Raw genomic sequence first — 120,846 nt, 5'->3', positions numbered from 1 at the left:
CATATTGTCCATAATTATGAGAAACACATAAATCATCCAGTATTTTATCAGTTATTTTTTTGTGGATGGAGAGGAATTTAGAAAAGGGGAAATAGAAAAAAAATCTGAAAAAGGGGTTTCAACAACTACATTTTTATTTCATGCATATGTGCATCTAAAAATCACAATTACTAGTGAGTGTTTACAATAGAATGAGGTATTTTTCTGCTGTGGTGTCACAGTGTGTATAAATGGTTGTAGATCTCACTCCCTCTGTCCTTTTTATAATGTGAAGAGCCAAAGAGTTTTTTTTAATTATTATTTCTGTTTATATGGAACTAGTGGCAGAGTAGGTGGAGGCTCCCATGTACTACGGCACAAATGATTCTCAGCGCTCATTTGCTTTAGCTACCTATAGTATATGCTTAGTCCAAAGCTGGGCAAGAGTTTGAGATCAAGGAAGGCTACAAGATTCCCTGGGAAGCAAAATAAACACAGGTGCACTGGAGGAAGAGAGATCAACGGACAGGTTAACAGAAAAGCCAAGTCATTCATTAGTTCTGTGGACACGTTGACCAATGAGATGCAGTCCAGCTGGGGTGGGAGCATATGAGGAGCCATCCAACAGTCTCACTGGCTGTATTCAAATTCAGGGCCTGCATCCTTCGAAGGTCGAGCGGAGAGGATTGTCAAATGGGACGGTCTGGCCCTCGCCAGCTGTTCCCACCCTAACCCTTGACTTACAAAGCGCCGCTCCTATGTCTAGCCGGGACACATCTACTTTGCCTCTGGTCACTGATTCTTGGGACATGTTGGGCTGTGAAGGATCCATTGGATGGATCCTTCGCAACTTGGCAAAAGAAGGACGCACTTATAGACCTTCAAGCCTTTGAAATGGGACAGCCTTGTGGCCCTGCTGTGACACATTCGATCTTTGAATGCAGCCTTAGAAGGACGCAGCCCCTGAATTCAGACACAGCCACCATCTCCTTTGGAGGGGACATTATGAAGGATGTGTGGTGTCATCGCCAGCTTCGAGGGCCAAACATGGAACGTTATGGTGCCTCCCAATGCAGCGTCGACCAAACAGGTTTCACATCATCTACCCCTGACTATCCAGTGAAAGCCCACAGGAAAGTGCTACCAGCTCTACCAGAGCTTATCTGCATTCATCACAACGCATCCTGTAAGCCCATTGTGTCAAAGCACTTTACCGTATATGCAATTTTGAGTTTAAAGTGTCAAACTTATGCTATCCATAAAAGGTATATTTTTTTTCATTTATATTTTAAAATGTACTTATATTGCTAATGGCTTTATGTATTTTTACATGTTACAAATGGTAGACATTGCATATACAGTATTTTGTGCCTTTGATGGTGAAAGTTTCATATATTTTTTTTTAATTTTTGGAAGGCTTGTCAAAAAAGAGAGATGTAGCAGACATCTGAGCACACAGCAGCAGCAGCATCAACTGATGTGATGCACACAGGTATCAAAAACAATGTCTTTGAGAATATCTACAGCTAGTTTCCATGGTGACCGAAGCCCCATCCTGAGGCTTCATGCAGTAAGGCTGGTCTAATTGGATAATAGTGGGGAGGGGATGAGTTGTTTGACATTCCCAAATGCTTTTTTCTGTGCACAGCGCCAGACACAGTCTCATTTATTTATGCGCATGCCCAAAACGTGCATCCACGCTTTTTCACAAGAAGGCGGAACTAGCATATCTCCAGAATGACGTACAGTGTGCACATTCTTGTCTCTGCTAGCTCAGAAAAGCTGTGGAGAAAATAGCCATGACTGCATAGAGGCAGATGTTACCTGGGCAGCGGGTTAATGGTTAGTGCTGCTTGGATACCATTTAAATAGCGTAGAATTAGTGGATGGGAGGTCTGAACCAAGGAGGTCTGAACCTAGGAATGTGGGGGAAGCAGCAGTTGGGTGGAGAAAGGTACAAGACAGCTGCTGTATTCCTCTTTATGTTGTGTAGGGTATGAATCTGCAGTTTATTTCATTGTTTGTTTGGGAAAACATGCTTGAAAAATGTGGATAGCCAGACTTAAAAATGCACTGATAGACAAAAGCACAGGTATTAAACCCCCGAGAATTGTTTTTTTTTTTTTTTGCCACCCCCTGTTTTCCTCAGAGATGGGGGCTGCCAGAGCTGCTGGCCTTTCAGGCAGCTGGAATGTTTGTTTTACAGGCGAATGCCCTTTAGTAAGATGACAGCAGTTGACAGGAAAAAGTCCAAGAAAGAAACAGGATAGCCACATCATTTTGAGTCAATCAATTACCCTAAGATAGCCTTCAGACTCTAAACATATTTAATGCAGTTAAATCCTGATTCCAAGCCTGATCGTCAATGGTACTGACTGTTCCCTCTCTTTACAATGAAAGGTAAAAAAAAAAATCAACGAATGATATGGCAAATTCCACTGACTGTTGCCAAGTAGAGCCATTTACGAACTATGTGTGCATGTGAGATTACTAATTTTGAGCTTTTTATGAAGCGTGAAATGTGCCAATGGCAAAAAGGTTAAAGGCGGATTTGAATGCGTCTCCTGCTGTAATGATACATCTCTGGGGTTATAAATAACCGTCTGGGCCAGCTGGAGGGAGCGGCTCTCCATTGAGAGAGGCTCAGTTTCCCCGGTGCCTCTCGTGGCTCCTGCCACTGAGCTCTGGAAAGGTAGACTTTGAAAGATCAGCCATCACACGACAGTGGGGGGGGGGGTACAAAGTAATGGCCAGTCTTGACTGAAGGGCAGAGCAGAAATCCGACCCCTGTGATTCCCTGCACCATTTCTTTTGTGCCCTCTAGTTTTGGGCCTGACAAAGTACTAACAAGGATCTGCACAAAGAAAGATTGCTATGATGAAGAGATTTGATGTCTGAAATTCCCTGAGTTAATCAGACACAATGAATACTTAAAAAAAACTCTCATAAAGTAGATTGATACATGCACAGTACATTACCAGATTCTTTAGTTTTCAGTTAGATTTGACATAAATTATCTCTCAAAGTAACCATTCATACTCCATCTAAAGAAAACATTACACAGAGATTGAAGTGAATATATTTCAGCCATGAATGTACGCTTGCGGTTTAAATACCATTATGTCTCCTATCTATTACAGTTGACGTTTTTTGAACTAGGAAATATTGAAAAGTAAAAAGCCAATGACAGATACATATGCTACTTCTCTCTGGCTTCTTTATGCTCATCATTTGTCAATTCATACATGTTCATTTTATGTCCGTTTTATTTTAACAGTGTTTTTAAAAGTGAATACTCATTGGCTTCTGCACCAAGTACCCATTAATTTTTGAACAAGTGAAGTACTGAAATGACAATCAACCCAGTTTTTTCCATTTATTAAATTACTCCACACATATAGGTGTAAGTCTAAGATGAGGAATGCTGTTTGCTGGGAGTGACTGGGAGTGGTGGGCTGCCTACTGGAAACTACACTTTCTGTGTGTGTTTCTGTGAATGTGACCTCACATAGGGCTAGGTTATAACGCCAAGTCCAATTTTCACTCCTGTTATCCTTTGCCCCTTTTACAATGATCCAATCAGGGCCAATCAGACCTCCTTTAATATCCAAAATAGGAAAGCAGGACCACAATGGTTATAGATGGTCCCCAGGGCCAATGAGGAGTTAATTCAATCGACTCATGCTGGACACACACATACGTAAGTGTTGTATTTGACAGGTCATATCTTGCAAAATATATGGTTGGTATTTTTTTTAAACTAGGTTTCTAAGATATATTTTGATAAAATATTTATTTTTAAATGCTTATAAACGAAGCAAACCTACAGGAGACATACTTTAATGGTCGTGTGTCCTAAGTGGGGTCTTAAATCAAACAGACTGAAAATCTACCTGTAATCAAAATAAGCCAGAGAATCCTCACTTATGGATCCACAAGCCCTCAAGGGAAAATAGGAATGCCTGGTGAAATGTGGGAAAGGTGAGGCGTCTCCTTCAAGCATGGTCCAATCTAAGCATTTCTGCTCTCTGAGGACAGCAATCTCTGAGGAGGAATATATTTTATACCGAATGGACTGTCTACTAGTGCTGCAGATAATTCACCAAAACTATTACCTTTTATTTGTTCTTATGCTCCTGTGTATTTGATTGTTTGTTTGTATGAATGTTTTCTTTAAGAGCACTTTATATCAGTTGTATATATCTTTATTCAGCAGATCGCAATTAGCCATACATGACCTTCATCTCTTAGGATCAGGACCTTTACAAGAATTTGTTCTGAAACAGTTTGTAACTGTCAAAAGGGGGGTTATTTTTACTGCCGAAAGCACAAACAAGTGAATATTTTTAATAAAATGAAAATAGAAAGCACCATGTAAATTAGCATGAAAAGAAAATGACAGTAATGCACCCTGCCCAAGCAAAAGGAGAAAAGGAGAAGTGGCGATTGGACCTTGCTTCCCATAGCCTTCGACAATGTTGTTTGTAGGTCTCAATGCTGTGTGTTTTGTAACGTTTCTACCTGTTGACTTTCTACGTTGTTGGTTCTGTATCACCTTCTGTTGTTTTCAGCATGTGGTACTATGAAGCTGTGACTATGTGTGACACTGAAAACCTGTTTAAGTCTCGTAAGAATCCAATGTGTCTAGTTGTCAGAGGATCTTTGTATTTCTTTTTGAAGAAACCCCAGCCATGACTTACAGAAAATTAAATAAAGTACAGTAATTACTGATTTGTTGTAATTGTCCTCTACATCTTCTCTTGCTGAACTGAAAGTAATTGTACTGGTTTTCTCTAGTATTGCATAACTATGTGCATTATGTCCTACGGAGAGTAACTAAAAGTTACTGTTACCACAGTCTATTAAATGTGAAAATAGCATTTCATTAATATTGCTGTTATGGCTTTGCAAGTTGGCCGGGATGAACAGCACTCATACTCCAATAGGAACTTGTTACTTGACACAGAAGGAACTTCTCTGTAACGGGGGATTCCATTTACTGGAAAATGTGTCCAAATATTGATTTTTCCATTGAGACAGTCTGATAGAGTATAGTTCAATAAAGATCTCAAAATATCCACAGTAATGAGTACAAAAAATAAACACCATTTATATAAATTAACTCAAAACTCATGGAAAAAATGTGTAAAACACATTTAGACTTTGTATACTCTGCATATATCATAAAACATTCAGTAACACCTTAACTGCACTTCCATAATGTATTTATAGAACAGTCAGTGCATAATGCATTCAAAGAACATTTATAAGCAGCATATGAATATTCCTTAACGTGTTAAAGCATTGCATTCATATTTCAAATGAAGACACGACAGCTAAATATACATTAATAACAAATATTATAACTTTAATCATATAATGATTGTTATTAATGTATATTAGATATGTTACAATGTTATGGTATGCTTACATGCTGCTTGAGAAGGTTCTATGAATGTATTATGAAGGTGCAGGTAGTGTAAAGCATTACCAAATATTCACATGTACATACACTAACCTGTAATATTTATCTGAGGAAACAAAAACATCATGCAAAAACATGATCATAAATATCTGACCTTATTAAAATCAACATAAACTATATTCTGTGTATTCATCCACATAACCCCAATCATCCATTTTGTCTTATTCATCCCATGAATCCAATATATAGGTTTTTACCAACAACAACAACAACAACAACAATAATAATAATTATGATAATTATAATAAACATATATCAACAGACAAGGCGTTTGAATGTGATGTTAACCAAAGTCAGAAGAGCACATGTTGAAATGAACAGCAAGCAGTGGATGCTGGGAAAGAAGCAAGATTTCTGTCTCTAGTTATGCCTCCTCATCCCCTTCTGCTGCCCGTGATTGTAGTAACTGCTTTTTGGGAAATGGGGTGGACGTAGGAGGAGGGACAGTGACAGCAGGGAGAGACGGAGGGAGCACAGGAACAGTCTTTACAGAAGGACTGTATTACAAAACAGTCAAAGCTCAGCCTTTGTAGAGCAGACATTGATACAGCTTCATATATGGATACAAATCAGGCATCTTTCTGTTTTATAGCAATAAAATTTTTATTCATTTCACAGGCAAGAAAGCTTAATTATAATTCAAAAACTATGACCAAAAGGAATGTATGTAAGTGATCCATATATCTTCTTCATGTCCAATGCTGCAACTGAGTCTGGTGAGAAGCGAAAGGCCTATAGAAAATTTCAGTCTCAGAGTGCCCTCTAGTGATGACTTTCTTCACATCTTTTTAAGTAGGTGTAAAAAAAAACAGACTGGTATTTAATTACCACTTTAACCAAAATAATTTACTATTTCACAGCTACACAACGTGTGACTTTGTAATGTTCCCAATGGTTTAATTGTTGGAATCTGATTTTTTTTTTAAAAACATTTTTTCAGAATTAATGTTTAGTTTAATTCACTTCCGAATCACTTCAGAATCCAAGATGGCTGTGCCCTTTATCAACAGAAGGGAAAGTTGTAGTTTTATCCTGTTTAAGCACTACTTCTCACTTGTGGCTCATTAAATCGGTCGCACACACTATACCGTCCTACTTATCTGTGGAAGTGTTGCTATGGAGTTTTATACGTGAAGCACCGCGCGTAATGTGTTATCAAGTTATATTGCTAACAATGGCTACCAATTAACCGGGCTAGAATTGGATTTCATGATAAGTCGGATTATTTGTCGGATTTAAGGTAGTTCGGGCTAATTGTAAATGAACGAAGATAAAGGCCACTTAAACTGAGGTACCTTAAATCCGACAAGTTGTCCGGCTAAGCAAAAAATCTTGCTTTTTGATATGGGTCCGTTGTATTGCACTTCTGTGGCAGATGGAATGCATCCGACTAGTGTTCAAGATGTCCAATAAACACGTGAAGTGCATATATACAGTGGTACCTCAGTTCTCAAACTCATTAGAACTCAAATTTCTTAAAAGTCGAACCAACCAGTTCGAAAAAAAAATTACCTAGGACTCGATCTGAATCTCAGAACTCAAACCGTGAACGCCGACCTAACATAACTTGTATGCGCATGGAAATGAGTCACGGGGCATGTCTCAGTGGAAACAAAGGGTAAGGCTTCAGTCTCAGCCTCGCATTTGCTGTGATAGCATCTTGCATGTTTACACTAGCTGACTACATATATTTAGACAGTAAAAATACATTTACACAATGATAGACAGTAACAGTAATTAGTATTATATAATAAAATACATGTAAAAATAAAGATTGCTTTATTTTAAATGTGCTTAGATGTGTTTAGTACAGTATATGCTCTTGTTTTATCCTGTTCATTTTCAGAGTGCGAATTACCCCTCCATAATTGGGGGGTACTACCTTCATAATACTTCTATGACCAAAGTGGCGACTGGCCCATAGGGGGCGCTCGGGCCATATAAAAAATATAAAAATATATATATATATTTTAGATGTTTAACATATAATGTTAATAATCTAACATGTATAACAAAACAGTATCTGGGCTATCAGATGAAGTTTCTAAAATGTCCATAAATATGAAATTGTGGAGTGCAGAATCAATACCACTAAAATTAAAATAATAGGCTTATTATTAGCTAGCTACTTTTTTTACGTTGCCCCTATAGCTTTCACTGATAGTAATGTTTTTTTCAGAGCATAACGTTAGATCTTCTTATGCATTAACATTAGCCTAATAACAAACCACACAGGCTAAGTGGCGAAATAATTTCAGAAAGGCACAATTTATTCATGATAAAATGAGAATGAAAACATAGGGAGTTCATCTCCTTGGAAAATGACCATGATCGATTTTACCTCACCAAATAAGCCTGGTTTAAATAGAGAACTTAGCTCATCTTGCTAGTTAACGTAACTATAACGTTTACTATACCGGCCTCAGAAGGACAATGATAAGTAATTCAATTTATAAAGACGTCAGCTTGCATTAGTAGATGAAACACTTAAACGAATAAATGAAGGTTGTAAAATAACACATTTTCAACAGGCTACTTACAGTTACCAATGCACAACGAACAGGTCACTCAATTAGAATGAATGACGCAACCGACTGGCTAACCTGCCTTTAGTGCCGAGGTGGTTAAAATGGTACGGTCCACATTAGGGGTGTTTGAAATCGTTTTACATAAAATTTTCCTACAAGGTATCTTTTTTTTTTTTTTACAACAAACGAAAAATGGTAGTACCCCCCCAAACTGCTATTTTTGTCTCTTTGGGGAGGGGGGTGGGTCTGGGTCTTGATCGGGGGTACAGTACCCCCAGTAATTTGAACCATGTTCATTGTGTTTTAATGCTAAAAAACATATTTAGGTGTAATTTTTTGGGGCCGGGAACCAATTAATTGGTCTTGCCTTATTTCTTATGGGGAAAATTTGATCAGAACTCGAACTTTGTTGGATTCGATCCGGAGTTCTGAAAGGATTAAGTTCGAGTTCTGAGGTACCACTGTATTCCCTTTTTTCTTGAGTCTGTGTGCTCATGCACAATGAAGTACAATTAATATAGATTAGACATGAATGATAATCATGATTAATCGAAATTAATCCACAGCAACCTTATGATTAATCTGATTAAAAAATTTAATTGTTTGACAGCACTTATATATATATATAATTGTCTAAATAAAAGATTCACTAATACCATTGAAAGTGCAGATGGAACTCATGTTCCCATCACTGCAATAAAGTAGTAAATGAAGGAGATTTGTGAATCAATGTCATTAATGTGCAGTTAGTGTCAGAACACTATTACAATTCAAAGCTTTATTTCCTAATGTGTTGTAATTTATGAGCGCTTACCTATGTTCACTTTCAAGACCGCACAAATAATACTAATGCTGGGCAAAATGGCCAGGCTCTGTCCACGACTAACGAATTTATAGAGAATGTACATTGTACGACAAATTTGCACATAGTACGTAATTTTTCTATTCATAGGTTAGATTGAGTCTCATCCTGCTGTACCACACATTGAGTCAGAGGAAGAACACCTCCACCTTGCAGAGCTCAGATATCACAGAGCTCTTAGGGACATCGGTGCAAATAACCATTATTCTAATAAGAAATATAGTAATCATCATTCACAAACACCACGATAATGAAATAAACACAAATTCATTACATTCATGTGCTCTTTATTGCCTGCACATAAAAAGCACGCAAACGTCTTGGTCATTTCATAGGAACTAAGAATCATCCATCTTTTGATGACCACAAAATTCAGTTTTAACCAAGATCGGTGCATGGCTTGGGCAAACCTGGGATTAGTTGGGGGTATGGGGGGTGCCAGACCACTAGGGGCACACTGGAAGGGTTGGAATAGTATTGCACAATCGCCTTGCGCTGTCATCTTGGTGCATGTCATATTCAGCACACAGTGACACGAAATAACGTTATATAAAAAGTTACATGAAAGCAAAATAAATAAAATTAAATAAAAGCAAACCATATAAACAGAAAATGGATAATACTTGATGTGACCCATACACATTGAAAGTGAAATGGTTGTGAGCTGTTTGTTATTAGGATATCGTTAAATATCTGAAGCAAATGAAAGCAACTAATAGTCATGAGTAGGGATGCACCGATCCGATACCTGGATCGGATATCGGTCCCGATCCAGACAAAATATGTGGATCGGCTATCGGCAAGTACGGCCGATCCACGGGGCCGATCCATGTTCTTAGTTGAGCTGCACTGCGGTACGTCACGCGTCCATATCGCGTGCACAGCACGCCGCTAAAATTGAGCAAAGCAGCAGTTCAAAGATGGAGAGACGAAAAGAGTCAGCGATATGGAGGTATTTCACTGTAGCTACACCAGCACGTTCTACAGCTGTTTGTAATATATGCAAAACTGAAGTGTCAAGGGGTGGAAGTAGCACGGCAACATATAATACCACAAATTTAATAAAGCACCTCAGAAAACACCATGTTAAAGAGCATGCCGAGTTTGAACAGGCGACTTCAAGTAAAGGGGCAGGAGGCACGGCGCAACAACAACTGACATTATCTGAATCGCTGCAGAGACGGGAGAAGTACCCAGCAAACAGTGTAAAAGCCACCAAGATTACAGAAAAAATTATGGAGTGTATTGTCTTGGATGGTGAACCATTGTCCCTTGTTGAAAGAACAGGCTTCCGTCGTTTAATTGAATTCCTTGAAAGCAGGTACACCATTCCATCGCGAAAGTATTTCACCGAAACCGCTCTGCCAGAACTGTACAAGAGAGTGCGTGATCACATCGCAAAACAAATAAAAGATGTGACCGCGATGAGCTTCACAACGGATATCTGGAGCTCAGATGTGTGTCCCATATCTCTTTTAAGTTTAACAGTTCACTGGTTGGACACAAGTTGCACTCCTCACAGTGCCATGCTTCAAGCCAAAAACTTTCACGGCTCACACACCGGTGAGACGATTTCGGCTGCCATAAAACAAATGCTTGATCAATGGCGTATTCCTTTGTGTAACGTTCATGTCATCCTTACGGACAACGCAAGGAACATGAAAAGGGCAATGGCCATTTTGGGCGTGCGAAACTTGGGCTGCTTTGCACACACAATACAGCTGGTAGTGGACGAGGGGCTGCTGTCACAACGGAGTGTGAGTGAGGTCCTTGCCTGTTGCCGACAAATTGTGGGGCATTTTAAACATTCGAACCTCGCATATTCACGTCTGCAAGACATTCAAATGCAGATGCAGATGGAGCCTAAACGCCTGCAACAGGATGTAAAAACAAGGTGGAACAGCACCTACATAATGGTCCAAAGCCTTCTGGAACAGAAACGAGCCCTCTGTGCCTACATTGCAGACCATGACGACCTGCCATCAACACTGACAGCCAACCAGTGGGCATTGATGGAAAAAACAAGCATTGTTTTAGCTCCGTTTGAAGAGCTAACCAGGAAGGTGAGCTCATCCACTGCCTCCACAGCAGATGTCATTCCAGCAGTTACTGTCCTGAGGCGCCTCCTGGCCAGAGAAGGTGATGAAGACACGGGCATTAAAACAATGAAAAGAACCCTGCTACAAGCTCTCGAAAGGCGCTTTATAACACTGGAAGACAAACCCCTGTATACCTACTCCACTCTGCTAGATCCTAGATATAAAGACAGGTAAGATTTAAAATTCATCTGTGATAATATAAGCCTATGTTGAATCTTTCATTTACTCTATAACTATAATTATTTTTCTGCAATAAATGTAATATGATGCTGTGTTGAACAGAATATTTTTAAAGTAAAATAATAGCCTTGTTCAACCTAAAATCTGTTTAGTGGCAATTTAGTATGAGGTGTGCATTTTAATCTGTAATTCATATCAGTCTAAGCAATGTATTCTTATCGTTTTAGATACTTTACAAATCCAGACACTGCAAAGTATGCAAAAGAAGCACTACTGAAGGAACTACAAGAAGGAGACTGTAGGACTACGGCCATCACAGCTGAAGCATCTGAAGCTGCAGAGCCACTAGAAAAGGCCCCACGGATGGAGACCGCAGCACCATCAAGCAAGAGCAGCTTGATGAAAGAGTTTGATCAAATTCTTGAGGAATCAGATGATCCTGGTGCTGCAACCAGTTCAGGCCCTGCTGTTGAGCAGCTGCATGCATATTTTGCAGAGAAAACGATTGCTACTTCAGACAACCCATACCAATACTGGGGAGTCAACAGGCAGCGTGTCATGGATCTGGGCGGTTCGGGTACGGGAACGAGGCATGGTGCAGGCACAAAAAGGGTGGACGACCCACTGGCGGCTCCAGGAACAGAAAGGGGGTTTATTAAAGAAAACTGAAAACACTATAAACACAACAAAACCAAAAAGACCGAGAGGGGATTAAACAAGACTAAATAACAAAAACCGAATACACGCAGAACACTGAAAATATCAAAACCATCAACCAACGACAATCATAGACATCATAGACAGAACACATTATAGACAATGAACCACTGGGAAACTGAACAGAAGCAGGAACTAAAATACTAAAGGGGTAACGAGACTAACACAGGGCAGGTGAGACTAATTAACAAAGACCAGGGAAACAGGGCACAGGTGAAACTAAACTCAAAGGAACTAAAAACAGGGAAACTAAGAACTAACCAAGGAAACATAATCCAACACTAGGGAATTAAACAGGTAAAGACACAAGCAGGGGCACAAGGAACAAAACCAAAACCAACTACAAAATCAGACACAAGAAACTCAAATGAAACACTAGGGAGCAAAATACAAAAACAGGAGGTGGGATTCAAACATAGGACAGAAGGGTACACAGACAACCACATGCTCAAACACATTGAGCCACAAGACCAGACCGGTAACAGGGGAGAACAAAGACTAACATGAGAACGGGATGACCAGCAACACCTGCTGGTCAAACGGGGAAGGGACACGGAAGGACAGCAGGGGCTGACCCTGACACAGCGCTTACCTGGTCTTACAGCTGCTGTCACCAAATACTTGTGTGCCCCCTGCACTAGTGTGGAGAGTGAGCGACTGTTTAGCACTGTGTCTGACATCTTGAATGACAAGAGAAACCGACTTACAGCAGAAAGAGCAGAAATGCTTGTTTTCACAAAAAAGAATCCGCCACTCCTGCTGTGCATTGAGGACTCTTAGGGGGGGTTCCTTCAACTGAGGGCCCCGGCCAATTGCTTGGTTTACAATGTTTGATTAATGAATGATGATTCATTATTTAATGTTTTACACTTGTGTATTCTCAGGTGCAGCTGCTACATTTTATTTAAAGTTTCATGGCAGTCAGGTTGAGTGGTGTGAGACTGCACGAAAGGCTACTATGTTGAAGTTAATTGTTTCTTCTGGAGTAAAACTGTATATTTCAGACTACTGTTTGCACAAATACTTGCTTTTACAATTGTTATTAGTGAATGATTGTAGTTAGTTTATCTTTGAAGAAGCTACTTGCTCTGCTTCTGCAGCTATACTTTATTTACATTTTTCAATTTTATTTTTCAAGTTCATTTATTTATTCATAAGTTGTTGTAATAATATATTTATTTTTTGACTGTTGAAGAAGTTCAAGTTGTTTCATTAAGAAATATACATTTGAAATGTGTATATATTTATATTGTTAATAAAATATTGGTTTACAATTTTAAATTACATTTATATGCTATTATTGGCTTTATTTTAGCTTGGGAAGGTAAGTTTAGTTAGAAAAACTAAATTTAAGCCAGGCTAGATGTCTTCTGTATAGTGAGGTGTATGATTTGTAAATTCAATAATGGCATCGGATCGGTATCGGGTATCGACAGATCCACATACACCAAAAAACGGAATCGGTATCGGAGTCAAAAAACCTGAATCGGTGCATCCCTAGTCATGAGGTTTAATTTCTTTATTTCTTGCAGGGTACAAAAACTGCAGAGGAAAACATGACTATCTACTAATACTATCAATCTAAATGTTAACTTGAAACTGTACCATCTGCCAGTAGAGTGACACGTCACAAGGGGATGGAATTTGGACTGGGACCCGTGATGCTGATGTCACAATGTAAACAAACATTTATTATGTTGCATAAACTAAAGCATCACAAACAAAAATTTCAACAGCACAAAGTGGCACAAATGATTGAGACCAGTTTGGTTCAAATCTGAAACATGGGGGGGCAACTTCATGGTGGTGAACTCACCATGTAAATAAACATTTCTATTTCAGAAACTAGAGCAGAACAAATGAACATTTCAATGGCACAAACAGGCACAGACAGATCACAAATAATTGAGGCTAGTTTGGTTAAAATCTGAAACATATGGGAGTTCAACTTCACACAGGTGAGTTACTCCATTTGAGAATTAAGACTTTGCAGACTGTTTACATGCACATAAAGTTAAATAACGCACTAAAAGAAAGGGAAAAACTGGAGAAGCATAATAGGTCCCCTTTAATTCATTTCTAGAGGTTATCACAAATTCAATTCTAACTAGTTAGAATGCAAATTCATATCAGAAATTCAATTGCAACCAGTTGTAATGTGTAGTTCGTGATATCAGACATTCTATTTTAGTTAGTCATGCTGAAAATGTTTTTTTCATTAATTTTAATGAGAGTTGGGATCCAATTTCTGATATCAGGTTATAACATTAGTACTATATATAAAAAATTAAAAGATCTGGTATGATTGAATAGGAAGATATAGTGGGCAAAAGTTGCTCCAAGAATTTTATTTATATATTTTTTTCAGCAAGCCATAACTTGGCAAATATGTTAGACTTTACAGACTATGAAGCAAATCTAGTATGGTCAGTCAGGAGTACGGTGCAAAGTGTCAGCTTATGAAATGGCACCTTTTACTGTAACCAGACCTTCACCCCCAGCCTTAGTTTTTTACGATTATGAAAATATTTGCCCAGGTATTCTGATCCTTATTTCATGGCTTTTGATACCAGCATGCCCTTACCTACCACTGGGGACACCAAGGTCAAGTCCACAGTATTTTTTCTACAACTCCAATAACCACGATCCATTACAGGGCACAACTAGGAAGGGATAACGCTTTCAACCTCTGTATTTAAAAAATCCTGGCTCTGGTTACAAGGCTTCCAGTAGGAAAAAGGGTGGACAGCTCCTAAAGGTTGTATATAGTTGAGTGCAAATCTACAGTGTATGATGCTTCAAATGATTGGCTGAAAATGGGTATTCAACTAAATAAAATAACTGTTAATCAAATCAAATTAAATTTTACTGATCCCAGGGGAAAATTAGGCTATTGAATAAATCATGGACTGGGAGAAGACAAAAGCTACCATTCACGAAGATTAATATAATTCATGCAAGCAGGCATTCATGCAGAAACACCAATAACCAGCAGCATAGGAAGAACCTCCGATCAGTAGATTCCCAGGCATTGATATGACTACTGTGACAGTAATGCATTGTGCCGTCCAGTGAGCGAGACACTGGCAGCTTACAATCGCAGCAGGTTGAAAAATCCTGTGAATTGTACACATTGACACATCAATCGTGGAATTACATGCATGGGCTTATGAGATGTGTAACTGATACTTATGAGATGTGAAACTGACACAGGAAGGCACTGCTCTAATGTTTCCCAGCAAACCAAATAATTCATATATTTAACCAGCTTGTTCTCTGGATGATTAAATTACACACCCCCAATCCCAACCCCCTCAATGTTTCAGCCATGACTGTTACGCCCCATATTTTCCTTGCCCTGTTTTCATTCTATGTTGCAGGTTGCCAGAATACCTGCAATTACTGGGTTACTCTGATCACCTGGAATGGGCCAGACCACACCACATGCATTTTTCCCCTTCTACCTAAGTTTAAGTTAAAATATCTTTGTTTATTGATCTCTTTGCGATTTGAGGTCATAACAATGATGCACCTGCATGTTAGATTCAGGAGAAGGTGAATATCAGAAAAATGGATTTATACCAAGTACATAACATTCCAGTCTTTTGCAGCTCTTCTCCACAAAATCCACTGAATAAACATGGAAAACAGGATACTGTTTAAAACCTACCTTGCAGATAAACATTCATGAGATTTAAATTTAGCCTGGATTACATTCTTGATTAGTAAATAGTTATTCCACGGTGTATAAAGAGAAACATTTCAACAGGGCCAAATAAATGGCTTAATCACAAAATGTTTTTTAAATTTCTCACTTCACATAAACATTTTTTAAACATACACAAACATTTTTTGTCATTCAGTGCCCAAACAAGAGGAAGGTAGTCACAAACACAAGTCTAGACAGTATTTCTGTTCTCGCTTACTATGTTTTCTTTATTCAACAGTACTTAGCTATACAGTGCTATGTAAAACTTTGGGCACCCCTGATAAAAATCACTGTATCAATTTACTGTATAACTTGCTAAACTTTTGAGGCAGCAACTTCATTTAAACAAATTTTATACCTTATGGAAACAGCAACATTTCAGTAGTGAAATATTTTTATTGGACCAACAGAACCAATGTAATGTGCATTTAAACAAAAATAGGCAGGAGCATAAATTTGGGCGCTCCAAAGAAATAATCCCATCAATATTTAGTAGCACCTACCTTTGCTGAAATAACAGCCTGTAGACACCTCCTATAGCCACTGACCTTGAGTCAGTGTCCTTGAATTCTGGGTGGTGGTATTTTGCACCATTCTTCCATACAAAATGCCTCCAGTTCAGTCAGGTTTGATAGCTTCTGAGTGTGGACCGCCTGCTTGAAACCAATCCATACATTTTCAATGACGTTCAGGTCTGGGGACTGGGACGGCCATTGTAGAACATTGTACTTGTGCCTCTGCATGAATTTCTTGGTAGATTTTGAATGGTGCTTTGGAACATTGTCCTGCTGAAACATCCAACCCCGGCTTAAATTCAACTTTGTGACTGACTCTAACATTATTGTCAAAAATCTACTGATACTGGGCGGAATTCTTACGACCCTCAACTATAACAAGGTTTCCAGTACCTGTGCTAGTCTCACAGCCCCATAACATGGTGGACCCTCCACCAGATTTTACAGTGGGCCACAAGATCTTCTCCTGGGATGCTGTGTGTTTGTTTCACCATGCATAGTGCCTCTGGTTATAACCAAATAAGCGCTTTTGCATACCTCATGCGACTCTTGTTGTGGTGAGTACACAGAAAAGGCTTTTTGCACATCACCCTTCCACCAAGCTAGTCACTGTGCAAAGTGCGCTGGACTATGTACAATGCCACCATCAGCAGTCAGATGTTGTTGAAGCTCTCTGGAGGTGGCCTGTGGTTTGTCTGTGACCATTCTAAACAGCCTTCACCGGTGCCTTTCAGATATTTTTCTTGGCCTACCACATCTTTCCTTCACAAGGACTGTTCCTGTGGCCTTCCATCACCTAACTGCATTTCTGATTGTGGAGACAGTCCAAACCATTGTGATAATTTCTTGTACCATTCTCGTAATTCGTAACGACAAATTATCTTAGTTTTTAGGTCAGTAGAGAGTTCTTTAGAGGTTCCCATGTTGTCACTGTCTAAGGGAGAACCAAGGAAATGCACAACTAGCAATTACCTATGTTAAATAACCTTTTTCATGATTGGTGGCATCTGTCTTGCAGTTTAAGGTCTAATGAGCTAATCAAAGCAATTTTGTGCTGCTCTAAAACAAAAATGGCATATTGCTAGGATCTTCTCTTATCAAGACAGAACAAATTACCATGCAACCTCAGAGGGGTGCCCAAACGTTTACATAGCCCTGTATAAACTGCACTAAATGGCAGATATAGGGCTAATTTACTGTAAGTACTACTCAGTTGCACTATTTATTACTCGATATTGCTGCATGTCTTGCTTTGCACCAGTAATCAAATGTTTTGGTAAACACCATTAATGTCGAGTAATTGTTTGTGAGGGCAACTAGCATGGGGGACATTGTTTATAATTCTGGATCATTTTGTATAAGGCCGTACAGTCTGTTCATTTCATGCGACTTAAAATCGATCTGTTTGTGCATTCAGAATGTACTTCCACCTAATCCACAGGAAAAATGCTGACAGATGAGACTGGCATGCTTGGCAGTCTGACCTGGGTAAATTTGAAATGTATAATTTACAAACACAAAGTACAAGTCCAAGATTGTAATAATGTTAAAAAACCACCGACATGGAAATAAGTAATTGTCTGTGTAACTACTCATACTGGCCTTTCCAGCCAAACCTGGAAGAATCTCTCCTTATTAGGCTTACTGTCCAGCCTACTGGCCTTTAAGCAAGACATCAGGTGTCATACTGCTTTTATACAGTTATCATGATTTACCCTAGTAATCTGTAATTACATACATCAAGTACTGGTTGTATGTTGGCCAATAATGGCAATGTTATTTTATAGTCTAAAGAATTATTTTTGGCTCCCAGAGCACAATAACAGATAACACAGTATTCCCATTTGTGTTTCCGGTGATGCCTTTGCATGTAAAAATTAAACAACGACGAGCCATCTTTGGGTGAGCTGTTGGGCTGAACAGATAGATGCACAAAAATGGATATTGTTTAGTTTTGTGCATACCTGCACACAAGTTTTACTTACATTCCATGGGGAGCAGAAAGCTGAAGGGTTTACAATGATGAGCAGAAGCATTGGGGAAAAACAGACACGCAGAAACACCCCAATGGGGGGTGGGGTGGGGTGGGGTGGGGGGGCAATATCACAGGACATTACAGACGGTACATTTAGTCACAAAACCTTTTCAGCCCTACATGGAAATGTAGATAAACTTTTTCTTTTGTTTATGTTAAAGCACTCAAGGAAAATCAAGTGGTGTGCTCATATCTTCCATTGGGTCTGCCTGCATCAAAGAAGCACAAGCTTACCCTTTCTAACTAAAGAATGGGGATAAAATAGCATCCAATTTTACCTGGGGTGGGGGGGGGGGGGGGGGAACTGGCCTACAAAAAAGAATCAGTGCAGCAAGGAAGGACTTGCATGCAGAGAACTAGAAAACAAAATCAGACTAGAGTCTGGATTTTAAATATTTTTTGTCACATTACAAGGCTGTGACAATGAAAGTGTAAAAAGTGCATTTGCAATGACGAAAGTCCAACATGGACTGAAACGTTTGCACCTTTGCACTCTGCACTTTCACATTGTTTCATTATCTGTGTAGCCCTGCAATGTAACAAACCAATGTGTTTAAAATCCAGACTCTAGTCTGAATTCTTCTTCTCTGCATGCGAGTCCTTCCATGCTGCACTGAAACTTCTTCCCTAACTACTGCACCAGAGGAGACAACAAAGGACAGTTTTTAAGGTGCAGCTCAACCCTTGTGAACTACAAAAAAATCAATCACATTTTTGATTGTTTTCTCCAAAGTACCCTGGAGAATATTAACAACCTTGTTGCAGCTACAGCTATTTCCTAGGAAAAGAAATTATGAATGCAATTTTAATGACATTAAGGTTCTCTTCAATATTTAACTGAAAATGTTAGAATATTTAGCAACTGTTGTGATTTTGATACTACAGTAACTTGCACTGTAGCCCTCTAAAACAATGGGTTTGTGATTTTTCTCTAGTGCTTTATTCAGTTCCTCCTTTAACCAGTGTCTATATGGAGTTATCCAGAGTCTGTCCTAGGGTGCTTGAGTTAGTCTGTTTGAGGAGAGAGTCACCCTCCATTTCTTGTTTACCACATCTAAAAAAGAAAGGGGGGAAAGGGTTGGGTCAGTGAACAGCCATAAAAATTAAATAACGTCAAGAAATATGTCGGGTTCATCTTGTTCACAAAAGTCCTTCTCCCTCTTCAGGGATACGACAGCAAAATTCAAGTCACGATTCTAGTTCTGAAAATACAAACAAATTCTTCAAGAATTCATGTTCATGTTGTCCAAATTGAAAGACAGTATAGTAATCCTGTCTCATACTAGAATCCTATAGTACGATTTAAGCTATTTTCTGTCAAGATGGGACAGAATAAGTGCTAATCTAGAATTTAGAACTTTCTCATCCTGCCCGAGTAAATGTTAGTGAGAAAAACCATTGACATGGTTCTCAAAAAGGGACTGAATCGTGACGCACATTTAACATGTGAACACATTTCCTTGTCAACAGATTTCTGACCTGGGAACTGGCCCACTGATTGGTCCGTTTCCTGTCCTGTCACTGGGCTGCTGGTCCAGCTCGGACAATAGCTTCAGTATATTCAGTGCAGCCTGTTTGGGAACAAGTCAGAAGTGTGAGCTACCTAAACAGAGGGTGCTGTACAGAGCAAGTGTGCACATCAGAAGCAGAAGAGGCCAGCACACAGAAAGGTGCACAGGAGACCCACCATGTCATGGCAAGACTCCACATCTTTCCCGATCCCATGGCTGATGAGGGGAGGCTGGGAGGAGCAGTTGATCAGCGACACAAACTCGTTTTTGTTATTCTTGGGAAAATCTTTGTATTCCACCTGCAAAGCCAAAAAAAGGCACCAAAAGCCACAGCTTTTCAGTTCAATTCAAATCACAACATTACATTGTCTCATAGCTTCTGATCACCATTCATTTAACATTGTGATGCCCACGATTTTCATGGACATGGTCATAACATATCACATAAGCGCAGCAAATGACATGTTGTGGTTTGGTTTAAGTTACGACAATAAGCAAAGTAATCTGTACACAAATTCTGAGAAGGTGCCCCACACTGTCAATGAGTCCCACATACCTGCAGGCCCTGCACATTGGCCAGGAAGCCCAACTGCTCTGATGGGCGTGTGAGGGGCCCAGGGGGCAGGTGTGACAGGCTGTTGTTGCTCTTGAGAATGGTCTCTGCGGTTAGAGAGGTGCCAGCATACAACAGCTCATTGGCGATCATGGCAGTGAGGGTGGCCTTGGCAGGGTTAGGCGGCACGCGGCTGTACTCCTTGTTGTGGTGGCCCTGGTTGGCACCAACTGCCTGCGCCACCTCAGGCACCATGGGCAGGATGCCTGCAGGCAGCTGCTGGTGACTCATGTAGGGCAGGCGAAACTCCTCTTCCTTGGTTCCTGGGACACGGGGGAGACAGAGGGCTGAGAATCAGTATGCAAGGCCGCTTGTTGGTCGCTACGTCAAAGAAACTACAAAAGATGGTGGTTTCCGTGCTACCACTGAGGTGAGAAAGGCATGACTAAGTCTGGGAAAAAAAAAAATCTCAACACTTACCCATGCTGCTATCATCCACTGTGTTGGGTTCAAAAAAGGTCACTTTTCGCCCATCTCCTGGTTTTTTGATTGGTGGCTTTAAATATACAGAAAAATAGTACATACATGGCAGCAGAAATAAAGCACCCTATCCAGTTACTTGATCATTATAGGTTATATAGGGTTACAAGCCCTACAATGAATTTAGATAACCTGTGTTTTTCCAGGCAATCAAGTAATAAAACTGAAATTATGCATATCAGCTGAAGATGGTTCCATGATGCCGACCTTTTCGTCTGTTTTGAGGGCTGGTTTAGGGGGCTGAGGCTGAGGCACCCTGAATCCCATCAGTTCCAGCATCTTCTCAGCCGCGTTGCGTTTGGCGATTTTCTTGCTGGGGCCCATGCCCTCGGCACTCTGACCGCAGACTCTCACCTGCACAGAGTGACACGGAAGCATGGAGCAGACGATCGTTCTCTCAGTCTCACTGTGAGTAAATGGCATAACTATCTCGCGCCCCCAGGTGAGACCGCTGGGTGGCACGAACATGTCTCTCACCTGCATGACGAACTCCCTGCGTCGCGGCAGCCCTCTCTCTGTAACCAGGCTGTACTCGGGCTCTTTTTCCTTCTTGGCCTGCTGAATCTGTGCCAGGCGGCTTATGGGGTTCATGCCCTGACCATACTCTGGGCTGGTCTGCAGCTGGACAGGGGGAAGCCAGCACAGCATCAGCCTTAAAGCTCATACCACCCACACACCGCACTAGGGCTGCATGATATTGCAATATGTAAAACTTCCACAACTAATATTTTGCAATATTTACAGAACAGATACAGAACTTATTATCTACCAATAGTGTGTGTCAAATAAGGCGGTGGTGCTGCTGCAAGTTCTGTCAACAGACGCAAAGCAGTGCCGACAAATGCGATGTGATTATGGCGCATGTGGACATTGCGACGACAATGTCAAAATGATACACCGTGCAGCCCAAATAAGGAATCACATTAGGGTAAAATGACATTGGACAAAATTCACATATTTAAAAAATTTTGCAATAAATACTGTGAGATTTATAAAATTTACCCAAAATAAATACAGATGCTCCTCTACTTACGAACGAGTTACGTTCCGAACGACCGTTCGTAACTTGAAATGTTAGTAAACTATGGCCCGCTGTTTTCAGATTCACTCTGCACTGGCTTTAGGCGCTGACCTTGATGATAGACTTGGTTTTCTTCTTAATGCGTGGCTGCAGCTTCTCCATGACGGGCAGCTGGGGCAGTCGGCGCAGCTCCTCCAGCACCGCAGCTGCTGCGCACTTCTTAGCCAACTTCTTACTCTTACCGTCACCTTCGGCAGAAAATTCCCCTACAGTTACCCGAACCACAAAGCTCTTCATGTGCGGGGGGCCTGCCTCCTTTAGCACCTGGGGGGGGGGGGGGGGGCAATGACCAGACAGAAAGATTTGTGAAGACAGGGATTAAAAAAAAAAAAAAAAAAAAAAAATTTCATGGCATGATTAACTTAAGCATTTCTTTGTTTTGGACAGCAGGAGGAACATTTCCCACCTCGAAGTTCACTGGCATGTTTCTCTTCAGTGCGATCTCAAACACCTGGCTGATTTCCGATTTATTGAGGTTCTCTTCCGATGTTTCACCATTCACCTGTGATAAAACGAGCTTGCCGTTTATTTTCTTAGCGGAAAATCTACATTCCAAAACAATCACAAGCAAGAAGTGCACTCACCTTACTGACCCCTCAAGAATATTTTACACATTATCGTTTTGAAATTTTTAAAAGTATGATGAATTTACAGGTTCTCTACAGAGCACATTTAAAAACAAACAGGATAACAATTAAAATGCATTTGGACCCTCGTATTTCAAGCCAATGAGCATCTCACCTCTGGTAGCTGCTCTAGCAGGGCCTCCTTCTGCAGCGTCCTCAGGGCCTTAGAGGCCGCATCGTGTTTGGCCGCCTGCCGCGTGCGGCCTTTCCCATGGAACTGCTGGCCTCCGATTGACAGCTCCATGTGGTACAGGACTGGCCCTACTGGTGGGAAGGGGTAGTAGTACCTGTCCCATGGCAGAGGAAACGGCTTATAAAAGCAGATCTTCACACACGGGACAATAATTCTGTAATGCAGCAGCATTACCAACTACGGAAGAGGATTAGGGCCACCATGAAAATATTATTTGAATTCTGACTTTAATCTCAGAATTCTGACTTTTTTCCTAAACTCAGAATTCTGAGATTAAAGTCAGAATTCAAACAATATTTTCATGGTGGCCCTAATCCTCTTCCGTAACTAACATTTACATTGAACTTGCGTCTTGGTTTCTGCATTTTATTACTGGCTCACAAACTTTAAACTTCTATATTTAGCAAGCATGCACACTTTACACTGTTGTGTCTTTTTTGAACATATGGTTTAAACAATCAAGGTCTCTGACTGCAAACATATCCAAACTTTGACTAATGGAGCCTCTTGAAAAGACCATCATTGAAGTCAGACGTGGGTTTTACCTGCCACACTGTATTAAAAAAAAACACATACAATTTGCTAGCTGCTCTTCACAATAAAATTCTACACATACAACAAGGCCTTATCAAAAGACTTTGAACCTGCATACACATTTACAAAAAATGCCATGTTTGGATCATCTGGCTTAGGCCAGACTCAGGCAGTTCTTACCGTGGATAAGGAGTTGGTGTCCTGATGGTATAATTGAAACTGGGTCTCATTCCAGGGTATGGGTCAATGGGCTTATAGATGGGTTTCTTTCCCAGTTTCATACAAAGTGCATTAAGCTCCACAGTGTGTGTTATGCTGTCTGTAAATTAATGCAGAAAAATATATATTTCCACACGATTACTACTCAGACCAAAACACAAATTTATAATTACTAATAGTCTATCAATAATGTATTGTTTTCAAGTCTGGTTATTCACATACATATTAACTGAACTCTGCTCTGATACACACAAACTATGGGTGGAGAAATTATAAATCAGTAACTGTGCAATAGATTTTCATTCTCAATTTTTTGCTTAAGTTATTCTGGTGCCAGAAATGAATCAAACTACTTTGCCATTCAGTGTTATCCTAAGGTACACATTTGCTGCCTTATGAAACCTTAGCCTAGAATATCCAGTAATCAACACTAAACTTTCAAATGATGTTCCTTGTGTTCTTCTGTTAAGTGGGTCCCCATGTTACTAACGGTAAAGTTCAGAAATGGAAAAAAAAATGCTTTTCTTGACAAATACTTTGTCGCTACATCCATTTTCCTTCTGAATAATACGTATCTCATAGCAAGAGGCCAAGCCTTCTTCATCCACTCGCACAGGCTGTGTTGCAGAGGGACCTCATCTTCAAATACTGGTTATCTAATGATGCAAGTATACCCCAGCCAAACAGCGTTTCATTTCTTTGACAGACCACCCACTCATTGTGTAGGCTGTCTACCACTTGTGCCTTTCAACAATTTTGATCCTAAAATTATTTATGCATGAAATCAACTTATTTGCCGCTTCTGGATATTTCCTACATACAACTGATCCCCCCCTTTTGTCCTTGCTGTGGTCACTGGCCTGTGGAATACCCCCCATATTTAACCAGCTGAAAAAGTTCTTCTAGTGTACCTGAAAAGTCCTTCTCCATTTATATTTGTTATAATAGTACATTTATTTATTTATTTATTTATTATTATTGCCCACCACCCCTCTTCTGAGGACAACTTTATTTTACATTAAATTCAAGAGTAAAGAGTGCGGCCGCTCCGAACTCACCCGTCCTAGTACCGTGATTATAAAAAATAAAACTTAAAAAAGGGGGGGGGGGGGTAAAGAAACAACAAGCGTAACAATAACAGACATTAATCATCACGGGGAGAGAAAAAAAAAGGAAAAAAGAAAACAAAGGTATACAGAAATAATAATAATAATAATAATAATTTTCTCCATCCCACCTACATTAAGTATAGGGGAATACAGAATACAAGGACATCAAACAACAAACATTATAACAACAACAATATCAACAATAATAATAATATCACAAATAGGTATTATATATATGTAGCATACACACACGTGATCCTACCGATATATACATGCATATTTCAATTCCTATATCTATAACATGCGCTAAATAGTAATAATAATAATGATACTGATCGCTCAACCTCGTATGCGCCCATTCTTGTATGTGCAAGTGTAGCTGTGAACTGATTTGTCATTGGATGTGTTGGCATTTGATGCCATCAGGGGACGTGACAGTGCCCCCCACCGCGGCGACCCGGCACGTCCCCCCCCCCAACACTGCAGGATGATCTAAGGGGGGCCCATACAGACAAAGAGCCCCCCCCCACCTGGGAGCGGACCCGCGGCGACCGGGGAACGGCAGACCCCCCCCGCCCAGCCCAATCCAAACCCCCCAATCCACCTAGCAGGGCCCAGAGCATCCCAAGATTCCCCGGACCGCCCGCCAGGGCCCCACCACGGCGCAGCAGAGCCAAGGACCACCCGGCCCGACGCCCAAGAGAGGAGGCCGCACACACCGGCCAGGGCCGCCAGCATCCCCCTATGATGGATCTTCTACCCGGCTGGCCACCCCACCAGCGCAGGGCCAGAGACAGAGAGTTAGGGGGGGGGCCCTCAGCCCCCATCCCCTCCCAGACCCATGTTGGTGTGAAGTGTGCATGTATATGTGTGAGAGAGTTGTGTGTTTATGTCTACAATGCATTAAAATTAGTGGGTGCAGTTCGGGTATGAGGGCCCCACCACTGGCAGATGGCAGAGTCCCCCATCCCCCTCCCCACACCCCCAAGGCCCTAATGTAATATGGACTGTGTATATGACTAAGGTGCAAAAAGTGGGCGAGCAGTTGAGGCATGGGCACCCCACCGCTGGCAGACGGCAGAGCCCCACCTGCCTCAACCCACCTCCTCAGCCCTAGTGTCATGTGGTGTCTAACATGCAAGTAAAAATTGCGGGGCAGTGTCTCGGCGCACCTCCCCACCGCCCCTCAAGGCCCTAGTGTTGTGTGAAATGTGGTGTTGGGCCCAGGGGAGCAATAAGGGCGTGCCAGGAGTGGGCCCCCCCCCGGCACCGGGACCAGATCCCCGACTGGCCCCGACCAGGGTGTTCAGGGGCGCCACAGGCAGCCCGGCAGCAGGGAACCCCCCCCAGGCGCAGACCGGGAGAGACCCACCCCACCACACCCGATGAGACCCCAGCTAGCAGCCAAGGACGGGACAAGCCCAGGCCCCCTGGCAAACGGGGAGCCGGTCCGGCCAGGCGGGGTGACCCCCGCCCCCCGGCCACCCAGGGCCCCCCCCACAGCGAGACAGAGGCTCCCCCTACCATCCCCCCAACCACCCCACAGTGCCCGAGGGCCCCACGCTGGAATCGCCAATGGCAGACACCAACCCGCCCCCACCAGGCAACGGGCCCGGGCAGACCAGGCCCCCCCCGCATGCGGGCGACCACCCACCCGGGAGTTATAATAGTAAATTTAATAATTTGCCTGCTGGTGCTGATACTATGCTGGAGTTACTTGGATGGTTCTCTCCTTGTTTTAAACCATAATGAAGCAGAGTGCTCATTTTACCGAGTCACTACTTGCACTTGTGCCTTCATGGGGCACCTAAGCTCACACAGACAAGATTGGATGTTTTAATAGCTGTATGTCTAATTTTATACTACGTTAATCATTTCATTCCTACCTGTTTAGCAGGCTAGCTAGCTATAGTCAAAGGCAAAGTCTTGCTTACTGAATATCTTAGTACTTAAATTTTCTGACTTTTATACCCTTATTGTATTCTATTTTCTTTCTGCTTTAAATGTAATGTCCTTCCAGATTGGGAAGGTTTTTGTCTAGCTAGCGAACAATTTAATGTCAGCAATGCATTAGGCCACAACAGTTTTGAAAATAGCTAAAGCTAGTATTGTCGCTTGCATTAGACTTACAGATCCGGCTCACTTTCACACTCCCACATTTATCTCAGACAACGGGTGGTTTAGTGCACAGCAACTCTTGTTAAAAGCAAGAGCCAATTAAAAATCTTCCAAAGGGAACTGACATTTTTAGAGATATTTTATCTAATTTGGATAAGGGAATCTTGGGGTCCAAGGGCCTAAAACATCTGGTAGTCCCTGAGGGAAAATATAGTTTGCTTGTTTGATAGTTCCAAGTACTCAACTATTTATTTTGAATATGTGCATACAGATTGTCAAAATGGATACATGTTGGGACTGGTACACACAGTACAGTGCACCGACTTCTAACATGAAAAAACATATAATAAATTAAGCTAAAAAGTACGAAAAACATTGCATTTAAGTCTTTAAGCTAATCAAAATAGTATAAGAAACCAAAAGTCATAGTCTTCCATACATTGCTAGCCCAACCTGCTCTGTTTTCATTCGTATCACTATAATTCTATACGTTTTGTCAGGGTGGGTGGTCTTGGTGCTCTGGGATGAGGAAGACTGTCTGAATACAGACTTTTCTCAGCCCGGCCCTGCACATAGCCTACCATCAGCAGGAGGCAGCTGACATTTCAGACAATTAATCAACTCTTTAGACATTTTTCTACATGATTCTGGAGTTTCTCTTTTATTATTTTCATTACCATTTATCAATTATAGAATACACTGTATTTTCCCATGGTAACTATCATACGATGTGCAGCGTGCACTAGGTAGGGTAGCCGGACGTACATTTATTTTCACATACATTTACTTATTTATTTTTTATTTTGGTCATATATGTGAGTGGTCATAAGTCACATAGTTCACAAATTGTTGCCAGTCTTTACCGTGACAGCCATGTAAAAATAACAACTCCTTTGCAATTTCAACAGCTATTCTAAAAATTTAATTCAATTTCATTCAAAAATTCATTAACCAGTGTTGTCAGCACACTTTAAAATTGCGAAGTTTCTCTAAGACTCATAAGCCACATAATATGAAAGGTGGGTATTCTGCAGTTCTGACAAGTTCCAGGTTAGGAGTTAAATATCAAATATCTAGTGAGCACGAGAGATGCGAGATATATGATGAACATTTGAGAACACCTGTAAGCATCCCTCTGCAGGGACCATACCTGGATTCTTGCCTGTATTGCGGGGGCTGCGCATGGTGGGCTTGGGAAGTGTGGTTTGGGACAGAGCGGCAGCAGCAGCAGAATGTTGGGCCTTCTTGATACTTGTTCCCTCAGCTTCCCAGTGCTGCTCCCCCAACGTTAACCTCACTGAAAAAATCTTAATGAACAGGAAGCGGGGAGTGGGGGGCTGAGATGAGCTAAAAAGCTTCATATTTTCGAACGGCATTCCTATTGAAGCCATTCTCTTGTTCACTGTAGATGAACTGCTCAAAGAACAGGTTGAGCTCTTAAAAGAGAAAATGGTGCTTGGCTGAAATTTTTAAGTTGAACACAATAACAATGCAGGAATTGTGAAAAGTGCATCTTTTTGTGATTACCTTGGCATGAGCTGGTCCCTGTTCACTAAGGAGTTTGTATTCTGGCTGGATCTTGTTGAAACGGGCTAACTCATTCACCAGACACATGGGGGTCTTCTCTTTAGGGTTTGCCATGTTGGGTGCTGAAACTGAACAGTTTGCAATTGTAGGATAATTACTGGCAAGGACTGACATAGCTGGTACGCAAGTTCGCATTCGCCATGTAAAGGTTAAAATGTGTGGTAACCTTTATTATGCAAATGGTTAATTGGGTACCTGATTACAAGCCAACAACTATTCAGAATTCCAAATAGTTTTTGCAGAAGTCCCAATAGGTAATCTGCCTTTCAACCCTTTAACTGGATGCTTCTTCTGGACCGACTTCATTGGACTACATTGTTCCTTTTGACGGCTTGGCCTGTGGCAATTAACTAGTTTGCATTATACACAACACAAAACAGCTCAGGTAGTGTCCAATAATTTGATATTTATATTCTTTGGTCATCAGTCATCAACTAAAGAGGTAAATAAAATTAAATAAGGTCAGCGATAGTTGTAACGTATTGATTCTTATTGAAGAAAGAAAAAAAAAAACACTAATTTAGTATGCCAAAATTTATATTAACATAATCAAAGTAACGTATATAAAAGACCGATCTTCAAATCCATCCATTTGCTATGTCATGTGTATTCCCAAACCATCATTTTAAAAATAAAAACTGACAAATACAAAATTAACATGAACATTGTTATGCAGATTCATGTCTACTTTCCAGCTAAAGCAGAGTTAAAAACCCCTTTTATTCCTATATATATATATAGAGGAAACTATGTACAAATTCTCAGTACCACAGTTAATTTCTGCTAATGCGCTCTATTTTGACAGCCCCTATTTATTTATAGGATCAATTAGGAACATACACTCAGTGGCCACTTTATTAAGCACACCTGCGAGTTGAGACAAACACCCTGCTCCTCAAAACAGCAAATCATGTGGCTGCAATTAATACAACAAGCATGCAGACACAGTTACTTTGTGGCTAAGCATTAGAATGGTCAACATGTATGATCTAAGTGATTTTAAGCATGATATGATTATTAGTGCCAGGTTATGTCCAAGAACCCTTACCTAGAGTTTATAGGACATGGCACGATAAACAAAAACATCCAGCCAATGGCAGTTCTGCTTACGAAAACATCTTGTTTGTGAGAGATGTCAAATGAGAATTACCGGCCTCATTCAGGCTAACACTGTAATTGCTCAGCACAACAGTGGTATGCAGAAAGGCATCTTCCAAAGCACATGTCAACCCTTGAAGTGGCTCTGGAGACGAAACGAGGTCCTACCTAGTATCACGTAGGGGTACCAAATAAAGAGACAACTGAGTGTATACCGATAGTTCTTAAAGTAGGTTTTAGCAAGCAATTCACTTGCAAAAACGGAATTCATGTAGCTAATAGTGTGAGACACAACTGAACAGAAAGATGCTGATATTTGATAAGGCTGTTATTGCTACTTTAATATATTGCCAGCTAATGACCTTTCAAAACAGACCACAAAGTATGACAATAAATGCAAGCGGCAGCTACACCTATAGCTGGTATGGTCTTCAAATTCATTCATACTCTAGCAGGTGTATTTTTTATTTTATTTTTTTGCAAAATAAAGGGTGTCCTCTCACCATGAATCAAAACTCATCTTATGGTACGAGTAACTAGCCAGCTGGCAGTTAACACGGACGCACACGCTCGTACCTGCAGGTGCATTGAAAGGAGTGACTGAGGCAGACGGCAGGGCAGAGCTCCGCAGGGGGTGGCTAGCACTCTCAGAGGGCAGGGTCCCAGAGGCACAGGGAATACTGAAGCCAGGCTGGGGCTGGGAAAGCGGCATGGACACAGTGCTGGGCAGGGGACTGCTGAGAGCTGGCTGGAACTGGACCTGCGACATGTTGAGTGGCTGGCAGCTGCCGATCTTGATCCTTGGGTGGGAGAGCTTCGAGGAGCAGAAGTAGAGGGCGTCAGTGTAAGGTAGGTATGAAGAGAGGCTGCAAAGCTTTTCCTGAAGAGGGAAATGATTGAAAGTTATCATTGACCAGTCTTGTTAACGTCATTCATCTTTTAAGGATTGCATATTTTTGGCATACAAGAATACCAATTAATTATTTTACAGTCAGAGCCAATGCTTTAATTCAAACGGGCTAAGAAGATACAATAAATATTACTGTAGGATAATTAATATCATGTAAATTATAAATCTAGAGTCCGAATTTCCATGTCAGTGAACAATTTCATACTGGTGTGTGTGTATATAATTTTTATCATCATCAACAACAACAATAATAATGATTATTATAATTATAAAAAAAAAAACACTGGCTAGGAATATTGCATATAAATTGTCGACATGCTATGCACTGGCGATATTTCTTATAACGAGACCAACTGAACGTCGGGACGTATTAAAGCCAAATAATTATATGGAAAAAAGATGCGGTATTAAAGGCTTTTAAAAAAAACATTGTAACCAACATAAACCAACTCAGAAATGACTTCGTTTGCACGTCTGCGGCCTAGAAGATTCCGTAAATCCCACAGTCGCCAAGCTGCCTGGCAAACTTTCTTTCGCCGGTTGACATCGCGCTCTGGAAAAATCAAGCGTGAATCCTAATGTTACTACAATAGATTAAGAAGGTGCTATGAAGCAACCTATTTCTGCGCCATGTTCCTAGCGGCTATCAATGCTGGAAAACGGGACCTACAGACCTGTCAGGGCGAATTATACCCACTAAGCAGGGGGACGAGGCGAAGGATGCGAACAGTCAGGGGGACACGGTGACATTCGGAAAGCTTAAAAGCCACCGCTTTCACAATAATACACGGCTCGGTCGCATTTAGTCACCCTCCGGTAACAGGCTAAGCGGTTTAGCCGGTGGAAACAAACTGCAGCACCAAGGACTCGGGTCCTAATGTCTCCTGGTGATTTTCATGTTATGAACTGATTTAAAAAGGGAAAAAAACAGTCTGAGACAATAACACCCTCCACAAATATTACCCAAACGAGCTCGCTAACGGGCTGTCATGGGGAAACATTAGCTGGCTGGTCAACGGGTGCATGTTGCAACACCGGTTATTTTTCTTATGTAGCACACATTTCCCCCCCAGATGACAGCCCGATTTAGTACTCCAACAAAATGTAACGCTTCATATTGCGGAATTGTAGACAGCTGCACACGAAAATCTGAATCACTATAGTGCATAATACGACATCGGACGACTTGCAAGCTTTAGCTGCCCGTACAAAGGCGCCCGAATGAGTCTCACCTTTTATCCTGTCCGTCCGGGCTTTAATTACTCCATGGGCTACAGTGCTTTGAGGTATTTGTGTTTGGTTTCACCGCAGTTACACAGCGCTCCCCTTGTTGTTTGACATAAAGTGTTTGAGAAGTGGTGGTGAGAGGAGGGGGAAAGGCAGACAAGGCAAACACTAAAGAGAATGGCTCAGGTTCAGCTGTCCCTCTCCCGGAAATGACGCCACCGGCCACGGGAAGCCAACCCTCGGTGCAGGGACTCTGGCTGCCTACCGATCGCTTATTGCAGCGGACCTATGCGCTTGCAGTCATGTGCAGCTGGTTGCTCTTTGAATCTGTGTTGCTCGTATTTAACATGTAAGCACATCAGTGGCGCCCTGGACTGATGCGTTGTAACCGAATGCATAACTAAGGATATCAGTGCCCAGCAATCGCACTGATCCGATTCAGTTTGGTTACCCCCACATTGTTCTAATCATTTGATTCTAGTTAGTAATTTTGAGACTCCATTAGTTACAAAGTGGAACATGTTCAGCACATAGTGTAGTTTTTGTACTAGGAACTGAAAATCCCAATCGAAAATGTTTTAAGGGACACGGAAATAATGAGAATTACCCTAAGATCTATAAATGTCAAGTCAAAGGAGTCACAAAACGTCACACCAAATTTCATACAAGTGCTGTTCTTTATTAGCAGAAACATGGACAATACAGAGACAAGACTACATCCAAGCAGCCTGAACGCAACAGAGAAAAGGGGAGGGGGCTCCCCTAGCAAACAAGTACTACACAGTAGAAGCAACCAAGAATAGAACAAATGTAAATGGCAAAAAGCCCAAACCTGCTTCATTAGTTTTGCAGACCGGTGTGCAGACCAGATTTATGCTAGGGGACTTTCAGTACTGCAAAGGTATATCACTCCTTCGATAATGGCATTGTTGCTTCACAGGAGGAACTGATTAGATGTTTTGATATTGAGACTGACAAGTGGCTTGATGCACAAATCCACTTAAAAGCATGAAACCTCACTAAGCTCTGCTGTGTGATGTAGCAACCCTGTCCGCACAATAAATCAAACCAGCTGCATCAAGGAAGCATGCCAACCACTTGAAGGCACCTCCCATGCCCATCAACATTTTTAGTTGCTTTCACTTTTGATGCAATATACCTGCACAATTAAAAACCTCTTTAAAAAGCTCCAGTCCAGATGAAACGTGTTGAACCAGATTTGACATTTTTGCTTTGTAATTTTTCAGTCTGACAGATGCTGGTAAAGTCAACCATTCAACTGTGTCCTGTCTAGTCCCAGTCCATTTTCCAAATGGATCTCTTTAGGACATACACTTCTGTCCATCACTCTGGGCCCCATTACACCAGCTGCACACTGGCGGCTTGCAGATAACCCTGGAGGAACTGGAGGGCCTCTGCGTTGAGACTGGTGCTTAGCATGGAGGGAACCTGCCAAGGGACATGTGGGAGAGCAAATAGTTTGGTAGCATTCTACTTGAATATTTGGCATCTCAAATACCATAGAGAGGAGCTAGTCACTCACCCTTCCAGGGCAAGCAGTAGACAGTTTGTGTAGAGACTGGGCTAGCAGAATCTTGGGGTTGCTAACAGCATCTCCAATAGGGTCATGCTCTTTCTTTCCAGCAAATGCTAGTTGGGAAAAGGCAGTTTGGTACCCAGGAGTGTCCTCAATGTCAATGAAGTGCTCATCATCAGGGATGCTGTCATCTTCTGGCAGCTCAAACAAACCAATCAGAGCCTGCAGGAGCGGCGACCTGCAGAACCAGAAGCATAATAAAACTGATAATAATGAAAAATAAAAATAATAAACCTTAACCCACAAATAGACTTCTTCCTCACCAAAGTTTGGTGTATTCCGTGTCCATCATAGCTGGACATTCGGTTAGAATTTTGGTGATGCCAACTGCACAGATTTTCTTCTCCACCTGACCAGAGATCTTCTGCACATCTGGAATTACAATCTTCTCTAGCACCATGCCAAACATCCTGAAAAACACCCAGGGTTGATAATTAGTTACTCAGATACAAACCACCACACCTCTAAATGATTAAGCATTTAATTAAAGCAAATCTTTCCATGAAAGCTTTCATTAGAGCTTTTTCTCTTAACGAGCAGAGACTTACTTTGGCTGGATGTTGTCAAATATCTCTTGCAACGCAATTGCTCCATACTTGACACAGTATAGATTGATGAAAACCAAAAAACCTGTTAAAAAGCAAGACATTAACTGTACAGGAAGGCATTCAAGTCCCGTTCCAAACAAATACTTTATATCTACCTTCAACCAGCAGGAATACTGCAATTTTTAATCCCGACTTGACTTAAGCTTTACAATTACCCTGTATTCTTATGTTTACCTTAAGATAATCAGCTCAAGTAGACTACAATGGTTAAGAAAGATATGCTGTTGCCGGGCATGTCATACAGCAGTCACATTCCGTACATTCTAGACTGTTCTAAAGCCAGAACTTGCTACCCCCTGCCCTGGACTCACTCTTGATGAACTTGGTGGTTTTCGAACTCTGCAGCCTTTGAAACAGCAGGATAAAGATTTGTTTCCTGTACTGAGTGATAGACTCCCTGAAAGGCAGGACAGGTTTAATTAAGACTCCGCAATCAAAACTTAAAATCGGTTCCTACAATACATACCAAAGCATCAAATATAAAAGGCTGCTCACTAACACTGACAATAGAGACTGGATTATACATGGGTAAATATCTGAATGTCCTCACTTACGGAGGCATGTGCTCGATGATGCTGTTCAACAAGTAGAAACCCTGGTGATCATTGGCCTTCGAAGCAATAAGCTTCTGGAACACTCCAAGCAAACCCGGCTGCGAGAGAGGTTGGAGGAGCCAAATTAAAACTTCAGACATCCATTTCGAAATCGTTAAGATTCAGCATGAACGCTACAATCTAGAGAAAAGGTACAGCAGCAGTCAAAAGTTTGGACACACCAATACAAGTGTGATAGTGTTGCATCACATGACCTAGCCCCCAGACCTAATATAGTACAGATGGTTTGGAGGAGTCTGACCAGGGAGTGAAGAAAAAGTGGCCAACTTGTGCTCAGCATGTGTGTGGGAACTCCTTCAGGACCACTGGAGAAGCACCCTGAGAGGGCAACTCATGGAACTGATGTAGAGCAGACAGTAGGGTCAGCCTGGCCCTGGAGCAATTGGGGTTAGGGGCCTTAATCAAGAGTCTAACGGTGGGATCATTCTGCCAACCATGGGACTTGAACCCGCAACCTTCCGAGGCCTAAGCCACAGAGCTCCCCCCCCCCAAACATTTTTTGTTTAATACTGTTTTGGTCAGTGCATAATTCCGTACAGGTTATTTTATAGTTCTGATGCTTAATTCTAAAATGTAGATAATTGTACAAATAAACTAATTTGTGCAAATCAAAACTTGACTGGCACTGTATTTCAGGCAGCAATGCTGCACAGATTGGATACATGTGTGCTGCTTAGAAGCCCAGGGTTACTCACAATCTTGTCAGCGGCTGAGGTGGCGATAGTGGAACCCCCTTTCTGCAGGTAGGCCTGGAGCAGGCGCACCAGTGGGGGAATGTTGCCGGTGCGCTCCCAAAGCACAGGCTGTAGTAGGTGGGGGAACAGCGCCATGTAGGAGGGGGGAATAGTGTCGGAATGGATCTCCAACAGCAGAGACATTACCTGGAACACGTATGGCACGAATTCTGGAACCACAAGAAAAGGGCAGGAGTTAGTTATTTAAATGGACAAAAAATTGCACATCTTCAACTCCAATGTGTGTCTTAGATCTATTGGAGCTACTGTCCAAGGAATGCGAGACACCCAGTCACTAAGATACTGCTGATGATACCTTGTGCATGCCAGAAGTTACTGATGACGGGAGAAATACAATTCTAGTTAAATTAAGAGCAAAAACATTTTGGAATTTTTAAGATGCGACTTCTGCTCATCCACAGAGGATGGGGGCTTGTGGAAAATAACACTGGCAGCAGAATCACATACCCTGCACATCATTCTGCAAGATCTCAGTGAAAACTGGAAAGAGTGCTTCTTCAAAGCTGCCCACTGTAGCAGAGTTAGCCTTGCAGGTGATCCTGATGGACAGGCAAAGGGACTCGAACAGGTAATGGTTAAAGTGTGGCTTGCTGGGATTCTGAAAGAGACAGAGACAACAGGTCAGGTTTTCATGAAGATCTCGAATTTAAAATTTCGTCATGGATCAAACTCAGCCTACCTTACTGACGAGGAGGAGCTTGTGTGTGAGCTGACCAATCAGAGTGGGAATGTATGGCACAATAGCCTCCTGCAGCAAAGAAAAGCTGCGCATAATTGCTGCAAGTAATAAAAATCAAGAGTGAGAGGTCCTGTGTATACGCAGATGCAGCAAGACATACTAAACGATAGCACCAGCAGAGGCAAAACAGAACAGAACAGAACAGAACAGAACAGGCCACCTTTCATGATATATTCATTCTCAGAAGATCCAGGTAATGCCAACGCCTTAAACAAGTTGTTCAGGAGCTGCTCTGTGAAGGGGGCAATCTCAGTCGGGGAGATACTATGGGACCAGGGCAAAGCAAGAGCACAAAAACAAAAATTGATTTAGAAATAGAAAATTATGGGTTTAAAACACTTACAGAGCAGCATCAGCTCTAATTGAGAAACTACAGAGGGAACAGCTTACAAGAACGACGGCTGAACATAGTAACTTAAGCTTAGTTCATACTTCAATTTTAATTATAATCTATGCACGGTCGTGTGTGCAGACTCATGCAATACTACATTTGTCTGTGTACACGGATGGTCGTGACTGGCTCATGTAAATAGCAATGAGATTCCACCAGACCATCAATCAGTTTCTTGCACATGCTCCGTCGACACGTACACACAGACAAAAAGTCCACTAGACCCAAAACCTGGCCTGCATGTGCACAGTCCACGTGAACACACCTGACAAAACTTACATTACTCTCACTGTGCGTGGACCGTAGCAACACAGAAAAGTGAAGAATGGATTGGGCTTCTGGGCAAAGTACACACAGCATGGACGTGTTGGGAGCATTGACAATGCTCAGCAGTGAGCCGTCAGGGTCACTCACAGTGTGGATCGACAATGGTCAGCAGTGAGCCGTCAGGGTCACTCACAGTGTGGATCGACAATGCTCAGCAGTGAGCCGTCAGGGTCACTCACAGTGTGGATCGACAATGGTCAGCAGTGAGCCGTCAGGGTCACTCACAGTGTGGATCGACAATGCTCAGCAGTGAGCCGTCAGGGTCACTCACAGTGTGGAGTTATTGGGGCCCCTCATGGTGAAGAGCCTCTCCAGAGCGTGAGCTGCATAGGTGTGCTGTACTGTGCTCTCAGTCTGAAGGTGGGCCACCAGAAGCGGCACAGCCTGGAGTAGCTGCTCCTTTGGGAGCTGTGATAAAGGTGTACAAGTATAGCAGCGGTTATCGGCGACATAGACAACAGTGATAGTGTATTAAAAAAATACACACACACAAAAAACACTCTCTCTCCTCTATATATAAACAAGAATAAAAAGCCACAACTTTCAAGGGGTTGAGGAACGGTCTCTCACTTGACTCCTGAAGATCATGACATATTTGATGGCGTCCGCCTTCAGTACTGGAAACTCATTTACTGAAAAGAAACAAACATTCTCAATGTTGGTAAATTAACAGACAAATATAGACTCTGATGCAGCCTCACTGCTGGAATATGTAAAAATGTACTACTCAGAAAGTAGGCAAGCCTGGCATATTTATCGTTTACTGAAACTTGGCAAATCATGTAAAATTAAGGCCACCGGCATTACATCATGCAAACCTTCTGACGTGGTCTAAAATCTTACCGTTTGGTGACTTCAAGTCTGTAAGAATGTGGTTCACAAAAAATTCGGTCAAGTTCACAAGTTCGTTCGCTTGAGTTATTCCATGCTGGGACAATGAGAGCAAAGTACACAGGCATTCAAAACTGTATTCAAAACGTGCAACAAAAGTATCACATCTCATTCAATGGCCTAAGAGACTCAACTAAATAAGGGCCTCGGCATCCCAGAACATCGGTGTGCTTACCTTCTGCGTCTGGGCTTTGGAGGCTAGTGAAGTCACTAAGTAGATGGCAGCATCTTTGTGTTTCCAATTGACTCCAGGGTTTTTAGCATATTCTCCAAGCATAGAGTTTACATAGCCAGAAAATATCCCGGTGACTGGGCCCTCGAAGAACTTGCAAAGGCCACGCACCAGATCGCAGGCTGCGCGACGACGAGTATCTATATCTGTAGATATATGACAGTAGCCATGAAGTCACAGAACTTAATGCGTTCCAATAACAAGCATAAACATCTTCTAGCTTTCATGTTGTCAAACTATAGTTTGATACCAGCACATTTTATCCCGACTACTTCAGCAATAAGTGAACAACCAGCAGTCCATCTCATTTTAGACCCTGTAGAACAGCGTTAGTCTTCAGCGAGACAGCGCACAAATCAGAATGCTTCACAAAAACTAACAATATAAGTGCCCCTGTTAAGGGATCTGCACAGGGAATGAATGAAGCCTGAGACTAATGATGTCATGAAAACGTGATTGCCGTTACCAGATCCTTCCAGGTCCCTTCTTATATACTCCTCAGAGTTGTCTTCAAAAGCCTCTTCATCTGCACCTGTAGGCAACATGGTCAAGTCAACTCAGCAGTGGATTCATAACATGGGAAAAAAAAGACAAATATTGCAATATGTGGTGACAGCTCTAAGATGGCCCTTTCTGAATGTATCAAGTTAAACTTGCCTGCCTATATGTTCTTGGCAGCTTACATGTAAAATTACTACAATCCAGTCAGTACTTTGAACAGTACAAAATAAAATCTAGTTCATGATCAGGCACCCCCTCATTTCCATATTTTGTATGAAATGTGAAAATCCACTGCTATACACCAGGAACCAAAAGGAGACACCATCTTCAAAGGGAAGGGCTAAGCTCAAGTAGATTTTCAGTAAGTCAAACAAGTGGAATTGCTTTTTTTGTCCCTGATACAAACAGTGAGAAAGAATTTAAGTTACATCTCATAACATCAGTCCTCTATAGCCATCTCCATACAAACAGAAAATAAAAACCATTGCTTTTCTGTTGAATACAACAGATTACACGACAAAAGCTGTTTGCAAAATCTAAAACATACGCCCCCATTGGTCTGTTAGCATAGCCCCATTTTAATAGTGCAAAAATAAATGCCTTCTGTTCATCCCGAGTTGGGGAAAACTTAATGCTATGATAAACATTAAGTTTTCAGAGGAAACATCCATTCATGCAATTGCATTATATTGAAAAATTATGAATTATGACGTTTAACCACCATGTTGTCATCTGACACCATCACCACCACCTACTTATTGCTCCATCTGCCACTGAAAGCGATCGCTTCCCCGATGCCCACACCACTCACTCCTGAACTCCATGTTGGGAACGATGACCTTCTCACAGATGCTGGTCAACGTATTCTGGTCCTCAAACAGATGCTTGTAGTGTGGCCTTTCACACACAGAGGCAAGGAACTGGATAGCATTGCTCACTAGCTGTTAAAGACACCAAACCGTAATACAATCATTAAAAAAAATAAAAACTACATAGATTACACATCTTATATGGTTCGGCAATATGTGCATACAAAAATTTCTCGTATAGTGCTACAAATTAATCAACTTTTATGGAATACTTGTATTTTACATTTTCTTAAAATGTCATTTTTTGACTCCGCAGTTTCTGCAAAATAACCAGAAAAAATGCCAACTATGTTAAAGAGACAACCACTACGCCTTTTTATCGCAATGCATTAATCATAAAACTGTAGATATGGTCATTAAATAGATTACATAAAAAGTGCACAGAGAGATAACTGACCAAGTCGTATTTGACCTCCTGACCAGTGGTGACCAGTAGGTTCCAGATGGCTGTAACAAACTGAGGCAGGTATGGTTGGAATTCCTCGTCGTACTTTTGTGCATAGAGGGCAGCATTATCACAGATCTGAGACTTAAGTAGCTCCAGCAGACCTGCTTCTTCCTCATCCTTGGAAACAGATGGGAAAGAGAGAATAAGAACTAGGGAAGGCCAGATGAAACTCAAAAATTAGGAACAACATATACAGAAAACTCTACATTTACTGTATTTCAACAGTACAACAGAGTAAAATTCAGCTATTCTCATTTTTCTTTGATTAAAATTATACACAAACATACATGGTTTACACCAAAATGAAACTCAACGCAACTCACATCTGTCTGGAGAAGCTTGTTGTCCAAATTCAGTAAACTGTGAAAATTTGCCATCCAAGTATCCATGTTGTCCTCAAAAAATTCAGGAAGATCCTACACAAAAGAAACACAGTGCTGACACCAATAGTAACCTTTGGGTTTAATGGATTCCTACAGCACATGACCCCCACCTGGAAGTTGAGGCTGTAGAACAGCTTAGAGATGAGCGTGAGCGATGAAAACAGGACCTTCAGGGCATTAACATCTGTGGAGTGAGTCTGGCACAGCTCAATGGTAGCCTGAGGGGAAGCGGTCAAGGGAATATAAAAAGGGTTAAATGAAAACCACGGCTTATAGCCCATAACCACATAAACAGATTCACGAAAAAATATATATAAACTAAACTTTAATGTATCTGAGCTCCTCAATCTATATTTATTAAAAGCTAACAAATACAAACATTACATATCAACTCAAAACAAGTAATGTACCACATTGATAAAAACAAACCTTAAAAAGCTCAGTCAGAGGTTTAGCAAATGTGTCCAGTACAAGCTTGATCTCAATCCAAAGCTCATTAGACTTGAACTCATGCCGATACCTGCCAGGAACAAACGCAGTCTGAGAGAAAGGTTGACAAATATTACAGCACATTCCCTAAAAAACAAAAAAAAAAATGGATAAAACTTATTCTAAAACAGATGGTTGGGAAAGGTTGTGTCATTCACAATGCTGTATTTTTGTGTAGGGCTGTGTGATATATTGTGCACATGCGCAACAATCATATCGCATTTGTTGGTGCTGCTTTGTGTCTGCTAACAACTTGCGGCAACACAAATTTATTCAACACACTCCATTGGTAGATAGACTATAGCCAAGCAGAACTTATTTAAGGTAATTTCAAAACCTATTGTGTCAAAAAATTTCACATATCGCAATGTGATCTCGTGCAGTCCAATTTTTGTGGTTGCAGATCACATTGTTTTGATTTATTCCTTGAACTTGACTAAGATTTCAGAAGTCAGGCAGCAGTGGTTTTACCTGCATGTCAATAGAAACAGGGTATCAGAGACCAACCTTTTGAAGAGTGAGTGGGCAGTGCGCAGAACTCCATTGATGATGTGGAAATCTCCACTCTGGAAGCGGTTCACCATTTCCCTCAAGAGGTCAGGCCACTTCTGGGGGAAGTCCTCTCTGCCGATGATGCTGATGGCATCACTGAGCTAGATGCAGATACCAGAAGGCTCATCGCCTGACAAATTTCACAATGCAGCCTACATTCATAAAAAGGATTTTTGTTCTGTAATTAGCTTCAATTATCTAATAAACGGGTATTGACTATAATGGTACTATTGTCTCTGAAATCGTGTTTTGCAGGACTTCCCAGCAACTCACTGTAAATACTTTAGCTGTCTGAGGTAGCGACCCAGAAACTAAATACTAGCAGAGTCCACAAGGTGGGTTTCATTTCCTACCACTGTTCTACAGCAATGTCTAATGTCATATGGGTGCCTAGAGAGGTTTGGTCGTATTCGTTCACTTAGCAAAATGAAGCCTGCCAATTCTAGAAGAGAAGTTTCTCATGGCTAAAACCACACAGAGAATTAATGGAGTGCTAGTCTTCTCCTGTCCAGAGGAGGCCTTGATATAGGAGACAATCTTAACTTAGTGAAATGTGTTGGAGACACAAGCTTGATTAATTTAAACAAGAACTTGGAAAAGTCTTGTTACAGTTACCAAAATTATCCTGACAACTAATCCTGTTTTTCGGGACAGGGCCCTGAACTCAGAATAGCATCAACTTTGATACTGATCATGATTACATCATAACCGCTGCAAGTAAAATCTGCTAATTCAGGACGACATCCTTTTCCCTAGAACTGGGAACAGGAGTTCTAGAAAAATGGTCACCAAGGGACACACAAAATGCATGTAAAACTGTAATCATAACTTCATCACAACAAAAAATACATACAATGGAAATTTAAACAATTGCAATTTTTTCCACTAACTGGGGTGTTTGCCGTTACCAGAGAAACCAGACCTAAGCAATACACTGACAGACATACCCTTTCAACAGGATTTTTGACATACCTGTTTCTGAATCTGCTCGGGGCTGCTTAGCATCAGGTTTACAATATTGGCTTTAATCGCAGTTCGATCTGGCTCTGAGATTTTGTTGGGTTCGTCTTCCACCTAAAAAGCGACCATACATAATTATAAAATAAAGGCTCCTTTGACAAGATATTACACTGTAGTAAAATAATCAGAGAAATGGAGGAAGAAGAAAAACTCACTATACGCCAATTTCTTTTGATGTAGTTTTTGAAGGTGACCGCTGCACAAACACGAATCACATTGTCCTGTGATTTTTCCAGTAGTGTGAGTAGCAAGATTGGATAGTTCTGGTTCCCTTCCACTGACTCCAGAAACTTCTCAGCTGATAAGAGGGTCAGAAAAAAAAAAAAATCACTAACACATTGCATATGTAGCTAGCTCAAAGAAAAATAAGGCCCTTGTAACTGAGATTTACTATAGAGACCCATGACCGTAGTACCTGGTCGCCTGACTGATGGGTCTGGATCAAGTGTTTTCTGAAGAAATTCTGTCAGAGTTTGCAGGTTAGCATCGTTTAGCTCCATGGCTCCCTAAAGAAAGACCAGAAATTTGTAATCATCAAAATCAAATTGTAGAAAAGCAGTATATAGCTGGGCAAGCTATTCTGGACATCCTAGAAACAAAGCACTGCAGTGTAAGTATTGCCAGTTAATTTATTTAAATATACCTTTAGGTCGAGCGGGATAATGCATTTTGATTAACTGGGGTTAATATCAAAATACCTAAGCCTACTGGAGTCTTACAACATACTAACCCATTACTTTGCAAAAAGGTGGGAAGTGAAAATTAAAATTCATACGAGGTCGCAGGCACCAATATAACTTCGGGCAGTTTCTAGCGAGCTGGCCGACGGTAACCCTATACTTCCAAATTCAATCAATGCTCTTATCACAAAGACAACCGGGTGCGATTTGCGGACTTGATCGCGACAACTGTTTGACATAACGATGGACAGCCATGTGTCCTTGTATGTGTGCGGTTGCAAATTCACTCGATCGCAACGAATGGAACGACACACATCGCTCCATTGTACCTGGTTAGCGGGAATGCTGGTTAACTAAACCAACTAACAGTGGTTCGGCCGGTTTGTAAACAGCTGTGTTGCGCTGCATTAATATACCGATGCAGTTATGTAATCCAAGGTGGGTATTTTCTGGGCTTCGTAATAAGTGGCTTTAGCGAAGAGTTTATTCAAGCAGGCCACAATTCCGAGGCCCTGATGGTGAAGCGGAAAGGATGGCGGTTTGATTAGATTTTAGGTTCGTAGCACATACCGTTCCGCGATTCATGCAGAAGGCCATTAACGAAATACATCAATGTATTAAGGACTGTTATCTACATACAACGTAGCCTGCCAGTTCAAGTTCCTGTTAGCTAGCTAATGCCGGCATACACATGACCGGCATTCTAGCACGCTAATCTCCCCAGGCAGGAGTTAGCCCACTGCCAGAAAACACGTTAATGACATACGTTTAAAAACTTACCCACACTAGGGAATCGCAACGTGCGTTAACCATATTTTCACAGACACTAATTTCACTCAGATTTATGTCACCACAAGAGTTGGACTAGCCAGCGTTATCATGTTCAGGTGTTCAAATGGTAAGTATGCTACATTGGCCTGAAAACACAATGATAGTGAATTAGAATACTGCGCTGGTAACGAGTCTAAGAATACAGCAAAATAAACTTGCCTTTTCGTACAAGACAAAGATATCTCTCTGAGAACTACTGTGTAGTCAAAGACGCAGATTGAAGGCTCGCACTCCAGGCGCGGGGTAATACAGTATTTCTGTTCCCTTGCTTTCAAAAGTATCAGTGAACGGCGCGGTCACTTCACAGCGCAGGCGCGTCTGTGCGCCCTCTCAAATGCCGTCACTTCACAGCGCAGGCGCGTCTGTACGCCCTCTCAAATGCCGTCACTTCAGCCGAAGTGCATGGTGGGTTATTACACACATTTTTAAACGACACGAGTATGATATGGAGCAAGCTTGTCTATAATAGACTCAGATGACTTGTACTATTGCCATGTTAGAGAGGTTAAACTATAATATAAGGGCACATTTCTAGAACTCCCCTGATCTTTAGTTCTGCATACTATATCTGTCAGCTGTATGTTTCCGTTGGATAGGTGAAAACGCATCCAAAAGGTGTTACTTGATTTAATGTTGTCACATTAGTGCTTTTGTTGTATTCCACTGGTAGTTGTGTCAATAATCTTCTCGATAGTTGCTCCGCTACTATAGAATCGCTTTCAACTAAGACTAGAAATAAGTTTCGCACAACGATGGTGATTACACATTTCGAGTTCATTAAACTATTAAGTTGCCGACAACAGTACTGCCAGCTCTCCTGCATCTGGCGTGACGCTCATGCAAGAAATCTTACGGCAAATCTATATTATTGCACAATAAACCTAAATTTGGCGACATCAAAAGCGTTGGGGCAGATTGCAAACCTTACACACCATTTACAAGGTAATAAAACTCTTACATACGTGTAAATGTATGTGCAGTCTTGTCGTTGTTTATTATAGGGCAGTCCTCCCGCCCTTTTCAGCCAATCCCCAGGAATTTTAGAAATAGCAGGAATGGGGTTACCTGCGGAGTGGGCAAAAGAAGTGGCGGGCTCTGCACAATCATTACAATATTAGTGTTTCCCCTACCATTATATTACATTATACCCGCCCCCTTGAAGGTCAAGTTAATTTTATTTAATTTTATTTTCTATAAAGCGCCATATCACAACAGAAGTAATTTAAGGTTACCTTTCCTATAGAGCAGGATCTATACATTGTACTTTTATTAAACAAACTAAATAGCCTTATGTTATTTATCTTATTTACACAACAACTTGTCATTTTTGTCTCTACACGGTCGCGCGTTCCCGCCCCGATGCGCACGCACACACAGGTGAGCACACTCCCACCAGCGGACAGAGAGCGCGCGTCGTAAAATATGTCGCGTCAACCGCCTGAAAAGCAGACAGAAATGTCCGCTTTTTAAAAATATTTAATATTTTTAATATTGACTGCTGTAATCAAAAGAAACACATGAACACCATGAATCCTGTCGGTGTCCGTCTGCACATCTCCCCCCCCCCAAAAAAAAGCTATAAACCTAGGGGAGACACCGAATATTATATTGTAACGTATCTGGATAAACACATGGACAGCAAGATACCACAGCCATAACTGTTGTGTAATTTAAGAAAATGTTTTGGGTTTTTTGTGCACTAAGTAGAAGACAGCCTTTTCCTCTCCCTATGCCCCGTCCATTTAACTTAATTTTACCGTGAAAGCAATCTGGAATCGCCAGACTGATAGAGGGTTAATGGTATAAGACACATTGAGAACTCACGGAATATACATTCACTTGCCACTTTATTAGGTACACCTTTCTACTACCAGGTTGGACCCTCTTTTGCTTCAAAACTGCCTTTATTCTTCGTGGCATAGATTCAACAAGGTGCTCAAAACATTCCTAAGATTTTGGTCCATGTTGACATGATAGCACCATGCAGCTGCTGCAGATTTGTCACAATGTGAATCTCCTGTTCCACCACTTCCCATAACAACTCTATTGGATTGAGATCTGGTGACCGTTGAGGCCATTCGAGTACAGTGAATTCATTGTCAGGTTCAAGAAACCAGTCTAAGGTGATATGAGCTTTGTGACATTCTGCATTAACCTGCTGCAAGTAGCCATTAGAAGCTGAGTACATTATAGTCATACAGGGATGGACATGGTCAGCAACAATTAAGACTCAGGTAGGCTGTGGCATTAAATGTTGCTGAATTGGCACTAATTAGGGGCCCAAAGTATGGCAAAAAATATTCTCCAAAACATTACACCACCAGCCTGAATTGTTGGTACAAGGCAGGATGGATCCATGCTTTCATGTTTCCACTAAATTCTGACCCTATCACCTGAACATCGCAGCAGAAATGAACACTCACCTGGGACATGTTTCAGAAAGGTGGATTTCTTGGATGGTGGATGATTTGTCGGATTTAAAGTACCCGATCTTAAATCACTTTTATCTTTGTTAATCTACATTTAGCCTAGACTGCCTAAAATCTGACAAACTATCCCGCTAAGCAAGAAATCCTGCAATCTGAAACATGCCCCAGTTCTAGCCAGATTCATAGTGAGCCATTGTTAGCAATACCAGTTGATTACAATACAATATATTGCACATAGCAACATGCACTGTGTGTACAACTGATGAATGAGCAACAACTAATATGTAAGTGCTAATGAACAGCATATAACTTTAACAGCTTTAACTTCTGTTGATAAAGGGAGCAGCCATCTTTAATTCTGAGGGTGGGGGTTACAGAGGTTCCTCCGACTTTCTGAATTGGAATTATGACTTCAGGGGGCATTCCAGTTGAAACTTCTGAAGTGGAACTGCAAGATCAGTTTCCTGTTCTCAGTTGACAGGAGCTGCACCCAGTGTGGTCGTCTGCTACTGTAGCCCATCTCCTTCAAAGTTCAACATGTGCATTCACAGATGCTCTTCGGCAGACCTTGGTTGTAACCGAGTAGAGTTGCTGTTGCCTTTCTACCAGCTTGAACCAGTTTGCTCATTGTTTTCTGACCTCTGCCATCAACAAGGAATTTTCGCCCAGTGAACTGCTGCTGACTGGATGTTTTTTTTTTCTTTTTTGGCCCATTCTCTGTAAACACTAGAGATGGATGTACATGAAAATTCCAGCAGATCAGCAGTTTCTGAAATATCCATACCAGTCTGTCTGGCACCAACAACCATGCCACCTTTAAAGTCACTTAAATCACTTTTCTTCCCCATGCAGGTGTATGATGCAAACCTTAACCGAAGCTCCTGACTTGCATCTACATGATTTCACTTGCTGTGCTGCTGACATATGATTGGCTGATTAGCTGCTTCAACGAGCAGTTGAACAGGTGTACCTAACAAAGTGGCCAGTGAGTATGTGATACATGACCAGCCTAACAGGAAACACTGTAACAAACATCTGGCCAATTTTGTAGATGAATCCTATGTTATGAATTAAGACAGATGGGCTCATTTGATTCACCTGCAGACGTATGATTAAATTAGTGCTTGTCAACCCATTAGGCAACATATGCAGCTGCATAAGACACCATCGACGGAGGGTGTCCTGACTAAGCAAGCCAATTTCACTTTCTTTTGCTCTACGCGCTCCTCAGGGTGAGGGGCACTATAACGGTATGGCTATAAAATTTTAGCTGTGACAGGCACATTTACCACTATAGTTTAAACAATGTTTCTCTCAGCATTTGTTCCATTATATTGAATACACATATTAGGTTACACTGAACTCCTTCATCATTACTTTGTATCTATATAAATGACACTTCATATGATTTCAAGAAGTGATAGGAGTTACTTGTTCCATATGGATTTGTTCTGTCTGTCAGCTGTACAGCACCAACTTTTTTTTTTTTTTTTAAGTACCATCTTGATTTCATGTAAAAGCACATTAGAGAGATGTAATACATGAAAAACAAAAAACTTAGAAACCAAATTGTCATTTAATATGAACACCAGCTTTCCACAGAAGGTGTTTACTACCATACAAAAAACACTAAATTAGCTAGGGTTTCATGTTCTCTTGTAAAATGATGGCAAAATAAATATCATTAAAAATGACAGATATTCATAACCTATTTTCCCGCTTGTATATCAAGTCCATAATAATGGGTTGAGAAACTCAGGGAAAGTAGGTCCAGTGGTTCAGAGGTTGTATGCCTGCCGGATGTTAAGCGTATCCCGCAGCATTAGGTCTCGCAGTCGCCACAGTGCATCAGCCATTGTGCTGTGGGCTCCCTTGCTCTTCAGCCAATGTAACGGCAGACGACTCTCCTGTTCTTTGGTCAAGTGAACATCTTTCCGACGGGCTGCGTAGGCAATTGGCACAAAAACAAATGCACAATGTAGGAAAAGATGCAATGTTCACTCTATATGTACAATTCCAGATTTCACAATTCCCTTATTATAGATTTCAATGAATGTTACTCAATCAACGCGAGTCTGTGAAATTACTTAATCTTTCCTAAAACAGTTATTTAAACATATTATTTAAACAAGTTATAAAACATATTTAGGAATTTGATTGCACAAATAAATATAAGATACGGTATATTGGAAGGGCACACACCTGAGAGGGTCTGGTCCCACTTGTTAATGCTAGGGGTTTCTGCGTGAAGACCCTCAATGTACTTCAAGTAGGCCTCGGAGTGAAGTAGGCGCTGAGTCTTTGGTGGAGGAGCGACAAATATAGGGGTTGAGGGCTGCTGGAGTGCTGGCTGACCCAGCTGACCTTGTCCTGGGTAGGGGGGTGGGGCCTGCTGACCCGTACCTGCCATTCCCATCTATGGTTGTCCAAAAGTTATTACTCATCAATCTGCTTACACTTACGCTTTGTCGTCTTTCATGAAATCCAGTTAGAATAAAATAGTAGCAATGTGAATTTGTAGCAATTTCACATGTCGGGGTTACCTGTGGCCCATAATGATTTCCAGTACTGGGACTTCCTGCCATTGCATTTGCACCTGGTCCCATCATACCTAAAGCATAAACATCCACACAGGTGGTCAGTATAAAGAAAAGGTGCTTGTTGGTCAAAGGAATTATGGATTTTACAAATACCCATTTGACAGACCACAATTTTTGTTATGAGGTACACAAACAAGCACACCATACACAATCAGTGTGTGTGTGTTTTGGTGTGAAAATGTATACTGACCTGAGGATGTTACATGCCTGTCTGAACACAGCAGTTTCTTTCACACAAACCATGAAATTTCAGGCATAATATACCATGGTGGTTTCCAGTATAAAAGGGGGTTAGATTTGACTATAATAGCATTTAACAGACATCACTACAACAGCATTTTAGTGTTTAAGAGTGACTCATACATATGAGGATTAGTTTTCTACACTAATTGAGGATTACATATTAGTTCATGCAACTCTAAATGAAAGGAGTTTCAGGCAGTTAAAAATTCTCAAACTGGTTCGAAAGCAAGCCAAATACCCATGTGTCGGAGACTGCCCAAGTAGGTGTGAATTTTCAGGCGACCTTTCATTAAGCCTGTTAATCAGTAGACCACCTGAGCCTGTGGTACAGGTAGCCCCTTCAGCATAGGTGCAGCTTAAGGGGGTGGTGAAGGTGTCCTTACCCGGGTTTGGCATGCCAGGGAACCCGGGTATACCAGGCGGAGGATGGTGGGGCATCGCAGACACCCCCATGTGATGTGGCGGCATGTTGCCCATGCCGACCATGCCTTCAAGAGGGCCCTGCATGGGCATTATGGGTGGGAAATAACCACCCATCATGCCTTAGGGGTGAAATTGGGGGGAACAACACAACATATCCATGCATCAGTGTCATGCAGCTGTCTATCATAGATCATGCACTACCCAGTAATGAAGAGAGTCTATATCAAATCAAAGTTAGTATATGAGATAAATGGAAGTGCGTTCTCTCCCTCTCTCTCTCTCTTTTTAAAATATATAATAGAAAATTAATTATTTTCTATTAATAGGGATTAATAGAAAAATTAAAACATAAGTTTATGGAAATTGTTTATGCCCATGCAGATGATATTACAAGCTGTGGCTGTGTGACTGGGAAAAATAGAGAAACATTCAAAACAAAAAGTAGTGAGTAATAATGTGAAGTTGGACATTCAGGGAGATCTTGTGGGGAAGGGAAGAAGCTAAACCAAAAAAGGTTAGGTCTTTGAGCAGGTCAGTTTGGTGTTCCTGCTCCAAAGGCACACAATGGTTCTGCTGCATCCGTGAGGGGTTACCTGACACAGGTGTCATGTTCGGGTTAAGCATCCCCATAGGGGTTGGTGGAGGCACGACCCCCATGAGCGCCCCTACTGGGGTACCTGCTCTTGGGGACGGGCCCTGTTGTTGCTGGGCTGCTCTCTCCCGCTCCTGCTGTTCCACCACTTTGGCTGCCCGCTCTGTAAAAAAAAAACACACACATCTTCAACACATGACCCACAGCAACAGATCTCTTTCAGCAGCAAAGGCATCACCTGAAAAGTGCTGCTGTTATAAAAGTCTTGCCTGAGGCTCTGGCAGCCCCTCGATTATATTCAGGGAGATCTTTTATACTATATTTTAATGGCATGTATACTGGCCACCCTGGACACCTCCATAAATACAGTACTGTATATTTGCTCAGAACACCACAACATTAGAATATATGCAAATTAACAGCAACAGTCAAAATTAAATTTTATTCTAAATTACATTAAGGACATCTAAAATGGTGGTATCCTTTCGGATATCTGAAATTAAAATTATGACTAGTAACAATTGGATTGTAGATATCTGAAATGGGAGTTTTTCCTAGTAAGAATTAAATTGCAGATATCCAAAATGAACATTCTGGATATCTGAAATATAATTGTGGATATCTAAAATTAAAAGCCCAATAGACATGAATGGCAAAAATGAAGTAATTTCTCCTAGGAAGAATGACGATGTGGATATCTGAAATGACAATTGTGGATAGGATGAATGCCATTGTGGATATCTGAAATGCTCTTTTTGACTAGGAAGAATTGAATTAGAGATATCTGCAATACATATCCAGTCTAGCGATTAAATGTTAAAACGGCTTGCCATAGGTACCAATTCCTTTAGCTCTCAAGTCACCATTTAGCTTTCATTCTGACAAATAGCTCTACCTGTTTCCTCCCCAAAGCACTATTAAAAAGGGCATTTATAATATTCAGAGAAGAGTCTCCCCTCACCTTCATATTCAGCCTTCTTGGTGGCCTCAAGGTTCCGCCACTCTGTCCCCACCAGACGGCTCAGCTCACCGAAGGAGAAGTCGGGATGCTGGGCCTTGATCACAGCCCGCATCTCACTGCTGAACAGGATGTAGCCACTCATGTTGATCTTTCGTTTGGACCCTTCCTTTTTGCAGAGACCCTTGATGGTCTTTGGAGTCAGCTATGGTCAGAAGCAAGGGTGCAAAACCATAACTTGTTAATAATAATTTTTAAAAAACTGCTAAAAATTGAATAGCCATACCATATTTTACTCTTTAAAATAATTTAACATAAACGATTCAAAACTCTACAGATAAACAAAGGTATAATATTTTCTACTTGCTCATAACAGAAAATTTATGTTAGTTGATCAGAACCTGTGGAGGGGTGTATGGCATGATGTCCAGGTCGCCAGACAGAGGGGTCTGTAGCTGAGGTATTAAGGAAGCATCAACTGCATCGCCGTCCTCATCTCCCTGCTCATCCAGATCATCGCCTGCTTCTTCCATCTCTGCAAATTTGGCCTCCAGTTCCTGGATTTTCCTGTCCAGCAGTGGAGATGGTTCCTTTTGGGGTACAATCAGCTTCCTGCAGGAGAAAGACAAATGTGCACATATATACAGTTGGTAGGTATGACCGGCTTTTTTCAATATACTACACACCATAGTTATTGAGTAATTTATTGTATTTCGTGCACGCTCTAGGAAAAATTAAACACAGTGGACGTGAATTCTACATTTGCTCAGGATGAGTCTACACACAGTATGCACTTTTGTAAACAGAAGGTGAGATGGTTACCTAAATCAGCAATCAATTCAACACCTATTAGTTTGTATACCACCAGGATTAAGTTAAAGTCAGAAATGGGCCCTTGTGCTCGAAGGCACTGCTCCTTGGGCAAACCTACCTGAAGTAATAGATCTCATCATCAACGACCTTGGCGGACAGAGAGAATCGTTTCAGTCCCTTGAATTTCTTCATCTGCTTCTCATTCTCAATGTAGCGGCTCTCGCATAACAGCACGTCGCCCTCAGGCATCTCGGTAGGCCGGCATGACAGATAGTCCTTGAACGAAGATACTACACATTTCCCTTTGGAAGAGAAGGCCACCACAGAAAAAGAGTATATTACAATATGGTCAGAAAGATGGTCACGCTAACGCTGATTTTGCTGCAAACAAAATTAATGGGTGTCGTCAAGTGGATGCTGACTCCTGGCAACTATATGACCAGCATTCCAACAGAATGTTGCGTTTTCAGGTATTCAGACTTATTAAATGGCAAGTTTATTCCCGTAATCCATCCATTTTGTTGCTGGTTGTCCTCTTCAACTTTTTCAAAGGGATCATTCACAATATACTTAAAGATAAGCTTTAGCCTGGACATTTGTGCTTCAAGACAAAGTTCAGGATTTATTTGATGACAAGTACATTTTTTGTTTTCCTCACAGTAATCTTAGATTACTTTGCTAGCACCCAGCACAAATACAGCGGGTTACGGTATGCAGAGGGGCGCCATGCGGCCGGGTACGCACACAGCACAAATACAGCGGGTTACGGTATGCAGAGGGGCCCCATGCGGCCGGGTACGCACACAGCACAAGTACAGCGGGTTAGGGTATGCAGAGGGGCGCCATGCGGCCGGGTACGCACACAGCACAAATACAGCGGGTTAGGGTATGCAGAGGGGCGCCATGCGGCCGGGTACGCACACATCACAAATACAGCGGGTTAGGGTATGCAGAGGGGCGCCATGCGGCCGGGTACGCACACAGCACAAGTTAACATGACATTTTATAGGGATGCCATCTGTCTCTGGCTTACTTTCTTAGCAGTGATCTCAGTGCTAATCTGAAATTTTCCACTGCTAAAGAATATTTGACCTTGCATATTTTGCTCGTATCATAAAAATCACAGAAAATCAATAGTATTTAAATTACTGCTCACAAAAATTCTGAAAATACTTAGCACCAGAACTTTGGTATGTCTGTCAAACTTCTTCAATTGCGGTTTTCACAAAACTATATTTGACATAAAAAACCTAACATTATGGATTACACTATACCAACACCAACAAATACAGCAATATCAGTAATAAGACAGGTGTTACCCCTGTCACAGTGGTTGGTCTAGATATAATACAGGACAAGCATTTAGAGAAGATCTGAATACCTAGGACACAAGTCATAGGACAGGACTCCTCCAAATTGCTGAGGAACACCTCCTTCTTGTAGAACATCTTGGTGGGCTCATGCTCAGTCTCCTCCGGGTGGATGAAGAAGGGACCAAAGAAGTAGGCTGCACCATCACGCACCCACATTTTCTCTATCCTGCCCACCAGCAGAAACAGCATGTTACACTAATACACATTATATATAAAAGGCAGCGACAAACAAAGCTATTTGAAATTAAATGAAGAGAGAGTAAAAGTCCAGACCAGGATTTTGTTTCAACCAATCAAATGAGTACTCTGACTCTTTATGCTCAACTGGTTGGTTGAAGCAAAATCTTGGTCCGGACTTTTACTTTCTGGACCTGAATTACCCAACTCTGCTAGTACTTTTGCCTACCTGCCAATCCTGGGTCGCACCAGGCCATGTGATCGGATATAGACACAATCGCCAACCTTAAGCCACATGCCGTTGAACTGAAGCTGCTCATAGTAGTGACAGCCAGGCTCTCCACTGCTCACGTCCACAGGGACATCTTCTCGCTCCTGTATGCATGACAACTGGAGTAAATGAGTACGTCAGAAAACCAGACATTTTACAGACCAAACTCGCCTGCTTCACCACATCCAAGGTCAGAGTGATGCCGACTTCTTCCTCTCCCACGTCTAACTGGGACTCACCTTATCAACGTTGCTGCAAACGTTGACTTCTTTGTCATCCCCTGTCAGCTCCGGCGGCCTCTCCTGATCTTGCTTTCGGGCATCGGCAAACATAGAGGCAACTCGAACCACTGGCAAGGGCACATCCCGAGGCGCAAACCTCACAGAGCTCACTGGCATCGTCCACATCTTAATCTTTTTAAATGACTTGGTTTTGGCCGAATAACGAGACTCACACACAAAAACATCCTCTGGCCTGAAGCCTTCCGGTTGGAGCTTGAAGTAATCCTGCAGCATTAGACACAACACCAGTGCTTAACCCTGGGGAAAATACTTTATAAGTTGTCATTTTCATATGAAGCAACATACTCCATTATGTTCCAGTTCCTAAGCTTTAGTGCAATGAAAGAGCTGCACTGTCAAGATTGAGGGATTTCCCTAGTTAATCTGTAGTTATTTAAGTATGTTTTTCATTCACACGGGGGGAAAAAAAATCCCCACTTTTCTTTACAGTGTCAAGATACATTGGGCCGGCAAGCCACTTCTGCAAATGTCCCATCATAAATGTGTCAGATGGTTGAAGTTAGCGGATTAACCCTTACCTTCACAAACATGACCACGCACTTCCCCAAAATTTTGCTGACAGGAACTTTGTTAAAGTAATCACTCTTGAAAACCTCCTTCTCCAGGAATTTGCGGGTGGCCAAATGGAACGTCTCATTTGGTCTGTAAAACCAGCAACCATACAGCCATTTTTCACCTGCAAGGATACGGGAAAAATGAAAACAGGATGTTTCTGCTACAAAAATAGAAACCACTCTTCAAAAAAAAAAAAAAAAAAAAACAGATCATGTATTTCAGTTACAATAACAAAGCCAAGGTTGCCACCTGCATCATCTTGCCAGAGACGCTCAATGCAGACAATGTGGGGCTGAAGATTTGACTCTGCTGGTTCAACGTAGACATAGTCCCCCACGTGGTATGTGCTGTCTTCAAAGCTGCAGTCCTGGCTGTAGGTGCGCTGAAGTCCTGACTGCCACGCGGCTCCTACTGGGTCTTCACTCTTCTCAGCTTCTGTGATTTGTCGACCGATTGATCATTAGTTGCCAGAACCTGACAGCCCGATGATAAATCATATCCTAGCGGTGTCAAAGAACTATAATTAACTGCAAAATGGACACATACCTCTCCTCTCCTCCTCTCGCTTAAGCTTGTCCTCCTCAAACTCCAAGGGCAGCTTCTCCTTCTTCTCCCTCTCCACGTCACTATGCAGGTGCTTTGCCGTGTAACTCAGGGCTGGAGACAATAAGATCTCCCCGTTCTTGCACAACTCATCTCGGATCTTGATAAAAAATTGCTGCAGCTCAACAGCATCTTCAAATATTTCGGAATCTGTTCTGTAGGAGACGCAGGATACAGGAAGTTCAGCACGGCTTGCTAACCACAAATGTGCTAAGTTTAATTAACTAACTAACTTTAATTAGGGGAACAAAGGAGGACAAACTCAGTTTCCACAAGGTCCTGGTTCATTTTAAAGTTACTGTTCTCTTACCGATGCAGTCTCCTTGCTTTCTCCAGCACTTCAAACATGTGCTCCTGAAACACATCCAGCCTCTTATAGCGACCATTATCTACATTAGACCGGATAATCTCAAAGTTGAGGGCTGGCTTATCAGGGTTGGCTGGATCGCGGGCAGGGATTTCTGCCAAAGAGTCACTATAACAGCGGCCTTCATCATCTTGGTGATTGAGTACAGACACAAACAAGTTGTGGATGAGCTCCTGGATGAGGAGGGTTACACTGGGGACATGTGCATCCTCTCCACCCTCCAGGTCACGCCTCGTCTCCAGAAGGACCTTGTGCAGCACCAGGGCATCCTTGTAGATGAGGGACTCGGGCTCGTTGTAGGTACAGGCATTGTTGAACATCAGCACAAAGTCCTCCACCAGACAGTCCACATCCTGGTATTTATTTGCCATCATGTGGCTCTTCAGCTTCTCCATATCAATAGGCTTCTTGATAGTGACATAGTAGTCAGGCAGCTCGGCCCGTGACGGCAGACGCAGAAAGATGGTGCTGAGCCGGCGGCCACGCTTGTCTGTGTAGTTCTTCACCGCCTCATACAGCTCATTCAGCTTCTGCTGCAGTGGCGTTAGGTACTTCGACTTTTTTGGGGAAACCCCACTTTTCCCTTAGAAGCGGTGGAGAAGATGATTACCAGCTATAGCAAATGAAAGCACTTTCACGCCATTATAGGTCTTATTAAACTTACACATATTACATTTCAAATAAACTTGTAGATTACGACCGACGGTAATAACTATCCATGCATTGCACCTGTGTTTCAGCTTTTTATTCAATTTACGCAACTGATGCTTTCCAAATAATTTTGAACTGATAATATCAGACTGTACACTGACTGACTTAACGTAATTGGATTGATTGAGCGCATATTATACTTAAATTAATAAGTTAATTTAACTGAGACGGTGTTGTTAAATTGGGGTATAACCTACTGATTTTCAGCTTGGGTGATCCTACGTCGTCTTCATCGGGCAGGGGACCTAGCTCTTTCCGCTTATCCTTCATGATCTTCTCAAGGATGTTTGCATCATTGTAGACCTAACAGTGATGTAAGGACATCAGATTTATTATTCCACAACTGCAATGCTGTGCCTAAAATGAACCAGATAAATCTAAAAATATGACCAATAATATATGAATACTGATTATACTGTAAGATAATGCTGGATGTAACAAACAGTGTCCTACAGAGTCAAGTGGTCAGACTAACCCACTTCAACAGGGAAACACGATCCTGCCCGAGGTCTGACCTCTGAACACCTACCTGTGAGCCCTCCTCGTTGTAATGACGTGCATTGCGAAACATAAGCTTCATGTCTTCCACCAGTGTCTCCTCGCTCTGGTACTTCTCAGAGCGGATGTTGTGCTCAATCGTCCTGAGGTCCATGGGCTCCAAAATGATCTTATAGTAGTCGGGGTAGTCCTTTTTGGATGGCTTGACCATGAAAAGGTCGCAGAGTCTGCGGCCAGTAGCCATATCCCGGGCTTCCATGACTGTACTCAAAAGGATCTTCATTCGATTCTTTTTTATATTCTTCTTGTGGCTATCACAAATTGTCAGAGCAGTGAAGATAAAGTACAACAATTAACATAAAACTTAAATCTCAGCAGCTCCTCTGGTGACAGCCAGTGTGAACTGTAACTGCAGTTTTGGATTCTTCATTAGACACTTTAGTTAAAGACACTTTTGAGACATTTAAAGGAATTCAAACTATACAAAGCAAGTTGAACTACACTTCCATCCTGTAAATAATTAAACATAACCTATATACTGAAATGGTAATCTTTACGGATGTTTGGAATTTTCATGAATGGAAAAACACAATTCCTGAGGACAGTTGGGTGCAAAAATGAGGTTCTCACCTTTTTCTCGTGGCACTGCCAAGCTCGGAAGTACTGGAAGACAACAAGCTGTCACCATCTTCATCTTCTCTCCTCAGAGAAGTTGAAAGTTCCCGTTTTTTCATCTATAAGAAGCAGATTCAAATAGCTTACTCATTCTACAGTTTGTATTCAATCATTACAGGGGAGACGACACAGTATGGTCAATTTTAGACGCTTAATGTCAGTATCACTAACCTGCATGACCTGCTGTAGCTTAAGTACCCGCTTATAAATGGCAGAGTTGGGCATGTTGTAACGTTTAGCATTCTCAAACATCAGGATGAAGTCAGCTTCTATTTGCTCGATGCTTTCGTACTCATTGTTCCTCATCTTGTCCCTGGAATAGGAAGAAATTGTTATATTGTGTATGTTATATTCTTTCAAGCTGAAATAGAACTAAGAATGTCCCATTTTAAGCACAGCTGTACCGTATTTGTTGCAGGGAGATTGGCTGCTTAATCTGCTGGTAGTAGTCTGGATACTCCTTCCGGGAGGGCAGCTGCAGGAAGGGCTCTGCGACCAGCTGTCCCTGGCTATTCCTGCCACCGTGGACCACTTCATACAGCTGGAAGATGGGGCTGTTCACGTCCATGCAGGAGTGAATGCTCTCAGCCCCTGATTCACCTTCGTCGTAACGTACAGTGCCTATGTACACATAGGGGGAGAGGCAAGAGCAGACATGCTGATCCCATATAAACCTGCACCACATAGAATGTCACAAGGGCAGTTTTCTCGGCTATCTGAATCATTGCGCATTCGTCTCATTCATTTCAAGTCATCACTATCATAGCTCCTGGTATTGCAATGAAATTCTGAAATTACCTGCAAGGGTGTCCTCGTCTGTCTCAGGGCCATACTGCAGCGTCATGGTGACCCCCTGTGCTGACCTCCTATTTCTGACACGTACAACCATGCAAAAAAAGTACGGATTATGATCCTTCACAACTGTTAAATGGACATTCTAAGACTAAGCAACTACAGTACAAAAACTAATTATCTGAAGCAGGAAAGCAACTGAATGAGATTATTTAATGAGGAACCAACTTCAGTAAGGTCATGGGATGTGCAACATCATTACCCAGAGGCTCACAAATTTGGAGAGCAAAACCAGTAGTGATAGCAGCAGCAGCACCACCAGCAAGGAAAAGCATGCTGTACCTAATGCGAATGCTGGATTTGATTGGCTCAGTATGTTCAAGTTCACTCCTTCTCTGAGTGAAGATCTTCTTAATGGTGTTTGCATCCTTTAGAAAAAAATTAAGAATGAATACACCTCACAAATTAAATTCCATTGCTTTGCAACATTTTCCCACAATAACTTGTATCGTACAAACAGTTGTATTAGATATGTGCGTCACAAGATTTTACATTCCCAACAAATGGAATCAAAATAAGTTTTTTGCCCAGTTGGAAATGATATACAGTTGACCTTTCTGCATTGTGACGTTCCCAACTGCAGTTTTGATACACTGCAGAGTTGGTATAAGAAATTAGATAAGACTTTTTTTAGGAGCTTTCCGAAAGCCACAGATGACATGCAAAGGCAAACAGATAACACAAAAAGTTTAGCAACTCATAAATACATAAAACATCTCTATAGTGCTGGTTTGGGGGACGCCAAGTATGTTTACGGCAGCCTCTCAATGATATCTCGCAATGAACTTTATATCTTGCATTTCTCGTATCGTTTTGCTTCTCTCTGCTTGCCAGGGACCGAGGGGAACAAAATTTTTTTACACGTTTTTCCCAGATCGTGATGTGGAAGGGTCGACTGTACTTCAAGGGGAAAATATGGTTATAAATTAACCAACTGCACAGCAAAATAATAAAAAGTTAAATACCTTAAAAACCTGAGATCCAGGTTCGTTGTATGTTTTAGCATTTTTTGTTAAAAGATCTATGTCCTTGGCCATGGCGCTGACACTTTTGTAGAAGCCCGTCTGAGGAAATACATTAAGCCGAAATCCACAGTCAGTCAAACTTTTTAACAAGATCCTAGAAAACACCAATAAATGACATCATTCAAAGTGACATACCTGTATTCTCTGAGCTATAGTTCGGAGGTCTATCGGTTCTTTAATAATTGCGTAATAGTCTGGGTAGTGCTAAAAGAGAAAGACATTTTCACAATGTATGTTAACTGTCTGAGCACAACTTACAACTCCACTGCATCAGAATCTAACTTCTGTGCCATCCCAGATACAAACATTAGTTGTCGCAATTTTTCCCCCAGAGAACAAAGAGTGAATGACCTAGTGTGCTCCCATTGTACATACACTTACAATATGTCTTCCCATCAAACCTGTAAGCATGTCTCCCTCATACAGGTGTTTCTTACCACTTTGGATGGCAGCTTTTGAAACAGTTCACTGACAAGGTGTCCTGAGGGTTCCGAGTAAGTAACGACTGAATCCAGGAGTTGATCCAGAACATCCCTCAGATTGGAGCTTGAGGTCTGATAATGTGCACAGAGAATGATTTAAATAGCTGGGAACACACAATGAAGCTGTCAGTTTCCCACAATGTACATATTTCATCCATAAAGCCGCAGGTCTAAATTAAAACACCATCTCCTTACTTCCTCTTCTGTGGAGGTTCCTGGGTTATCAAGAGTATCCTCGCCATCCTCATCATCATCATCATGGTCCCCTCGCTGTACAAACTCATTTTTTGTTCGCAAATACAGCTCCCAAAGTCTGCAGGCAGCTTTATATTCCGGGCTGTCAGCCTAAGGGCATTAATGCATATTAAATAATTCTGTTCAAATGCACTTCAGTCAACAAAGGGTATTAATTTTAGAAAAAACTACGACAAGATCTGTAAATACTTTATACATGAATAATAATAATGATAGCTACACAATTACTGATTATCTTCCCATGCCTAAGAACAGTTACCTTGTAGTAAGTCTTTGCATTGCTGAACATTAGCTGGAAATCGGATGTGAGCTGGTCCACATCATGATACTCCTCCATCTTTAGCTTCTGCTGGATTTTCATCATGTCTATGGGCTGAGTCACCAATTCATAATAATCTGGCTGGTTCCTAAGCATTAGTAGAATAAAAAAATAATAATGACAAGCAGGTACAGAAAATGAATGGAAGGATGGATGGATGGCATTCATACATTAATTTTATGTTCTGATCAGAAGATAAAACAAAAAATTCTGAAAATGATCGTATTAGACATATTACCGGACTTCACACTTTCATGCAAAATACATTTTTATACATTTATATATTGAAATACTTGACATATGTAATGATCCTAGTGTTTAAATCTGGAAATTTCTTCTTGCATATTTTTAAGTTTCAAAGCCCAATCGACAGACAATTTATATCATACAATGATTCACACAGACATACGAACAGCCACAAAAACTGATAGGAAACTGGTAAGTTATGCTCCTTACCTTCTTTTTGGTGCTCTGATGAACAGCTCGCAGAGCAGTCTCCCATGGTCATCCTTGTAATCTCTGACAGTGTTGTACAACTCATGACACACCGCGATCTGGGTGAGGGAGAGCTGTCATTATGCGGTAAGATTGAAATGAAATGAAAAGCTTGAGGTGTAACGATGAAAAAAGCACTTACCGGATCTACGGTGGGAATACTGCAGCCTCTCCTTCGCTTTCGGCCACTTCCCTGGCCTGACGAGGTCTGACTGTCGTCGAAGTCTCCTCCACTTACACTACTGGACGGGGAAGTGGTCCTTCGCCTTTTAGACCCCATCAGAGCGATGCCTGACCTCTAAATCATTCACAGAAGAAGATTAAAAGTCCTTACATACACTTTTCTGATTAAGGTTACACGCATCATTTGTACATAAAAGTTTTCCTTAATAAAAGTCAGGTTTGAATCTTAAAACTTAATTAACTTTAGAACCAATAGTTAATTTTTTTCTAGGAGATTAATTACTGCATTTAATCGTTAAATTAGATAAACCCTCGATATAATTTACCCAGCAAGCCAATTATATTGCTCCGCAGAACCCAATAACAAAGTAATTAATGAAAAATATGGATACAGCACCGCTGGTGTTCGTACCCCGTAATGAAGTCCAGAAATATACTGGTTGACAGCTTAAGTTCTTAAAATACCCTCTAGCTGACTAAAATACTGGATTCAGTTGGCGAGCCATGTATCGTAAGCATTTTAGGCACAGTGAATGAGAAAATAAACGCCAGACGAGAGAAAACTGGTGTTAAAATGTGCAGGCATGAATGGTGGCTATTTGTTTTGGGACTGGGTTATAAGCAACCATCTATACCAAGTAATTAAACAACATAACCGTTAGTCAAAGAACTGTGGATACATTGAAGGGCCGATAGGAATCCCAGGTTACCGTAAACAGGAGCTCGTCCGCCGACCCGTTTAAGAACTCAGCGCCGGAGTAAAAGAGCGGCACGATCAAGCACCGCTAAGGCTAACTGACAAAAACAAAGACAAACAGCAGTTCACTCAGGTGCCGAAAGTTACCTACACTCGCTTAGGACTTAGCCCATGTATCTAACCCCGTCTCTAAGCTTCGGTGAACCTAATGTTCAATAATATTTGTGAAAACCGAACTTCATCATAAATAAACTATTAATTTAAATATTTGAATGCAGCAACAAGGCAAACAGAACGAAACGAAAATTACTTCCAGGGGTGGTACAGTGACCCGGAAGCGGAAGTAACGTTTGCCCCCGTAGTGTCTGTCTGTCTGAACCACGTGTAAAGGAGTGAGCGATAATCATGAAACGTCCAAGTAAGAAAAACCCATTACTTGCTGTTTTTATGTTTTACATACAGTTTGTTGTTGCTTCAGAGTTGGTTGGGAATTATGTCAGGCTTGATTTGTTTTCCATTTGCAAGTTATACTGTTATTGATTATGTTACGCGTTAATCCAGCGTTGATTCGAAAACTGCTCACGTAGTGAATACGGTCATTTTCATGTAGGTAGACTTTGGGGTTAAATAATTTAATTGTTGATACTTTTCAGAGTTGAAGAAAGCGAGCAAACGATTGTCATGTGGAAAACGTTACAAAATACAGAAAAAGGTAAGTTTTATATAAGTATTAGGTATGTTTTGCGAGGTTTTATTTTCATTTGTTATCTTAAGATAATTTTGCAGTGTACAAACACACACCGATGCACCAAAACATGATGTGAATACGGCCTGTGCTGCATGCCGAGCGGCATTTTACGCTGTCGCCGTTATACTCATCGTGGCACCAGGCGCTATTGAACATTTCTCTGCTCGTTCTGGACAACTCATCGCCGACAGGCTTCCTTTACTCAGCGTGCTGTTGATTATAATAAACTCCGTACTCTAGTACAGACTCCACTTAAACCACAACTTAACTGCGCAATTACGAACGTTCGCTCCATCTCCCCAAAGTAATTGGTTCTCAATGAACTGATCATGGGTAACAATGTTGAATCCTGGTAGCCAGCGGGCGATTACTATGCATTGAATCAGTTCATTCCCCCTAATTTCAGTTACATATGCAAACCTACTGGACGTGGTAGTGGTCTTGCTGTAATCTCAAGATGAGAATTAACTTTAGTTAATCTTACTATGGTTACATCTTTTGAATATCTTGCATTTGAATTGCCCTCTATTACAGTATTGCTGATTTACCGTCCAAAGCATAGTCCTACATTTCTCTCTGAACTTTCTGAACTCCTTACCGCCTCCATCTCTGTCTCCTCATGTCTGCTATTTAGTGGTGGTATTAATATTCATGTTGATCAACCTGACAACGAAGCTTCAGATGATGTCCTTTCTCTCCTTGATTGTCACCGCATTACACAGCATGTGTCATTCCCTAACCACTGTAAAGGCCACACACTTTACTTACATCTTCTACACAGTGGTACAATTCGTGGGTCGAGTTTGGTAGAAGGAAATGGTTTGTACATTAAACTGCTCACTAGACAGTCTGTGGAATATCTTCAGTAACTGGACAATGATTTCTGTAAGAGACATTGCTGTTGAATTTTTCAAATATATTTTTTTTGGAGTTTTAATTCCCACAGGAAGGATGTCATTCACTCCCATTATATTTGAGAGAAGACTGACAATATTACAAAAACTAGACATCTCCCAGCAGAACGACCTAGATGGGTATATAGCACTAAAGCCCCTCTAAAACATATATATTTCTTCAGTTTCAGGGTGAACAGACTCTTTAAATTCCAGTTACAATGTCTTTATTTGCTTTCTGAATATAAATGTTTTTAATATCACATCTAGTTTTGTTTATCTGTGTGCCCCCCCCAGTGAATTCCTTCAAATTTGGGTGCAGGTAGCACCATAAGTAAGCTAATTAATATTATTTTAACCAGTTCCTTGATCTATATCCCCTGCACCAATAAGTCACATTGTAATATTTCTTATATAAACCTATCTGATGAGCCTTGCAAAAAGACTTTATTCTAACATAAGAACTGTAAGCAGGGTGCCATAAAATGGTGTCGTCACGCCCCGCTCCGTCCGCTCCCGATGTGTGCCACGCCCACCTCATTACCTCCTGTTTTGCCCTGATTGTTCTAACCTGTGGCTTGTTGTCCGTGGCTTGTCTAGTGTATTTAGTCCTTGTCAGAGTCAGTTATCCCCAGATCAGTCATTGTGTAGTGTCCGTTGATGTCCGTGCTTGTACGTCTGCCTGCTATTAAACCCCGTTACCCTGACTACCTGGCTACGCTCGCCTGCTTCCTGCCTGCTCTACCCGCGAGCGTGACAGGTGTTATCAGGCTTTATAACAAGAATAACCCATAATCTTTTTAATGAAGTTAAAGGGACCCTATTATGCTCATTTTCACTGCTCATAATTTTTTTGGGGTGGTTACTAGAATAGACTACACGCTTAAATGTTCCGAAAACACATTTTTCTCATGCTGTACATCAATATTCACTCAGTCTATAGCTGTATGAAACACACTGTTAGAGCCCTACCTCCAATGAACCTAGTGTACTCTGATTGGTCAGCTTGTCCTACACGTTCTGCCCCTGTCTTGCACTCTGCAGACAAATCCTTGCAGGTAATAAGGCAAATGATTGTGTTATGAGATGACCTCACCATGTTACAGAGGTAAGGGCAGAAAATTCCAATGAGGCATTTCAGGCAGATTAGAGAGGAGTGATCTCTGTTGTGAGAATTATGCCCTTTGCCATGTACTTTGGACCTTAAGACTTTCCAGACTGCTTATACGCACATAAAGCCATATACCACACTAAAGGAGACAGAAAAACCAGAAAAGCATAATAGGGCCCCTTTAATTATTTAATTATTTTTACCTTTGAATTTCATAATATGGGTAAGGGAACTAGTTCAATGGTTAGAGTCAATGCTATGATTGTGTTCCAAAACTTCACCTCTAGGCCTTCTTAATCCTGTAGTGCATCCCAGTTTTTTTTCGCAGAACATTTTGCCTGGGTTAGAAAAACCAAAGTTACAGAATTATGTTCCTCACAGTAGCAGCCTGGTATTTGTATTTTTTGATTCAAAGCATTATTACCATAGAGATGTGAATTATAATTTTAATATTATTCATCATTATGTGAATGACTTTTTGTTAGGTTCGGGAGCACAACAGGAAACTACGAAAGGAGGCAAAGAAGAAAGGAGTAACAAAAAGAGTGAAGAAGGATCCTGGAGTCCCCAATGTTGCACCTTTTAAGGAGGAAGTTCTGCGTGAGGCAGAGCAGCGGAAACTGATGGTGAGTTCAGCATGGTTTAGATGTATTCTACGTAAACACTTCGCTATGTTAGATACCTAGGTTACTTAATATTTTGTCCATCACAGACAGCACTGGACACAAAGCAGGAGTACTGCACCAATATATTTCTGGGCCTATTTTTAAATGATAAATGACTCTTTCACCTCTTATCAGCTTGAAGAGCTCAAAGCAAAAAAAAAACTTGAGAAGCAAAAGGAACGGGCAGAGAAACGGAAGAAAGAGGCAGCCAGTCCTGAGGATGATCCGAAGCCGAAAAAAGTGAAGAAGGTGAACAGACTGCAGTAAACTAACATGACGGCACTTTATAAACCATTTGGCTTGTTGTCTAGGCTGAAGGCTATTTTTTTCAGGAGACCGCAAAGAATCCAGAGAAAACATCCATGGACAAATTCTCCAGAAAATTCCTCTGCAGTGAATTGAACAAGGTGAGGAAGGTCATTGTGTTGCTTTTCAGTGTGTTTTTTTTCAGGTTAGCCAAGCAACTCAAAACTGCAGTGTTCCTTTTAATATTCCAATTTCTCTGCTTCTCTTCTGGTTCAGTACATGAATTTTTCTTTCTATTGCTTGAATTTCTTTTTATTACCAACCTCCTGGGTGAGCAGATATACTGTAGATGTTCAGGTTCCTGGAGTGTACGGAAGAGGATTAGGGCCACCATGAAAATATTATTTTAATTCTGACTTTAATCTCAGAATTCTGACTTTTTTTCTAAACTCAGAATTCTGAGAAAAAAGTCAGAATTCTGACATTAAAGTCAGAATTCAAATAATATTTTCACGGTGGCCCTAATCCTCTTCTGTAGGAGGGGGAGGGTCACTGACGTTCAAAATCAAGTTTTTGCCAGCAAACATTAACAGATTTGATCCCTGATTGGCTGAGAGAATTCAGATTGCATCTCTCAGCTCAAGTGGTCATCAGCTATTGATACATAGACAGTGTTTTGCCAAATCACCTGTCCCCAGTGATATGAATTGTGTACATTGCTGTGTTGCAGGTCATTGATGCCTCTGATGTAATCATTGAGGTTCTGGATGCCAGGGATCCACTAGGTTGCCGCTGTCCACAGCTGGAGGAGGCAGTGCTGAGATACGAAGGAAAGAAGAAGCTGCTTCTTGTGTTGAACAAAATTGGTAGATCACCTATTGTTCTGTAAACATTTTTGATGATTTAACACTTTATTGACTTAAAGAATTGCTCTAGTACAGGGGTGGCCAATGTTATCCGCAAAGGGCCGGTGTGTATGCGGGTTTTTGGGATAACCTGTAGGTCAGCTGTTCAAACCCAGGTGTGAGGACTCTTCAGCCAATCATTCCTCTAATTAGTAATCTAATTAGGGAGTTGCAGCGAAAACCCGCATACACACCGGCCCTTTGCAGATAAGATTGGCCACCTCTGCTCTAGTAAAACAGTTGATGCATGCATCACTGCTTTCTTTTCAAATTTGTTTAATATCGTTTCATGAAATGAATTTCCTGAAATGCTATTGCACCCATCTTTAGATCTTGTGCCCAAAAAGAATGCAGAGCAGTGGCTGCAGTTCCTACAGCAAGAGATCCCAACCGTGGCCGTTAAAGCATCCACTCTGTTACAGGATAAAACTGTGGTATGTATGTAGTGGGTCACAGCACTCAGAGTGCAAAGCATGTGGCAATATTTGGTTATAAACCAGGAGCCCCAAACATTGGCGATTATAGCAGGATTCGTTTTTTTTTAGCCTTATTTCTTTGGTGGAATAATTTGCACAGTGTTATGCCCTGTGCAACGTTTGGGTGAAAATGACTAAATTTAATAATAAAAAAAAAAAATGTTTGCCTTGAGTTAGCTTCTTCATAAACAGAATTATAATGCATGTCTTAGCAAAAGAAATGACCCAGGAAGCTGGAAAGTTAATCAATTTTGATATATGCAGTTATAGTCAAAAGTCTGGACATACATTTTTGTAATGCATCTGTCTCTATATTTGCTATGTCACACACATAAGATAAAAGGCCTCAAGGCAATTAAATAATGCACATCAAAGACTGCAATGACCAAGAGAAGTGTTCAACATCTCAAAATTCTCTCAAATCTTAGACTCTTCAAAATAATCCCCCATTGCTTCAATGACAGCATTGCAGACTCATGCATTCTTTCAACCAGCTTCCAGATGTAGCCACCTGGAGCTTCTCCAACAGTCCTGAAGGAGTTGTCACAAGTTCTGGGCCCTGGGACTATATCTCTCTTTTTTACAGAAAAGAGCAGCTACAGGGGTAACTAAACCAAGTTCTCTATACAGTCACTACTGATACAGTGACTGAAAATTAAGCCACTCAATGCTGAAGACAACACGCGTGTGCAGCTTGTTGAGTCCGACGGTGTTCAGTCTCAGCTGTCTGCCTATCAGTCTTGATGTAGTCTTGGTCTTTATTTTTTTTTATTGGCTGGCAAATTGCAGTGACATTCCAGAAATCTGCTCACATGCCACGATTTGTTTAGGCAACATCTCAGACCGAGCAAGAAGAGTCTTCCAGTGAAAGTTTAGCTTGGAAAAGAACCCACACACCTTGTGGCCTGGTTCCTGGTGTACTACTACGTACACGACCGGCTGAATAATGTACTTTGCTCATCCTCATGTCCGCAGCAAGATAAAAAGAATAGGAGATGGAGTGGAGCTGTTGACCAGACCAGAGGGGTCGTCTGTTATGGTGGCAGCTGTCTTCTGCAGTTACTTGGTGACTTCGCTGCTGTCCATCAGGGGCCCCTCAAAGTTGGTATTGTTGGTAAGAATGCCTAAATCCATTTAGTTTTATTCAGTAAGCGTTACGGAATCAGGATTGCTCGATGGGCAGCTCTGTAGTTGCACACCTCTAGGGTAGGGTGATTGAATCCTGCCCCCCCCCCCCCGGACTCCAACCCTACATTGTGGGGGGGGGCTGGATTGTGGTTTTCTGACTCTTAACTCGTCTGATCCCCCAGCACGCCCTCCTGCCTTACACACAGTGTTTTCTTCTTCCCAGGCTTCCCCAACGTGGGAAAGAGCAGCCTCATCAACAGCCTGAAGGGCGTCCGTACCTGCAATGCAGGGGTACTGCGGGGAATGACTAGGTGAGTGTGTAAAGGGAGGGGAATGACTGGGTGAGTGTGTAAAGGGAGGGGAATGACTGGGTGAGTGTGTAAAGGGAGGGGAATGACTGGGTGAGTGTGTAAAGGGAGGGGAATGACTGGGTGAGTGTGTAAAGGGAGGGGAATGACTGGGTGAGTGTGTAAAGGGAGGGGAATGACTGGGTGAGTGTGTAAAGGGAGGGGAATGACTGGGTGAGTGTGTAAAGGGAGGGGAATGACTGGGTGAGTGTGTAAAGGGAGGGGAATGACTGGGTGAGTGTGTAAAGGGAGAGGAATGACTGGGTGAGTGTGTAAAGGGAGAGGAATGACTGGGTGAGTGTGTAAAGGGAGGGGAATGACTGGGTGAGTGTGTAAAGGGAGGGGAATGACTGGGTGAGTGTGTAAAGGGAGGGGAATGACTGGGTGAGTGTGTAAAGGGAGGGGAATGACTGGGTGAGTGTGTAAAGGGAGGGGAATGACTGGGTGAGTGTGTAAACGGAGGGGAATGACTGGGTGAGTGTGTAAACGGAGGTGCCAAGACTCTGCTCCATTTTTTCATGGATTAGGGTTCTAAATGAGCCTGGACTTGCTAGTATTTGGAAGCTGACTTGAAGAAATAGCTTTTGTGCTTATTAGTGCTTAAATGTTTCTTTAAAAGTTTGTAGTTTCTGAAGGTTGTGCAATTTAAAAATTAGATTTAACATTCTCCACAGATTTGTACTTGTAAGCTTGGTATAATTTGGTATAACTGCTTCTAATTAGAGGTGTAAAGATGCATCAGTTTATTGTGATGAATTGATTATCAGGAGGCCGATTTAATACATCAGTCTGTAAAATCAGAATCAAATTTTTGGGGGTAAAATAAAAAATGTTGCTGATTCCAGGCTGCATGCTTTTGCATTCATGTGCTGCAGGTAGTCACATGAAGTAGCATGCAAATTTCCAAAACATAAGGTGGCAGGGGAAGATTAATTAATATTCATGAAGCAGGCACAACCTGACTGTCCTTGCTGCATGGCGTGTTTCCGAAACTCGTCGGTTCCATAGCGCAGAATGCTCTAACTAACAGTTAAGATAATTTTTGAGCGTTAGCCTTAGAGATGCGCGGCGCATGCTGCTTTGTTTGTGTTTCATTAATAGTGTGTAATTAATCATGATAGGAATGAAATTTGTGAGTCATTCCCTCAATAGTCGTAGCTGACTCAAATTGCCTTGGTGTCAACAATTTACACCCATTCTACAAATAAATGAATATTTTTGTTAATCAGTGCCTTCTTCCTCTTTTTTAGATGCAAGCAAGATATCCACATTTCTAAAAATGTCAAGGTGATTGACAGTCCTGGTATCCTAGCATCTCCGTCTAATCCTGCAGTTACCTTGGCGCTGAGGGACCTGCCGTCTACGGAGAAGAGGGAGAATGTTCTGGATGCAGTCAGAGTCTTGCTGAAACACTGCAACAGTCAGCAGGTGAGGCAGGGAAAAGGCTCTGGGCCCATCTGCTGGGCTCAAGTAACTGTCTTTGGTGAAATGTTATTCATATCTTTTAGTAGCTAGCATGTAATGGGACTTGTTAAAGTTATGATGTGTGTGAGACTCGTTATTTATTTTTCAGGTAATGCTTCAGTATAACGTTCCTGACTTTAAAAACCACCAGGAATTTCTAACCCTTTTTGCCAAGAAGCGAGGATTTTTGCAAAAAGGTGGCATTCCCAATTCAGAGCAGGCTGCAGAAGTATTCCTGTGTGATTGGACAGGGTATGATATTTTTATGCATTACTGTACTGTCATTAACCTGATTTTTTTTTTTGTTGCAAAAAACGCATCCCCTTAAATACATACTGTGCTGCTGACAGAGAAATGAGGAAATTCAAATGTCTTGAGTTCTGGTGAAGACTTCTAATCCAACTCTGATCTCTGGCAGATTTTAAGAATTACTGTGCTGTATAACCCACTAAGTCTGAGACTGGGTTGTATTTTAAATATTTGCATTTGAATAACTTTAAACGTTTTAAAGCAAAGGTATTAAACGTAATCTGATCATTCTTCTGAGCACTTGTTTGAAAGGGTTGTATCTTTTTTTTTTTTCCTGCCAGAGCCAAATTAAGCTACCATTCCAAACCTCCAGAGAACCACGTCCTCCCTCCTTATCTCTCAGACACTCTAGTGGCAGAGATGCAGAATGGATGGGCCAGTGACAAACTTCAGCAGGGCAATATGGAAACCATTAAGAGTAAGCTTTTGGGTGGCTTTGCCTGTGCAGGTTGTATGTGTGATGCTGTTAAAGGTGTTTTGTGAACATACAGGGTGATTGATGGGTCAGACTATGAATCCAGTGTCTCTCTGTCAGGTGTGAGATGTCCCAATCCAGCAAGCAGCATTGCCTTCATCTCCAGTGGACCCACTTGTGGACTTCTCAATATAGATGATGTATGTGAAGTAAAGGGGACAGAGAGTGAGACAGTGGAGGAGGAAGAAGAAGAGGAGGAGGAAAAAGTATTGGAAACCCAGGTGTGTATCTTATCAGCAAAATACCGCAAAATAATAACTTGTGTTTGTGTGTTTGGAAAATATTTATTAGTCTCAGATCAGAGTCAGATAAAATTTTTGAGAAACAAAAAAATGAACAGATTCACCAGTATGAATACTGTCTTTTTCATTATATCATTTATTAACACTATTCTTATTTTTAGCCTAGACTTGATTTAAAAGAAGACAAAATGAGAAAAAGCCAAGCAAAAGGAGAAAAAGTAAAAAAAGCAGCAGGTATGTTATGAGACTCGTAATGAAACTGTGCTTTCTGCTAATGCTGGGAAGGACGCTTTGTCTTTCTGTAGATCTGACTTTGTTTCTTTTTCCCGACTCTGCATCCAGCCCAGGTGACGTTTCAGTCCCTCCCTGTCAGTATAGACCTCACTTCGGCACAGAAAGACGGCGACGCGTATGACTTCAATGTGGATTTTAAATGAAGAGATCCAGCCCAGAGCATTTTCCTTATACACCCTTACTAAGTAATCTGGTAAACAAACCACGTTTTAAAACCAATTGGAAAAAGCTGGTTATTCTGCTTTGGTTACAGAAAGCTGGATATGTAGCCTGTCAGATTTCTTGCAATCTAACTTTCAATTCCTGTAACATCTCAGTACATGAAAAAAAATCATACTGGCATACTGGGACTCCTGAATATGTGAAGGTAACTTTTTAGGCAGCCCTTTGCATTTTGAGTTTTGTATCACCTGTATATCAAAAACCTTGCATTCACAAACTGTAATTTAACCCCCCCCTCGCCCCGCCCCAAAACAAAAAAATGAAAACACGTTGTTTATTTTGTGCCTTTACTGTGTATCCATCAGAAATATGACCTAAAACTATCAACTTGCTCTTTTTGCTTTTATCCAACTCATAATCAGAAAGCAAAAGAGTAATTCATTTTAACCTCAGTCCACTTTTTAACTTGACTTCAGGCCTTGAGTATATAATGTCGGGGTTCCCAACCTTTTCCATGACTTCTGACTGGCATATGATGTGCAATTTCACAGGCTGGAGGATTTTACATGATTAATTGAAAAAAGTCCTCATCTTCAAAGCTTGTTTGCAAACAACATTTTTTTTTTTTTTTTGCCAATTTCTGCTTACCATTGATGGCTCCAGGGGGCCCTGGGGATGGGGATGGGGGGGGGTAGGGGTGATGCTGGGCCAGATTTAATAAGATTAATCGTTTACATTTTTTCTATGTGATCAGAATGCAAGTGAACGTCAGGCATCATAAAAAAGGTTTGGCTTGAAAACAGTCGCCCCTCCAGATTTGCAGATTTCACATTGGCAGTTTTGGTTATCGGTCATGAACAATAACATGGGAATTTTCTGGCAGCTTGCTGGAAGATTGCAGAAACTTGCAGACAAACGCATAAGCCAAAATTAATAAAGGATACAAAAAATGACTGCGATCACATAAAATCATACATAAATGTGTTAATATTTTTAGTGTAAATTCATGCTGTATCTTGAATAACTTTTCATCTGTCTCAGCGACCAGCCTCACTCGTGTTAGCTGTCTCTGTGATCGTGAAATCTTGCATTTCTTTCAGTAACTTTTAAACTTTCAGTATCATTAATTTTGCATTTCTAATAATGGACCCAAGAATTTTTCATGAATTTTCACATTTGCTAAGCTCTTCTGTCCCTAACCCTTGAGAATGTGAAGGGGAGATTATATAGTTTATTTCTGGAAATTAACCTCTCCCCCAGACCTCCAGCATTTTGCAGCCCAGTGGAATACTAGAAAACTCAAGTGTAACAGACTTTATTAACAAGCAGTGATAGATCCACTTAAACTGAGCTGGAGAAACAGGTACAAAATACTTTTACAAAAACTAATCTTTGGACTACATGGAAGCATTCTGCTTCTATGATTATGGTACCAGTCAATATATAGTAAGTCAGAGCATTGTTTGATGTCAATAAGTAGATAGCTTTAAGGAAGGCAGTCAATACAGAATGGTAAATCACATTTACTGTGTCTGATGCAGAAGGACAGTCCCTGGTATGAATAAGATCATTCCTGCTGATGTGTCAGATTCTCAAGAGGAGTGACACTCATAAGGTACAGACGCTCCTCTACTTACGAATGAGTTACGTTCCGAACTGCTGTTCGTAAGTCGTTATTCAACATCATTTTAAGGGTATATGCAAGTACAAAGAACTAGGATGCTGGGAGTACGCACATTACGCTGCTGTGCGGCGGGAGTAGTGGCCAGAAGTCGTACTAGGCGGAATTGGCACGCAGAAAAAATTAATTGATGTTGCAGACAGGAAACGGGAGCCCAAGGAACACAATTTGGACTTGCAGTCCTCTTCGTTCGTATGTCTGAAAGTTCGTAAGTTGAAAGTTTGTAAGTAGAGGAGCGTCTATTTCAATAATGACAATTTAAAAAATGTAAAATGCATTATCTTCTACAAAAAAAATACACAAAGATTTCACAGTGTTTAAACCTTAACCTATGCACTTCAATTATTTCATAGTGCAGAGTTAGGTATTTCTAATGTTTAAATTTTCTCCAGCTATAAAATGAGATTTCTATACATGGGTGGTCATCTGTTTATTTGTCTATAACGGTACATTTAAAAGTAAAATGAAAAATATAAAAGTATCTTTACAGTTTTGCTTTTATTCACATTTGAGGTCCTTAATTCCACTTGCATAACAGAAGGCACAGACTGGGTGAAGTCACTAGGTACCCCATTCCCTAGACACTACATCCTCAAAGAATTTCAGTTGCCGCACCATCACAGCATATGCCTTGTAGGTGTCTTCTCCCATTTCTTCTCGGAGACACAGCTGGGAATGAGAACACAGATGTAACAGAATGCAAAGGTCTCACTGAGAAGGAAGGAATCTCATAATAAAATCACAGTTATACTGTGATAATCCTAATGGACAGAGTAGTGTAATTCAATGGCATCATTGTTCACACTTGCCTCTCTCTTGCCCTCATCATCTTCCTCCATAATGTCCAGAACCCTGTTTAAAAGTTTCACTCCCAGTCCCTTCGCTACATCAGTCCGTAAGCGTTCAATCGCTCTCATGATCTTTGTACGACCCGATGTAGTGTCTGCAGAAAACATGCAAGATGATGATATTTAGGTGAAGTCTATGTATTAGATATTTGCTGCATTTTAGTGACACTTTTAAGACATATTGTATGGTCTTTAAGTAGTGCTCAGCAAATATCTTGCATCAGGATAAAAATCTCAGTAATTCTTTAATAATTACATCAGATAAAATGCATGCCCAGGAGCAATAAAATGTGAATATGTTGAACAAATTACATGGGACCACATTACACTGGCATATTTTAAGCAGCTCAGCTCCTGATGGCAAATTATAAAATACTCATAATGCTGTTTTAATTCCACCGTGTTATAAAGAGATGAATATGATGGCAGACCTGAAGGGAGTTCACTCAAGTGAAAATCCACTTGATCCAATTTTGCCTTCCCATGCAGAACCAACGTGTCTCTGTACTTCCTGTTCAGCTTGAACTCGGGCACTGACGTGGCATCACAACCAGCTTTTTCTGTGCCTGGATCTCTGGAATCCATTCTTAATGTTTGTGTCATCAACTGAACTAGGTCCTGCATTTCAGTAGATTGGCTCTTTCTGGAGTACATGATCAAAAACCCAAAGTCAGTGTAGTAATATATGAGTGGAGACATAACATTGGAAAAGGTTTGAAACATTTACACCACGGCTACTTCTCAATATCAAGAATGCAAAGGTCGTATTTGCGATCCTAGCTGGAGCGGTCTTGCTAACTTGCCTTTGCAAGAACGAACTTGGCATGCAATGAATCATGGGATTGTTCTCATTTAATGAGGAGGCAACCGATGCATCCTTGATATTTGGGGTGGGGCAAGAATGACATCCGGGGATTTCTACCATACTCTGCACTTCTGTTCTTAGTATTGGAGCTGGTCTTCGGCAATGGAAGATGTAAAATTGGTATGCAAGAAGCCAAGTATGGATATTGGGAAACACCCCAACTTTCAGGCAAACTGAATTAAGGACTAGAATAAATTGCAAACTGCCATTTATTAGAATTAATTGTGTATTATTATAGTGGACATGCTCTATACACTGAGGGATTAGCTAAGGTCTCCCACCTTTCTTTGTGTTCTCCTTCCAATGGGTCCGTAGAACTGGTAGAGGAGCTGCATTCATCTTCCTCTGACTGCTGTTGTGACAACCTGCTTACCTGCAGGGACAGGGAGCATGTCTTCAGTGTCACTAAGAATTAAAATACCATCATGCACCATAATGTTTTTAATACAAAATGGCAGACTATGCTCAAGGATGTAGGGAGAACGTTAACAAATGACCTTGTTTGTTTTGCTGGGGGTATCGGATGCAGTGCAGTTAACAGCAGCTTCCTGAATGTGAGAAGGTCTTATGTCTGAACTGGGAATATCACATGATGTTGGCCTTGGTGCAGGAACACCTTTAGAAAGAAACATGCTCCGGTTTTTCTCTATTTTAGCAATTAGGATTATGAACAGAGATTTGTTTTAAATATCTTACCAGCTAAGTGACAGAAATCTTCCTGGGACTGCTTTAGTCTTCTTCGTTCTCTAGCAGACAAGGGACGATCCTAAAACAGATCACGTTCAATAAAATTAACCACATCTGTGCCTTTTATTGATCTTATTGATTAAGTAAACAAATGCAAATCTATGACCCCCTACCAGTGATTGTTAGGAAAAAGTGCAAAATCTGTAATATCAATGGGAAAAATGGCCATATAGATGCCTAAATTTCCCTCGGGATCAATCAACCAGCCAAATAAACAAACAAACAAATAAATATGCATGCATCTTAATGTAAATTTCTACTACTATTTTGAAGAACTTTAAATTTTAAGATCTTTGTATTGTGACTATCGCAGCAACAATAAGAATCCGTTTCCTAAAAAAAAATTATTTACAAAAAATTGGTTTCTGGAAACTTTTTCATAAAAAAAAATATGTCATGTGAGTTAAAGTAAAAGAGCAGTTATAGGAATGGTGAGGCAGTCCATTCTCAATGCTCATATTCCTCATCCTCACATGTGACACTGCAACACCAAGACGTCTAGAACCAGGGATGCCAGATGAGGATGACGTCTGTGCCTCCATGGAGCTCTGACTCCTCTTCACATTTTCTGCAACAAAACCACCAGAGGAAGGTGGCAGAGGCCCGTGAAGGGCCGTCTTAAACAAAGAGATGTGAAGACACATTACACATGGAATGGGACTGCTGCTCCAACCACAGATTAACACTGAACTTTTCAGAAACAAAAGAACACAGCATTAGATTGTGAAGTGATAATGTTAGACGTATGCAACTTAAAAAAGACATGTTAAAATGGTATGGATTTTGTAGGCACTACATTTTAAGATATTGATTTCTTGTTGATTTGAAGCCCCAAGAACTTAAGGACATGTAAGCATCAGTTATACTGCATTCTTTGCTATACCCACCCTGTCCTCGTTGTCATTTCCCCTGTTTTCCCACATTTTCTCCCTGTTCCTCTGTCTATGCAAACAGGATACAGAAGGTTCAGAAGTTGAGGAAGGAGGCTGCAGCTTAGGAGATGGAAGACTGGGTAGCAACTCATGAGCAGAATGCTCCTAAATAAGTAACAGGAACAAAAAAAAAGGAAACACCTGAATAATGTTGCACTCAACATACATCACTGATAGGACATATGGCACAAAACAGGGAGAAAAAAACATACTATAGATGCCCACCTCAATTATAACAGATACAAGGGGCTCCAAAAGCTTTCCTGTTGAGTCCAAAATCTCCTATAAAGAGAATATTTGTGTCCAAGAGTTAAATTGCTAGTAAGTCATTTGAGCCAAGTAAACACATATATATACACACACACAACACCTTTTTCAATTTCATGAAAGTACTGGGTTTATAAACCTTGACATGAATATCTTCTGAAGCAGGTGCTTCTTGGAGCAGCTTCAAAGTATCTTCATTCTGAGGTTCAGGGGATGCTGATGGTCCACTCTTTACTAGGTTGCCAGGTTGGAGGACAGCATCCCTCACAGGAACATCCTTTGGCTCTTCATTAGTCCTGCTGTCACTGGTCACTATCTTCCTATTGTGTGTCTCAGATGATGAAGGCTGTGTTTTCCTGCTTTTCCTCTCTTCGCCTGGCTTGGCATCAGAATGGATGTGGTTTGGCGCTACCAGAGTTTGAGGTTGTGCTTTCAAGTGCTTTCTATTTTCCTTTGAAGTTAGGATGTCAATATCAATGTTGCTCACACTAGCCAAGGATGCCCCTGTATTGTTAAGACTGTCTTGTGGGAGAGCTTCTGGGGAATACTCTTTTGGGGATGGAAGGGCCTCATTCGCTGGCCTGCTGCTTTTGTGTTGTGGCAAATAGTTTACCTCCCTCTGCGAAATAACAGCAAAGTGGTCATGAGACGAACACTATAAAACTTAATGTGTTTGCTGCCAGACATACCAGGTACAGGAATGGAAGCTGGAGTGGAAAGGGATTGACATCTTACCACTTTACCCTTCTTGGATATATCAGAGAGAGGCTGGTTGTGAGCCTCAGGTTTTGAAAGCGGTGGCGCCAGAAGTGAAGATGCACTATTTGGCTGGCTACTGAGAACCTTCTTCTTTGATTTGGCAGTTTTTCTAATGTCAAGAGAGCAAGAAAAGTTTTTGAAAAAGCAACTCCACAGTTCTTAATGAACCACGCACTGAAATGAAACATACGTACTCCTTCGTTGCTTCTAAAAACAAAGAGATCTGCTGCTTGATGTACGGCTGCCGGAGGATGTGCTTGACATCAGGCCTCTCCTCTGGCTTCTTACTCAGCATGGATCTGATCAGCTCTCCCAGCTGTGGGTTGTATTTGCTGGGCATTTGAGGCAGCTGAGAGTAACAGAAAAACAGGCATTGCTGATGCACTACAGTGATCCTGCAGCAAATAACACACATTCACATTCCAGCCACCTATTTCTGACACACAAAACTCTAAATGCTCACCTTTCCTTCAACGATGCGATACACCAGGGAGTTCATATCCTTCGCATTGAAGGCATGCTTCAGAGTGGCCATTTCATACACACAGCAACCCAGCGCCCAAATGTCAGACTTAGAGGGAAGAAAATGGGTGAAAACTGTCAGAGTTTAGTAAATCTTCCTTAATCCATCACTAATTTAATGAAAATATAAGCATACAGTTTATGAAACTGTTTATTCCCAAAAAGCAAGCATTCGGCTGAGGGAGGAGTACCTTGTAGTTGTACGGCTTGTTGGAGAAAAGCTCAGGGCTCATATAGTAGGGTGTCCCAATTAAAGTACTGGCCATGTCGTTCTGGTTTTCTAGCACTCGAGCAATCCCAAGATCTCCAACTTTTATTATGTTTGTCTTGGTCAGAAAGATGTTCTGGGTTTTCAAATCTCTATGCAAGATGTGTTTTTCATGCAGGTACTGTACATCGGCAGAGGACAAACAATAAGCACTGAATCTCATAAGAAGTCTGTAAATTAACTTCTAATGTTGTGGCTTTTAATATGAGCAAAGACAGATCATGCAGTTTTATATTAGTTGATCAAAATCAAAGCAATGCACACCTGTAATGCCATGGCGATTTGGACAAACCACTCAACCACTTGTCTCTCTAGAAGAAGTTCGCCCTTCTGCTGCTTCAGCTTGTGGTAGAGATCCCCCCCTTCACAGTATCCCATGACGATGTACAGATGGCAGTCCTCCCCCTCCCAGGACTCCCTGTATGTCACAATGTTAGGGTGTCGCAGCTGGGACAGCAGCTGTGCTTCCTGTTCAGCAGATCTCCTCTCACGTTTTGATGACATTCTTAAGTTCAACTTCTTGATGACGTACTAATATTGAAATGAATAAATACGTAAAAATCAATCAAAACTTTTATCAATATGTACTTCACTGACATTATTGCGGATACGGGGTCTTAAACTTCCCTAAAACATGAAGGAGCAGGAGAAGAAAGCTATTTATTTCTAAATAAATATTTCTAGTTTTATGTGCTTCAAATGGGAATACCTTTTTCCCGCAAAAAAACACTGTCACCGTGTCACAGCAGTTACCAAATTAAAACATTATATTAGCAAGTAAATCAACCATCTGGCCAGAAGGGTAGAATAATGAAACAGGAGGATGACAATGTGACCAAAAAGTCAATCCGAACAGATAATTTCCCCCCTCCGTGTGTTGCAGGACTCGTACACAAATTAATTCCAACGCAACAAAATAAATCTAATGCAGAAAACCAGTTGAATGAACGGAAGCCGTTAACTATGTAGCAACTATATAGCAAGATCGTTTAATTTATTCCAGTCCGGCATATAACTAATGGTTCTTTTAAAAGCAGTTATTTTATGTTTTTGGTGTCCAAAGTGAGCATTCGGTCATACTATCATGCTGACTGGCTATCTAAGTACATTACTGAAAATATTCCTGGCTATTTACATCAATAATTAAATTCTTATATGTAATTTATATCGCATGCTTAGCTATGTGTAAGGATATAACTGGTTAGCTTCCTAACACATTAACATTAAGATAGGTAGGAATACCTGTTTTCCTTCTGTTCTGTGTCTGACCAAATTCACTTCTCCGTAGCTCCCTTTTCCCACTACCCTAACAAAAGTATAACTCTCCATAATTCTTCACCGGTTGAGCTGTCAACACCTAAACTTGTGATTTTCTTTAATCTAGTGATACATTATAACATACACATAAACATTCTAAAAACCCTCCAAAATTAAGACGGTAGGACAGGAAATTATCAGCAGCTACGCTGTTGCCAAGCAACAGGCATCATTCCACCATCGACTCCAGGCCTTGTGTGATTTTCAGAGTCTCGGGATTTCACACACCGCCACCTATCGGAGTTGGTGGGGCGTAGTTCAACTCGTAGACATTATTTGTCGACTATGCGGTGGCATGTAATGTAAAGAAAAACACAAGAATGAAAGAATAAATGAACGAAAGAACGAATGATAACAATGTTGAAGAAGAAAAATAACAATATAAAAATGCGAACTTTAATTGGCATGCTAGGAGATATACAGCACCACTTTCATGCATAAATGTGCGAGGAAATAGTTATTTTTAGTCTAATTAATCATATATGAACAAGCAATAAGAACTGTATGCTATATCTACAATAAATATGACTAGATAAAAATATGTTTAAAACTGTTGTTCGCCAGAAGGTGGCGATGTAAATCTTTTCCATATTTGAAATTTAAATTTTGTTGCCGTTTAAATTTATATAAATGTTTCTAGCGTATTTGTTTAATACGTAGAATTCATTATTCTTATTCTATCCAGTTTACTATTACTTTTTTAGATAAATATGTTTCAGATTTGCAACAATAAAAACCTACATTTGGCAATTGGGATCCCTTCGAAGTACAAGGCATTTTAAAATGTAAAATAAAAAGAAAATTGATTGTTATTTTACATGAACTTAAGTTTGACTCAAAATTTAGTCTACATGCTTCTATTTTTATCTACATTTCAGTCTGAAGAGACAAAAAAGTTGTACCTGTGTAGTTAGAAATGGGTATTATATCTAATTATGGGTGTATATAGGTAAAAAATTAATGTGTGTGTTGAATTTAAATTGTAGGTTTATTTGTAATGTTTGTAGTGTGAAATTGAAATGAAAGATGCTGCGATTACCTGGAATCATGATGTTTTAAAACAGGTTTTTCAGAAAAGAGAATGCCATAAGGAAGTTGCATGTTTCAGTGGCAATTTACTCCTCCTCCGATGAACTGTTGGTGCAGGGACGTAGTAGCATCAAGCAACCCAGTGATCCAGACCAGACTGCACGGACTTGTGGAGAGAGAGGGAGGGAGATCGCCGAGCTGCCTCAGTTTCTGCAGGTATGATGTTTCCGAGCTGTTAGGGACGTTACACTTCGGTACTGATTACATTGGCTGGCTAATCTGCTACATCATAGATCAAGTTATTGGTTATAAAACATGCGCACCTTCGCAATATTTATATAAACACGTGATAAATACGATAATTCCCATTTTGTGCATAGTCATGTAGTTTAATAACATATTTAACGCGTTATATCGAAAGAAACACTGGGGTATCGAAGTTAAGGTCAGTGTATTGCCCACGCAATCATGCAGTTTTGTACAATTTTATGTTTCAGCAATGTTATAAGGTTTTTACTTTATATTTGAAAATCTCGAAAGAAACCTAGCTGGTATGTGCTGGCGGGATATCTGTCTTAAATAGGTTATGTATGTGTTAACAGAATTGACGGCTTGTTAATCGCGTTTTTGTTAAACGCCTGGATACCGCTTAAGAGATCATCTGTACACTGTTATATGGTCCCCGGCAGTGGTATGCCATGTTTTTACAAGGACTTGCTAGGAATATTTAGCAGGTACATTTGTGGCTCATTAAGTTAAAGCAATGCCAAATGGGCACCATTTTACACTGAAGGAATGCGACGACCATCTTTTCTAATGAAATTGTTATGAGCATTGATCTTGAGATCTGGACATTTGTTTCCAAAAATCATTGCACAATACGACAATGTGCTCTTCTTATTATAGGACTAAATGTTCAGAATAAATTATGGTGGATTGCTCGTTAGATTTGATCTATGTATAGGCTCCATCTAATTATATTCATATTACATATGTAAAACACGTATGTGAATAAAACGTACAGAAATGTAAGTATAACAAAAGTGAACCCATATATGCACGTGCATCGGCATTTCGACTTTTGGCTCTGTGCGTGATTTAGACGTTGTAATAGTGTTCATCTTATCAATTAATCACTCCACTCTGGAAAGGCTTCACTTATCAGTAATTGATAGGCTACCTGACTGCCACTTCAATGATGCAGATGCCCTATGCAGTAAGTATTAGGTGGACCGTTAAGCATCAGGAAATCACAACTAAGTCACACCGTGCAATTTCGTATTCAACTTTTTTGCTAAACTTTTAGTATCTATAAATAAAACAAGGTGACGATGTACAATAATAACCACTATGCAACTGGATCATGGTGGCCCAAATTCCACTGCTTTATGCATTCCAACAGAATACATGTGTTCTTGGTTTTGGTAGCAGTGTGAGCTATTGTGATGACTACTGACTATTGAAAATGATGTATTTATTAAAAAATAGTTTTAAATACTGAATCCACAAATGCTAATTGTTTTGTATGGCCATAAATCTCATGGAGCTGTTGTGTTAGGAGTTGAACAGTACACTGTATATCTCACTACAGGTCTAGATAGTGTTTTTTAATTTCATCCACTCATGGGTGTAAATTATGGGGTGCTGGGGGTATAATCAAAATCAATAACCAATCATCAAAACCAACAAATTCAACCCCCTGGACCACCGAGACTTCAGCCCCCCTAATAATCAACCCAAACTTATGCCCTTGCATCCAGTTTGTGGAAATATGTTTGTTAAATATATTAGTTTTAGTTTCTATGAATAATGATTCACATTTTGTTTTGGTAACGATATAATTATTTCATGGTTTGTTGTATGTTTTTTTTTTTTTTTAATGGAGCAAAACACTTAGCAGTCTGTTGTCATGTCTCTGTCATTTGCTGACAATTAAATGTGTGGAGTGTCAGTAGAAAAGTTTACTGATTGTATTATAATAAGTCGGCAATGGAAGCATGCACAATTTAAGTACGTGCTATTGCATATATTTTTATACAGTTTTTAGCAATCGCATAATGCTGTTTTATATGTGCTTATTGTAAGCTTTTTAAAAGACTTTAAATTTCTTTTAATTGAGATTTGAGCATTTGAGGTAATGTAGAAATATTACATGCGTGTGAGGTTTATGTTTCATATGCGCTACTTGTTTTGCTGAATTCATTTAAGAGCTGATCTTGGACAAGTCATGATAAATCATTTCCCCCCTAACAATACATTATCTCCACCACCAGAGACAAAGATGGGTTACAAAAAGACTCAGAATATCAACAGCAAAACATAGGGTTACACTGTATGTTATATAGGTTTGTAATATACACTGCAATATCTTAAAATCAAAAAGCTGAAAGAAAAGCAAAACGTTCACAGTTTATCGTCGTACAGTTTTACATCTATCATACCTAAAGACATTTATATTAAATCCATCATAATGCTAAATTGCCTGGTGAGGGGAAATAAAACATGAAAGTATTTCATAATTTATCCTGGAGACAATAATATACAAAGTGATTTTTTTTAAGCTATAATACTTGGGTCTTGTATTTGCAACTTGTATTGGACTTTATTATTTTGTCTGAGTACAGGGCTGGATCTCAGACAATAAATAGACTGTCAAATATTTATGGAGTGATAGCTTGTTATTAAGTGCAGATACTCTGCAATCACTCTCACAGGAGGAATATACTGAAATAGAATTTTTGTTCTGCTTCACCTGTCAGTATTAATTATTATTGATGGAGGTTTTTAATACTATACGACCCAGAGACACTCATTTCTGATAGAAAACAAAGTGTTTTAGCATACAGTTTAAATTAAACCATTTTCATTTAATATTTTTTATATTTCTATATTTTTATATTTCTAGTTTTCTAATTCGTAGGGCACTAAGTAAAACCATTTCTTTTATGTATTTTTTCTGTCTCATGTTGAAAAAACAATGCCCAGTTGTGACTAATACAGAAACAATTTGGTAAATAATCTGGAAAAGCTGTTCTTTTAATAATTCAATTAACAAATTTTACAAGTGTAAAGAAGAAAATTATGGATTTAAAGAAAGTATTAGTCCACTTAGTAAAGCTGTGTCCAGTTTAAATAAACTATTGTTACTTAACACCTACTGTACTGAAAACAACACCTATGTAATTTGTCATCTTTTAAGTTGCACCATCTTTTAACCAAACACGAGCTGTAGCTAGAGGTCCATTAATTTACACCTATTATTTTCCTACAAGAAATTGTGATTTTTGTGGCTTTTTAATTCTGGAAAAGTACAAATTTAGTTTCCTTTCTATTGTAATTGATTTTTACTTTCTATCAAAACTCAATGGCAGCATCAGATAAGAGGTACCGGTTTAATCTGTGGCCATGACAACCGTTACTCTATCAACAGGAGTATTACTGTATAGTGAGGTTGTTACATAGTTACACTCTCAGAAAAAAGGGTACCAGTTTGTATCTTTGCTTGTCAATAGGGCTGTACCTTACAATTCCGTACCTTTTAAGGTATAGAAATGAACTCCCCAAGGTACAAACAACAATAATGTACCCTCAATGGTACAAAAAGATTCCTCATAGTCCATTTCTGTACCTTAAAAGGGTACACTAGCTTGGACTGTTTTGTGCTCTCACTACAGCTTGTGATAGACAGCAATGCAGGGTTGCCAGTGGGAGAACAATTGTGGGGCATTAAGTGTTTGCCAGTTGTGTATCCTCTCTTGGAAGACATTGAAACTGAACTGCAAATGCCTCAAAAATGCTTAAGCAAGATGTACAAACGAAGTGGAACAGTGCATTATGTATGTTTCTAGTAGGCAAATTAAAGATTTTTTTTGGCATACATTTTTTCATTCGTATTTGTTCTAAAAAACAATAATATATAAAGTATATATGGTTATATATATTAATTATATTTAAATATTACAGTAAAAAGAGCTCTTGTATCGGAAGCTGTTGACAGTTATGTTTCAGGATTGGATCTGAACTGAATACAGTTGATCAGCCCATCCCTATTTTATTTACAAAAAAGTAACTACAACAATGCCTGGTTGCCAAATGAAAGCATGGGTTGCTTGAAATGACAGGAGGACAGCTGCAGAAGTTCACCTCAGATTCCACAAATCCCTGCGGCCTTCCTTACCACCAGCTAGTTCATACCCATGCAATCTCAGTGAGTTTGGGTGGCTCACAGCTAATCGGAGGATCAGCCCCAAGGGCTGTTGATAAGGACTGAAATGAATCACATTGTTTTAACAGGATGGACTGCATTCCTTGAATCCCACGGTTTCTGCTACCGTAATAGTAATCCTGTTCCTTGTCTGTCTGAAGACCCTGAAAGTGTTTATCTTCCGTGATGCTCTCATATAAGACTAAACCTTTCCAACCTGTTGTTTCAGTTCTCAAAATGAACCATTTTCAGACAGTGAACACACTGAAACATAGGGAACAGCCTAGATTGGATGCTGCTCCATCACACACTCTCATGCACCAGAGGCAGTTTAGAAACACTAGCTTACCTGATTGTAAGTCTTTTGACTGATGTAGGAAATGGGAGAATGAGCCTAATCTGCATGCTAGCAGGACAGGGGCAGCATTTGAGCTCCCAGCCATGCAGTTGTGAGGTGACAGCATCACCCACCGAACGAACAATGCATGATACACATAGAGGCCAAAGTTTAATAGTTAACGCTTAAACAGTCCCTGTCATGCAAAGTCCTTTATTATCTATTCTATGAGGTAAAATGAAAAGTGAAAACTTTTGCCAACATAAAATGTTAGTCTGCTTCTCCCCCTTTTTGCAGATTTGCCAGCATTTGCCAGACCAAAGAAAGATGCCTCTGGGTGAAGATGGAAATGGGTTGAAGAAGAAAACGTCAGATATTAAAGAGATCTATGACTTCAAAGATGTCCTAGGAACGTAAGTATCTGCCATCAACACTTGAGGAATGATGCAAGTTTGTCACAGTAATTGTTTTAACGGAGTAAAACAATTCTACGTGTACACTGCCTCTGTATACTCTGATGTTCAGCTGAATTTTAATTGATTCTATTTTACATTGCGCTTACTTTTGATATTTAATTATTTGTACAGCAAGAGCATTTCAGGGTTACATTTCACTACATGTTGTACACGTATAACTATGTAAGTGACAAATGAACCTCTTGAATCTTGCATGTTTAGTTTACATTGCATTGTCGTAAGCATCAAGTTTACTTAGTTATTTTTCACAGCCAGTGAAATACTGCTGAGACTAACAGACTAATTTTTACAGAGATGTTTTTATTACAATTTCACAGTTTCCATAATTTTGCAGGAAAATGGGATAATTTTATGTTACAAGATCTTTTCAGATTTGCTTATTTTGGATTATCATGTGAAACAAGACAATTTGGTGAGACCAGTTTAAAAGAATAAGAAAGTAACTTGGATATATATATATATATATATATATATATATATATATATATATATATTACACAGTAGGTGCTCATATTAAATGCAATTTAAAATGAGGAACAGGAGTCATCATTTCCAGAGCTTGAATGTCTGAGGTTCCTGGAAGCAATCAGACATCTAATAGATTTTATGGATACCCAGTGGTCTCTGTTATTAATCAGTTACTTTATTTACTTTATTTATTTACTAAGATGGAGGCTCTCTTTAGTGAGCCTGGCTTTGTAAGATCTACACATATACGGTATATTTCTGTCAGCTTGTGTTATGTTTCATGTTCTTTTGATGCAAGAGGAAATTTGTTTTTATATTTTGCTATTTAGCGCATTGTGGGAAAACATGGCTGCTTTTTTTTTGCAATGAAAACTGTCCAAAAACTGATAATATGATGTTAAGAATGAGGAATTTCCTCTTGTTTCTAAACAAATGAGCATTCACAAGTTTATATATGTTTTTCGATGTAAATTCTCCTGCACATTCTTCTGCACTTAGACTTGTAAGGTTTTGAAACATTATTTTTTTTATAGTTGTACTTGCACTCTTTTAAGGAAGAATTCCCTAACGTAGTTATAGCAAAAAGTTTCAATGGGCTAGACTTTGTGGCGGGATGGTGGTGCAGTAGTTAGCACTCACACCTCTGGGACCTGGGTTCGAATCTCTGCCTGGGTCACATGTGTGTGGAGTTTGCATGTTCTCTCCGTGTCGCTGTGGGGTTTCCTCCAGATAGTCCGGTTTCCCTCCACAGTCCAAATACATGCTGAGGCTGATTGGAGTTACCGAATCGCCCATACTGTAGGTGTGTGGATGTGAGTGAATGGGGTGTGATTGTGCCCTGCGATTGGTTGGCCGCCCATCCTGTTCCCTGCTTTATGCCCCTAGGCTGTGGATCCCCTACGACCCTGAATAGGACAAGTAGTTTCAGAAAAAGGTTTGATGGGTTAGACTTTTTCCCTAAGCACTCACTAGTTCTGTATTTGGGGAAAAAACACAGGCAATCCCTCTGAATTTTGCAGTGCACATTTCAAGGAGACAGATTTCTGCAGATTTCATATAGACAACTTAACGGTTCTTATGAATAGAATTAATTTTTAATTTATATATTTTTTGTTTTTGTCACTGAAGCATCACCTTTTATTGTTTTGGTTTTCATAGCATGTCAGGAGGGGTGTGGGCTTTCAGTTTTAGTCATGGCTCCACATTCTGTTAAGTTAAGTCACTTCTTCACAGTCTGTTGGTGTTAAATCCAGTTTTAGAACATTGAATTGAGTTTTGAATTGAATTGAACTGAATTTAAATTTCTTTTAAACTTGTTAAGCATGAGCCCGCTGCAGTCTTTGTCTAGGCAGGGATTTCACACTGACTGTTATTCACCTTTGCAAAACAATTCCATGTCTTTATAGTTCGCCTGATCTTTTTCCTTCCTCAGGTTTTGTATGTATTAGCCGTAGAATACCAGAATTTAAGTACTCCTTAAGTACTCCTTGCCAACCTGCAATTAATAACACTGATCGATTTTAACATTATGTATCAATGTTTTTGGCATGTATAAAGCTTCAGCGTATAGGTATTTTCTTTATGTTGTAACTGGAATCATGTCTTGTGTTCATTGAAATTACGATTTGCATTGTCGCGGTAGAGCTTTCGTGGCTGGCACTTTGTCTCTGGAAACATGGCTTCTGTGTTATAAAAAGGAGAGAAAAGGAGTGGAGAACTGTGTAAGATCAGTTGCAGATTGGCAGTCTTTGTGTTCTGATAACAGGATGTTTTTGAGGGCTTATCTATTTATGAAATTGAGAAATCGTGTCTGTGTTTGTCTGTATGTGTATGCTTGTGTGTTCAATTGTTTTGCTGTCTAAAAGCCCACCTATGTAAACAATGTTTCGCCTGGACCTAGAGGTTGCTGCTGTCATTTGTTTGCTTTCGCCTGTCATCACTGGAATATCCATATTTATGCGGCCTCACCTGACAGTGGTTTACCTACCATTAGGCTGTCTCGATTTATTTAGCAGTTGTTTACTTTAGGTAAGACTCTGCAAAGACTTTTGCGTGCCAGTCTTGCCACATAGCGCACAAGTGTGTTGGTTTTTGTAATCTTTTTACCTGGGAATTCTAAATGCATGGTTTGGTTTTGAACTGATAATTTCAGAATAAGTATTGGTTTAATAATTTCTATTTAAAATAACTTACATAACTCACATTATCAGAATGGTAATGCAACGTGACCACAAGCTGTTGAGGCTGTATGCTGAAACTGCGTTTTATACATAACTCATCAATCAGACATCCTACTACAAACATTATCAATCAGACATACATGCACACAAACTGCCTGATCACTCCTTTTCCACTTGATTGAATGTTAAGGATGTGAGATGGAGATTTACTTCAGACTTATTTCGTATTCAGATTTTGTATTAGTCACATGCATGAATGTATTGGTACACCAGCAGCGAAATGATATGGACGTCCTGTGGGTGGGCAGTTCTGTCCTGGTGATTGTCTCTGCACACCGTATCACACTCTGCTAATGCGACTCTGCGGTGCTGAGAGCTGCAGCTGCCATACCAGGCAGTGATGCCCCCCAGAAAGCACAGATGCCATAGTAGCACTGTAGAAGGAGACTTTGAATTTCCTGAATGACCTCAGGTGATAGAGTCACTGTATTCCACCGTATTCCATTACTGTTTATGCCGTTCATTTTGTTCAACCTCTTTCTTGCTTTTGTATCTTGCATGTTCATCTTTCTTTCTCTGATATATACCCTTCTTGTTTTTTTCCTTTCTCATTTCCTTCTGTTGCGGTTATAGATTGTACTCTCATTGCTAAATATCCGTGCCAATGTACAGTGCTCACGGAAAGCCTTGGGACACTTGCTTAATCTTGTGAAATTTATTGGTTTCATAACAAAAGTCCATTGACAAGCAATGTAAATTTTTCACACATATATTTCCTAAGTTTCATAATTTTTTGACCGACTTATTCAGTTCTGTTCTTGCCACCTTATTATTAATTACAATTGTAGTGACTGGCTCCCAAATGGATTCTAAACACAAATGTTTGGGGTTTTATGTTATTGTGAAGGTGTTACTAATTAAAAAGCACCCAGTGAGACTGCTTGTCAATGAACTCAGAACATCTCTTTTAGAACTATAATTTTGTTTTTCAATTTATTACTACTTGAAATTAATTTATGTTTTACTTGAAACTACTGGTTATTTCTGTGATTTTGATTTGTAAACAAATGAATATTTTTTTTCAATAAAACCAATAAATTTGCATTATTTTTACTGAATTAAGCGAACATCCCAAGACTTTCTGTGAGCATTGTATTTCGAGGTGCTTTCAGTGCTGGAACTTGGTCAGTCGATGTTCTTTCTAGTCCATAGAGTGTAAACAAGAGTGGGACGTCCACTCGGGTTTCTGTCCGTGCTTTCTGCGTGTGTGACAAATGTATATATATGTCCTGAAAGAAGTTAGGTGTTTTATTACATGTTTATTACATTTATTCTTATCACTAAGTATATCAGCATAAGCAGGAGCACAAGCCAGAAATGCAGGGAACTGTTTTTACTTTCAGAGGAAGGAAAAAATCATCATGAATGTATCTGAAGTAGTTGAACAAGTATAATCAGTGGTGGTGAATTTCCCCTGCAGGAAAGATAGCGCTGAGTCATGCAGCCTGACCCATAGACTCTTATCTCCAGTTCCTTATTGTGTTTCCTGTCATTATCTACAAAACAGGTGCCACAAATTATGCCCCTGACTGCTTTGTATGTGTATGGGGGCAACATTTAACTTCACGAGCAGGCATTGCGAAATTGATGTCTTTCAGAGGACATCAAAATTCATAGGCAAAAAAGAAAATGCTAGATACGAGAGTCATGAGAAGGGAGTCCAGCTTCTTGACTGAAGCTGTAGCTGGGACACCAGTCATTGTGTTCAAAAGTTCTGCTGTTGTCTATGCAGTATATCCAGAGATTCTTCAGAAACGTCAATTTCCTTATGTATTACCTATACACCTGAAAGTTATTTCATCATTATCTTCAGCTTAAGGTGTTTTGTAATCTTTGAAGCGTGGCCTATTTTTTTATTTTTTTTGCATATTACTGGACTAGTATAGCAAGCACATTGTTTTTCTGAAGTTGTTATAATTTGTAATCTATAGCTACCCAAATGAACCTTTTACGAGCACATACTTCTTGGGCGTCACGTGAATGCCGGTTGGTAAAAGGGGGACTTACATCTTGTGATCAGGACATCCTGTTAGAAGCCACACGGCAAACATACTCGTGTTTGCACAGAAACCTTTATCAGGCACATACTCACAATACTCAGCCGTTACTCTGTGTATCTGCTGCTTCCTCACCATCTGTGTTGAAGATCATAAGCCTCTACATCCATTGCAAAATATTTCCGTCTTAACCTACAAATATACAGGATTTTTATAAAATGTACTGTAAACATGCATTTGGTCTATGTGAAGAAACACAATTATAGGGAGAATGTGCACACAGAGCTAAGGCAGGAGTTAAATCTGTATTCCTGGAGCTATGTGGTGACAGTGTTACTCTCAAAGCTACCGTACATGTAACTGTTCATTTGCCTGATGTCACATGATTAATACGTCCTGTATTTTCTCATGAACAAGGCTTATCATGCTAATTAAAGGCTAGGGCTGGGTATTGGCACAAATGCCCCGATTTGACTGAATTCCGATGTACAAGCTAACGATTTGATTCAATACTATTTAATTTGATTCCATTTCAATATCTATCCAATAGGAATGAGATATGAAACACTATGTAGCAGCTTTCCATATTTGGAGTGATGTTTAAAAAGCTCTAAAAGGAACACAAATGCACAGTCACTGTAAACAAATTGTGAAAGCCACTAAAGAAAGCCCCAAGGTTTATATAGCAAACTCTTTTTTATTTGAGGAACATATGGGTAAAGCTTCTTAAAAACAAAACCATCCTCACACAAAGTACAAAACATGATGTTTGACTGAAAAGAATAGCTGAAAATAAAAATGGTATGTAATGGCATGTAAAACTGGCATGTCATGTTTCAGAAGAACTTTACTGTAAAGATATGTGCCAAAACATAAATTAGAATCTTTTTATTTGAGGGACATATTTGAGAAATTGCTTAGGGCCTCCTGGACAGTCTGAGGTGAAACCTGGAGGTGTCAGATGGACCAAAACATAATGTCCCAGAGGTGTCCTATTGGAATTTGGTCAGGTGAGCGTGGGGGCCAGTCAATGGTATCAATTCCTTCATCCTCCAGGAACTGCCTGCATACTTTCGCACCATGAGGCCGGGAATTGTCGTGCACCCAGAGGAACCCAGGACCCACTGCACCAGCATAGGGTCTGACAATGGGTCCAAGGATTTCATCCTGATACCTAATGGCAGTCAAGGTGCCGTTGTCTAGCCTGTAGGGGTCTGTGTGTCCCTCCATGGATATGCCACCCCAGACCATCACTGACCCACCACCAAAATGGTCTTGCTGAACAATGTCACAGGCAGCATAATGTTCTCCGCAGCTTCTTCAGACCCTTTCACTTCTGTCACATGTGCTCAGGGTGAACCTGCTCTCATCTGTGAAAAGCACAGGGCGCCAGTGGTGGACCTGCCAATTCTGGTATTCTATGGCAAATGCCCATCGAGCTCCACGGTGCCGGGCAGTGAACACAGGGCCCACTAGAGGACGTCGGGCCCTCAGGCCACCCTCATGAAGTCTGTTTCTGACTGTTTGCTCAGAGACATGCACACCAGTGGCCTGCTGGAGGTCATTCTGTAGGGCTCTGGCAGTGCTCATCCTGTTCCTCTTTGCACAAAGAAGCAGATACTGGTCCTACTTATGGGTTAAGGACCTTCTACAGCCCTGTCCATCTCTCCTAGAGTAACTGCCTATCTCCTGGAATGTCCTCCATGGCCTTGAAACTGGGCTGGGAGACACAGTAAACCTTCTGGCAATGACACATCAATATGCACCATCCTGGAGGAGTTGGACTACCTGTGCAACCTCTGTAGGGTCCAGGTATCACCTCATGCTACCAGTAGTGACACTGACTGTAGCCAAATGCAAAACTAGTGAAAAAACAGAATAGATTAGGACGGAAAGAAGCCTTGATGGCAACATGTGTTCAGTCTATGGTCCCGAGGACATTTGGGAAACCAGCCACAAGATAGAACTGTCCCTTCTCTTATCCTCCCATGCTCTTGTGTAATGTGGGGCAACACTGCCTTGGCAAACTGTGTCAAGGACCTTGTGAAGACTAGCAAATATACATCAAATCAGCAGCCCCCCGCTGGAAAGATCCTGCTGCTAGGAGAGATGGGCAATACACTTATCACTTTTACAAGGGCCAGCATGGTATTTGGCTGGTTTTTGCAGCACAGAAAGATTAGTATTTCATTGTCTACCCTACAACGAACAATCGTAGGAGTCCAGCTTGTGCATTTTGCTGTATGGTTTTGCCTCTAGGACCCCCTGGGACCCTGACAACGATATCGCCTAATACTTTGTTTTATTCCACTGAAAATATGTCATCTTTGCGATTAGTATTTGTTCTTTACCAGGTTTGGTATATTGATGAGCTCCAAGAAAATTTTGTGGAAGGAGTAGGACTCAGAAATGTAACCTGTTCTTGCTTCATGCATCATTGGGGGTACCACTGGATTAGCGGTCAGGGCACTGCATTTGTGCACTGCATTATCCCGACAACCTAAGGTCAGAGTCCTGGGGAGCATTACAATGCCTCCCCAGTGCCACCCACTAGGGACCCGTCTATGTATTTTTGAATATAGGCACTCATCCTAAAACAAATACATCGATCTGTTGATCTCTCCCAGAAGCATGACATGGATCATCTCCTCATCCCATGCTACGCCCCCCCCCCCCCCCCCCTAAACCGTCAACATCTATCACTCACCTAGGGCTGAGCAGTATATCGAATTCTTATGTTATATTAATATATTTTCAAAACAACATCAACAACAAGACAATACCGCAGGATAATATAATACCTACGCACAGGTTTTCTACGTACATCTTGTGTATCGCTATTCTGTTTAAAAATATCTAGATATGGTACCCCCCCCACACCCTATGAAAATTTTCAGCCCGTCCGTCAAATTTGTTCTGGTGCTGACATACCATAGACATTTTTAATGGCATGCACAGTGACTTAAACTGATTATAGAATTCCTGCACAGATGCATGTGCATGTCATGTAGCAAATACCCGTTCATTGACAGAAATGTGTATAGCATGAACTTCACCTCTGACTTTGACCTTTTCAAAACAATGGTGTTTATGACCTTCTTTAGAAGACATTTGTGATTTAATCTGAAAATGGTTTGCCTGTTAATATTTCTGTTGTTGGGGCCACGGGTGTCAACAACCAAATTCCACTTGGAAGATGTTGTGGTTTCATTCATTATATCAGTCTTGCTTTGTTTCAGGGGAGCATTTTCTGAGGTCGTTCTGGCAGAGGAGAAGCAAACACAGAGGACAGTGGCCATCAAGTGCATCCCAAAGAAAGCCCTGGAAGGGAAGGAGAACAGCGTTGAGAATGAAATTACAGTCCTTCTCAGGTGAATGGCATATTGTCGTCTTTAGCATTTGAATGTATTTGAGGAAGAAGGAAGCAGTACTTCTATATCAAATTTGAAGGATTATTGGTAACACTCAAAGCAGTAATCATAATGCATTATAGATACCTTCATAATGCATTATAATGTTCAGTACAAGCCAATCAATATATTTTGGATTTTGGAGAGGATTGCATCTTGATGCTTCACAGAGCTACATCATCTTGAGCTTCAGCTCCTGGTTGGGCCACCTTTGGCAAACATGTCTGTGGGGAGAGGCCAGACAAACTAAACTCCAACTAAGACCCTAAATGAAAGGAAACAAGACAAACAAGTGTATCTTACACTTAACAGGATTACTGAGTCACTTCTTTGGAACCAGGCATAAGGGCAGTGTTTGCCCATCAATACCTGCTGGCATCTGTCCCATCCAACCTTGTTGGCCTCAGGCTATTGAGGCTTATTGTAGGCTCACCATCCACAAGATGAAAGGAGGGGGTCACGCACAGTGTTATTTGGGTGGCAGGCAAGAGCAGGAATATTAGACCTTGGCTGTCAAACAATACCAAACTGCTAATGTGATTATTACCCAACCTATACTTACACTGTATCTTCCTTCCACTTTTTTACTCTGGCAACAGAAACTGCACAATTTTTTTTTTTTTTACAATAAGCATTTTATTGCATTATATTTCATCTTTTAATAATAGCAGCCATACAGGGCATAAATTCTCAACTCAGAAGGGCAGCAACACTAATCAAGCAGGTACAACCCAAATGACCAACCACACTGCAGAACAAAGTACACATCACACTTAAAACCCCATACCAGATTTACCAAAGAACTGCCACAGCTTAACCTGCATCCCTTTGCAATGCACATTAAATATGTGGATCACTTTCTCCCCACAGAAGTCCTGCATACAGCAGTTATGCTTTCACTGAAATAGCTCCCCAGTGTTTCCCCTCAGAGTCCGTGCCTGTTTCAGATACCTTCTCTGTAGGACTTTTAGGTCGTCCGCATTCCCTGTCCTCACCTCTGGTCATGAGCTGTAGGTAATGACCGAAAGAAGGAGACATTGGGCACAACATGAAATGGAGAGAAATTCATAGGTTTCAGGGACTCACTCTCCATGACAGGGTGAGGACATGCAGAGGGAATCAGAGCTGCTGGAGCCAGTTCAGGTGGTTCAGGAAACCCATTAGGATTCCACCCGTAAGGCTCCCAAGGGAACAGTTCTAGGCATATTCCACTTGTCAGAAGTCAAATGAGGGATGAATAAAATTAATTACTGGAGATAAATATGACTAACCGACTGTGCTATTATCATTCACTGTTTTACTGAATATAGGATGAATAAAATTAATTAAAAGAGATTAATATGACTAACATACTGTGCTGTTATCATTTACTCCCTGCTAGGAAGTAACACCAGACTGCAGCTCATGATATTTACTGACTTATACATTACTACACTTTTGCCTCCTGAGGGTCACAGATGGTGAACGGGCAAAAAAAAGACGTGAAGGATCTGATATCTTAGATGTGTCAGTGACATGTCAACAAGGAAGTCATTAATTTTCTTTCCAAGAGTAAGGCATACATGTACCAAAGTAATAGTGTTTGCACACTCTCTCAAGTACACTGCCCGTCCAAAAAAAAAGTCGCCATTTGAATTTATATCAGCAAATACTTAAAAGCCAATGACTAGATCATTATTGCAGCTCAGCAACGTTATGCAGCAATAAAGTAAAGTCAGCTGAGTACCTGAATCTTCTGAATGGCCAGGTTACACCTCCGTCCATCATCAATGGATTTTTTTCTTCCCTGTTGGCATGGGAATACTCCAGGACAAGAATGCCAAGATTCAATGGGTTCAAATTGTCAAAGAGTGGTTCAGGGAGCAGGAGGAATCATTTTCACGCATGACTTGGTCACCACAGAGTTGTGACCTTAACCTCATTGAAGGTCTTTGGGATGTGCTGAAGGAGGCTTTATGGAGGTTCAACTCACTTGTCAATACAGGATCTTGGTGAGAAATGAATGCAAATCTAGATGAAAATACAGGATGAGATGTTGCATAAGCTTGTGGAAACAATGCCATGACAAATATGCGCCATAATCAAAGCTAAAGGCGGCCCAACAAAAAATTAAAATGGTGACTTTTTTTTTGGACGGGCAGTGTATATGTTGAATTTTAACTGCATATATACATCCTTTATAACCCTTCTATTATTTTGAAAGAAAGCTAACTGAAATACATCACGCAGAAGTCTGTTTACTCCTTGTTAATTTTAAAACATTTAAGTACACATGTGGCCTATGTCTTTCATAACAATGGGTGCAACATGCTCAGCGAATCCCTGCAAATGTCCTTGTGTACAGCCGTGCAGTGTCACAGCCGTGCAGTGTCGCATTTGTCTTTCTTTGCTCCTGTCCTCCATCTACCTGTTCAGCCCTTATCTGGGTTCTACCAATAAACTAAAGAGCTCATGTCTGCAGTGCAACCTTTTAATTAATGTGTAACCTTATAACTACTCAGTAAGAAGTTGCCTTTCAGTGTAAAATATATTATGTAACGTTTCATAGGAATGTTTCATTCAAGCACCAACAGGAAGTTCGCAGAAAGAATCACACACCTGGCTCTCTGAGTGCGGAGTGAGTGAGTAGACATCACAGGCAGGGAAAGCCGGTGAAGATGGGATGCTGAGAATGAGTATTCTGGGATTTTTTATACTCTTTGAGTAACCTTTTTGACTAGATGTAATTAATTGCATAGGGGTCTATATTGAAAACTTCATTAAGTCTTTCAGCACAGTGTCATAAAATTTTGTTCCCTGAAAGTGACATAAAGTTCCTGTGGCTGAGTCACACCATGACTGATTGTAAGAGATCATTGTACTCATGGGTGGATCCTGGCAAGGGCAAGATGGGCAGTTGCATGGGAATCTCAGACAGTTGCAGCCATTGGCTCATATTTTGCTCTGGGCACCAAGTAGGGCAGAACTGCCCCTGATTGTCCTGTTCTGTTTGGGGACAGTCCTACCTTGATTTCCATATAGTATTGGTGTAGAAAACAGTGGGAAAGCAGACTTTCCTCTACTGTATGTCCCACTTCATTAAATGGGGCAGTGTTATGTACTTTTGTCCCATAAAAAAAGTGTTTTTCAAAAGGATGCTGCGTTTTTTTGAGGCACGATAAACCATATGACTGCCAAAGATCTTCTACCCTTAAACCCCATACTTAAGTAGACGGGAGAATAAGCTTAACTGTCTGCTTGTTTGACTTGAGTGCACGACTCCTGTGTGTGAAGGGAGTTTGGACTATTCCTAAAAAGAAAAGCCTCTAATTAATCATGGGAAGAAGGAGGTGGAAAAAGGTGATTCATCAGATCTCATTACTCTTTTTCTATTGCTCATGGGCGCAGGTTTTTTGCTCCTTACACCAAGTTATGCGTCCTATTAATTGGCCTTGGATACTAATGGTTTCTGAATGCCAGCCCTGCTATAAATTACTCACAACATATTTTTTGTTAATACTGGGTCACTTGAAGTGCTGGTTTAGTTTAATGGTTAATTTCCAAGACTGTACTTTAGTGGTGATTAGCAGTCATCATGATAAATGTCTGTCTGTCCTATCGACTTGCAGCCAGTGTTTCCCATTGCCAGTGCAGTTTCTCTGTTTGGTATACTGTATGATGTCTGGATTTTGGCACCATTTCTCATGACACACAAGATTCTGTTTCCGTTTTTCCACCTGCAATTTGGCACTAACTCTTGGGCCTCTTTGGAAATGTTTTGAAAAGTTGTATCAAAATGCTCTTTTTGACTTTTTTCTATAGATAAAAGGTGGTGCTAATGGTAATTCAACTTAAAATGACTTATTACTGCATTAGTGATTATCTGTTTTCATATAGTGTTATCATTTTGTCCACCCACTCTGTATAGTTAATACAATTTGTCAAATTGTTAATAAGCTGTAATATTATCTATACATAAGTTTATTTGCACTAACCTAAGTGTGAAGTGAAGTGTTTGAATTTTATGAAATGAATGGTGAAGAAGGCGAAACATTGAAACTGAAGGTTACAAGCGAAGCTCCAAAACTATTCCGGGCATAAATGTGTAACTAAGAAGTGTCATGAAAAAAATGTTAATGTGGAACACTTTACCTTATTGAGCATAGCGGTAGTAAGTTCATAACACTTCTCTAATAGAGGTAGTATTGGCGCAGTATTCATGAATAAGAGTATTCCAGTATAACAGTATTACCACAAACATGACTTGTAGCAATGTCACATATGCTATTCCGAAAAGAAAATCTGTCAAGTCATTGTAAAATTCTGTGAAATAATGTATCATATGTAGAGTGTCTGCTTCAAGTGCCTCCCCTGAAGCCAACATTTTATAGTATGAATATCATACTGCGTAGGTTTAATTTTTTGCTCATTCCTCTTTTTTTTCAGAGTAAACCACAACAACATTGTGTCACTAGAGGACATCTTCGAGAGCAATTCCCATTTGTATCTCGTCATGCAGCTGTGAGTGTCATCTTTTTTTCTTCACTTACCATGGTCCGCAGAACACATCTGAACAGGGGGGGGGGGGGGAGTGTCTTGGGCTTGTAAAGTCATGCACACCTGTTTGTTTGCTTGCTTTTGCAAAACCCATAGCCTCATAACCAAAAAACACAACCTTTTCTTTTAAAAAACATGGATACAATTAGACCTTTTATTAATAAAGTTTTATCAGCGTTTTTCGGCCTTCGATAACCTGTTATTTCTTTGTGATTGTTCATCACTGAATTCTTTATGATGCTCCAAAGGTTACCTGGCTGTGGGCCTGGGTGCCCCCCCCCCAGCCCCCCAGCTCCACGGTCCATGTAACTCATGTATAATTCACCTATACTGATTTATTCAAAATGACTGTAATTTGTCAAAATTTCTGTATTATGGGATATTAGCCAAAAAATGAGCTGGGTGTGTTTCCAGAACAAACTAAGTGGAAGGAAAGAGTTTAAAAAGTTGATACTGTAAAATAAGACTGATTCTTCATTGTATAAGAATACAGTATTTTATGATAAAATGTTATAACAATATAAATTGCATCAGATACGGTCTATGAATGATAATGTTGCAATTTTTTTTTTTTATGAATGCAAGGGTAAGTGACAGCTCTTCACTGTACAGTAGACTAATAATTTCAGTAATATTCCAAAGACCAGCATTTTCCTAGAAGCTTCTAAGGAAGGCTATGCTTTGCCTTGTAGGCGTGCAGTTTTCAGATACATTATATATTACATCCATTAATGCCGTCTATTATTTTTTCAGAAACATACATCCTTCTTCTACCGCCATATGCTGTTTTGAGTTATAGGGGGCAGCGTAGTGCACAGGACTGCGGTCCACCTTGGATGGGATGCTAATCGATCATAGGGCACATCCGTATTAACTATTTCTGACAAGCCAGTTGCATTAATAATGCCTGTATGTTTAGTGTTTGGATGACTGTTTTACAACCATTATCTTCCTCATAAAAATTAGCTGTCCGTTTCAGAGTGTCTGGAGGGGAGCTTTTTGACAGGATTGTGGAGAAAGGCTTTTACACAGAGAAAGATGCTAGTAAACTGATCCAGCAGATCTTGGATGCTGTCAGATACCTCCATGACATGGGCATCGTACACAGAGACTTGAAGGTGAGGACAGTGAGAGCATTTCATGCTATATGTATGACAGCTATCTAGTATTACTCAACTACTCTTGATTTTGTTGACAAAACCTGTGGCAAAAATTGTCAACAAAGATTTTTCACTGAAGAAAATTATATGATAAAATAAAAATGTAATTTATGATGCCAGATACTGTAACCAAATGTACTGCCACTTTCATCAACTTCAAGCCTCCATTTTCTGCTTAAAACTCCCTTAGGATTGTTACTACAATTATGTAATAGTGTCACATTATGTAACAACTTGACAAAGTGTCAATGAAGACCTGCATCTTGGTTGTACATAATGCACAGTATGACATTTTCATCATTAAAAAGCGCAACTCTAGCATTTTGTTATAACCGTCACAATATCTAATAATTTATTACGACACGTAGGGAAATGTATTTCTTATTGTGTTCAAGCTGTCTATTATAAAATATGGCAGATTATTACAAAATGCGGGTGCTTTTACATAACAAAGTGATTTTTTTTACTTTTTGTTGAGTTATTACATAATGCAGCATTATTGCATAATGCATTGTACCGAGGATTCTTCTTAAACAGATTCAGAACTGAATTGACTGCAAACTGAAATCTAATTTTAACAAATAAATCATACGAAAATATACTTTTTTGTCGTAACACCAGAAAATGCTGAAAGTATGGTTTGTTGCTGGGCTTTTTCTCTAACTGCCTCGTTGCTCATACCAGGGGACAGGTTCCACATTGCTGGTGTCTGTAACTGTGACTCTACAGACTTGCATTCTGTATGTTCTGTTGCAGTGTTTCCCAACCCGGTCCTCAGGAACCCACAGACGGGCCACGTTTTTGCTCCCTCCCAGCTCCCTACCAGACAGGGACTGTCTGTGGGTCCCTTAGGACTGGGTTGGAAAACACTCTTCTTTTGGATGCCAGTGCTTCGAGTGGTGAAATAAGTTCACAGAATTTACCGTTTTAGTTGGCACCAATTTTCAGCAGAGGTTGCAATACGTTGCACCAGCCTATTGCGTGTTCTTTAAATAGCTAAAGTATCGGCCCGTCACCAGTATCTGTATCTGTTTACCTTATTTATCCATAACATCTTCATTTTTTTAAAAGATGTTTCCTCTGATATGTGTTCCAACCTTGTTATGTGTTTATTGGTTCTACATTCAACAGTTTATTGAAATTTCTCATTTTATTATCTCTTAAATTTTCTTAATTTTAGTGTATGTATCATTTCTGTCGCCCAGCCCTAGTTCATTGCGTGTTTGGTCTTTATGCAGAATGTTTGATCTATTTGGATTAATCAAATACCTGAGGTGTACTACAGATACAGGGACACAACAGGAGCACCAAAAAACTAAACCTTCCAAAAGTCTTCTCACTTGTCAGAGTGTCTACAATAAAGTGAGAACATCAGTGTTATGGGCCTGATCATTCTCTTATGTCATGTGTCAATCCCATGCTAATTCTGCAGCCAGAGAACCTGCTTTACTACAGCATGGACGATGACTCCAAAATCATGATCAGTGACTTTGGACTATCCAAGATCGAGGCATCGGATGTCGTGATGTCAACGGCTTGCGGCACTCCTGGATATGTAGGTAAATAAATCACCTTGTGCGATCTCTGTATGGCAGTATTAACATAAAAACAAGGCAATTAAAAGTCACGTTTGTATATTTAGTCTGTATAATTTGTACTGTGTGTTTATCATTTTACCTCTTACAACAGTGAAACCTGCTGGCAGCTAGGTGAAAGCAATTAGTATTGAAGACATGTGTTCCTCTGTATCATATTTTAAATATTTTAAGTATGCCAGAGCTACATGAGGAGCTAGGTTAACCGCATGATGTTACGGATATGAGTAAGAGTGTCGCTTGTGACCTGACACAGCTGTGGGCAATTCATACTGACAGCTCCTGAAGTTCTGGCTCAGAAGCCTTATAACAAGGCTGTAGACTGCTGGTCCATTGGGGTAATCTCCTACATTCTGTGAGTATGAAGAGCACTGGACAGTGTCAGCCTTCCTAATCCACACAGTTTGTCTCGAAATCTCCACGGAGTAACACTCCTTACATTATGATATCATGTCCGTCATTGCAGGTTATGTGGCTACCCTCCATTTTATGACGAAAATGATGTCAAACTCTTCACGCAGATTTTAAAAGCAGAGTATGAATTTGATTCTCCATATTGGGATGATATCTCAGATTCAGGTAGTTCTTTTCATCTGTTGTTTCTATCTGTATTGCAGTGGCATTGTTTGTCTCTTTATGTATATAAGATAATTGTGACAAAGAGCTGCAGATACATTTTTAGCACAATCAGTCTTGCGTGATTAATTTCTAGCCTCTTCATGTATCTGATGTCGAACCAGAGGTGTGTAGCTTCAAAGGAGAATGTAAATAATGCACATGTGAGTTTGTCATCTTTTGTTAATAACAGAGAAAAGAGGTACTTAACAAAAAGCTGAAAAAATACATTATGCAATACTTTCAATGTTTATTTGACTCACTGTAATGCCACAATGATATTAAAATTTGGAATAAACAGTACAAAAGATGTTTCTATTGTTTAATTACAGCTAAAGATTTCATTTTCCACCTGATGGAGAAAGATCCCACAAAGAGATTCACATGTGAACAGGCCCTGCAGCATCCATGGTACTCAGATACCTCCTTTGCTTTTCATGAGCTTGTTCTCCAGCAGGAGAAACCAGAGATAAACTATCCAGCTAGGATAAAGTAGCTCACTATTTGGCTAGAAGATGCTATTATGGTAATGTTGTGTTTTAGTGTGATTTATGAGTTAAATAGATGTGGAGATATGTGCATGCTGCATAAAAAATGCAATTTTTTACCACTCAGTATAAAAAAGGGGAACATGACTTCTTGTTCCGTCCTCAGCTGTTATTTTTCTGTTTTTATTTTTTAATATTTTCTCTCTTATTCTGTAGGATCTCTGGGGACACAGCCCTGGACAGGAACATCCACGAGTCTGTCAGCACTCAGATGAGGAAAAACTTTGCCAAAAGCAAGTGGAAGGTGAGTGAAGGCAGGTTTTAACATGAGGTGAAGGTACCTGCTGACTCCCTTATACAACTATTGTGAAAAAATGATCAGTCACAATTCTACAAAACCTGAAAAAGTCAATATAAAAATATTCCAGGTCACTTATTTTTATAATTTTGCCAAAAATGACCAAAAGCCAGGTAATACTCCCTTGATAAGTAAACAAACATATGAACAAGTAAATGAATAAAGACCTAATGGAAGGTTAGGTCTATAATATTTTTCACATGCTCAAATATGCCCATATCAGATGCTTACCAGAGTATGTCTCTGTGACTGCACACACAGCAAGCGTTCAACGCCACAGCAGCCATCAGGCACATGAAGAGACTTCAGCTGGGAAGCAGCCAGGAGAGCCCCGGCCAGGAGAGCCCCAGCCAGCAGAGCCCCGGCCAGCAGAGCCCCGGCCAGCAGAGCCCCAGCCAGACCTCACCCACCAGCCCCTGCCATGACAGTGGTCTTGGGGAGGATAGTTGTAAATTCCACTATTCCGGAACAGCCCCATTCAACTAGCAGTGGTTGGCCAGCTATACAGGTGGCTGCTACAAGAATGCAGAGGCCAGTGCGGCTCAGTAGCTTGCAGACCTGTGGATAATGCTGCCCTCCAGCAGGAAGAGCTCAGACACAGCTGCATCACTCCAACTGCTTTTTCAGTAATGTCCAAAACCCTCCGCTGGAACTCCATTTATTCCAGAAGGATCTACTAGGGAGGGGAGGCTGTGCAGGTTAAGGAATCACTGATATTCAGAGAATAAGACACAAGCTGAACAGTGTCACAGATGGGAGAATGTACAGGCCCAACATACTATTAGTCTACCCCCTCCATGTATAGAAATGGGTTGGATTTTTTGTTTAAATATCCCTCTCAGCCAAAAATTTCACAGCACTCAGATAATCCTGTTTATACGGTTTTTGCAGAGATACTTCTGCTTCTGCGCTACAGAAGCAGAAGGTTAGATACATTCACGCTGATCTTTTATTCTAGCTGTCTCCCCTAGTCTATCTTAAAATGAGATTAGAATCCTGCAAAATATTAATAACTAAAATTAGCTAACACGGAACTATTTTCTTTGCGTATTTCTATTTTTATGGTTTGTTTTCAATTCAAATTAAGCATAGTGGGGATATATATTCTCTGTGTGGATTACATTTATTAACTTTTTTTGAAATGGTACCATGTAATTCTATATCAATCATCAGTATTGCTTATGCTTTATATGAGGTAACTGAGCAGTGCTACATATCAGGTTGTATAATAATTAGTAAACACCATATTTATGCCCAACATTCTAGGTACAGCTATGAGGTCCTGGAATTTTTCCCTGATGGGAAAACGGGGATATTACTAAAGGGGTTTTTTTATTGTCATTAAACCATATGTCTCATTTTCTTAATTTAAGCATCTCAATATTCTACTAATCATAGTTATATTTTATGATCCGATAAAATTCAGGAGGCATAAGCGTGTTAATATAAGTTTAAGTGCCATGTTGCTTAAAGAATTAAAAAAAACGCTGGAACATTTTTCCATTTCGTTGTCTCATTTCATCATGTCAATGCTAGCTTTCAGCTCTTTCAATGAACAGTTTAAATGATGTTTTTGCATGCTCCAAAAACAGTTTGATTATTACTGACTGAAGAAACAAATTCTGATTTGATTGATTGAATTTATAGCTGGTATTATAATATGTGGTGATCATTAGTTTTTTGGTGGTTTATGTTGTAGCGATTGGAAACACTGGTAGGTAGAACAGGAATGTTTCAAACAAACACTGCTAATACTCATCTACGCATTATAAAGAAAATGAAATTAGCTTTTCTGTACCCATACCTGACTGTACTTGATCCCCACGCATAACCTCAGAGGCCTCTGATGTCGCCGCCTCAGCTGAGTCTCACACTAATTCCTCTATTGTGATATTTGACTTGTCCATTTTGTTGACATGAAATTTTGCACACCTATGGGTTGATCATCCCATCAAGCACTTAAGTCAAAAAAGATGTTGAGTTAAGCATGTTCTCCCTTCCACAGCGTGGACAAGCCCTCAACGACTTTGGCAACAAGCAGAAGGTGGAACTTGGACTAATCTATTTAATTCACAGCATGAACCTAATTGAAATCTGCAGAAAGCATGCTGGAAGCCGAATACGCTTTTATTTGGTCATTCTTACGAATATGAGAATCCTTCGACCAAAAACTAAATGTTACAGTGAAATACCACGTTTGAATTGTGCAGAGCAGTTGACATTACTTGAACTTGTTTGGCACACTAAAATTGTATCATTTTTAGCTATGATTTAATGGTCCCTCAACCATTTTCATTAAATAGGCAGTACCATTGCAGTTTTAAGATTAAACAATAAAAAAAAGTAGATAATTAAAAAAAAATTCAGCTTTACTGCAAATAACCTACAATAGACAATCAAATATTGTAATATGATATATGTTCATTATTTTGTATTGTATTGTTTTACTCCATAGCTGATTGCAACTGACTCAAAATCAACATTCTAGACAAACTACTTTTAAAAATGAGAGAAAAACTGATATGATTGTTATGGTATACTATAATAATATACTATTGTGTTACAGTATACCATTGTTATATAATTATATGAATTGCTCACATCCATTTTCGATTGAAACATTTGTTTCTAATTCTGTGGCACATTTCATTTTGTGACGTTTGGCTTTCTGAAAACTGCAATATTGTGTTTGGCCATGTAGAGGTGCCTGACTTAATATAGGCCTCCCGAGCACATAGTAAAAGATACACTTTTAGTAAGCGGCAGAACGCCCTTAAGGGTTCTTTACATGTGACACACCCATATTTTGGTGCTTCTCTCTCCACCAAATATCATTACATATACAAGTACGTAGGGGGTAAACTCACAATCACTGCAGTGAAAAGTCACCTGCAATTCTGTGTTGTTGCCACTTTGCAAGGTGTATTTGTAAGTTCTTCACTGGGAATATCTACACAAATGGAGCCAAAGCAGGGCTCCATTTGTTGTTTTAAGTCCTTGGGTACTGGAGGGCTCGATTCAGGGGTGCATCCTTCGAAAGACCCAGTATATGTAGCATTTGTAGGCTGCACAATAAATCCGTCAGGATCGGTCCCTGTCCTGCCCTGGCCCATGTCTCATTTCCATATTTGACCAGCAGGTGTCACTCAGTATCCAGTATCCCGTTATTTGCCACGTTTGTTTTAGTTCCTAGTGTGTGCTCCTGCTCACTTGGCTGCCACGTGGCTCAATGAGTTGAGTGTGTGACTATGAGCGAGGCATCCATGCCATTTGAGGCATTGCTATAGGCCAGCCTTAATTATTTATAATTTGACATCCATATTTTGTTGTACACCTCTGGCTAAGTTGCATTTGTTGGTGTATTTCTGTTAGTTCCTTGTTTTTGCTCCTGGTTATCTCCTGCTTGTAGTTATGTTCCGTACCCATGCTTTTAGTCTTTCCTAATGTTTGTGTCTGTAGTGATTACTGATTATGTTCACCTGTTTCTTGTTGGCCATAGTCTTTTGTGTTCTGTAAATAGCCCACAACTATCTCTTCTTGAAGCCCTTGTTATTTGTGTGTGTGTGTGTGTGTATATATATATATATATATATATATATATATATATATATATATATATATATATATATATATGCCTTTTCCCAGTTTGCTCAGTTGCTCATTGTATGTTTGTAGCTGTTGTTGCCCTGTGTCTGCTGCTGTACTACAATGGTTGTTCCTGCCTTAATTTTTGTCTTTTACTTACTTTGTTTTTGTCATCTCAGGGTTCTTTTGTTTCTTGTGGTTTATTTGTTAGTTCAATAAAGTCCAATCCTTGTCAGCCACAGCATGGATTGTCTTTCAGTCATTATGCCCACCCATAACAGAATCTTAGGTTATGTTGGCCTGCGAAGGATCCAACAGATGGATCCTTCATGACTTGGCAAAAGAAGGATGCATTCCTGGACCGCATTTGAAGGAGCCATCAAAATGTGACAGGCTTGTTGTATCCTTGTGACACATTCAGTCTTTGAATGCAGCATTAGAAGGAGGCAGTCCCTGAATTTGGACACAGACCAGAGCAGATCAGATCAGGGGTTCATGCGGCTCATCAGTGCATGCTCAGCTAGAAGTTAATTGGGTTGGTCAGTTGGCAGTAAATTTTGTTGAACAGGGGTGTGCTGTCGGCAAGGGAGAAGGGTGTTGGTGGTAAAATTTGTCAACCAGGGATAGAGGATGGCAGTGAAAGTTCCTGAATGGGTAATTTTGCCACAGAAAAACAGATTTCTATGAGGTTCCAAACCAGACAAAAACCGAGAGAAAATTGCAAGAGGAAACGGGGATGCATGCATAAGAGAAATGAAATATTGTGCAAGAAAGAGCATTGTTTGTGCATGAGAGATGTTTACCTTAAAAAGGGTGAACAAAATAAAACTAATTCTGACTGGCCAAAGAGACTTCACAAATGGCTCACATGTAAAGTATAGCTGGATAATCAACAGTATTCAGTCCTTGAAGACTGTGATTCGATGCAAAGTAGGATTTCCCAGTTTGCTGGATAACTTAAGCCAAACATGAAACTGTCCAATAGGAAGAGAGGTGATGATATTCCTATTAGACGATGCTTGGCTTAAGTTATCTGGCTAATGCAGAAATTCTGCTTTGTGGAATACCTCCCCTGGTATATACTCTTTATCTGTTTCTGCTTCATCAGAAATAAACAGAACACATTGCCTACCACATTTCTGAAGAGGCTTGTCCTTTGAAGCCTATATAATGTGTGTATGAGATATAAGAGGATTTGTTTGCACTTATAATCACTGAATGTGATCACTTTAGGAAAAGTGATCACTTAAGAATGTTAAAGCAATGTTCAAGATCTCTTGCGTACATTTGTTTCCTCTCACATTTGTTGCTTGGGTTTTGTCCAGTTTGGAGCCTCACAGATTACGATAAGTTGCATGTCATTTGCAAGTGTCAGGGAGCTGTTTACAATTTGCAGGAACTTCCAAGAGAAGTGGAATATCTGATATAGACACAAGTAAAACAGTGCACACACTTGTGCATGCAGGTTAGTATGTTTCATTCATTTATTCACTCATTCATTTACACATTCGTTCATTCGTTCAACAGTTTGATTGTTTGTTTGTTATTTTTAAAAATGAACATATACAATTCTGAGGCCCTGGATAATTTTAATCCTTGGATAGCAATGTCCCTTGAGGTAAAATGCTAATTCAAGCAGCTCAATCAACCCCCAGTCTGTTGCCCTTAGACTTGTCAAAGAACAATTGTCCATAGTGAACTAAGATAAAAAAGGGGGCAGAAGCTGGTGCACTACTGTTGCAGCTGTTTAAAATGTACCAGAAATGCCATATGTTTAGCAAGAATTCTTCTTGTCTGAAATGACATTGCTGTGCAAGAAGATTTGCTATCAGTACAGAAAGACCTGCCAGTAAATATACATTTTATGAAAAATATCTGTTAGTTGCATGTTGGGAAATTTTCTGTTTAAAATCATATCACTTGATTATGAGGACACAATATTGCAAACAAACAAATACATACTGATCTTGGTATTAATTTATATAATTCACTGTCATAATAAAGCTGAAGGGCCCCAGTAGGGTGCAATTAGACTTCTGAAGTCAATATAAGTGCTTTCAGTAATTAATCTATAGTTCCAGATTTACAAATAGAGCAGGGCCTCCTGGGTAGTCGGACATGCCTCAACATACTCCCTGTCCTTCCTGATTTGCACTTTAATTCATCAAAACTAAGGCCATCATTACTGTTCAATCAGCCCAAGTCTTGCTCGATCACAAGCCCATAGACCCCACATACAGAGAGGCCATTTTCTCCATAGCCCACTACAAATGATGGGTTACATTTAAACTGTAGCCAACATATAAGCTTGATTGATCACTTTGATGGGGTGGCATGGGTTCGAGTCTCCGCCTGGGTCACATGTGTGTGGAGTTTGCATGTTCTCCCCGTGTCGTCGTGGGGTTTCCTCCAGGCACTCCGGTTTCCCTCCACAGTCCAAAGACATGCTGAAGCTAATTGGAGTTACTGAATTGCCCTTAGGTGTGCATGTGTGAGTGAATGGTGTGTGTGAGTGTGCCCTGCGATGGGCTGGCCCCCATCCAGGGTTGTTCCTTGCCTCGTGCCCATTGCTTCTGGGATAGGCTCCGGACCCCCCTCGACCCAGTAGGATGAGCGGGTTGGAAAATGGATGGATGGATGATCACTTTGACCAATGTAATAAAACCAGACCAACTGCAAGAATTATTATTGTGCTAGTATTACAAAAATACACCAGCAATGTTGTAAGTTTGTTTTCTGTTCACCATTGTTTAATCAACCTTTATTGTGGCACACCATCCATCCATCCATCCATCCATCCATTCATTTGCCATACTATCATTTACAGGGTTGCATGGATCTGGATCTCAGAGGCTATGGGCAGAAAGCAGGGAATAAGATGGATACCAACCAAACAGACACACTTGCATACCTATAGACAATATGGCGACTCCAATTCACCGCAGCATGTTTTTCCACCGTGGGGGGAAAGTGGAGAACCCAGAGGAAACCCAAGGAAAAGAGGAGAACACAATACTGAACCATAACGTAAAGGTAGGTTTAGCTGCAGTTTCATAAATCATTGTGATTAGCGTTTAGCCCATTTTATTGTTAATCGATTAAATGTAGATTTATTCCACATCTTGTGTAAGAAGGCAGAATTATAGCCAAGGCATGAGTTGTCACGGAATACACATCCCTCCTGTGGGAAAAAAGACAAAACCCATCCCCTATGGGAATATACCATCCCCCCTCACCAGCCCCCTAAATAGTTCTGTGTAATTTCATGTAAAGGTAAATCTACTGACTATGTCAGGGGTACTCAACTGGCATACTTGCACAATCCACCCCTCCACAAATTCTGGACACCCACCATCCCCCTTGAAACACTGTTAGAATTTGACCAGTTGACCACTGATTATAGAAGCAGGCCCTGATTTAAAATCCTCCACATACTAAATGTTATGCTATAATACATTTTGTCCAGCAGGGTGCACTATTGTTGCTTTTAAAAGAACAAAGCATAACTGTAATACCAGAAATTCATAAACAACATTCTTTTGAAGGCTTGCAATTTGATGAAATTATTGCTTATAAATTATTATAAAGACAAATCCTCTTTATGCTAGACTGAATCCTAAACAGTTCCAGTATTATAAATACATAATAACCAGTGGGCTTCAATCAAGAGACACAGCACTTAAGTTAAAACAGACGCAAGGCATAGCATTGTATGCTATACAGATTCTATCATTAGATTATAAAAAATATGCAGTCAGGTGTATACCTTGAGTATGCCTTATTATCCCTTTGATAACAGTATTATGTATAATCAGTATTTATCTTGGTAAACAGCTGTCTAGCAAAAATGACATAGGATGAATACAAAAATGTGCTTCATTTACTGTTTCAGTATTCAAATACACAGATGCAGTTACTCTGAAATTTGATGATGTCATTTTTAAGTGCATGTTTTGTCCTTTAGCTGGGACACCATAATGCACAATATCAAGGCTCTGCTTTGTGACGATACAGTGTGTGTTACCTGAAGCACAAATGAATGCACAATGTATCAATTTAAAAAAAAAAATCTATTCATTTCTTTACTTATCCTAGCAGGGTGCAAAATTAACATACAGTGTGGACTTTTAATTGGGCGGCATTATAACAGCATTATGAAGAATGGGACATGACGGATATTAACAGGAAAGCAGGGTGAGCTCACAAAGCAGTTATTTATACAACTGATCAGGTATGTTTTGAATACGAGTGAGGTAGTATAAACAAAGTGACAATTAAAGCAGCATTGCTGTGCATTGTAATCACCATAAAGTAGTGAATTGGTAGTTAGTTATCTGCAATATTACTGACTGGCTGTCTGTAATAAGGTGGCAGTATTACTAGTGCTGGTGCTGATAATGCTTACTCCAGTATAATCTTAGTAGATTGTAGTTAAAAAGCATGTCTGGGACCATGCCTACGCTGTCCCCATCGTCCACACTGAATCTAGAGCAAAATGAGCAGTGTATTATCAAATAAGATAAGAGAACTGCTTGTTTGTAATAAAGCATGTTTAGACAAGAAAATGTACAATAATTGTTTTATAGATTAGTATATAAGGAACATCAGAACATTTGGTGGGCCAAATGGCAGTTCTGTCAGCAGTACCAGTCAACCGACTAAGTGACACAGATGGCCCCGTGATTTTGAAGGCAAAATAGCAGAGACTGGATGTTTGGACATACATTTATTACTCTGTTGCAGGAATTACTAGTCATATTGGATATACATCTCAGGATGTATCCTGCTTTTGAGCCAATTAGTATTCTGGTTTGTGAAATTATCACTTTTGAACAATTTTTTTTAGAAACTAATAGCTTTGAGGTTCTTGTAAAAATCAATATAGCATAAACTATTTATTTATTCACTCAGCTTAGCATAAATCTATAACCTTGATCTATGACCTTGTTTTTTCTGATTTGAAATGCTGAGTTAACTTTGTGCTCTCGCTCACTCCTTACTGCATAAATTTTGTGCATAAACAACCGCCATCTGCTTCACGAATGCACAGTTCACCTACGATCCACTTCCTGTCACGAATGATTGAGGTGCAAAGAGAGGAAACACCTCCTGCGTAATCAGGAGCAGCAAAGGGGGTTAATCCTTGCCCATGTGCCTGATGATTCTTCTCTTTGGAGTCACCAGTTATTAATAAAAATCCTGTTAATTCTAGGGAGAAAAAAATATCCTCCATATCTTGTTCAAAAACAACCATAAACTTCCAACCATATGTAAAGGGGAGAATAAGTAAACTGATAGGTTTGGATACAAATGAGACACTCTTTGGAGTGGCTGTTGGTTAATGACCTGTGTCATTATCAAATTCTTTATTACTATTTTATTTCTCATGTTTCTCATAATCACTGCATGTATTAACTGCTCTGCCTTTGCTGGTTTTATACCCCTTGTTGAATAATTACAATTTTATAAGGTAGTAAAAGGACAAGTTGCATGCAAGCTGAAATTTGAGAGGAACTGGTATTTTGTCTTTCAAAAATTTATACTGGGAATCAGCAAAGTTCCAACAGAATGAATTACCTTAATGTATTGTACAAGTTACTTGCAACAATGTGTAATATTAACTCCACATAAAAAGATCTACCAAAAAGAAAACAGGTGAAGAATACTTTCTATCTATATGTTACTGTTACACCTAAGGTACAATTTTCTGGGGACAGTGGAGGGAGGTGACTGTAACACTGTAAAAGAAAAACTATAACTGTAAGAGAGAATAAGACTGTGGGATCACTATACAGTACAAGCATATAGTATTTTTTAATTGTTCAAGCTCTGTGGAAGAAATCTAGTCGCTTTGGTACAAGATGAATGAATCAACATATGCCCATAAGCTGGCACTGGAATACAGCATTATATTGACAAATCCAAATATGAGTGATATTGGACAGGCGTACTTAGCTGGAAAAGACTCAATTTAAGAAGCCCTGAGTTCTGTTATAGAAATTTAGCATTTATACTAGATCCTCAAAGAATTATCAGTCTTTGATGTTCCAAATTCTCCCCGCTACCCTGATTAACAAAATGTTACAAGTGCGATACGTTTGTCTTATGCAGGACTTAGCTGACACTGTTTGCTTTTCGTCTGGGTGTGCAGCATATGCCATGGTGTCTCACTGCACCCGGATAACCCTGCATTAAACTGAAATGTTGGCAAGACGGGTGACATTCAAACATAACAGAATATGAAGCAGGCTGCCTAATGATGGATCAGAATTGCATACGGGCAACTTGAAGAAAATTCCATTATAGGCTTATTATTGATGTAAATTCTTTATTTTCCCCACAAATGCCTCAGTAAGCTAAAACAGGTAAGAGCTATGGCCAAATGACTAAATATTGATTACCAACCTGAATTATACTTTGATAATCAGAGTGTTGTTAATCAGTGTGGATGTAACATTCTTTGAGAAATGGACACACACACAATGACACACAGCAGGCCAATTTTATCACCCTACTGATCAGAGTAATTTCTTTTAAATGTCTGGGAAATATATTTCACCAGTATCTATTGATGTAACTACACATTTGCAACAGAGGTGGACAACATTTCTCCTTTTATACCAATTTAGTGACTGAATCCAGAATTTGAGGACTGGCTGAGAATTTCACGATTTTATATGGCATTAGATATGGAGGTAAAACTTATATGCAAAATGTGAAACCAATTAAATGTAAATATACCTTTTAAATTCAGCAAGTTGGAGCTTTAATATTACTGGAACCCACAACTTGCTAGCTAGGATCATCATAGCAACTGTCATGAACTTTTTGATATAGTGTGTGTGTGTGTGTGTATATGTATGTGTATATATGTGTGTGTGTGTGTGTGTGTGTGTGTGTGTGTATATATGAAAAAAACAACAAGCACAATACATGCTGCAATCAGTTTCTGGAACCATTTATTTTGCCCTGAGGTAATTTGTGTTTCTTTAGCAACAGCAAAACATAACAAAACCAAACATCTCAACAGTACAGCAGTGGTTAAAATGAAATGTTTTTATCAATTGAGATTAATTTAGCCAGATGCCTGCATTCAGGAAATGCAGAGAGGTACATTTATTTCATAAACATTCAGGTGAAAAACAAAAAACAAAATTACATTCATCAGCACTTACATTACTTGAGTCTTATTTTAAAATATAAACCTTTAAAGTGCATGTTCATTTTTATGTCAATAACTGTACTCTCCCTTCCAGGTAGGCTTTAATAGATTCAATGGTTTTAATAAAGAGGAGCACTGGAGCAAATAACTGTTAAAATACATTGCGCATAGGAAATAGAAAGTACTCATTTGTCAATCACAGTAACAAAATGTAGAGGCTTCTATGAATTAAAAGCATTGAAACACATTTCCATTCACAGTGCAGAACTTGTCTTTATATACAAGGGAAAAAAAACAGTACTAAACAGAGATCATGGAAAACATGAATCATGCTGTTCAGATTTAAAGCAGCAGAGCCTGAATCACTTAACACCGCAAAAACATTAATTTGAAAGTGCTTTCTGTAAAAGTGAGAAAAAAAGATTAATATAACTTATATGTAGCTGGTGATGTATTTGAAATATAACCAATGGTAGAGAAGGGTGGGAAATGTAGCCCATCAAATTACGAAAGGGGTGATGAGTCTATGCCGTTTCATTGGGGTTAGTCTGTATGAAACTATCATTTTATCAGAATCAACAGCCATTTAGTTTCTGTGGTTTTTAAAATACAAGTTCAGTGAGAAATGAAAACAAGAAAAACAACCAGAAAGAGAGAAACAACTGTAGTACAATCCCACCTGCACAAATTCACATTAAATGTAATATATTATTCAGCTAACCCTTGAACAGGAAGGCAGACTGGGGAACTCCGAACAGGTCATTCCAAAAGGTCCTGATGGAACAAACACAGGCAAGTTCACCACTGACAAGGATTGATTCAAAATTCATTTACTGGAACATGAAGAACATGAAGTCTAATTCTCCAACTTCAAATTTCAAAATATTTTATTTCAAAGTGTAATGCAGATTGTCAAACATAACATTATATACCGAGTTATGAAAATAATGACATCAGCCTATACACCTACCCTGTGGGTCGTTCTATTTTAATTGAACAAATTTCCAAAGAAGTTTGGCATCACCTTTTTAGATTTTGATTAAATTTGGCATGTGAATTACACATACCTCCTAGTGCTCAGAATATTTTTTTGATTTAAAAAAAAAAACTTAGATATTGCCTTTTCTACACCAAAAGTAGAAAAACTTTAATTGCAGTGAAAAGTCTGACTTGCAGCTACCCGTAAGTGACTGGGGAAGTGTTCTCCGTAAGTCGCTTAACACATCCAAGATCAGGACTCATCCTTGATCTTTTAATTCTGTATGTGTTTATCCAGGTATTTCGGCAAGTCTGGCTCCTAATATACAGACTAAATTGCCAATGTACTGTATATTATTCAGTGGTGGGCACAGAAAAGTTATTGAAGCTAACCGAAAAGTTACCTTTAATAACCACTAACTCTGAATTTTTAATCGATAACACTAAAATGATAAACCACTGAAAAATTTTGCGGAAGCTAACGATGACTGCTAACCCCTAACTTTTATTACATGAATATAGCTTCGAAACCTTAAAAAGAATACCTAGAGAGCTGAAATCCTAACCTGTTTAGTAATTTCGATCTCCAGGGCTGGGGTTACTACATGGGGATATGTAAGACTTACCCAATTGGGGATCATTGGAGAATAAATTTTCTTTCAAAGATATTCCATTTGGGGTGGAGTGGTGGCTCAGAGGCTAAGGATCTGCACCAGCACTCGGAAGGTTGCTAGTTCGAGTCCTGTGAATGCCAGAAGTGATCATACTCCATTGGGCCCTTGAGCAAGGCCCTTATCCTACAATTACTTAATCCAGAGCATGATGTTAATCTACATCCAGCCCTGCAAGGAGGTCCTCCAACTTACAGGGAAAACTTGGGGGTTGGTGGCAGGACAGTCTCTCCAGCCACTGGGGGGGAAAAAAACCTCACAGTGGTCCATTTGGACTATTGTGGTGCTGAGGTATCACCTGCTGCACTCAGGATCTCATCCCTGAGTTGGTTTGTCATGTGATGGGTGTGGCAAAGCACTGTAATCAGTGCACACCACTTACCTACTTATATCCCATTTACAAAATATAACTCTTTTTGTCAGAGTCCTATTCCATGACTGGCTCACACTGACAATTTCCATGTGGGAACTATAAACAAGGCACCATTTACCCAGAAACTAAAGGTAAAAGGTCAAAGCAGGATTTCTTGTTTAGCCAGATAACTTGTCGGATTTAAGGTAGTCTGGGCTAAATGTATGCGAACAAAGATAAAGTCCATTTAAACTAGGGTACCTGAAATCCGTTGGGCAACTAGGCAAGAAATACAGCTCCGCGATAGTTGTCCATTTAGTTTAGTGTACCCTAGTTTAAATGGATTATCTTAATTCATTTACATTTAGCCCATGCTACCTTAAATGTCGTTATCTACCAATCACATCCTGTGATTATACGTAGTCAGCCAACAGTGTGCCAGCTACACTATTGCAGAAATGCTTACAACAGACCGGAACAATTGTGTGTGATTTTAGGATTTTAAAATGTTTTTGATCATATGCAAAAAGTAGCTAAACAAAACTAAAATTAAATTCAACGGAAGCTAAATGGCCTGTTAACAGTTTTAAAAGTTAGTTGAAAGGTTAATCCGCTATGAAAAAGTTAGCTTCACTAAGTAGTGGATTAGCGGAACTCTGCCCACAATTGATATTAATTCCTCTCGACCAAATTGGTAACTCTCACAAAGGCAATTCATCCAGATATACGCGCAGTTTGGAAACTGAGCAGGTCTGGAGTTTACGAAAATTGCTGCTGTGACAAACAACCCAACAATTAAACCAATCCTGAACGATTAAATCCAGATAATTTGTTAATACACGTACAAAGAACAGCCCCCAGATTTTTCATGGACTGAATGTGATTCTGAATCATCAAAAAAAAATCCACAAGTGGGCTGTGTGAAGAGGGGTCCTTTAAAAAGCCTGGAAAATCTGCCTTAACCTTCAGACAGGAGTATCTGAATTTATGTTGGTTTTTTTCTTGTTCTGCTGACTACAAATCACTGATGTTGAAGAAGCAAGAATTATCATACATAAATATACTCTGTAAACTTTGGGCAAGTGGTAAGTGTAGTCTGTCCATGCTCCACAGATTTATCATTTCTAGTCACCAGGAAAATCCTGACTTTTGATAAGTGTGGTCTGCTTGGTCTGCATGATCTACTAATGGAAGCAAAGCATCCGGGTTTGAAGGAATGTCTGGCTCAAAAATAGTTTAATAAATAAATAAAGAATCCAGTAAAACTACTGCATCCCTGTGCAGCTGGTGGCAAGTGTACATATTAATTAGCTACTAGGTTTAGTCTTTCTGCATGACCTTGTTGTCTTACTGTATACAGGCAGTCTCCAAGTTATGAACAAGAGTTGTTCCCCAAGTCTTTAAGTCAAAAAATAAGTACATAATAATAATTACACATTAATAATAAAAGTAAAAATACTTATTATAGTACTGTACCTCAATTCAACCAACTGCTGGAGCCATGCAATGTTTTCTCGAACGTCACAAAACTGTGGGTGCATTCATTATTACGAACCATTGTATTTAACTGGAATTTTTAATACAACACAATTCCTGTTGTGTGGTGGGAAAGCGACACACAGAAGTGGCCAGGGCCTACAGAAGTTCCTGGTGGAGATGGCCCAGGGCCTCGGAACCAGGAACTAGGTTTCTGAACTCTAGTTAGAAAACACCTATGAACCAGCAGCAGCTAATGTTACGGGGCGAGCTATGTCCCGCCATCGAACATAGAAAGAAAAATATCATTCATCTGCTTTGCGTGTTGGAAAGTGACTGCATGGTCAGTGTCTTCTCTCCATGCTCTTATAATTGTACAATTGATTATCTTGTTCTGTAAGTCTTAGGCAACCTCTGGCCAGTACCTACCAAAAGCGGTTGAAGGAAGACCATTCAGTGAAGTGACGATGAGGTCATGGGGGCCCAAGGCTCAATGATGTGTGTGGGGAAGGAAGGCTAACCAGTCTGGTCCAAACCCACACGAGAGCTACTGTAGCACAAATCGCTGAAAAAGTTAATGCTGGCTATGATAGAAAGGTGTCAGAACACACAGCGCATCGCGGCGTGCAGTCTATGGGGCAGTGTAGCCGCAGACTGTACAGAATGCCCATGCTTATCCCTGTCCACTGCTGAAAGAGCCTATAATGGGCATGTGAGCGTCAGAACTGGATCATAGTGCAATGAAAGAAGGTGGCTTGGTTTGATGAGTCACATTTTCTGTTACATTATGTGGAAGGCTGGGTGCATATGCACTGTTTATGTGGAGAGGAGATGGCACCAGGGTGCACTATGGGAAAAAGGCATGCTGATGGAGATAGTTTGATGCTCTGGGCAATGTTTTGCTGGGAAATCTTGAATCCTGGCATTCATGTGGATGTTACTTTGACACGTACCACCTACCTATACATTGCTGAAAGACAAAGCACACCCCTTCATGGCAACGGTATTCCTCGATGGCAGTAGCTTCTTTCAGCAGGATAATGTGCCCTGCCACACTGCAAAAACTGTTCAGCAATAGTTGAGGAACAACAAAAAGAGTTCAAGGTGTTGACTTGGCATCCAAGTTCCCCAGATGTCAATCGGATCAAACACCTATGGGATGTTCTAGACAAACAAGCCTGATCCATGGAGGACCCACTTTGCAATATACCGTACTTAAAGGATCTGCTGCTAACGTCTTGGTGCCAGATATCAGGATACCTCCAGATGTCTTGTGTTGTGCATGCCTCGACAGATCAGAGCTGTTTTGATGGCAGAAGGGGGACCTACACAATATTGTTTTTGATATTATGGCTGAGTGTTCCATGTATTTTATCATTTAAAAAATTAACTTGTTACCCAAAGCACTTCAATGTTTTTTTTAATAACCAAATGTAGTAAAAAATAGTTTGTGAGGTGAACCTCATACGTATGACCGTATCATGAAAGAGTACGCTTTCTGAGCTCTCCAGTAAGCTACAGCTGAGTCATGCAGCTAACAGTAAAAGAAGTACAACTCATAAGAAAACACTGGAGTGTAAAAAAGCATTATACCTCAAAGGATTGTTTTTAAATAAAAAAATCATTCTGAGCTCTGGAAGGTGTGTAATTGTAATTCACATGCCAAATTTCATCAAAAATGGTGAACAAAGGCCATTTGTTAGATTAAAATGGAATGACCCCCTATACAGCAAGAGCAGTAACAGTAAAAGTTTTGTCACCTCATCAAACTCTTCTCTGTCCAGGCGCTCATCCTGGTTTTCATCTTCAAGGTCCTCAGAAATAACCTGAGCCTCCATCCCCCTGAGCAGTGAATATCTATATGTTGCTTCACTGAAAAAATAGACATGACAATTGTGAAATGTGAATAAAGCCATCTATAATGGATATAAACTGCTTTTATATTAATAAAATTATAATAAACTGCTTTCATAATATGGCTACAGTGCTTCTCTCTGTTTCAGTTTTTCACATGATTGTTAAAAAAAGGCTGCAGTCTAAAAATATTTTATGAAGAAAACTAAACTCAGAGACATTTTTCTTTCATTTGCGTTAAATCAAAATGAGAATAACCATATTTAGTTGACTTTTTAAAAATGTCCTATTGCAGTGAAATCCCTTTTTAATCTCACCTAGAAGTGGAAAATTTGCTAAATAAAGTGCCTCATATCTGTGAGGACAACCCTGTCTCTAATGCACCCTGAAGAAAAGTGTGCAAGCATCAAACGCTGATTCCATACTCAATATGCTGTAATGCTTCAGTGTCTGTTGAAATATGTTATTTTAATTTACATAACAAAGTCATTCTTCTCGTAGACTTACCTGCTTTGAAAGCAATATTTTCTGATTATAAAAATTCCGGCCATAATTGCCATCAAGGACACAATTATCACGGATGCTATAATTCCAGGATGTAGCCTTTCCTGGATGCCAAAACAGACAATAAGCGCTTTTAGTTTACTTCTACCGGCTATCAGTACACAGCAGCCCTTCCTATCACATGTACAGTGTAAGGATCCAAGCACTTATTTTGTGAAATGGATTTCAGTCTTTCACGGTTAAGAAAATGTCTAACAATTTAGCCATACGTTTCAAAATAAGTATTATTAACAATATTTATTAAATGCTTTTATTTTTTACTCGACAAAATAAGGAACTGAGTATGTATATATTTAACTTGCAACAACCACTACACCGGATCAGTACACCAACTTACGTTTTAAACCTCACTTATCTGTAACACATATACCCAAACAAAGGTTTATCAACATTCAAGAGCAAGATTAAAGCTAATTAACTAGTACAATTTAATACCTAAACAAAATTAACTGGCAATAGTCACCTGGCTGATTTTATAGTACATAACGAGCAGCAGTAATGTTTATACGTGTATCTGGAAAACTAATCCAAGAGTTTAAGTAAGTTTAATTTCAACATCGGGTATATTATCAACACCTACGGAAACTATGATAACGCTTATTTCCGCCTAGGTGATGTTCACCTGAATGGCCGATAAAGTTGTAGAGTCATTGCTTAACATAATTGTTGGATCATTAAAGTCCTTCGACTGTTTGTCGTCGTTCAGTTCGAAAGGCAGTAAGTTAAAACTACGACTTCCCCCAAGAGTAGTAAAAAATACAAAAAACTGTAAAAAAGAGAAGGAAGGTCGTAACCTATGCTGCCCAGTTACAAGCGCCATGCTCGCTAGTTGTTACTTTGGCTAAGTAACTTAGCGGTAACAGCGGAACAAGCTGCTTTCTAATTGGCTGAACCGGACAGCCTCCCGCGAGCTCTTTTAGCGCAGGAATGCAGACATTCCGGTGTTTCCCCCCCCAAAGAACCTCACGTATGTGATTTCTGGAACTGATATGCATATAAACATTAGGTGACGGTGATTTCAACGGCTATTTCATGTAGTTTTTGATTGCATACGGAAATTTTAATAAAAATAAAAATAAAAATAGTCCCCATAAACAGAAAATTAAAAGGCTCCGATAACCAAAAAAGTAACAGGGTAGGGGCATTTGTAGGGGAATTAAATACAAGCCCCCCCCCCACACACACACACACACACACACAGATTACGTACCTATACTCTATTGTGGGGACTTTCCATTCATTTCTATTTGTATGGACAAAACCACAATCTCAATTATGGCAACCTTAACCCCCACCAGCCCTAACCTTACTCAATCTAACCCATAGGTAATCAAACAAAAGATAAGACTTCTGGCATTTTTAGATTTTGAATTCACAGGTTTTTTTTTTTTTTACATAAAACTGAGTTTCCTATTGTGGGAACTGAAAAAAATGTTCCCAGCAAGTAAAGGTAAATAACAGGTTTTTATCACATTGTGGGGACATTTGGTCAGGACTGACTGACTTGCAGGACTTAAGGGATATGCTGCTAATGTCTTGGTGCAAGATACCACAGAACACCTTCTGAGGTCTTGTGGAGTCAGAGCTGGTCAGAGCTGTTTTGACAGTATGAGGGGGAGCGACACAATATTAGGCATATATATACACACACACACACACACACACACACACACACACACACACACACACACACAACCACTACAATTCTGCATCTGCTGGCAGAAGGCTACGCTGAGCAGCAGGTTGCTTCCAGGTTCAAGGACAGCAGTACACAAGAGCAAAGTGAAGCAGGAGACATTGGGAACAACCAGAGACCAGCCAGGTCAAGGGTGGAAGTGACTTTCTAATGCCCGAAATGACCGTAAACTTATCCGACAGTTTCCCATAAATCAGACAATGACATCAAGTGACCTTCAAAAAGGATGTGAAACATTAAGTGCAGGTGTAAGTGCACTGCTAGGACAGTGTGTATCAGGCTCCTAGAAGCAGGACTGAAGTCCCATGAAACAAAGAAGCAGCCCTTCATTAATGAGAAACAGGGAAGAGCCAGGCTGATGCCCACCAATAAATTGAGAAATGAGTGGTCTCTTAATTTTTTCCAGTGCTCTGTGTGTGTGTCTGTGTGTGTGTGTGTGCGCGCATGTGTGTGCATATATATACACACACACATACATACATACAGTACATATACTGTATATGCATGCATGCATGCACTAGGTAGATTTGAGGGTAGTTCTCTAGGGTCTCCCTCTGGCTAATGTTCAGGATCGCATTGAGCAGGTCTCTGTTGCTGCAGCAAATGGCATTGCCTTGCTTGATAGCAATGCACTTCTTTGCTCGTCATGCTTGTTCCCTCTGGTAATCTTGGAGTGTGATACTC

At 40.3% G+C, this 120,846-nt stretch overlaps 7 protein-coding genes and 1 non-coding gene across 19 annotated transcripts; 4 read left to right on the top strand and 4 right to left on the bottom strand.

Moving 5' to 3' along the window:
- Window positions 1-9,607: 9,607 nt before the first annotated feature.
- On the top strand, window positions 9,608-12,410 carry LOC140591642 (zinc finger BED domain-containing protein 4-like). Its single transcript, XM_072712910.1, has 2 exons — window positions 9,608-11,123; window positions 11,361-12,410. Exons 1-2 carry the CDS (start codon window positions 9,775-9,777, stop codon window positions 11,800-11,802), a joined length of 1,791 nt encoding a protein of 596 aa, XP_072569011.1. The 5' UTR covers window positions 9,608-9,774; the 3' UTR covers window positions 11,803-12,410.
- A 3,220-nt stretch (window positions 12,411-15,630) lies between these two features.
- stau1 (staufen double-stranded RNA binding protein 1) lies at window positions 15,631-31,642 on the bottom strand. 3 transcript variants are annotated; one of them, XM_023805561.2, is made up of 16 exons: window positions 31,421-31,642; window positions 30,639-30,741; window positions 29,855-30,092; window positions 28,121-28,248; window positions 27,744-27,900; window positions 23,328-23,466; window positions 22,536-22,707; window positions 22,201-22,296; window positions 21,846-22,058; window positions 21,191-21,334; window positions 20,921-21,067; window positions 20,654-20,729; window positions 20,177-20,496; window positions 19,797-19,919; window positions 19,589-19,680; window positions 15,631-19,163 (listed from the first exon to the last, which is right to left on the bottom strand). In XM_023805561.2, the coding sequence occupies exons 3-16, from the start codon at window positions 30,045-30,047 to the stop codon at window positions 19,076-19,078; spliced, it is 2,088 nt and encodes a 695-aa protein (XP_023661329.1). In that variant the 5' UTR covers window positions 30,048-30,092; window positions 30,639-30,741; window positions 31,421-31,642; the 3' UTR covers window positions 15,631-19,075. The 3 variants fall into 3 exon arrangements, with proteins under 3 accessions (XP_023661329.1, XP_023661327.1, XP_023661328.1); XM_023805559.2 differs by lacking the exon at window positions 30,639-30,741 and having other exon boundaries at window positions 29,855-30,158; XM_023805560.2 differs by lacking the exon at window positions 30,639-30,741.
- A 431-nt stretch (window positions 31,643-32,073) lies between these two features.
- Window positions 32,074-44,381, bottom strand: cse1l (CSE1 chromosome segregation 1-like (yeast)). Of its 3 annotated transcripts, none has more exons than XM_023805586.2 (25): window positions 44,305-44,381; window positions 42,247-42,337; window positions 41,987-42,129; window positions 41,784-41,885; window positions 40,767-40,912; window positions 40,200-40,290; window positions 39,881-39,988; window positions 39,711-39,803; window positions 39,337-39,504; window positions 38,882-39,011; window positions 38,036-38,101; window positions 37,513-37,715; window positions 37,290-37,374; window positions 37,017-37,078; window positions 36,718-36,854; window positions 35,889-35,992; window positions 35,669-35,766; window positions 35,437-35,587; window positions 34,930-35,138; window positions 34,175-34,272; window positions 33,932-34,017; window positions 33,561-33,642; window positions 33,276-33,422; window positions 32,959-33,190; window positions 32,074-32,864 (listed from the first exon to the last, which is right to left on the bottom strand). In XM_023805586.2, the coding sequence occupies exons 2-25, from the start codon at window positions 42,329-42,331 to the stop codon at window positions 32,775-32,777; spliced, it is 2,916 nt and encodes a 971-aa protein (XP_023661354.1). In that variant the 5' UTR covers window positions 42,332-42,337; window positions 44,305-44,381; the 3' UTR covers window positions 32,074-32,774. The 3 variants fall into 3 exon arrangements, with proteins under 3 accessions (XP_023661354.1, XP_072569010.1, XP_023661352.1); XM_072712909.1 differs by lacking the exon at window positions 44,305-44,381 and adding an exon at window positions 43,498-43,697 and having other exon boundaries at window positions 42,247-42,333; XM_023805584.2 differs by lacking the exon at window positions 44,305-44,381 and adding an exon at window positions 43,292-43,428.
- A 2,947-nt stretch (window positions 44,382-47,328) lies between these two features.
- Window positions 47,329-61,393, bottom strand: pbrm1 (polybromo 1). 6 transcript variants are annotated; one of them, XM_023805479.2, is made up of 30 exons: window positions 61,254-61,393; window positions 60,503-60,658; window positions 60,322-60,419; window positions 59,806-59,953; window positions 59,487-59,636; window positions 59,247-59,363; window positions 58,945-59,013; window positions 58,750-58,848; window positions 58,067-58,152; window positions 57,731-57,804; window positions 57,337-57,553; window positions 57,104-57,245; window positions 56,888-56,991; window positions 56,289-56,568; window positions 55,957-56,062; window positions 54,992-55,631; window positions 54,625-54,836; window positions 54,328-54,513; window positions 54,042-54,199; window positions 53,461-53,727; window positions 53,180-53,325; window positions 52,782-52,939; window positions 51,519-51,702; window positions 50,989-51,199; window positions 50,591-50,792; window positions 49,631-49,792; window positions 48,998-49,156; window positions 48,315-48,382; window positions 47,974-48,187; window positions 47,329-47,713 (listed from the first exon to the last, which is right to left on the bottom strand). In XM_023805479.2, the coding sequence occupies exons 2-30, from the start codon at window positions 60,638-60,640 to the stop codon at window positions 47,550-47,552; spliced, it is 4,959 nt and encodes a 1,652-aa protein (XP_023661247.1). In that variant the 5' UTR covers window positions 60,641-60,658; window positions 61,254-61,393; the 3' UTR covers window positions 47,329-47,549. The 6 variants fall into 6 exon arrangements, with proteins under 6 accessions (XP_023661247.1, XP_023661249.1, XP_023661248.1 ...); XM_023805481.2 differs by having other exon boundaries at window positions 49,715-49,792; XM_023805480.2 differs by lacking the exon at window positions 61,254-61,393 and adding an exon at window positions 60,956-61,239.
- Window positions 61,394-61,524: 131 nt separating this feature from the next.
- gnl3 (G protein nucleolar 3) lies at window positions 61,525-71,042 on the top strand. Its single transcript, XM_072712908.1, has 15 exons — window positions 61,525-61,658; window positions 61,894-61,952; window positions 64,478-64,618; window positions 64,793-64,906; window positions 64,990-65,064; window positions 65,634-65,769; window positions 66,139-66,242; window positions 67,260-67,398; window positions 67,636-67,723; window positions 69,010-69,187; window positions 69,333-69,475; window positions 69,814-69,950; window positions 70,068-70,228; window positions 70,411-70,483; window positions 70,592-71,042. Exons 1-15 carry the CDS (start codon window positions 61,646-61,648, stop codon window positions 70,684-70,686), a joined length of 1,656 nt encoding a protein of 551 aa, XP_072569009.1. The 5' UTR covers window positions 61,525-61,645; the 3' UTR covers window positions 70,687-71,042.
- Window positions 69,573-69,644, top strand: LOC111840607 (small nucleolar RNA SNORD19). The gene has a single exon (XR_002837465.1). It is a non-coding gene; the product is annotated as a small nucleolar RNA SNORD19 (small nucleolar RNA).
- Window positions 71,043-72,004: 962 nt separating the features above from the next.
- On the bottom strand, window positions 72,005-79,100 carry nek4 (NIMA-related kinase 4). 2 transcript variants are annotated; one of them, XM_072712907.1, is made up of 16 exons: window positions 78,837-79,100; window positions 77,859-78,125; window positions 77,518-77,715; window positions 77,268-77,375; window positions 76,999-77,153; window positions 76,781-76,913; window positions 76,149-76,664; window positions 76,004-76,060; window positions 75,734-75,883; window positions 75,320-75,463; window positions 74,796-74,865; window positions 74,597-74,715; window positions 74,381-74,472; window positions 73,666-73,877; window positions 73,196-73,329; window positions 72,005-73,055 (listed from the first exon to the last, which is right to left on the bottom strand). In XM_072712907.1, exons 1-16 carry the CDS (start codon window positions 78,921-78,923, stop codon window positions 72,948-72,950), a joined length of 2,550 nt encoding a protein of 849 aa, XP_072569008.1. In that variant the 5' UTR covers window positions 78,924-79,100; the 3' UTR covers window positions 72,005-72,947. The 2 variants fall into 2 exon arrangements, with proteins under 2 accessions (XP_072569008.1, XP_023661235.1); XM_023805467.2 differs by having other exon boundaries at window positions 76,185-76,664.
- Window positions 79,101-79,666: 566 nt separating this feature from the next.
- On the top strand, window positions 79,667-103,322 carry LOC111840525 (calcium/calmodulin-dependent protein kinase type 1-like). Of its 2 annotated transcripts, XM_023805452.1 has the most exons (12): window positions 79,667-79,696; window positions 79,976-80,156; window positions 84,779-84,894; window positions 92,902-93,033; window positions 97,498-97,572; window positions 98,588-98,726; window positions 100,201-100,327; window positions 100,643-100,718; window positions 100,830-100,942; window positions 101,311-101,389; window positions 101,683-101,770; window positions 102,086-103,322. In XM_023805452.1, coding segments are annotated over exons 1-12 (1,353 nt in total). In that variant the 5' UTR covers window positions 79,667-79,694; the 3' UTR covers window positions 102,311-103,322. The 2 variants fall into 2 exon arrangements, with proteins under 2 accessions (XP_023661220.1, XP_023661221.1); XM_023805453.1 differs by lacking the exons at window positions 79,667-79,696; window positions 79,976-80,156 and adding an exon at window positions 80,190-80,385.
- Window positions 103,323-120,846: the final 17,524 nt, after the last annotated feature.

Source organism: Paramormyrops kingsleyae, chromosome 6, assembly GCF_048594095.1.
Source record: "Paramormyrops kingsleyae isolate MSU_618 chromosome 6, PKINGS_0.4, whole genome shotgun sequence".
Classification (NCBI taxonomy): Eukaryota; Metazoa; Chordata; class Actinopteri; order Osteoglossiformes; family Mormyridae; genus Paramormyrops; species Paramormyrops kingsleyae.
The sequence above is the reverse complement of the archived record's forward strand: the minus strand, read 5'-3'. Positions and strand labels throughout refer to the sequence as shown.

Bases quoted from the DNA above. Each gene is read 5' to 3' on its own strand.
- pbrm1 (XM_023805479.2), bottom strand. From the start codon at position 60,640: ATGGGGTCTAAAAGGCGAAGGACCACTTCCCCGTCCAGTAGTGTAAGT. The intron at 57,246-57,336 runs GTACAGCTGTGC...TTCCTATTCCAG, and splicing joins ATCTCCCTGCAACAAATACG to GGACAAGATGAGGAACAATG. The intron at 50,793-50,988 runs GTTCTGATCAAC...TTCTGACCATAG, and splicing joins TGCCATACACCCCTCCACAG to CTGACTCCAAAGACCATCAA.
- LOC140591642 (XM_072712910.1), top strand. From the start codon at position 9,775: ATGGAGAGACGAAAAGAGTCAGCGATATGGAGGTATTTCACTGTAGCT. The intron at 11,124-11,360 runs GTAAGATTTAAA...TTATCGTTTTAG, and splicing joins GATCCTAGATATAAAGACAG to ATACTTTACAAATCCAGACA.
- LOC111840525 (XM_023805452.1), top strand. The intron at 80,157-84,778 runs GTATGATGTTTC...CCCTTTTTGCAG, and splicing joins AGCTGCCTCAGTTTCTGCAG to ATTTGCCAGCATTTGCCAGA. The intron at 100,719-100,829 runs GTGAGTATGAAG...CCGTCATTGCAG, and splicing joins GGGGTAATCTCCTACATTCT to GTTATGTGGCTACCCTCCAT.
- cse1l (XM_023805584.2), bottom strand. From the start codon at position 43,324: ATGGTTAACGCACGTTGCGATTCCCTAGTGTGG. The intron at 39,989-40,199 runs GTTTGTTTTTAT...GCTTCCCCTCAG, and splicing joins CTCTGACTGAGCTTTTTAAG to GCTACCATTGAGCTGTGCCA. The intron at 35,993-36,717 runs GTGAGTGACCCT...CTGGTCCCATAG, and splicing joins GGCCCCAATAACTCCACACT to TATCTCCCCGACTGAGATTG.
- nek4 (XM_072712907.1), bottom strand. From the start codon at position 78,923: ATGGAGAGTTATACTTTTGTTAGGGTAGTGGGAAAAGGGAGCTACGGA. The intron at 76,061-76,148 runs GTGTTGTGTGTG...TTCTCTTTATAG, and splicing joins CTTTCATGAAATTGAAAAAG to GAGATTTTGGACTCAACAGG. The intron at 74,716-74,795 runs GTAAGATATTTA...TTCTTTCTAAAG, and splicing joins AGATTTCTGTCACTTAGCTG to GTGTTCCTGCACCAAGGCCA.
- gnl3 (XM_072712908.1), top strand. The intron at 64,907-64,989 runs GTGAACAGACTG...TATTTTTTTCAG, and splicing joins AGCCGAAAAAAGTGAAGAAG to GAGACCGCAAAGAATCCAGA. The intron at 66,243-67,259 runs GTATGTATGTAG...TCATGTCCGCAG, and splicing joins TGTTACAGGATAAAACTGTG to CAAGATAAAAAGAATAGGAG.
- stau1 (XM_023805561.2), bottom strand. From the start codon at position 30,047: ATGTCGCAGGTCCAGTTCCAGCCAGCTCTCAGCAGTCCCCTGCCCAGC. The intron at 21,335-21,845 runs GTCAGCGCCTAA...CCCCCTGTCCAG, and splicing joins AAACCAAGTCTATCATCAAG to CTGCAGACCAGCCCAGAGTA. The intron at 19,164-19,588 runs GTCAGAAATCTG...TTTCTTTTTTAG, and splicing joins ATCAGTGGGCCAGTTCCCAG to ATGTGGTAAACAAGAAATGG.